Below are 117401 nucleotides of genomic sequence, written 5' to 3' on the forward strand. Positions count from 1 at the left end.
CGTGATTCTTCACTTATCACTCTTGGCAGACCTTGGGCCAGTCACGCTCCTTCAGCCCTAGGAAAGAGAGAGCATCAAACCATTTTTTAAAACCTTGCCATGAAAATTGCAGGGTTTCATCCAGGCAGTCATCAAGACTGACTCAAAGGCACACGCCTACAAACTATGCAAAACCAAAATGAATTTCACTGGGATTTAGTATATAACACAATTTGCTTGATTTGGATTTAGGCACTGAGCTTTTTAAACCATTAATTATGGTTTTGAAAATAGTTATTATTAGATAATAATACTGCATGAGTCAAAAAGAAGGCTGTGAAAATATTTACAGACCCCTCGCATTCTGGACATAAACTGTTTCAACTCCTACCCTCAAAACGATGCTATAGAGCACTGCACACCAAGACAACTAGATACAGGAACAGTTTTTTCCCCAAATGCCATCACTCTGCTAAACAAATAATTCCCTCAACACTGTCAAACTATTTACTAAGTCTGTACTACTATTAATCTTCTCATCAGTCCCACTACCCATCTCCTTCCACTTATGACTGTATAACTGTAATTTTGTTGCTTATATCCTTACAATTTATATTGATATTGTTTCCTGATTACTTATTTGTACCCTATGACTATCACTAAGTGTTGTACCTCATGATTATTGACGAATGTATCTTTTCTTTTTATGTACACTGAGAGCATATGCACCAAGACAAATTCCTTGTGTGTCCAATCACACTTGGCCAATAAAAAAATCTATTCTATTCTAATATTCAAAGAGCAAGTCTTTATCTTTTAAGTCATTCTGACTAATTTTGCATATGCGCCTATATCAGAGTGAGGAAAACTCTATGATCAGCAAGGAAAACTATCAGCCTTTCCATCAGAACACTTGTTCTCCAGCTCATCTTTGCATTTGCAACATTTGAAGACTTTCAAAGAAAAACAAGAAAGTCCAGATGCCTCTTAAAAAAGCACCTTTGGGACAATCATGACCTGGATGACTGAGAATTATGTTTTTTTAAAACTATTGGCATAGAAACATAATACGCAAACAGAGCAATAAGCCTCCTGTCGGTTTTCAACAGCCTGACAGACCCCATTACTCTCAGTCAAGCATGATAAGACTCGTATTCCAAGGAATGTAGATAGTCCTCAACTTATGACCAAAGTTGAGCCCAAAATTTATATCGCTAAGTGAGAAATGTATTAAGAGAGCTTTTTTAAGTGAGCCCCATTTTATTACTTTTCTTGTCTCATTTGTTAAATGAATCACTTCAATTCTTATATTAATAACACTGTCGTTAAGTGAATCTGATTTCCCCCGTTGATTTGGCTTGTCAGGGGGTCGCAAAAGGGGGTCATCACATGATGACACTGCAAACATTATAAAAGTGAGTCAGTTGTCAAGCATTGAAATGCAAATCACATGACCCATGGGGATGCTGCAATGGTCGTATGATAAGTCACTTTTTTCAGTGCCGTTATCTTTGAATTGTCCCTAGATGAACTGTTGTTAAGTCAAGGACTACTTGTACAGGTGAAATAAGGCCCTTCAGGTTAATATTTAGACTCCACCTTCCTTCCATTCTCTACTATGTCACAAATAAAAAGGTGGAGCATGCCCCAAGCATCATGGGAATCGTAGTTTCACAGATATCGTGTTGTGAGACCACGTTCCAAGGGTCCCATTTCTTGGCTTCTCAAGGATTCTTTCGCATAAGGCAAAAGGGTATTCCTTTTTCATACATAAGAATCTATTACAGCTAATGGAATTGCTCATTATTCAGGTTCTCCTGCAGGGGGCTGGACTAGAAGACCTCCAAGGTTCCTTCCTATTCTATTCTATTCTATTCTATTCTATTCTATTCTATTCTATTCTATTCTATTCTATTTAATTCTAATTCTAATTATTTATTTCTATTTAATTCTAATTCTAATTATTTATTTCTGTTTAATTCTAATTCTAATTATTTATGTCTATTTCTATTCTATTCCTATTCCTATATAATTCTAATTCTAATTACCGGTATTCTATTCTATTCTATTCTATTCTATTCTATTCTATTCTATTCTATTCTATTCTATTCTATTCTATTCTATTCTAATTCTAATTATTTATGTCTATTTCTATTCTATTCCTATTCCTATATAATTCTAATTCTAATTACCGGTATTCTATTCTATTCTATTCTATTCTATTCTATTCTATTCTATTCTATTCTATTCTATTCTATTCTATTCTATTCTATTCTATTCTATTCTTAAGGTGACCAGACGTCCCGCTTTTGGCGGGACAGTCCCACTTTTGAGCAATTTGTCCCGCGTCCCGCGGCGTTTTAAAAAAGTCCCGATTTTTCATTCTGCCTCCTGGTTCCCGGCTGCCTCCTGAATCCCCGCTGATGGCTAGAGAGAAAAAACCTGTTTAAACTCTTGCCGCGGGGCTTCAAAGGGCCGCCCTACGTTAATTAGCTCAGCTTCCCCCTCTCAGCTGATTTGCACAGGGCTCTGCTCTTGCTAAATTGCTCAGTTTTTTTTTCCTCTTTGTGCAAACCAAACTCAAAACGAAACTGAAAGTAAAACAGGCTGTTAGCTTTGCGGTTTGCTTGCAACGTTGGAAAATTAGGCAGCAGATTTATTTTCCTTTTCCTCACCAAAAAAGGTAAGTGCAAACAATGGAAAATTATTTAGGGCAAAAGAGGAGAGTTCAAGATTTTAAAACACAAAAGAAAAAAAAGCTCTTTTTAACTAGGGAATTGTAATAATTGAGATATTATTAATTGTATACTGTGTTGAAAGCAGAAATGGTTAAGTTGTGGTTTGGAGGAATATATGGGGGAAATTATTTGGTTTATTATTATTGGTAAGTATAATTAATTGATTTGTAAGAAATTGGATTGCATGGAAATAATTGGAATATTCATGTTCATATTGATTAATATACAAAAAAGATAGTTATATAACTAATTGATTTATATTAAAATGTTGAATTTGTATTAAACAACTGTATTACATAATTACATAATTAACCAATGTGAGGATGGATATAAAAATAGATGACAATGGGAAGGGGTATAAAATAGAATAGAAGGGAAAAATTGAATTTGATTAAGATTAGAGATGAGGATGAAGGGTAATATTGTTTTTTTAAAAAAATAGATGAGGAATAAATATGGCAAAAAGGAAATATAGAAATTGTAAATTTAATTGAAATGACTAAATACTGTTTAAATTTGTGAACCAGCCAAATATTCTGTTCAAAGAAAATACATTGTATGTATGTGTGTTTCTAATTATTGCTATTTATTCATATTTGTTCTCTTTTATTCTTTAAAGTTTAACAATTCATTCTTTATCTTAATATCTTTATATTTGTTTGGGGTTGGCTTTCTTCCCTTTCATCTTTTTTATTGTACAGCAATCTTTCTCCTCAAACCTACCACCTCTCTTTTCTTTCCTTCTTACTTTCTCTTCCCCCCCTCTTCTTCTCCTCCCTACTTCCTCTTCCTTTCTCCTTCTCCTCCTCTCTTCCTCCCTCTCTTAACCGTCACTCCTACTCTAATTTCCCTTCCCTTCCTTCATCCCTCTCAATTACTGTATCCTTTTATGCATATGGACTACTCAGAGGGCTGAAAAAGTTATTTTTGACTGGTCCTCGCACTTTTGACCAGTCCTCGAACTTACGACTGTCCTCACATTTTACATTTTTGCCCTATCTTGTCATCATGGTGAAGAGAAGCAGTTGTGAAATGAGTGACATGGTTGTTAAGAATGCTGCACGGGCATAAATGTGAGGATGGTCATAAGTGTGAGGACCAGTCAAAAGTGTGAGGACCTGTCAGAAATGACTTTTTTCAACCCTCTGGTTAGTCCTTTTGTGCATATGGACTACTCAGAGGGCTGAAAAAGTTATTTTTGACTGGTCCTCGCACTTTTGACCAGTCCTCGAACTTACAACTGTCCTCACATTTTACGTTTTTTGCCCTATCTTGTCATCATGGTGAAGAGAAGCAGTTGTGAAATGAGTGACGTGGTTGTTAAGAATGCTGCACGGGCATAAATGTGAGGATGGTCATAAGTGTGAGGACCAGTCAAAAGTGTGAGGACCTGTCAGAAATGACTTTTTTCAGCCCTCTGAGTAGTCCCTATACACATAGCCATGGCCACCCGGTCACATGATCAGCTAGCCACGCCCACCCAGTTACATGGCCTCCAAGCCACGCCCACACAATAAGCCACGCCCACAATGGTGTCCCTCTTACCAATGTTAAAATCTGTTCACCTTACCCTATACACATAGCCATGGCCACCCAGTCACATGACCAGCTAGCCACGCCCACCCAGTCACATGACCAGCTAGCCACGCCCACAAAATAAGCCACGCCCACAATGTCCCTCTTTACCAATGTTAAAATCTGGTCACCTTACTATTCTATTCTATTCTATTCTATTCCTATTTAATTCTAATTCTAATTATTTATTTCTATTTAATTCTAATTCTAATTATTTATGTCTATTTCTATTCTATTCCTATTCCTATATAATTCTAATTCTAATTACCGATATTCTATTCTATTCTATTCTATTCTATTCTATTCTATTCTATTCTATTCTATTCCTATTTAATTCTAATTCTAATTATTTATTTCTATTTCTATTCTATTCCTATTCCTATTTAATTCTAATTATTTATTTCTAATTCCATTCCATTCCATTCTATTCTATTCCTATTTAATTCTAATTCTAATTATTTATTCCTATTTCTATTCTATTCCTATTTCTATTTAATTCTAATTATTTATTTCTAATTCTATTCTATTCTATTCTATTCTATTCTATTCTATTCTATTCTATTCTATTCTATTTTCTATTATTCTATTCTATAGGAGGGCCCCATAGATCCGGCGCGCGCGTCTGTCCTCTCCCCCCCACCCCACCATCACGCGCGCTCACGCCTTCCAGCTCGCCTCAGCGCCGGAACTGACGTTAGGTGGAGGGGCGGGCCCGCCGGCGTCCACAACGCGGAAGCGGCGGGGGGGAGCGGAAGGCAAGTTTGAGCAGTTGCGTGGGGTCGCCTCAGAAGCGGGGCTGAGGCGGCCGCGAAGAGGACCTGGGGCCCGCCAACCCTCCGTCCGTTCTCCCTTGCTCGCTCCGCCCCCATCCCGGGGAACCTGCCATGAATGTGGACGTGGAGTTCCACATTCGCCACAACTACCCCTGGGCCCGTCTCCCCGCCAGCGTTAAGCAGGTACCGACTGACTGACTGACTGACCCCTCCCGGCACCCATACGAAAGCAACGCCCCTCCGACGTCCCGCGAAATTGACCCCTCGGGCTACCCGTAGCCCACTCAGGTTGAGCCAAAAGTCAAGTTCGTTTCCCCCGCTGGTCCATGCTGGAAGTTCCTCTTCTGCCCTTCCTTCCTTCCCGACGTAGCGCAGCGGGCTGCGGTTCCCCTTTTTCCCGAGCAATAGGCCTCCGTTGGCTGGGAACGGGGTGAGCTGCAGTCCGAGGAGAATTAAGGCAATGCTGGTCAATGACCCTGTTCCAGGGCAGGTAACGCACGTGGCCGCCTGCGTCCTCCTTACAGCCTGGGGAATTCTGGGAGTTGAAGTCCACATGACTTAAGGTTGCCAAGTTTACTGAGACACATTGACTTAACTTAGGGCCTCGTGAATCCGAATTGCCACTTCCCTTTTACTGGAAGAGCCTTGGTTGAACATAAGGCGCGATCTTCGACTGCAAAGGATCGGCTAATGAGCTTCCCTGAGCCATTAGTGAGGTGGACATGGAGGACATTCTCTCAAGTAACAGTAGCAAGAGTTGGAAGGGACCTTGGAGGTCATCTAGTCCAGTGGTCCCCAACCCCCGGTCCGCGGACCGGTGCCGGGCCGTGGAGTACCTGGCACCGGGCCGCGCAGCGGCCGGGGGACATGAACGCTGCAGCGCAAAGGCTCCTGGGCCGTGCCCCCACCCCTGCGCGCGCTCAGCGGGCCGCGGCGATAAAAAGGTTGGGGACCACTGATCTAGTCCAACCCCCTGCTCATGCAGGAGACCTGTACTAGGGATTCAAACCCCCGAACTGCCGACCTTTCTGATCGACAAGCTCAGTGCCTTAGCCAAAGGTTAACCCTAACCCAAAGGTGCTTTTTTTTTCCCTCAGGAGGCAACTGGACTTTATTATTTTTTCTTTGAAGACGTTTCACTTCTCATCCAAGAAGCTTCTTCAGCGGTAACAGGATAATGGGGAATGGAAGGATTTATATTCCTTGCAGACAGCTGGTCATTTGCATCCTTTTAGAGCAGTGGTTCTCAACCTGTGGGTCGCGCCCCCTTTAGGGTCGAACGACCCTTTCACAGGGGTCACCTAAGACCATTGGAAAACACATATTTTCAATGGTCTTAGGAATAGTTTTATGGTTGGGGGTCACCACAACATGAGGAACTGTATTAAAGGGTCGCGGCATTAGGAAGGTTGAGAACCACTGTTTTAGAGGATCGTTAGACTACAGGAACTAGGTGACCCTGAGGACACAGATAAACCTCCAAGTGCTTCAAAGACCCTCTAAAAGGATACAAATGGCCAGCTGTCTGCAAGGAATATAAATTCCTTCTTTCTTCAAAAGTAAAAAACAAGAAAGCCCAGTTGCCTCCTGAAAAATCACCTTTGGGACAACCATGACCTGAATGATTGAGAATCTCTACAGAGTCAAGGTTATTCCAGGTTACCTGTGGCTCTGTTCCAGGTTTCCTGTGGCTCTGCCACAGGAGCCTATTAAGAGTCATGTCTAAAATGAGTTCACAAAACACTCTAAAGTAAAATGTGATTAGCTCACTTGGATTAAGTAGTTTGCGCGGACAGCATTATTAGTTAAGATCACTTAAGAACTGGATTAGCTCAATAAAGTATGGTTAAGACAATTATGGGTTAGGGAGTTGTGCAGGCATAACTTGAATTTACAAAGTGTTAACAACTAATCAGAAGTTGTAGGTGCTCTATCACTGGAGGTTTTTAAGAAAAGATTGAGCAGACACCTGTCTGAAATGGTATAGGTCTCCTATTTGAGCAGGGGGCTTCCAGCTCTGTTTTGATTGATTGATTGATTGATTGATTGATTGATTAAAGTGCTATCGATTATATACAATAAGGTCATTTTTTACTCCTAGTGACTACATAGAGTCCCTCCATCATGATCTGTCCCTCACCTGGTCTTTCAGGTCTTGCACTCACCTGTCATTCAGGTTATCATCGCCACTGTAACTTACTGTACACTGTAAGTGTAAATAAAGGGTCCATTCCCTTTATTACTGGTCATCCTCTTCTCTATTCAACCACCTTTCCCAGAATCACAGATTAAAAGATATAAGCATTCCTGTACACAATCTTACTACACATGATGTGAAAGAGTTATAATCAATACTGCTATAATCTCTTTACGCCAAAATTGCATGTATTTGTTTTGCAAGCTGGTAACTTTATATCATTCGTATCAGTGCCATATTAACATCCTAACTAATGTCAGTGTTAAACTTAATTGTCTTAAATGTTTTCAGTAGTGAATAGAATACTTCTATTACGTTGCAATATAAACAAATGCAACACCAACAAAACATGATTATAAAAGAACATTAGAATAATTAAAATAATGTACCAAAACATGGAAACTCACAAAAAAGAAAAAAAAGTGTATAATATCCATGTTGTATTGAGATAAAATTAATTTTGATCTGATCTTAGTACTAAAAAGATCTGAATTTTCATTTTTAAGAACATAAAAGACTTTTAAAAACTAGAAAACCCAACTCATATCTTGAATACATTTCTTATTATCAAGAAATTTCTTTCTGTTTACTTAAGATTATACTCTTTGTCAGCACCAGACTTGGTAGAGCCAAAGTTCTTCACAAAGTGACAAAGTCCATTTCAGAATAAGATATAGTTCATCTTTACACCTTTAGCTATTGCATTTCTTTCCCAAAGTATATTAACAAATGCTATGATTTGAAACAAAACTAAAGTCGTATATCAAATTTCATACAATTCCAGCAGAAAATGTCCAGCACTTTCTAAACTTTCTTTGAGAGTTCCAAAAGTTATGAAATAATACTTTCTAATGAATTGATTTCATTTTTAAATCATGCATATTTTGTGTTTTAAAACCTGGATCCATTGATTTTCCAAGATTAGATATTCCAATTTTTCATTCCATAGTTCCAGGATAATGAATAATAAATTTCATTCTGCATTTTTGGCTTCTTATAAAATCTGATTATTGGTTTAAGTTTAAATGTTGCATTATAATCGGTATGTTGTCTTTTGCAATCTCAGATGCAGACTGTTCTCAAGAACACATGGGTAGACAGTGGCAACATTTCGTAGTGGCATTTAAAAATATCATGTGAAGACCTTTTTTTTTACACCGTTCTTAAAAATAGGTCTGCAATATTGCTGTATAAAATCATAGATATGTTTCAATGATTTTCAATGATATGTTTGATATATCATTGATGCGATATGTCATATAAAGGCATTGGTTGAGATGGCTGTTATAGAAATTGAATATCTAAATAAAAATCATGATATTTGAATGCTAGAAACCGCTACAGTTTTGAGATTCATACTGATTCCATTCTCAAAATTGTATTTGTGCTCACAACAAGTTCTGTGCCAGGTCCTTACAGTTTTTACCCTCATGAGACTAATGGGAAGTAATTGAATCACAGCCAGCCTCAATAAAATCAACTGTCTTTCCAGTAACTTTTCCTGCAGATGTTTTTTTCCCCAAATTACATGCAAATTTATTCTAAGAATTGGTTGTATTTGGAGAAAAGTATCCAACTACTTTTTATCATCACATTTTATAACAATTCTTTTAGGTAAAAATACATTCATTTTATTACAAGTCAATCATGCATCTTCTTGAAAAGATGAGTGGTGCTTTCAAGCTGAAAGAGTGGATGTTAATCTCTGAACATCCAAGTGTTCATCAAATTTTTATTAGTTTATCCTAATGAATGTGATTTGTTTGCTTCATAGGGTCTTGGAAACTCACAACGAGAATATGAAAAGCAGGTTGTACTCTACAGTATCCGCAATCAACTTCGGTACCGAAATAACTTAGGTGAGTAAAAAAATACAGATTTGGGAAAGGGAAAATGTTTTGCAACTATTCTATCAATATTGGCCATGCTGAAAAAAATGATCCCTAATAGATTTTTTTTGTTGCTGAAGTACATTGACCAATTTACAAAGGAAAATCAAGAAATTACACCAATTCTTATGAATTTCTGTAAAACATTATAAACAATGACAGCACCTAAAGACAAGGTGTTTTGTTAGAATTTTACAAATGTAGATAGAAATAAACCCATCACTTCTGTCTTGAAACTGAGCAAAACGGATGAGATGCATGCTTTAAATAAATACTCTGGAACTTCTGTCAATAATCTAGAAATTTTAAAACATTCTCTCCCTCTTTTGCACCTATGAGTGTGGACACATCTTAGATGGCTTTGTTCCCAGTGTCATTATATACATCAGGTCCCATATAAAAACTCAGTTCTGATGATATTGCTGGTTTATTCTGGCTTTCAAGGATTTTGGTTCTCATCATCCTTGGCCAGCACAAACATAGAATCCTACATTTGTAGTAAGTATTGTGTGGCATAATATTTTTATTTTCATTATTAAGTATTTAAATTATGGACTTTAATTCTGGTTTTGATCTCAATTCCATCCACATTATTGCATTGTCTTATACTCTGCATTTTTAGTGTTGCTGAAAATAATCTTGCACTAGACAGATGTAGGGTATTAGAGTCTCTCTTTGAGAGAGATGGGCAGTTCATATAGATGAAATATAAATAAACAATTCAATAATAAATTAAGAATATAATTTTTCTCCCAGTGGGCCGCAGATTTCAGTTTAACAACCATTCTGTCTTGTTTTGACTTTCTTACTTACATAGATGCATAGGTAATTGTTCAGCTTTATGTGAAAGTAAACTCGTTTGCATTGATGTCTTTATGCCCCATTGGTACCCTATTTAAAAAAGGGATTACATTATTAACTAATTTAAGAAGACTGTTGTTTCATTTCTTCCCCAGTTAAGCACATCAAGAAAGATGAACGCAAATACTACGAGGATCTGTTAAAATACAGCAGAGATCATCTTATGTTGTACCCCTACCATTTGTCTGACATTATGGTGAAGGGCTTAAGGATAACACCTTTTTCATATTACACAGGAATAATGGAGGTAAGCTTAGAGAAATACTTGGTTTCCTTTTTCTTTTTTCTTTTTCTTTTCTTTTTCTTTTTTTTTTAAATAATTTTTATTAAACAGTTTTGTCTTTAAAAACAACATACAGAACAACCACAAATGCATCAAAACAAAACAAAACACAGCAAACAATACATATCATCTAATGCTTACCTGCTGGAAACACATGTCTGGTGTTTGCTTTTTCTTTGGCTACTGTTACACGTAGGGGAACATTATACCCCTTGAGCTGCATTAGTACAGATAGTCCTCAACATAAGACCGTAATGGAACCTATCCATTATAGCAAGGGTCTCCAACCTTGGCAGCTTTAAAACTTGTGGACTTCAACTCCCAGCTGGCTATGGAACTCTGGGAGTTGAAGTCCAAAAGTCTTAAAAGTTGCCAAGGTTGGAGACCCCTGCATTATAGCCATATGTCGTGACAGTCTAAAATAGGCCAGTCACAACCCATTTTTTTGACCTTTTTTTTTTTTTTACATTGGTCGTTAAATGAGCCCATTGTTTACTATGGCCTGGTTTTGTCGAAAACCGGAACTAACTTCCACTTTTCACCAAAGTGTTGTACAATGCAGTCAGGTGACATGGGGATAGTGCAGACTCTCCTAAATGTGGCCATGTTGCTGAGTGCAGGAAATGCAGTCACATGACTGCAGCAAGATACCCAACTGTAGGAACTTCATAGCCGAGTTGCAACCCCCTTACCTTTTTTAGGTAAGTCATGAGTTTGGAATGGTCGCCAGTGGTCGTAAATTGAGAATTACTTATATTCCATTTGGAGCTCTCCATTCAATTTCTTCAATCAAAGAAGCTGCTTTGAAAGAATTAACATGTATAAGGAAGAAGAGATTGAATTGTCAGTTAATTCCCAGGCTTTTTTTCCAGTGACAGTAATCAATCTTTAATCAGAATAGAGCTGGAAGGGACCTTGGAGGTCTTCTAGTCCAACCCCTTGCTCAAGCAGGAAACCCTATACCATTTCAGACAAATGGCTGTCCAGTCTTTTCTAAAAAAACTTCCAGTGATAATCAGTAGTTTTTTTGAAATACAAGACTTGGGATTTGAAGCACATACTGATGTAGCATCAGTATACAGCTATTAAATTTAAAATGTACAATGATTGAATTGACTTTGCACTTTGTTTTTTTCTTTTTGCAAAGGACATAATGAACAGTGAAAAAAGTTATGATTCATTGCCTAATTTTACTGCTGCAGACTGTAAGTATAAACTTATATTCAGTTTACGTGTGTTAAATAAGTGCCTAGTTTTTAAAAAGAATTTCCTAGTTTCGAAAGTCCAGCTGCCTGATAGTTCCTATTTTTGAAGTTGCAATACTTTGTTTAAGAAAGCTTTTGAAGTTAAAAGTAAATCTCTCCCATCTGAAAACAGAACAAAAGAGACAGCAATAAGAGAATAACATGGAGAAAGTTAACAAAATAAATTTTCTGCACGATCACATGTCTGTTAAATAGTTGTTTATTGTCTTAGCTGTAAGCCATAATAATGATATTTAGATTATTTAGGCCGTTCAATTGCAGTCACTTTGCAGTTATTCATTAAAGCGATTGCTCTGAGTAATGGTTCTATCTTTGTTTAGTTTTCTGATTATCTAATGTTCTAGTTAGATTGCTATAACTTGTAATAAATGTCTTTTGCAGATATACTCGTTCTCTTTTCCATTGCACAAATACAGATCTTGGATTAAAAGCTCAGAATTCCACGACAAACTTTTAAAACAATGCTTGTCTTTGATAAAAAGCTGTTACAAGGATATATATATATCTTGTTTGAAATCTTCCAAGTTGTAGGAGAATTAAGGAGGCCTTCTTTGGTCCAACTTAAAAATGACTGCTTTCAAACGTAGATGTTTTTCAGATAAAGTTCTTACATAACTTTTGCATCAAGGATTAACTTAATCGATGTTTAGATTATTAGATTTAGAAAAATGCATGATAATTCCAGACATAATGCTTGTTTTCAGCCAACCAGAATATAATGACTATCTTCAACTGAATGTTATTTTAATGACAAATGACGTTCAGATAAATCTATTATTTTTGCCCATTTAAGGGTGCCTTTTTGGGTTATAGAGCAAAAAAAAAAGAGGGGGGAGCAATGTGGCATATTAGTAATACTTTCTCTCAAAATAGAATTCTGTTTTTAAGAGATTTATCTTTTTCTTTTTCAGGCTTAAGGCTTCTTGGCATAGGAAGAAACCAGTATATTGATCTGATGAACCAATGTAGGTCATCAAAAGTATGTATTCTGTTTTCTCCATTTGATCTACTATTGGCCTCTTGTTTAGAGGTTGATATAAAAACAAATATGTTCATAGTTTTGAGCACTTGTACTTTGCCTAGCCAGGTTTTTTGTTTTTTTGTTTTTTTGTAACCTAAAAGGAATGTTTTCAGATTTCCAGTTCTTTGGCTTGGTGAGTTTTGAGGCTGCCCACAAGGACAGTTTGTTTTGGCAGGTACAGTTGGCAGTTTATGAGATACTGGCTTGCCACTGTTTGCATCTGGTCATCTGTAGTCTTTGCCAAGTTACAAGGGTCGTTTTTTTTAGTCTATGACTTTCCCTCAATTTCTGGAGGGAAAGTAAATATGGCAATAAATATCCTGCCATCATCTTGCACAGCATCGATTCATTTTTTTTTAAAAAAAATATATCCTGCCCTTAAACAGAACGCGCTGAAAATAAAAAACACTGTAGCACTGATCAGACAATATTATAAATGTGTGTCTGGATCACACTTCCAGAAATAAAAGTGTTCTAATAGGAAGATGAATTCAATTTGGCTGAAAATTTTTAAAGTCTTGGGAAATCAAAAAGATCTCAGCCTTCAGAGACAGCTTGGAAAATGACATGTATGCCTCGCTCCAGAGAGATTTCTGAAGCCAGTTGCTTGCTCAGTTTCCCTGGAAAAGGACTTCTGATAAGTCTCAGCACATGGAAATCTTTCTTTCATTTATGGGTTTGAAGATAAACCTCTGCATTTTTCAATTACGGGAATTCCTTGACTTAAGACCACAATTGAGCCCAAAATTTCTGTTGAGATCATTGTTAAGTGAATTTTGCCCCATTTTACAATCTCTCTTTACACAGTTGTTAAATTAGTAACACTGTTGTTAAGTGAATCTGGCTTCCCCATTGACTTCGCTTGCCAGAATGTCAAAAAAGGTGACCCTGGAACACTGCAACCGTCATAAATATGAGTCAGTTGCCAAGCATCGGGATTTTGATTGCTTGACCATGGAGATGATACAACAGTTGTAAGTGTGAAAAAAGGTCTTAAGTCACTTTTTTCAGTAACATTGTAACTTCAAACGGTCACTCGAATGGTAGTTGAGGACTACCTTGGACATCCTAAAATGGGCAGCTAACAAAATTATTTCAACATTAGCTAAGAAGAGCTCCCTAATGATGGCCATGGCAGGCCCATGTATGATACAGTACAGTAAGGAAGACAAGGGTGTTTAATATGACCAAGAAAGGCAGGGTTCTCCAGAATGATCAGCTCCAAGGGTTGAAGGGATTATCCATAAGGGTTGATATTCTTATCTATATATATAAAAGCGAAAGCCACTCACGCCGTAATCACGAAATCTCCAGAACTGTAAAACCTACAAACATGAAATTTGCCATGTATGTTCCTCTTGGCTTCTAGGTGCTCACTAAGAAAGGATTTTTCGAAATGACCATCAGAGCATTAGTATTTCCTATATTATGATTAACACACTCTGATGCTAAAGAGTTCTACTCCCCCTCCCCACCTGAAAAGAAATCTGTTCCAAATGCAAAACACAAGCATAGGAGAGGAGTTTCACTTTCAGTTTTACTTTTACAGCAGCAACCAGGGGATAGGATAGGGGAGGCTTCTGTGGGCAAGCCTGAGGGAGGGAAAGGGATAGGATAGGGAAGGCTTCTGTGGAGCAAGGCTGAGGGAGAGAAGGGGATAGGATAGGGGAGGCTTATGTGGGGCAAGGCTGAGGGAGAGAAGGGGATAGGATAGGGGAGGTCTCTGGGGCAACCCTGAGGGAGAGAAGGGGATAGGATAGGGGAGGCTTCTGTGGGGCAAGGCTGAGAGAGAGAAGGGGATAGGATAGACGTTTCTGTGGGGCAAGGCTGAGGGAGAGAAGGGGAGAGGAGAGGCTGATGGTAACTACTCATTAATTTTCAAGCTGTAAGTGTTGATTTATCAAGCCCGATCACATAGTTTCAATGCGAAGCATGGGTATCTAGCTAGTCATTAATAATTAAAGCGGTGTTTAATACATTATTTTCATATAATGTCTGGGAGTCGATGACCCAACTAAAAGTTCACGAAGACGTCGGTGAGTTTGGGTACCCCTGATGCAAAGCTTACTTTGTAGGCTCTGGATATCTATGATTGATAAATGGTCTATCCCTATGTATTTATTATCATTGTCTTTGGCTTATAAAAAAGATAAACAAATGTATTTTTCTCAGTTGGATGCATGTGCTTCAGTTAAAAAGAACTTTTATGTGGGTGAAACTGAAATATGGACCAGAGAACCTATTACAGTTTCTCACTTTCAGTCTACATCAGAGGTCTCCAAACTTTGCAACTTTAAGACTTGTGGACTTCAGCTCCCAGAATTCCCCAGCCGGAAACAAGGCTGAATGATAAGGACAGTCTTATCAGGGGGAAGGGATAGTGTGCTTAAAAATTTGAATGTTCTGCATTTGAAAACCTACAGTAATTTCTTCTTAAAACATTTCAGAAATTTTTTAGAAGGAAAACTGCCCGTGACCTGCTACCCATGAAACCAGTAGAAATTGCTATTGAAGCTTGGTGGGTAGTACAAGCCGGTTACATCACAGAGGATGACATTAAGGTATAAATAAAATTATTTTTTTCCAGCTCAGTTAGTTGTAGATGGACTGCTAAAAAAATTACTTCCACTTCCAGGTCATGAACCTAAAAACCTGGGCTGTTTTGATCAGAAACTTTTCTTTTGGTGAATTATGTTTGATAAAGTTGCTTGAAAATTACAGCAGTAATAAGCTGTGGCTTATGTTTAGTTTCATAAACTAATTATGCAGTGTTTGAAAAAAAAATTTTTTATCTATCTATACCTTCCTACTAAGTACAATTTCATTAAGTCATCCTGAATTAATGTGATAGAAAACATGCATCTTTCTCTAGTGGAAAATTTAATTGAATCAAACAGTGGGTTCTTAGCATAGGGATAGATTGTGTTCTTCATTGCCCACTCTACATGAAATAATTTTTAAACCCTTATGCATTCCTTATTTAATACATCCTTTTCTCGTTAGATATGCACACCCTGTGAAAAAATTGCAGTTGATAAAATCATTGATTCAGGTCCTCAGCTTGCTGGAGTCCTAGACTACAATGTTGTTCACAGTGAGTTACATGTTTTTTTTCTTCCAAACAAAAGAGTAATTTTTGCGTATTATTTTTGTTACAGATTTAAGATAAAGATTGGAAAGCATCCAAATTAGAGAGAATCAATGAGTAGAGAATAATTTGGGCATTTACCTTTTGCTGTATGGTTTCCCCCCCTTTTTTTAATCAAGATTACATGAAGCATTAATACCACTTTATAATGACTTGGTAAGTCATTATAATCATCTTCGTTGCTCTTCTCTGTACTGTCTCAACATCTGCATCCAGGAATATTGCATCCAGTTTTGGTCGCCGTGATGTAAAAAAGATGTTGAGACTAGAAAGAGTGCAGAGAAGAGCAACAAAGATGATTATGAGACTGGAGGCTAAAACATGAAGAACGGTTGCAGGAATTGGGTATGTCTAGTTTAATGAAAACAAGGACTAGGGGTGACTTGATAGCATTGTTCCAATATCTCGGGGGTTGCCACAAAGAAGTGACGGTCATCATATTCTCCAAAGAACCTGAATGCCAGCAAGAAGCAGTGGATGGAAACGGAACAAAGAGAGAAGCAACCTAGAGCGAAGGAGAAATTTCCTGATAGAACAATTAATCAATGGAACAACTTGCCTCCAGAAGTTGTGAATGCTCCAACACTGGAGGTTTTAAAGAAGAGACTGGACGTTCATTTGTCTGAAATGGTATAGGGCAGTGATGGCTAACCTTTTCCAGACCGAGTACCCAAAGCGCGCACGAACCCCCAAAATGCAATGTGCGTGCGGCCCCCACACATGCACCCCACCCTACGCATGCGTGCGTGCCCCCCGCACATGCCTTACCCCCCGCATGTGTGTGCAGTCCCATGGGGCCACACACATGCCCTGCCCCCATGCATGTGTACTCAGGGGCCCCGCATGTGTCCCACCCCTGGGCATGCGCAACAGAGACTGGACGACCAGCTGGCTGGCAGGAGGTGCGCATGCATGCGCAGCGGAGCTGAATTGGGGTGACGGCTCATGTACGCACAGAGAGGGTGCTGCGTGCCACCTGTGGCATGCGTGTCATAGGTTCGCCATCATGGGTCTAGGGTTTCCTGCCTGAGCAGGGGGTTGGGCTAGAAGACCTCTGAGGTCCCTTTCAATTCTGTTATTCTGTATCTTTGTTAGAACAGCTGATCCCAATGCTGAATCAGGTATTGTTTTGGATTTCCCTTCAGTTTAGAAAATAGTTTTGCTATTTTCATATTTTTCATATTTGCAATTAGCCTTAATAATTAAACACTCTTCCAGCTCATGGAATAAGTATCTCAGTCATCCGAATCATGCTGGTGGAATTTACTTGCAAAATTTAATCTCTCTGAAATATTTGAGCACCGCACAGAACCAATAAATTATTTGTATAACACTTGAGATTTTAGAATAATTATGTGTGACTATTGATAAACATTGAAACTACAATTTAACAAAACAAATTTAGTGTTATTTTGAATGCAGTTAACCAGATTTCTGTCCAGGCATCCTCCTGAAGGAAATTAAATTTATATTAATTTCACATCATTTCTGGCGATTGGCATAATGATATAATTAACCCTAAATGAGATCATTATGCAAATGAACATAACATTGTAAATTGCTGCAAAAAACATAATTGACAATTTAACAGGCATTTGGAAATAATGGATATAACACTTATCTACTGGTCTGTTACTGCAAGGTTTCACTGCAGATACTTTTTCAGCTAAAATGTTGTCTTTTTCCAAGTTTTTTAGAGAACAGGGTTATGAAATGTACATTTAATGTACATTAAAAGTACATGTAATTCATTACATACATATACATTTAATTCTTGTTCAGAGATGGATTTGGATTTTGGCGAATCATATTTTAAGCAAATATGCATAAAGATAAAATTGTAATTATACTGTAACTTTCCAGCTGCTTTTGTTTTGGAACTTTCATCTGAATATGTTCAAAGGAAATCTGTCATTGAAAAAGCAGCATGCTTACATTGTGTGTGAGAGTGTGATTGTGTGTGTCTGTATGTGCACATGTTTCCTAGTCTATTAATTTCAATCTTGAAAGAATCAATCTTGAAAGAATACTAAGGAAGGATACTTTAGAGCCGTGTTTCTCAATATTGGCAACTTTAAGATGTTTGGATTCAACTCAAAGAATTCTTAAAGTTAACTTTAAGATGTCTTAGAACCCAGACATCCTAAAGTTGCCAAGGTTGAGAAGACTGCTTTAGAGAATGAGTTTTGTGTCTCACAGGTCTGTGCCACAGATGTATCCTTTCTTACTAGCACCTCTGCCCAATACTGTGCCATGTGTGTAGTAATTTGGATTAATTTTCAAAACAGCAACTGGATTTAATTTGAATTGGAGAAAAATGTGGACATAACTGTCAGTATTCCATATACCATTTTCTGAACTCTGTCTCACGTTCTTTGTTTCTTGGAACAACAAATTGATTGAAGACACTGCATGAATATCTGTTATGATAATGGGGTTCTTTTTTATATCCCTAGGTTTATATAATAAGGGGTTTATCTACCTTGATGTACCAATATCTGATGACAGTTGCATAGCGGGTAGGTGTATGTTTTTTTTAAAAAAAAAACTGTTCAGTACATTGATACAATTAAACATTGAATAGTTTAACTGACTTAATATCCCAAAGGAGCTTTTTCAAAAGGCAACTGGACTTTCTTTGTTTTTCCTTGAGGATGTTTCGCTTCTCATCCCAGAAGCTTTTTCAGTTCTGACTGGAGAACTGAATTGTCAGAACTGTAGAAGCTTCTTGGATGAGCAGCGAAACATCTTCAAGGAAAAACAAAGGAAGTCCAGTTGCCTCTTGGAAAAAGCACCTTTGAGACAACCATAACCTGGATGACTGAGAATCTCAATAAACCAGCGGTCTCCATTATTTCTGGCTTTGCAGACTGGCAGTGGCGGTGATGGGGGAAGAAGGGACGCTCCCGCGCAAGCAGCAGGGAGCGTGCTCTCACGCGCCTGCTGCTCACACAAATGGGACTGAGCATGTGAGAGCGCTCGCCTGTTGCTTATGCAAGCGGAGCTACGCAGCATGAAACAAACACATTTTTATGTGTTTATGTAGTTAGTTTTCAAGCACAGCTCAATTATATTAAAGAAAGCAAAATATCTTTACAATCCCCAAGGCATGTCACAATCTTTGAGCAACTGTAAAGCCTTGATAGTACAGGGGTTTAGTGCACCCTGTTATTAACACAGCTGCCTGCAATTTCTGCTGGTTCGAATCTCTCCAAGGCTCAAGGTTGACTCAGCCTTCCATCCTTTCTAAGGTAGGTGAAATGAGGACCCAGTTTGTGGGGGCAATAAGCTGACTTTGTATAAAATATACAAAAGAATGAAGGCTATTGCTTAACGCATTGTAAGCCGCCCTGAGTCTCCGGAGAAGGGCGGCATATAAATCAAATTAAAAAAAAAAATGTTTGGAAATTGAAAGTTGAAAAATTTGACACACCCTATGTTAGGCACCCAGGCACGTGCCCCCACACGCATGTGCGGCCGGATTCCGAATGGGCCGCAGCCCGGTGGGTGTCAGGGACCCCTGCTGTAGACAATTGACTTAGCAGTTTAATGACATAATGATGCTGAATTCCAGATTTCAGTTTCATTGTGTGCTGAAAAACTTAACTTTGATATTGCTGCATATTCCATGATTTAGCTTTGTTGACTGATCCTAAGTCAGTGATGGCTAACCTTTTTGCCATCGCGTGCCAGGAGAGGGGGGGCGGGGGAGGGTCACGCGCGCACGTGCCCACGCGCATGTGTGCGCAACCCCCTCCCCCCCCACCGCTCCTGGCACAGGATGGCCTGGTAGGCCCGTTTTTCTTTCTTACCTGGTTCCAGATCCTCTCTGTGTATCTGGGAACAGCGAAAACAGCCTTTTCCACTCCCTTGGAGGCCCTACGGAGGCTGAAAGGACCCATTTCCTAACTCCCGGTGGGACAGGAAGTGACATTTTTTGCTGTCCCCAGCCTCCAGAACCTCTCTAGGAATTTCTAGGAGCCTCTCTAGGAGTCTCTAGGAGCCTCTCTAGGAGTCTCTAGGAGCCTCTCTAGGAGTCTCTGGAGGCTGGGGACAGGAAAAAACGTCACTTCCTGTCCCACCGGGAGTGGGGAAATGGGCCCTTTCAGCCTCCGTAGGGCCTCCAAGGGAGTGGGAAAGGCTGTTTTCACCGTTCCCAGATACACAGAGAGGATCTGGAGCCAGGTAAGAAAGAAAAACGGGCCTTCCCCACCCCCCTCCAGGCCCTCCAGAGGCAGGAAACAGCCTGTTTCCCTACTTCGGGTGGGCCCAGAAGGCCTGAAAATCAGCTGGACGGCGCGCACATGCGCCCCAGAGCTGAGCTGGCGTGCCCACTAATATGGCTCCGCGTATAGGTTCGCCATCACGGTCCTAAGTCATAGAAGAGAAGTTATTTCATTACTTTTCACCATATATCCCCTTCCTGGCCTATTTGTAAGCTAAAGAAAAAAACTTGTGAGCAAATGCATTTGCTTCATTATCAGTTTTAACAGCAGTCATTAAAAAAACCCAATAAAATCCAAGGGCAAGAGTTGTATAGGAATCTTACATGAAAATTTTAATGTTGAAGAGCCTTACGGTATGTGTTTGATGAATGTGTCCCATTTACTCATTTGCTACAGGTAGTCCTCAACTTACAGTCATTTGCTTAATGACCAAAGTTACAACAGCACTGAAAAAAGTGAATGATGACCGTTTTTCACACTTAATGACCATTGTAGCATCCCCATGGTCACATGATCAAAATCCAGACACCTGGCAAGTAGCATATATTTATGACTATTGCAATCCTGGTATCCCAAGGTCACTTTTTGTGACTTTCTGACAAGCAAACTCAATGGGGAAGCCAGATTCACTTAACACCCATGTTAGTAACTTAACAAGTGCAATGATCGCACTTAACAATTGTGGAAACCAAGATGGTAAAATGGGGCAAAACTCAACTTTAATTAATTGTCTCACTTAGCAACAGAAATTTTGGGCTCCACTATGGTCGTAGGTCAAGGATTACCTGTATTTGGTAAAGTAAAAGTAGAAAAATAGGTCTGTGACTGTATCTCATTCACTTATGAAAGGCTAATTTCTCTTCTGAGACAGAGAAGCAGGAATTTTTATTGTATTTTCTTTCTTCGATAAATGGCATTTCTTTCTCTACCTAACAATATCCTTAAAAACATAGCTTTTCTTTTCAGTGCCGCCACTGGAAGGATTTGTGATGAACAGAGTTCAGGGAGATTATTTTGAAACTCTGCTGTACAAGATATTTGTTTCCATAGATGAACACACAAACGTCGCAGAGGTAAGTCATTTTTTAAAAATACTCCTCTGAGGCTATAAATCAACCGCTGCTTGGAAGCTTTTATTTATTTAGATTTTTATTCGATCTTTCTTTAATTTACATTGTAGTGAATTTTAATTCCTGTGGCTACCCAGAGCCCCATCGATGAAATGAGCAACCGTATTAATATAAATTGTAAAAATATAAACAAACAAACAATTGGTGGTTGTTCCCCAGGACTGCAGAGAGACGACCTCTTTTAGTCCTCGGCACAGGTAGTCCTTGAGTTACAACAGTTCGTTTAGTGACCGTTCAAAGTGACAACGGCATTGAAAAATGTGACTTACGAACGTTTTTCACAGTTATGACCTTTGCACCATCCCCATGATCATGTGACCATCCCCATGATCATGTGACACCCCTGCATTAAGGTCTTACAGCTGACAACTTCCTCTTTGTCTTCTCCCCATCCCCCTAGTTCAGGGGTCTGCAACCTTAAACACTCAAAGAGCCATTTGGGCCCATTTCCCACAGAAAAGAAAACACCAGGAGCCACAAAACCTGGGTGGGCGTGGCCAACTCGACGTCACTCACTTCCACCAGTCACATGAACCTCCCCCTCAGCCACGCCTACCCAGCCAGTCATTAGGGCAGAGAACCAGTTTTTTAAAAAAACCCAAACCCTTTTGACATCTCTCCCTCCCTCCCTCTCTCTCTGTATCTCTCTGTCTCTGCCCTGGCTGCTTCTTCATCCCCCGACATTGCCCTTACCTTCACAGGCCAGGTGAGGAGTGACAGGGAGGGGAGGGCGAGGGGCAGGGCCAGCCAATGGTGGGGTCACCCGGTAGGGAGCCACAGCAGAGGGCCCAAAGAGCCGCATGCAGCTCCAGAGCCACAGGTTGCTGACACCCGCCCTAGTTGTACAGTGCCAAACCCCAAAGCCAGGTGAGCATATCCCTGAGAAGGGAGCTTCACCTTCCAGGTTTACCCAGATCAGTTTTTTAAACGCCAGCTTGTCTGTCCCATCTATCATCAGATCATGGACGAGGACAGGACATACCAACCTAATAGCAGCCAAATCTTAGGACCACCAAGCGTGTGATTACCTAGCTTGGGGATGAATACTGAGGATTGGAAGAAAACACAAGTCGCCGCCATTCGATCCCTCCATTCCCATGTGGAGCCAATCCTCAGTTTCCTGACCTTCCCATCATCTCCCACTCAATCTCTATTACGGAGGTGATGATGTAAGCTTGCTGGGCTAAATTGGAAAAATAACCAGAAGAACGTGCTGCTTTTTTTTCTTTCTTTTCATTTTTGTACTAATGGAAAACATTTTCCAATTGAAAGTATGATTAACTCAAGATTCCTAGCCCCATGTCATAAATCCTTGAAATGACAGTGAAATGAACTGTAGCTCTGAAAAGTACTTCAACTTTCTCCTCTGAAATCTGCCTTCACATTAACAAACAAAGCTGATTTATGCTAGATCGGACTATCCATCAAACTTCGGGCCAAGGGACTTTAAATTCCAAAGTATATATATGGTGCTGCTGAACTGTGGCTGTGTTCCAATTCCATGAAAACCGCTGAGATTGTGAAATTGTGTAAGAATGCATTTTCCATAAGGTGATGCAGATTTATCATTGCGGAGTGTATTGATATCTTAAGACTCCACTAAACACTTGAAATGTATTTACCGTAGTATTAGAATGCTAGCCAGTTGACCGGCTGATGAGTTCATTGGTTGCTTTTATTTCACCATGATGAAATGTTGTTAAATATCCCAAGAAAACACTATATAATTCAGTCATTTGGCTCTCTTATGTGGTCAGTACTGAATAAGTGTGATATTTTTAATGGAGCTTTATTTATTTAGCGGATGGTGAATACATGGACTTATATCAGTATTGTATTAATCAAGGGTGCTATTCAGCAGGTTCTGACAGGTTCTGGAGAACCGGTAGCGGAAATTTTGAGTAGTTCGGAGAACAGGCAAATACCACCTCTGGCTGGCCCCAGAGTGGGGCGGGAATGGAGATTTTGCTGTATCCTTCCCCTGCAATGCCCATCAAGCTATGCCCACCAAGCCACGCCCACAGAACCGGTAGTAAAATAATTTGAATTCCACCACTGGTTCAGATTTTAATGTCCAGTCCACCCAGCCATTCAAGGACAGGGTGGTCTACGTTGAAAAAAATGAGACCTTGGGCCGGTGTAAGCTCTTGATAGACATTCAGACACAATGTGATGGATATTTTGTCGAGGAGCACCACAGTCACACAGGGGTAGAGACAAGACCTCACTTGAACAATGAGTCCTGGCAGACACCATGTTGGGTACAGATCCTGTTCAGAGTTGACCAATGCTGGCGAGGAAGGTCAAAACCTGGCACCTTTTGTTTAGGGTCATCTACATAACTGCCTGTATCTGGGCATTCAGCAGCCCATTTGGCTTTACACTGTGCGTTGATGTCAAAGTTGTTAGACAGCGGTTGAGCGAGTTGTAATTTTGTTGTAATGGAGCTGTTGTAAATGAACACAATTATCAATAACCCTTAACTTATTTTGTGTATTTTTCAGCTAGCAAATGTCCTTGAGATTGATTTGTCGCTTGTGAAGGTAGGCCTCAACTCCATTTAATTGTATAAGAGAAAAGATTAACCGTTCTATTGCTCAACGTTTTCTCTTTCAACATTATTAAAATGCAGCCTGCTGATAGAAGGGTGTTTTTTTTCCCTCCCCCAGAATGCTGTTTCCATGTATTGCCGGCTAGGGTTTGCCCATAAAAAGGGTCAAGTAATAAACCTGGATAATCTTCATTCATCATGGCGGAACGTTCCCTCCATAAACAGGCTAAAGTAAGTATAAAAATACAATTTTACACTGGAAGCAGAAAAGGACAATTTTCTCAGCTTCCTACCTCAGTTTTAATCTGTGTTGGTTTGAACATTTATCCAAACACTGTTCTGAAGAATCATAGTAGATAATAGTCAATAATATGCATAGAGCAAAGCTTCTCAACTTGGCAACTTTAAGATGGCTGGCTGGAGAATTCTGGGAGTTGAAGTCCAGGCATCTTAAAGTTGCTAAGGTTGAGAAACACTGGCTTGGAGGATTATGTATATGAGAGCTGTACAGTGTTTTAGATTCCGTTGCAAAAAGTTGCTTCAGGAAATCTGGAGGTAGAAAAGTAGCTCACATTTGCAACTTTTAAAATGAGCTATATCTTTTCCCCCTGAATTGCACAGTGGCCCTGTGTGGCTGTGATCCCAGAAAAAGACCTTAAATTGCAGTCAGGTGATAGCTTTATATCCTTCTAAAAGCTCTTGATCATTTTGGAGTCGAAGTATTTCTAAAAGGTGGACTGATATTTTGCTTTTCCACCAACAGATCAGTAGATGGTGTTCAAGGCAGGCCACAAACTAGCTGATAAAAGTTAAACATAATAATGCCATTGAAATATAATTACGATATGTGCTAAGAAACAAATACCAAATATGGTATCTATTTATCTATCTATCTATCCAGTGGTAGGTTCTAACCAGTTTTACCACCAGTTCGCATCGTGCACGCACTTTGCGTGCAATCGCCACGCATGTGCTCACTTTACTCACACGTGTGCCAAACTTGCGCTTTGCGCAAGTGCATTTAGTAAAAAAACAGCTGAGGCATGGCAATCCACTCTGCCACGCCTTACAGCTGAGCTAAAAACAAAAGAAATAAAGGTAGGTATAGTACAGGGGCTGTGGGGGAGGGCCCAACTGATGTTTGGAGTGAACCGGTTCGCTCTCCTATCAAGATTTCCACTACCGGCTCTCCTGAACCGGGGAGAACCTCTAACAACCCACATTTCTTCCCCCCCCCTCTCTCTCCCTCCCTCCCTCCCCCTCCCTCCCTCCCTCCCTCTTTATCAGCCGAAAACCCAGTGAGCCATCCAAGGCCCTCTTGCCTGAATTAAAATATTGATGCCTGCCTGCAAAAGAAGCCACTCTGCCTTTCCTGGCAAATATTTCTACCTGAGTTTTTTTTTCTCCCAAGTGCTCTCCATTCAAATTCAAGTCCTTGACTTGAAACCCTTCATTTAGTGTCCGTTCAAAGTTACAACGGCACTGAAAAAAGTAACCTATGACCGTTTTTCGGTGACTTACAACCGTTGCAATATCCCCATGGTCACATGATCAGAATTCAGATGCTTGTTCACAGTTATGACTGCTGCAGTATCCTGGGGTCAAGTGATCCCCTTTTGTGACATTCTGACAAGCAGTCAGTGGCAAGCCAGATTCAGTTAACAACCATGTGACTTAACAACTGCAGTGATTCACTTACCAGCTGTGGCGAGAAAGGTTGTAAAATGGGGCAACACTCACTTAACAACTGTCTCACTTAGCAACAGAAATGTTGGGCTGAGTTGTTGTCAAGTCGTATTCTCTTGCTGGTTGTCCTAACATCAATCTAATGAAATTTTGGGTAAGGTGAAAATTAAGTAACTGCCACTTTAAAGAAAAACTTGGCTAAATTACTGTAATCTTATTGTGAAACATGGCAAGAAAAATATCACAGACCCTTACAGATTGCATTCCAGCATCCTCAAATTTTGTCTCTTGGGCATATAAAAGTGGTTTTTTTTTCCTTTTTAAGGGGCTTGTGTCCTTTGCAAACTCCTAGTAAATGTCTCTCTGATTAACAAATCCTAATTTCAATTACAGATGCAGTTTGATTTTATAATGAAATCAGCACAGTACAGGGTCTAATCCTATACACGGCTACAAATAAAAGCCTTTGAATTCAATGGAGCCTCGTTAAACATTTCAAGCACACTAAAGCCCTAAAAGGGCTGCCACTCACTGTCACCAAAAAAAAAAAAAGCAACTTTTTAAATCTTTCCATTTCCAAATTTTTGTTCTATCACAGGCGTCAGAATCCCTTCACAAAACAAATAAATCTTTCCTTTTCACTGATTAAAACCAGTTCCCTAGAGAAGTCTAATTTAACCTGTGGGTTCAGTGATAGTAAGTTAGAAGCTTGGGCAGTGAACGTTGGGACTGTGAAGCCTCAAAATGTAACTCAAATCTTTGCCGAGAGCTTGTGGACTTCTAGAACAGTATGCTATTTTGAGATGACAGTTCTGCCCAGTTTCACAACCTCAGTTATTCAGATCAGTTGCTGGGGCACAGCGGTGGGAGGGATCTGCTGTCCTCAGATCCTGTTTGTAGACTCCGCGGGAGGCAGACGCTTGACTTACAAGCGTTCCAGATTAGGAAGTCTTGTGATCTGATCTAATAAGGCTCTTCCTATGACATGTTTTTCCCCTGGTCAGAACATCGTTGGACCCACAGAAGATGCTGTTATCCTGGGAGAGTGGAGAAAGCAGGAGTCCTGTCCAAGAGGCTGGCTCTTCTGCCACCGATACAGATACTAACAGTCAAGATGACCAAGGTGAGCAATTTAGGTGCTGACTGCAGTTGCAGTTCATATCATTCCGTGCAGGGATGGGCTTCAAAAATTTTAGCAAGGGGTTGTCTGCCCAGTTGCTGGGTGGGCATGGCCATGGTGGGTGTGGCGTAGTCGGTCTCCTGCACCATAGCAGGGGGAGTGGGTGGGCGTTTTTGCCCTCCCCGGGCTCTGGAGGCTTTCCTTGATCCTCCAGGAGAGCCTCCCCAGGCTCCGGAGGCCCTCTGGAGGCTGGAAATGGGCCCGTTTCCGGCCTTCCCAAACTTCCAGTAGGCCCATTTTTTGTCCTCCCCGAGCCTCCGTGCATACCCTGCACTTACCTGCATCCAAAACAGGCCGTGTGGGGACTCCTGAGAGGGGCGGGGAAGGATGGGAGGGGCCAGCCAGTTGTGGGATTTGGGGATTCGAACTGCACAGAATCTTAGCTAGAGGTTCTTGCGAACCCCCAGCAGCCCACCCCTGATTCTGTGCCTCTCATTAGTAGGCCTGGCATCTTCTGATCTCTGCTGGCAACGTATTGCAGGGATTCTTTTTCACTTACTTCAGGAATTGCAATGGTTTGTTTCAAACATGCTAGTCTCAGTGTGTTAGAGGCGTTAAACGTGAGAAAGAAAACCTAGCAGTGAAGGGGAAGCCACTGATCATTTGTGGATGAATCTCCTTGTATTCTTTTAAGGAGAAGATTCCATCCTTATCTCACGCTAAACCACTACATTTGTAGAACTCTGCAGGAAGGATATGTCTTGTCATATCTCCAAGGAAATGTGGCTTTTGTGGGAGTTCTTTAGGTTATTCAAGGCACCTTACCCAAACAAGAGAATAATTAGCGTAGTCTCTCTGCTGCCTAATGTAGTCCGAATTGCTCACAGATATTGTGATTGTGATACTCAGGATTTTCTATCAATTAAATTTCTTGCCTTGATATTTTTCACAGCCTATTCGTATTTCAGAGGACCTGAGCCAATAGCTATTAGATACGGTCTTACGGCCTTATTCACTATCATGTTTGGTGCTTAAATATTATACAGATAGAACCTCAATTTATGACCACAATTGGGACCAGAATGTCCATTGCTAAGCAAGATAGTTGCTAAATGAGTTGAATTTTAGGATCTTTTTTTTTTTCCGTGATTGTTAACTGAATCACTGAAGTTGTTAAGCGAAACGCATAGTGGTTACGCTGTTATTAAGACTTTGCTTGTCAGAAAGACAAGATTTCAGATTGAGATCACATGATCCCAAAATGCCACAAACATTGCCATGTGCCCATATTTTGAACACATGACCATAGGGTTGCTGTAACACAGGGCTGTCAAACTCCTGGCCTGTGGGCTGGGTGCGTCACATGCAGGGGTGGGTTCTACTTACCTTTACTACTGGTTTGCAACAGTGCCGTGCACGCTTCTGCGCATGTGCAGAAGCTTCCTAATGACGTTGGGGTCGGTGGGCAGAGCCTCCCACCAGTTTTACTACTGGTTCTATAGAACCAGTTCAAACTGGGGGCAACCCACCACTGGTCATGTGCTGGCCCACACCTGGTTTAGCGATGGGGGAAAAGTCCCGATACATCATGTGACAATGACGTGACGACATGAGTTTGACACTCCTGCTGTAACAGTCATAAGTATGACGATCAGTCATAAGTCCCTTTTTTACAGTGCCTTTGCAACTTCGGACAGTCACTAAACAAATGGTTGTAAATTGACTGTTGGAAGTAAGTTGTAAGATACCTGTAGTATTCCAGGCTTTAATTGCAAGAATGACACAAACCTACAATGACATCATAGCACATCAGCTGATTTGGAGCATATCCCAATGGCAGGTGGGTGAGGGCAGTAGAGGGCGGTTCGCACAATTTGGCAAGCTGTCCATCACACCATCCCAACTAGGTGGTGAGTTCAACAATAAGATAGGCAATTCTGATTAGTGGAATTCTGTTTTGATTGGTTTGATTTTTTTTTTGTTTTGCTTTCCAAGGTGACACAGCCAGTGTGAACAGCTTAAGTCTGTCTACCGCACACATGAAGAGGATAGCATTCCTCTTTGATTCAACTCTGACTGCCTTTTTAATGATGGGGAATCTTTCGCCGGTAAGTTAACTTGCTCAATCTGATTGAACGCAACACGTTAAAGTGCTCTTGGATTGCTTTTATTTTAAACAGAATCGTGGGTAAAGTCAGTTTTAAAGCACTGATTTTCACAAACGGCATTCAAGAGGCATTTTTAATTTTATGTTCTTCTTGAGAACCCAGATTGTTGGGGGCCATATGCTGACTCTGTAAACCACTTAGAGGGCTGTAAAAGCATTATAAAGTGGTATATAAGTCTAAGTGCTAGTGCTATTCCCGGTGCTTTTTACCTCGAAAATGAGTAACAACGCATTTTTGTCTTGCAGAATTTGAAAAGTCATGCAGTCACCATGTTCGAAGTGGGAAAACTGTCCGATGAGTCACTGGACAGTTTTCTGGTGGAACTTGAAAAGGTAAAAAAATCTGACCCTTATGATTGTGTTAAATTTATGTTTTACCGACAAAGAAATAAAGGGAGACTAGTATAGATCTATTTCAAGCTATTTAGCTCTCGTCAGATAGCCATACCCTTCTGGGATTCAAACCCGGGCTGCTTACATATTAGGTAGATGTTTTAACCTCTAAGCCACAGGCTCTCCTCGCTTTGTTGGCTATACCAGGGGAGAGATTAAGTGTTTTTTATCAGGGCATATGCTCTGTCCAGGGGTAAAATGCTCCCGGTTCGGACCGGTTCGCCCGATCTGGTAGCGATGGCGACGGGTGGTTCTGAGAACCGGTAATAAAAATCCCTGCCGCGCCCCCCCCCATGCCCAGCTGAGCCGCACGATCATCAGAGGCTTTTTTTTTTTTTTTTTTACTTTTAAAAGCATTTTTTCTATAACCTCTTCCGCTGAAAAAATGCTTTTAAAAGTTTTTTTTAAAAAGTCTCTGATGATCGCGCGGCTCAGCTGGGATTCTCAGAGGCTTTTCAAAACATTTTTTTCTGCAACCTCTTCAGCCAAAGAGGTTATTAAAAAAAATGCTTTTAAAGCTTCTGACGATCCCAGCTGACTTGCCTGATCGGCAGAGGCTTTCTTTCTTTTTTTTTTTTTAAGCCTCTGATGATCCCAGCTGAGCTGCGCGATCATCAGAGGCTTTCTTTTTTTACTTTTAAAAGCATTTTTTCGGCCAAAGAGGTTGTAGAAAAAATTCTTTTAAAAATTAAAAAAAAAGCCTCTGATGATTGCGCAGCTCAGCTGGGCAATGGGGGAAGGGCAGGGATTTTTGCTACCGGTTCTCCGAACCATCTGCCTCCATCGCTACCGGATCAGGTGATCCGGTGCGAACCGGGAGCATTTCACCCCTGGTCCCGGGGCTCACGGGTTCACTTTTTACGACCTCTTGACAGGTGAGGTTAATGGGGGGCTGGATGCACTTAACAACCATGTTAACCAACTTAACCACTCCAATGAATCACTTAACAACTGTGGCAAGAAAGGTCACAAAATTAGGCCAAACTCACTTAACAACTGCTTAGCAACACAAACTCTGGACTCAGTTGGGGTCGTAATTCAAGGACTACCTGTACCTTTCAGTTAATCAGATTTTTGTATCATCATTGCATTCTTCTCTTCTTGAGTGGTGCGGTGGCCTAGAATTGGAGCTCTCGCCTCACAATCAAGAAGGAGGCTGTGAGTTCGATCCTAGGTAGAGGCAGAAATTTCTCTCTCTGGGCACAATGAGAATATATCTGCTGAACAAAGCTCCGCATTGACGACAGGAAGGGCCAGTAGACACCCCACTCCATTCAGTTGCCCAAACTCCACCCTGCAAGGGATTATGGGGTCATTAAAAGAAGAGGATTGCATTCTTCTCTTCTTCACCGCCATCATCCTTACTTTCTTAAAAACTGATTTCAACTTTTATGTAGCAGGCATGAGCTTTTTATTCAAACCACCGAGGATCAGAGATAATCTGTGGCAAGCCACACAGCGCATGCAACCGAGGCGAACAGTGGCGGGGATCAGAAGCAGAGATGGCTGGAGACACCCCTTGTCTTCCTGACATGCTCCACTCTCTTTCCAAAGCAGCAGATTGCAGGGAAGGCATAGAGCAGGGATGGCGAACCTTTTCTGCACCGAGTGCCCAAATGTGCCGAAGCGCCGGAAACCCGAAGATCAGCTGGCCAGCGCGCATGCGCGTGCCAGCCAGCTGGTCTTCGGGTTTCCTGCACGCCAGTCAGCTGGTCTTCACGCGCACCAGAGCACCGGAAACCTGAAGACCAGATGGCTGGCGTGAGCATGCCTATTTTTGGGGTGTTTTTTGGGCCGTTTTCAGGCTGTTTTTCGGCGCTCCGGCACCCACAAAGACCAGCTGTCGACGGCGTGCATGGCCACAGAGAGGGCTCTGTGTGCCACCTCTGGCACGCATGCCACTGGTTTGCCATCACGGGCATAGAGATCTGTAACTGGGGGGGCTGAACAGATCTCTTGGAGAGGAGCTTTGAAATTAGGCTGGGAGACAGAAGGTTTGCACACCTCCTCTATCGGGATCCATTTATATAGATAAGCTTTCTGTCCATAGTCATATATAGCTATTTATATGCACTCAAAGGTGGCTCAGTGGCTAAGACGCTGAGCTTGTCGATCGAAAGGTCGTCAGTTCAGGGGTTCGAATCCCTAGTGCCGCGTAACAGGGTGAGCTCCTGTTCCTTGTCCCAGCTTCTGCCAACCTAGCAGTTTGAAAGCACGTAAAAAATGCAAGTAGAAAAACAGGGACCACCTTTGGTGGGAAGGTAACAGCGTTCCGTGCGCCTTTGGCATTTAGTCATGCCAGCCACATGACCACGGAGACGTCTTTGGACAGCACTGGCTCTTTGGCTTTGAAATGGAGATGAGCACCGCCCCATAGAGTCGACTAGCACATATGTGCAAGGGGAACCTTTACCTTTATATGCACCCAAAGCTAACCTATAAAAATGGATCCAGAAGCATTAAGTAAAGTATTGAAATTTGTCTTCCATTTTTCATACAGTACAGTTTGCCCAAGTATTAGGAATATAATAGCTGCAAATGTAATAGATTTTTTTTTCCTTCAGAGTGTCAAAAGCAGCTGTGACATATTCCTAATCCTTGCGTTGGGAAGGTTGTGTAATACCTTAATTCAATTTGTTGTGGCAACCGCATTTGCGTAGATGGTACATATTTGTCTTCTCTTACTCAGGTTCAGAGTACAGGAGAGGGTGAAGCTCAAAGATACTTTGATCACGCTCTTACCCTGAGAAACACTATCCTGTTCCTGAGACACAATAAGGACCTCGTGGCTCAGGTTTCGCAGGCTGAGCAACCCACTAATGGTACAGTGAAAACATCTGTTTTAGTAGAAAGCTGTTATTTTATGTGCTCGGCGCTTACTTTCTTGTCGGGCAACTCTGTTCCAAATACGTGGTAATATCATTTGGGAGCAGAGAGTTGCTGGTGTGGTTTTTCTCTTCTAAAGATTAATTTTTGTGTGGTATTAAAATTGCAAGAAGAGTGGAACATAATCTACAGTAGCTAAGGCCAACTTCGTCTGTTCTCGTTAGTCCCCAAATAACGTTAAAGTTTATATCGCTTCCAGGACTTACCTAGCTGCAGTTGTCTGTGGGCATGGCTTGGTTGGGGGGGGGGGAAATGTGACTGGGTGGGCGTGGCCTTTTTTTTTTTTTTTTACTTTTAAAACCATTTTTTCTACAACTTCTTTGGTGAAGAGGTTGTAAAAAAATGCTTTCAAAAGGCTCTGACGATCCCAGCTGAGTTGCCTGATCGGCAGAGGCTTTTAAATGCCTCTGCCGATCAGGCAACTCAGCTGGGATCCTCAGAGGCTTTTAAAAGTAACCTGAAGAGGTTGTAGAAAAAATGTTTTTAAAAGCCTCTGAGGATCCCAGCTGAGCCGCGCGATCATCAGAGACTTTTTTTTTTTTTACTTTTAAAAGCATTTTTTCGGCTGAAGAGGTTGTAGAAAAAATGCTTTTAAAAGTAAAAAAAAAAAAAAGCCTCTGATGATTGTGCAGCTCAGCTGGGCATGGGGGGTGGGCAGGGATTTTTGCTACCTGTTCTCTGAACCACCCACCTCCATCGCTACCGGATCGGGCGATCCGATCCAAACCGGGAGCATTTCACCCCTGGTTCAAGCACTTTTGGGTTAACTGATGCAAGCAAAAAGGGCCTAAGAATTTATATAGATAGTTCTCGACTTACAGCAGTTCATTTAGCAACTGTTCAAACTTACACCGGCATTGAAAAAAGTGATTTATGACTGTTTTTCCACACTTAACGGCCATTGCAGCATTCCCCATGGTCACGTAATCAAAATTCAGATGCTTGGCAACAGACTCACATTTATGACAGTTTCAGTATCACCTTTTGCGACCTCCTGACAAGCAAAGTCGCTGGAGGAGCCAGATTCACTTAGCAACTGTGTCCCTAATTTAACAACTACATTGATTCACTTGACAGCTGTGGCAGGAACGGTCGTAAAATGGGTCGAATTTCACTTAACAAACATCTCACTGAACAACAGAAATTTGGTTCTCAATTGTGGTTGTAAGTCAAGGACTACCTGTAGTTTGTTCACCAAGAAATCTCCTTACCCATTCTAAACCTACCTAATGGTGTTCTTTTAAAAAAAACAAAACAAAAAAACCCCAAGTACTTAGATCCTGAGGAAGAGAGACCATCTAAATTTGTATTTTTCCTTCCTCTTTCCCTCTGCCCCTTTCATGTTCGTTTGCTATCTGTATTTGACATTGTTAATGTAGGTTTCCCTCTGGATTTACTACGCTGCGAAAGCTTGCTTGGCTTGGATCCTGCCACCTGCAGCAGAGTTTTGAACAAAAACTACACACTGCTTGTCTCCATGGCACCCCTCACCAATGAAATTCGACCTACCAGCAGCTGCACCCCCCAGGTAAGCAAGATCCTTAGAATAAATACCCGTAGTTTTTGGACGCACCAGAGTATAAGACGCAGTTTAGTTTTGGGGGAAGAAAATGGGGGAGTGGGGGGAATCTGCCTACCAGGTATTCATCTGGCTAGCATCCTTAGTCTGGTGAGCTTCAGCACATTAGTTTGCTGATTTTGAATGCGTGCACATTCTTTTTATCCCCTGCTTGGGGATAAAAAACAGCTTCTAAACACAGCTGATCTTTGGAGAGGGAAGCAATGAGAAAAGCAGGCTAAGTGCGGAAGATCATTAGTGCCTCCTTAGAGCTGAAAAAAAGCTTCGAAAGAGCTACATTCAGAGTATAAGATGCACCCAAATTTTCAGCCTCTTTTAGGGGCTGGGGAAGTGCATCTTATACTCCGAAAAATACGGTACATTTTTTTTAATTGCAAGGTCAAGCTGCAAGTACAGCACAACAAAATACTGAGTACATTTAAAAAGTGTTTTGTTTCTCAACTTGTTTAGAGTTTCATGAAAGTCCAAAGGGGTTGAGAAACAAAAAAGTAAAATTTACTTAGCAAAGTGTTGTGCTGTATTTGTACTGTATTGCCTTTTTTTAAAAAAAAATCCCCCACAACTATTCATAGCCATTTATAAAAGTCTACAGTGTTTCTATTTTTAAAAAATATGCACACTGAAAAAATCTGATTAGAACTTCCAAGTAAAAAAAAAAAAAAAAGCCAAGAGATACCAAAAGATCTCTCATAATAAATACCCAAGAATTGACGCTTCCTGTGTATTTATTATGAGAGATCTTTTAGTATCTCTTGAGTGGTTTTTTTTTTCTGCTTGGAAGCCCTAATCAGATTTTTTAAAAGTGTTTTTTAAAAATGTTTCAAAATGAGCATATTTTCTGTTCTTTAATAGATAAAATTCCAAAAGTCATGCTGAAAAAAAAAACCCTGTTGGAATATAGGACTAATTCCCACAGTGGAAGAATAGATGTTAAAGATGATGCAGTTGTCAGAGATGGTGAAACTGACTGTTTTAATCCAAGAGAAGAATCTTATCTAGTTTTGTTTCTACTTGGAAACCACTTCTGGATTTTTTGCTTTAAATTGGAAAAAAAATGAAACTTTGATTTTAGGTGTTGATGATTAGAATGGATTTGTTGTTATAGAAATTGCTTGAAATGTCTAGAAATGTAAAGCAAAAAGGTTGAGGTGTAACTTTTTTGCATTCGACTGCAGTGAAAAAAAGTTGGAAGTTACTACTTTTTGTTCTTCATTCCTTCCTTTCTTCAACCCTTCCTTCCTTCCTTCCTTCCTTCCTTCCTTCCTTCCTTCCTTCCTCCCTCCCTCCCTTCACTTCCTTCCTTCCTCCCTTCGCTTCCTTCCCTCCCTTCCTTCCGTCTCTCCCTTCACTTCCTTCCTTCCTCTTTCCCCTTTTTATGTATTTTTATCTTATAATTAACATTTAAAAAAAAAAAACACGAAATTGTCGGGGGACCACTGCAAATGCTGATGGCAGTGGCTCTATTCTTTCCTGCTGAGCAGAATTAGCTGCCCTGTCTGCTTTCATTCTGACTTCAGATGCCTTTTTCATCTTTTCACAGCATATTGGGCCAGCTATTCCAGAAGTGAGCTCTGTGTGGTTCAAGCTCTATATTTATCACATAACTGGACAGGGGCCTCCATCCCTGTTATTATCTAAAGGCACAAGGCTTCGAAAACTGCCAGATATATTTCAGGTAGGTGTTCCACATTTTCAGGGACTGAGAATCTTCTGAAATTGGGCCTCAGCTTCAGAACAACTCAACAACAGTTGCATGTGGAGTAAAACTATAAAAATTTGAAACAACTCTGAGCTCGGTTGTTTCTTGCAAATGTTTCATTCTCCAAACTAGATGAAGTCATCAGTGCAGCCCCTGAGCTACAAATATTCTCCTTCATTGTAATGGCGAAATTGTTTCCAAATCAACCCCTTTTTGAGTTAAAATTGGGCTCTTTTTACTCCCTTACTTCTTACCAAAATGACCTGTTCAGAATTCAAAATATTTTGCATCCCTTTGAGAAGTTATTAATGTTTAAAATCTAGGGGATTTCTAATTCATAGTAGAAGACAGGTGATTCCAGGGATAAACCATATAATTAATCTAAGCCATTATCATTTGGCAAAAGAAGAAATCATTGTGTTTAGAGAACTTTTGAAAATGGGCTGAATCACTCTCTTTAGTGGTTTTGTTAGATAATATACACCTTTTTATATTTATTGTTACTGCTTTTTAATTAATTAAAAAAAAAAGGCAAAACACAAAGCTAATAGTGATAACGATACATTCATTGTCCAAGAGTAGAAAAAACACATTAAAATGTTATATAATTAAATGAAATAATATGTCAAGAACATAAATGTCATAAACTCCTTGGAGGTAAGTGCAATCAGGACTTCATTGAGTGAAGGGAAGGCATACATTTATTTTTCAGTGCTGCAATTTCAGTTTTTTGACCATGGAGAATCTATTTACATTACTCAGTTATCAAATTCCATGTATTGGGTATGCTGTTCAAGAAAATATTATCCTCTGAGAATTTTAGCTTCTGTCACACAATCAACTACTTTCTCCCAAAACTTGTTAAGTAGAGGATTATTGTAAAAATGTGGTTTTAAAGAAGCATGATCCTTATCACATCTCCAACAAAGTGCTGTTTTTTGACAGTCCTTTTGCATCCAAATGTAATGGAGTCCAATACATTCTAAATATGATTTTTGGTTACATTAGCCATGATTTGAGATCCACTGACACACTTGCAGCAAAAGTTAAGACACTCTCCCGTTGTCTAGAGAATATACCTCTGATTCTTTATATAATAAATTGATTTATTGATAACAAATTAGCTACAAAAAGAAATACACTTTCTGTATTATTACATTAAGCCTTTCCACCAAAGATAGTGCCCAGGGAAATTATAAATATGGCATTAACAAATATATTACTTGAAAAAGTATGTATTAAATAAATACAGATCAGGTTTTGCATATTTTCTTTTCTCCCAACAAAGAGAAAAAGATTTAAGCCAGGTGACGAGGCTGAAAGGAGAACCAAGTAAAATTTGAATGGCAAAACGTGCAGAAAAATACAGATACCGAATAACACTATTGTAGAAGGAAATATCTTGTTAATTGAGTCTTTGTTTGTTTCTTTGCATTTGATTCCCAGGGCTACGACCGTTTATTAATAACATCTTGGGGTCACGATCCAGGAGTAGTCCCCACTTCGAATGTGCTTACGATGTTGAATGATGCTTTAACCCATTCTGCTGTCCTGATTCAGGTACGAAGACTTCTACAAAAACAAACTGAATAACTGACTCTGATTTTTTTTGCCAGGGTAGAAGCAGAAAGATGAATAGGCAAAGAATGGCTGGTAGACTGTTCATTTAAGCGTAGCTTATTAAAATTTCTGGTCAGCAGTTTTTAATCATAGAATACAAAGGGTATCTTCCAGATGTGTTGGATTAGACACCAATTACATCAGATCAGCCAATACAACCTCTTCCACAAAGTTCAATTTCCAATGGATGGGGGGGGGATCATCACATTGTTTTATATGACATTAACCACCAGGAGGTGCTGCATTACCACTTTTGTCTTTATTGGGAGTTGTCAGATGCAGATAGCTGGATGTTACTGTGTGAAACTCCACTCGCAACCCTTCACACTTGAGAGGACTAGATATAAAACTAATTTTAGGAGTTTTGCAGGTCCGGGTGCTCAGCAGTTGAAGGACAGGATATTTAGAAATGCTGGGTCTTAAAATTGGCTTATAAACCAGTATACAGACAAACATTTTTTTCATTTGTACAGGTAGTCCTCAATTTACGACCATTCAACTTACTGACCATTGGAAATTACAATGACATTGAACAAAGTGATTTAGAGCCAGTCCTCATACACAATCATCAGCATTCCCATAGTCATATGATCAGAAATTGGGCACTTGGCAAGTAGCATATATTTATGATGGTTGCAGTGCCCCTGGGTCATGTGATCGCCATCTGTGACTTTCCTAGCCAGCTTCTAACAAGCAAAGTCAACGGGGGAGCTAGATTCACTTAACAACTGTGGGGATTCACTTAACGACAAGAGCAAAAGAGGTTGCAAAATTGGACTCAACTCATTTACCGTGTTTCTCCAAAAAGAAGTCCGGGTCTTATTTTCTTTTGATCCCCGAAAAACCGTCTAGGCCTTCTTTTTGGAGGGTTCCAGTTATTGACTCACATCGCGGCAGTGGCACTGACAGCCCCGCCCTGCTGGCCCACTTCTTCTGCGGCCGCTTGCCGCCACTCACACACATCACCCCGGCCTCCGTTTTGCCTTCAGATGCCTGTCGGAAGGCATATGCAGCCAATAACAGCTCTGGATCGATCCGGAGCTCTGTTATTGGCTGCAGATAAGAGATGCCAGCAGGCATCTGAAGGTGAAACGAAGGCCACGGCGACACATGTGAATGGTGACAAGCAGCCACAAAAGAAGGCGAGGCAGGTGTCACGGTGTGCAAAGTAAGTAGGGCAGCTCCACCCCGCCATCCCCACCCCAGCTTATTTTTTAACGGTGTGCCTCGCCCCACCCCCTGAACCCCGGGGTGGGCGGGGTCTTAATTAGGGCTAATTTTGCGGGTGGGGTTTAATTTGATCGCATGCGCTCAAAAACGTGATAGGGCTTCTTTTCAAGGTGGGTCGTCTTTTTGGAGAAACATGGTAGCATCCACCTTGCTTAGTGATGGACTTTCCAGTCCCAACTGGGGTCATAAATCGAGGATTACCTGTTTTTCTAAGATGCCCTAAACGTTCCTATCCTACCTGTATTTTATCCTAGCAACCCCTTTGTAAAATAGCGCTGAGAGAGAATGACAGGCCCAGGGTCCTTGGGAACTTCATGGGCATAGAGAGAGTTGTCCCTGGACCTCCCCAGCCTTAACCCAACAACTCTTACCAATATTCCAAAATCACAAAGCGTTGGAGAATGCAGAACCGAAAGTTGTCAGAAGGCTGCCAATTTTTTACCTTACTGTACCTCTTGGCATTTAGGGACATGGCATACACGGCATGGGGGAAACTCTCCATATTCCATTTCCACTTGATGAAGCAGAACAACAAGGAGGTAAGGTGGATTGATTGATTGATTGATTGATGATTGATTGTTCACACGTAATTAAATCAAGACAGAATTTTGTTTCTATCACTTCATGCTTCTACGAAGCAGCCTTAGACTTCAAGTCTAGAGACTTCTGCAAAGTCTTATATCCTGAGAGGAAAGCCTGCTCACCATCAATAATTGTTTGTTTTTTTTATTAAAAGTTTTGATCGCACATTTTCTTTCCCTAAGAAAGTACAGAAACAAAAACAGAAACCCCAAATATGAAAAGACACTGTGAGCACATCAAATCCCAAACTTGGACATTATAGCAGCATTCAGTAATTCTCCAAATCTTCTTTATATCCTCCTGTTATCGTCCATGGTTTAATGTAGTAAACGGATTTAATATACTCTTTTGGGGGGGGGGGTTATGTCTAGATTTCTCTCGTCTCAACATGGGTGTCCATAAAGCACTGAAGATGTTGAGGGAAAAGATGGATCTGCAGCACTTCTGCGGCTACATCACCATGTTGAACCCTTTCAGTCACCCCGTGAAGAGGAAGTTGAGTGATGCGTCTGAGGAAAAAGGTTGGTCCTGGGTTGTCAAATTGGGTAGGGTTGTTTGTTTGTTTTTTTAAATTGAATTTGTGGGCATTCTTGCAAGTGGTGAAAAGAGATCGGAATCGTAGCAGGATTCTTCTTCGTTCGTTAAGACGTATTCAACTAAGAAACATATTCCAGAACCTTACATCCAGAGCAGTGGTGGAATTCAAATTTTTTTACTACTGGTTCTGTGGGCGTGGCTTGGTGGGCGTGGTGTGGCTTGATGGGCATGGCTCGGTGGGTGTGACAGGGGAAGGATACTGCAAAATCTTCATTCCCACCCCCCTCCAGAGGAAGGATATTGCAAAATCTCCATTCCTACCCCACTCAGGGGCCAGCCAGAGGTGGTATTTGCCGGTTCTCCAAACTACTCAAAATTTCCACTACTGGTTCTCCAGAACCTGTCAGAACCTGCTGAATAGCACCCCGATCCAGACCCTTTAGTTACAGCAAATGCAGTTCATCTGCATGTTGTTATTTTAATCCAGGGGTGTCAAACTCAATTTCATTGAGGGTCACATCAGGGTTGTGTTTGACCTGGGGGGGGGGGGACTGGGAGGCGTGGCCAGGTTGGGCATTGACAACAGGGCTCTTGTTTTTGGCCACAATGGCCTCCTGCAGCTCTCTGCCAGCGAAAACGGAGCCCAGAGGGGCCGGCACAGCCATAAACGGAGCCCAGGAGGACTGTGCGCAGCTCTCCCAAGCTCTGTTTTCACTGGCAGAGGCACCGCAGGCTGGTCCTTCGCTGTTTCCAGGGCGGCCCCGCAGGCCAGATCTAAGTACCCTGCAGGCCAGATGCGGGCCATGGCCTTTGAGTTTGACACCCCTGTTTTAACCATTCAGTCGCGTCTAACTCTTGATGACTTTATAGGCAAGTGCTCTCCACGCTAACCGGTCAAGGACAGCATCTTTCAGTTGTTGGATGCCCATTTTTTTGTCAGTTTTTGATGTTCTCAAGCCAGCAGATTGTTTGCTTGCCCCTTCTTCTTGTTCCACTACTAACCATTCCTAGCATCATTGCCTTCTCCAATGAATTTGCTCGCATGACGTGGTCAAAGTAAATCAGACGTAGTCTTGTGATTTTGGCTTCTAGTGATGTTTCTGATTTTATACGATTCAGCACCTCTCTGTTCGTTGCTCTGGCTGTCCATAATATATGCCATAATTCACGTCAGCATCACAGTGCAAAGGCATCAATTCGTCTTCAATCGGTCGTTCTTGGTGCCCAGCTCTCACATCCATCCATCGTTATAGGGAAGACCACAGCTCTAACTAACCAGCTTTTTGTATTTACTGTATATCAGTCTTTCTGCTTTTTCCAGATCTTATTCCTGTTAACCACTGCAGTGCGACCTAAGGTTATCCAGTGATTGATTTCAGGAATAGAAGTGCCATTGTGAGCAATTTTTGATCTGAGGAAGATACGAGTGTATAATTTTAAGTGTTGATTTTCCTCTTCAGGTGAGCCAGAGCTTGCCCTGGGCTCAGATGTAAACGGAAGCACAGAATCCTTTGAAATGGTCATCGAAGAGCCTTACGTAGATCCTGCTGCTAAACAAAGCCCAGAAGGTAATCTTATCAAAATGGAGAAGACTCGGGTGAAATGCAATCGGTTCGGGCGAACCGGTAGTAACAAAATGCTTCAGGTTCACCCGAACCAGTATTTCCGACAATCAGCTGGGCGACGATCAGCTGTGACACATGATTTATATTAACTAGAATCGTCAGATTTCCTGCTTTCTAGCTAATCTAAATCACAGGTCCCCCCCTCCCCCTGCTGTTCTACTTACCTTTGCAAGACTCGGAAGGCTTCAAAATGTCCTCTTTTTAGCGCTACGCGAGCGTGCCTCACACCTAAGCGCACCCTCAGTAGCAGACTCACAGAACCCCTAGCAGACTTCAGAGGATTTCACCGCTGGGAAGACTTTATTATTAGGACATGGAGAACCTTAAATGGCATTACACTGTAGTCCATGATGTTCTCTGCAATCTGTGGGTAATTTATAACAGTCACACACACACACACACACACACACCCAACTTTTTGAGCACCAGGAACCAGTTCCGTGGAGAGAGGTTTTTCCATGGACCAAAGAGCGTGTGGTTTTGCATGTTGCCTGCATCCCATAGATGGGGCTTCGCTTGTTTGCGCAACTTGGTTGTTTCTATGCAGTGGAGTGTTGCCAGTCCACGGACCAGGGGTTGGGGACCCCTGAGCTATAACGAGAAGCAGAAGTTCCAGTCGTAGATTGGTTGGGCTTTGTGGTAGAAGAAATGGCAAAAGGAGGAAGGGCCGCATTGAACAGTTAGTCCTCGACTTACAACAGTGCTTTGAGTGACCATTCAAAGTTAACAACAGCACTGAAAAAAATGACTTAGGATTGTTTTTCACATTTGCGACTGTTGCAGCATCCCTATGACCTGGCAACTGACTTGTACTTATGACGGTTGGAGCGTCCCAGGGTCCTGTGATCCCCTTTTGCGGCCTTACAAGCAAAGTCAATGGGGAAGCCAGTTCCACTTAACAACCTTAACAACTGTCGTTATTCACTTTACAACTGTGGCAAGAAAGGTCATAAAATGAGCCAAAACCCGGTTAACAAGTGTCTCCCTTAGCAACAGAAATGTTGGGCTCGCTTGTGGTCGTAAGTCGTGGGCTACCTGTACAAGAGGAAGAGATCATTATTGCATCATCATCGTTATTGTGCGGTCATCACTCATTACTAACAATGTAATTTGAAGGTTCCTAAATTCACAAAAATAGGGATGCGGTGGCTAAGACGCTGAGCTTGTCGATTGAAAGTTCAGCAGTTCAGCTGTTCGAATCCCTAGTGCCACATAACGGGGTGAGCTCCCGTTACTCGTCCCAGCTTCTGCCAATCTAGCAGTTCGAAAGCACGTAAAAAATGCAAGTAGAAAAATAGGGACCACCTTTGGTGGGAAGGTAACAGCGTTTCGTGCGCCTTTGGTGTTTAGTCATGCCGGCCACATGACCACGGAGACGTCTTCAGGCAGCGCTGGCTCTACGGCTTTGAAACGGAGATGAGCACCGCCCCCTAGAGTCGGGAACGATTAGCACATATGTGCGAGGGGAACCTTTAGCTTTAGCTTTAAATTCACAAAGGTGTTTAAAAAGTCATGAATGTTGGCAGCTGAAGTCCCTTCCACTTTGCCCTTTCTTGGTACCTTTTCAGTCCCTACCACAGAACTGGAGTGGGTTCCCCTGGAACTGAGCTTCGGAATCCCACTGTTCAGCTCAGACCTCAACCGAAAAGTCTGTCGGAAGATCGCCAGCCATGGATTATGCAGCAGAGAGAGGTGAGGCTTGGTTGGATTATACCGAAGAAAAATAAAGCAAATTAGCGTTCAGTTATCAGATACGGCACATGACCCTGACGCTTTTTCTGTTGTCTTTTGGCAGCCTTCAAAAACTGTTACATTCCAGCAGAAAACTTTCCTTGCAGGTCCTTAGTTTTGTTCATTCATTCCAGGTAAATGCACTAAGAACCTATTCATTTATTTATATGCTGATCAACTCCCAGCCACTCCGGGCGGTTTACAAATTTCTGTCAGGATTTTGCATCTGGGCTGATGGATGATTAATCTTTGTCAGGAGCTGAAATGGGAGCATGTATCTAAGTCCTGTTGGAGAAGGGCGGTATACAAATTGAAACAAACAAACAAACATATAAATAAATAAATCTCATGATCTTTTGACTGGAGATTCCCAGTCATCCAGGTTGTCCCAAAGATCCTTTTTTCAAGAGGCAACTGGGCTTTTCTTGTTTTTTTTTTTTTTTTTGAAGACGTTTCGCTTCTCATCCAAGAAGCTTCTTCAGCTCTGACTGGAGGGTGGGGAAGGGAAGAATTTCTACTCCTTGCAGACAGCTGGTCCTTTGCATCCTTTTTAGAGGGTCGTTGAAGCACTTATCTATCCTTAGGGTCACCTGAGTAGTGCTCCTGGTTCCTGTAGTCTGCAATTTTTTCTCTGGAAATCAGTTCATACTCCCACACCATTTGAAGGGTATCCACCCCAAATTGGATATCTAAAAGTTTATAGAGATTTTCAGACATCCAGATCATGGTTGTCCCAAAGGTGCTTTTTTAGGAGGTAACTGGACTTCCTTGTTTTTGAAGATGTCTTTGAAGACATTTCGCTTCTCATTCAGTAAGCTTCTCCAGCTCTGACTGGATGGTGGGGAATGGAAGGATTTATACTCCTTGCAGACAGCTGGTCATTTGCATCCTTTTAGAGAGTTGTTGAGGCCCCCTGGAAGTATATCTGTGTCCTCATGGTCACCTGAGTGGTGCAAGTGGGTGTGGAGCCTTCTTGGAACTGCTGAAAGGACTGTGTTGTAGACAGATGATGTCTCCCCTTCTGTCAAAGAGGCCATCTATGTCAAAATTGAATAGCCCTCTCTCAACAGAGGGGGAAGCATATGGCATACAACCAGTGGTGGAATTCAAATTTTTTTACTACCCGTTCTGTGGGCGTGGTCTGGTGGGCATGGTGTGGCTTGGTGGGTGTGGCAGGGGAAGGATACTGCAAAATCTCCATTCCCACCCCACTCCAGGGGAAGGATACTGCAAAATCCTCATTTCCCACCCCACTCCTGGGGGAAGGATATTGCAAAATCTCCATTCCCACCCCATTCTGAAGCCAGCCAGAGGTGGTATTTGCCGGTTCTCCGAACTACTCAAAAGTTCCACTAGAGGTTCTCCAGAACCTGTCCGAACCTGCTGAATTTCACCTCTTCATACAACAGTCATTCAATGAATGGTTGTAAGATGAGGACCACCTGTAGCCAAACTGGAATCCTATTGAACCCTGTGCCCCCTTCTCCTCCTTTAGGAAAACATTTCAACCGTGGAGTTGCTTTCAGAGGCCAGTTTTTCTTCTTCTGCGTCAAGTTTACTTTCTCCTCTAACTTCTGCCGACGCTGGGGTTCCGCTGCCTGCCAAGAATCTCATGTTTAAGGATGGCGTGTTATCGGAATGGAGCGGACGTTCTCCTTCCTCGGTCCTAATTGCAGCCATGCCCCCAGAACACGTAAAGTAGCATGGCCATCACAACTTGCCTTTGGACTTCTGGTAACCAACTGCATTCAACTCAACAGTGCCAATCTTCTGAAACTTGTGATGCTGTCACAACACACATTCCCCTGCAGTGAAGGTGTTAATAAAGGGTGCGATGTTACATTTCAATGGGGGGAGGGGAGGAGGAAGAGGCATTTGGTCTCCCCGTTTCTTGCATGTTCTGCCAAAACGAAAAAGCTTTTGTTCATCGTTGGCCTGTCTCTTTATCTCAAGACTATCAATCTTTTCATTATTATTTTTTTTAACAGACCGTCCCCTTCCGAAGCTTTCTGATCATTGATTGAATTTCTATGCTGTCGCAAGGGATAATAGCAATTTTATATATATATTAGTAATGCTGACCTTAAATTTGCCTGGTTCTTTTGTATTACAATAATACGTAAACAGCTAAAACAGTTTTCGATGTTAGAAAGGCACAAATTATACTCAAATAATGCTCCGTGTCTGTGTCGGTGATTCTGGCAACGCTCTTGAGGACTAGCAGTACAAGGGACTATCGCCAACCTAGTCTATTAACTACCTGATTAAAAACAATGGTGGGAAGATTTTGGCACCGAAACATAGATGCTCTTTTGTACTGGGTTTTAATCTGAAATTTTGTAAACATCTGCCGATGCCTCATGGGAAAACATTAAGCGATTTGATTAATATTCTCCTTTCTAACTAAAAAAACCCGCTCGCACGCAGGCACGTCATCGTAGAGTTAGCTATGCAAAACGTTTTACACATGATGGATTTCAGCCTATAAGTCCTCCGTTGGTGCGAATTCATCATCCCATCTGGAATTTGTCTTTGGAAAGCGCCAAACAAGCATCCCAAAAGCTGAACCCGGAAAATTTGACTCTGTTCCCTTGGGTTTTCAAGCACACTTCATCGGGCAGCTTGGGGAAAAAAAAAAAAAGTTAGGTGAAAAGGTCTGACTTAACAAAGATAGGCGACAAGCTTTTTCGACAAAACCTTTGGAAAACATAACGACGATATTCCGTGTTGTCGAAGGCGGCATAGGAAAAGCTTTCAGTGAATTCTGTTCAGGGGTAACCGAGACTTTCAAGGAAAAGGCCAAACTCAAGAAAACATTTACCTACCATGTAGGAATAGGCAGATAGAGGGAGATACTAGAGCTATAAGCAAGGTATTAAAAAGGAAGGCAAGTCTGGTATAGAATTGGGAAGCTTTGAGGATAACCCTCCTGGGGGGTTTCCTAATGCACCCGAACAAACTGTCCATACAGATCGCCTTTCTCTACGGCTTTCACTCGTTTCAGAGGAATAGATGTTTTAGTGGATGGCCACAGCAGTTGAGGTGCTTTGTTCATTATTTAAACCGTTAATGGAAATGATTCGTGCGGGAGTCTTTCTAGAGAATATCAGTGTTCCCTTCCTAGAAGGGCAAGAGAAAACGCGCACAGTGTTGTTTGATAACTTAGTTTTGTAGGGTCGATAACACATTCTGTAATGCAGATCTGCTCACTTCAGGATCTTCTCGGCGGTTGCAGAGTCTAAAAAAACGCAGCTGTAAGAAGTTAGGGGTTGGAATTGTTTCCTAATATCATTGTGGCCTAAAGTTGAACGATCCAGGGCTTTGCAGGAAGGCTGGCTGGTTTCTTTAACTGGATTTCTTTCTTTCTTTCTTTCTTTCTTTCTTTCTTTCTTTCTTTCTTTCTTTCTTTCTTTCTTTCTTTCTTTCTTTCTTTTTAATGCAAATCAGCTGGCTCGAATGGTGGAGATGTTTGAGGGACCAAGAATTTAGAGAGCACTTATTTGACATTCCAGGAGGATATAGCAGGAAATGTTTTTTTTTCTTCTTAAAAGGATTTGCTGTCCATATTTTAAAAATTAGAACTTGGGTCGTTGGATATTGTTTGTTTCTTTTTTTTTCCTTCCCTCCCTCCCTCGCACAGTCACACAAAGACACAAACACAGAGACATAATCCCCTTCCATTTCCATTCCACCAATTCTGATTCTATTCTTTTGAAGAGCAAGAATAGACAAAATTTGTATAAAGAGCCCTATTTTTATCAAGCTTTCGTTTGTCAGCATTTTATACCCTCTTTCCCCCTCTTCATATTAGGATAGAGCTTTGATATTATAGTTAACACGCAGCTTCACCTAAAAATGTAATTTATCACCCACCATGTCAGTACTTCAAATACCACAGCTGTTACTTAAGAGCTTTCTAACCGAGAAGGGGGAAAAAATAGGAAGAGGGTAAATATGAAGATTGATTGTAGTTCAGAAGCCAGTTATTGTTGGGAAGCCAAATCTTTTAGGAAGGGGCACCATTTAGGAAGCAGGCCCATTTCTGGGCATAAGCATCAGCTTATTATGTTGAAATCTTCAGGCTGAAGACCCTCTCATGGAGATAATTAGATATCTTCTGGGTTCCTTCCAGATTCTATTACAAACATCCCTAGTGACTTGCCCACTCTGAATTGCCCTCCTTCAAGGCTCCTGTGAACCCTATTTGCTACCCTGCTTTTGGTTTCAATATACAGTTACAGTGTGTAGAAGTGAGGGGTCCTTGGGCCTCTCTGAGCCTGCTTGTTTTCATTACCCAAACTAGGTGACTGATGCCATTACCCAGTTGGGTAATGAAACGTCTGCAAGAAAACAAGCAAGCTCAGAGAGCACCAAGGACCCTTCATTTCAACCCTCAGGCTTCTTACTTGATTCCCAGATGTCGGATAATGCATTCCCTAATTATTTTTATTTTTTTAGTCTTATAATTAATTAAAGTTTCCATAAAACTACTGGTAGGCCAACTGCCTTTTTGGATGCAGTTATGCAAGGCGTGAGAATCCAGAAAGGTAACACTTAAACTAGATACGAAGGAGGTGCTGGATGGTGAATAATGGCTATATTATATAAGGGGTCCTGGATGGGTCATTCTAAGCCAAGCCTTTGCTTCACTGACCCTTCTATAACAGAAAACAGAAATATACAAAGCAGAGCCTTAATTTGTCATTTTGTGCGTGTGTTTTTATGTGTGCTTGTGCTATATTTTAGGGGGGTTTTTTGAATGATGATTTAAATATACTGTGAACAAAGGCAAAATTTTAACATCTGTGGAATCCATTATTTTTTTTTTAATCTGTTTTTTTCCCCCAGCAGCTTTTACTTGTCCAGAATCAAGTTAGTAATATTTTAGGCCATAACATTTCATGGTTTGTCTTTGTGCTTCATTATTAAGATGTAATCTGCTTTTTGAATTTAGAGTAAACGAGGCATCCAGAAACAATATTTTTATTGGACTTGCTCTGTGAGTTTCTCCAGAATGTGTTTTATTGCAATGGTTTTTTTTTTATATATACAACCTCTTCTTCTCTCAGCTACCTAATCATCTAAATTGTTCCTTTTGATAATCCTGTTACTTTTCTTTGCATTTCCTCACTGTTTTTAATGCTGCTTGTATTTTGGAAGGTTTTAAAACACGGGACAGTAACAACCAATGAAGCAATCCAGTTTCTTTCTTCCTAACCCGATTTTGACCATATACAGTGAAATGTACAAATGCTGGAATTCAGTTAACTTATTGGAACATGTAACATAAATGTTTACAAATAAAATTGTGTTGCTAGTCTGGAACTTTTGCGGATGCCTATTTCTGAGATTTGAGCATTTTGACAGTAGATGAATTTACATGTACCAAGTAGTCTTCAACTCACAACCATTCATTTAGTGATCATTTGAAGTTACAAAGGCACTGAAAAAAAGTGACACGACTGTTTTTCACACTTATGACCATTGCAGCATCCCCATGGCCATGTGATCGAAATTCAGATACTGGGCAACTGGCATGGATTTAGGACGGTTGCATTATGATCCCCTTTTGAGACCTTCTGAGAAGCAAAGTCAGTGGGGAAGCCAGATTCACTTAACAACTGCAGTGATTCACTTAACTGTGGAAAGAAAGGGTGTTAAGGAATTCGCAGAGTAACCCTTGAGCAGCAAGGGTGTACACATGAAAGCGATTGAGAGTAGTTACAAATAAACATAGCCAACACTCAGATACACAGTTGTGTTTACTTTCAGGAAATAGTAAGGCACAGTCCAGGTCATACACATATAAAGCAGAAGATAGCAAAATGACAGTCCAGGGATAATCCAATAACGAAGTCTTCTTACCAGTCATTGTAGTCATTCACATTAAACAATTCCTCTGGATTTGCAAACAGTAGCATACAGAGATATCAGCAAGAACAGCAAAGAGCAGCAAAGAGAAACAAACCATGTTTCTAGCTCCCTCTTAAGGAGATTGGCTACAGAGCTAACCAATCAGGACACAGTATTATGCAATACAGCAGTCTTAAAGCTATATTGAGGGTTTATATATTGCCAATCGAACAAGTCAGGTAATAATCATTTCCTAACAAAGGGATAAAACTCAGTTTCTGTCTTCCTTAGCAACAGAATGTGGGCTTAATTAGACTAGCTGTATGTCTAGGTCCTTTATATTACTAAACAGCTAATTGAATGCTTCCCAGAAATACGGGTTTTTTTTTTCTGTTATTTATGGGATTGAATCTCAAGCTTAAAAATAAGGAACTTCTTATCTATGTTATGTAGGAAGTTAGCACCCACCCCTCTCCTAGAAAAATGAAATATTCTAGGAAATATTAAAAAGGCAGAATATTATATTTTCCCCAAAGGAGAAACAGTTTCTAAAGACTAACTCAGAGCCGCACAGCAGATATTTTGGTGCCAACCTATCTACAAGACAAAGGCTGGGCCAGCTTATCTACAAAACAAAAGACCTTCACCCTTAGGACATGATAGGATTAGCCCTCATTCAAGATCCAAACCAGGACAGAGCCATTAAGCCATAATAGGAATTGCCCAAAGCCCCTTCATTACATCATCACCCAGCAAGATTCAACCAAGCCTGGGACGCAAGACAACCTACAAAGTTACCCCTGCATGGCCCCATGAGAGTTTGACAACCAATCACAATACCTGCTCTTACACAGGAACAGGAAGCTCCAAGGCGAGGCCCAAGTGAGAGTATAAATCTCTCTCCCTCTCTCACCCATGTGCTCTTTTTTGCCCAGGACCTCAAGCCATGTGGTCCTGTCCACCATTAAACCATCTTTCCAAGCAGTCTCCATGTTTCCAGTGACTGTCTTCCCACTTGGAACTGAACCCAAATGGACATTTCTTCCAACAGTTATTTCAAGCAGCTAAAATAATAAATTGCCTAACGTGGGAAAGCTTTAGATAACAATTGAGAGGTAGATGGACAAGGCCTCTTCCGCAGCCACCTTAAAAAAGATTCTCTAGTTAAAATAGAAAAATGCCAGAGGCAGGAACCACAAACCACCAAATGTGGGCAGACTTCAGATTTTAACACAATCGCAACCCTTTATATATACCCCAAATATGAATGTGTGTCTTGTTTCTGTCTCTACTTTTATTTAGCAGATTTAATTTTTTTCTCCATCGTGGATTGCTGTTGCTGAGGTACTTGACAACAGTTTATCAATCAGATTTTAATAAAAGAAATAAATTGGAGGTGCACATTCTTTGATTGTGAAGATATAAATTGACTTCACTGAAAAACAGTATTGGTAGTAGAACAGAGTAATGTACAAGTAAAGGAGTAGTCCTGTTGATTTTGGCTAAATGTCCAGTTCAGTGATTTTCCACCTTGCAGCTTTCAGATGTGTAGACTTCAATTCCCAGAATTCCCCAGCCAGCAGAGGGTTGGCTGAGGAATGGTGGGAGTTGAAGTCCACACATCTCAAAATTGCCAAGGTTGAGAAACACTGATCTACCGTAGTTACTATAGTGTGCATATTATTCATACGTACAATATCTCAACAGGCTCAAGGTTGACTCAGCCTTCCAGCCTTCCGAGGTAGGTAAATTGAGGACCTGGATTGTGGGGGCAATAAGCTGACTTGAAACACCGCTTATGAGGGACCAAAAGCCCTAATAAGCAGGTATATACAAAAAGAATGAAGGCTATAAGTGCATTGTAAGCCGCCCTGAGTCTTCGGAGAAGGGCGGCATATAAATTGAACTAATAAATAAATAAATAAATGATCACGCTATACAATAAGCATGTTATGCAATGCCCGCTTTTTTTTTTTTTTTTGACGTGATCCATCTGAATTTTTAATCGCACTATTTGACAGATTTCCAGGACATTTACATATAAATAAGAAAGGGATCTGCCTGGAAAAGCAAAATTGCAACACTTTTCCATAGAATCACCTCTGGGGACACGGAAGCCATCCAGAGTTGCATGATATATGATGGGTGGCTATATATTATTAAATAAACAATCCAAATTTATTTGATATGGACAGGAACATGCAGAATACAAAACCTTTAATCTCCTTATCCCAATGGTGGGTTGGTCCTGGTTTGGTCCGGTTCTTGCGAACCAGTAGTAATGGCAGGAGGCTCCGCCCACCCGCCCGGACATCATCATGGACGATCTGCGCATGCGTGCTCCCGTTGCGAACCGGTAATAAAGGTAAGTGGAACCCACCCCACCTTATCCCTCCAAATATTTTCCGCCCCTCTTTATGAAGGTTTGGAGATTTTTTTTTGTTTTTTAGGTTTTTTTTTTTTATGAAATACAGTTTCTGAATCTGCAAGACGTCTGTAATATTTGCCTATCAACATCTATCCTTCCATTCAGCCAGTTGTGTGTGTGTGTGAGAGAGAGAGAGAGAGACAAGTGGAAAGCTGCACTGAAATATTTGATTTAGCCATTCTTGCTATTGAAAAGGTAGGAACCAAGCTGACTGGGATGAGGTAGGTTTTGTTCCCCAGTGTATCTCCTGCTTTCTCTCATTTCATTCCCTCTTCATCTCAAGTTGCTTTTTTTCCCGTCTTGACATTCCTTTCTGGTGAATTCATAGAGATTTTTTCCTAAATATCTTGGAACTTCAGGATTTCTGGAATCTGCTGATGTTTCCTTACGTGAAGCTTGGCTGTTCAACTTGGGGATGTGAAAACTTGAGTTAAATATAAATTTCTTTTCCCCCCTGAACTCCCAGCTTGACGCTATTAGTCAAAGCCAGACTGCTGTCCCTGACCTAGTTTTTGAGGTGCATAATTTTCATTACCGGTACTTTTAGGGTTGTAAGACATACAAGGCCAAATTACATGTTACGTGATTTAAGTTCTGGGTCAGACCTTGTGAGTTAAACAGAGTGTGGAGTTGAACTAGAGAATAGAGTAGAATTAGAATAAGAATAGAACACAACACAACAGAAGAACAGAACAGAACAGAACAACAGAACAGAACAGAACAGAACAGAATCCAAAATTGTAGAAACCTTTTGGGAAAAGTGTATTTTCTAAAACTAGCTAATAACACCACTTTTTTTTAGTAGTACCATAAAATTATATATCAATGGAAAGATAATTTAATCAAGAATGTAATGCAATAACTTTTATTAGAAAAGCAGTTACAGTATAAAGAAGAAAAGTCAAACACGTAGAAAAAATGAGATATACAAAAATTATCACCATAGAAAAAATGATATACAAAAATTATCATGTCAGTTAATACTTAGTTGGGCAACCTTTAGCATGAAGTTAATAGTTGGGTAACCTTTAGCATGAATTACGGCCTAACAACATCTTCCCATGGAGTGAACCTAGTCTTTTAGTTCTGCAGCTGTTATCATGTGAAACCAAGATTGAATGATTCCTTCTGTTAACTGGGTTTTATTGCTGGGCCGCTTCTGACTAACAAGTTTCATTAGTCGACTCCATATATTTTCAATTGCGTTAAGGTCTGGGCTATTCCCAGGCCATTCCAGCAGTGGAATAGGATTATCTTGAAACTCCCCAAAAAAGTGGTGTTATTAGTCATCAAACATCAAAAATACACTTTTCCCAAAAGATTTCTACAATTTTGGCCACTACTGTAGAATAGAATAGAATAGAATAGAATAGAATAGAATAGAATAGAATAGAATAGAATAGAATAGAATAGAATAGAATAGAATAGAATAGAATAGAATAGAATAGAATAGAATTAAATTCTTTATTGGCCAAGTGTGATTGGACACACAAGGAATATGTCTTCAGTGCATAAGCTCTCAGTGTACCTAAAAGATATAAGTGATTAATCATTCTGGGAGTTGAAGTCCAGAAGTTACAAAGGGGCCATAGTTCCCCACCTCTGGTCTAAAATAATGTTGTAAGTTGAGTATTTCTATGCAGGAGAGGGAAATCCAATCAGTCTTACCTTGGTTTGCATAACCTTTGTATTTGCCCTAAGCAGCTGTGAGGACCCTGCTCAGGCGTATGAGGGGCTTATGAAAATTTGGACTCAATTGCTAGAATAGCAACAGTTAAATCAGCTAAATGCAGCTTTTTCTGGGCTCGATGTGACTCATCCAAGTGAAACGCAATACTCTGGGGTCGTGTGCATAGAAGGAACTGTCTGCTATTTATTTGGTGTGCTAAACATCCGCTAACTAAGATTTTAAAGCTTATTAAGCCAAGAAATACCTCCCAAACTCCACAAATAAAGGCCTACAACAACCTTCTCACAGTTCCTAACCTTTCTGTGCTGGCTGGCAGTTACAGGTAGTCCTTGACGTTCAACCATTTGTTTAGCAGTCATTTGAAGTGACAATGGCATTGGAAAAGTGATTTACAAACAGTCCTCACACTTATGACCACAATGACGTCTCTATGATGACGTGATCAAAATTCGTACGTTGCACAGCCCTGTGTTATATATTCACCATTTATGATCTTCCCAGTTGGCTTCTGATAAACGAAGCCAAACGGCAACCTGGGTTCATTTAACAAACATGTGATTCCCTTAACAACTGCTTAACAACGATGTTGAAAAAGGTCATAAAATTGAGCGTGGCTCACTTAACAACCACCTTTCTTAGTAATATTCCAGTCCCAATTGTCATCATAAGTCGAATATTACTGTGTTATTAACTCTTAACTTGCAAATATTTTAACCATCATTTCTATATGAACTTCTCTTCTCTTCTCTTCTCTTCTCTTCTCTTCTCTTCTCTTCTCTTCTCTTCTCTTCTCTTCTCTTCTCTTCTCTTCTCCTTTCCCTTCCCCTCCCCTCCCCTCCCCTCTCCTCCCCTCCCCTTTCCTTCTCTTTTCCCTTCCCTTCCTTCCCCTTCCCTTCTCTTCTACTCCCTTCCTGTTCCGTCCCCTCCTGTCCCTTCCCTTCCCTTCTCTTCAGACTGGATTCTACATCAAAAAGAATGGTGATTGGAAATGTCATTATTGAATGCAGTAAATCTGTTTGCTGGCTTTCATCTCCTCCATCTTTATACCATTATTTTAACTAGACTTTCAATTGTTCTTGAAAGAGTTATCTATGTAGCTTCAGCCAGAATTCTCCTGTTGCCAATTAATCCTTATTTATAGCATCTGATTTTTTTTTTTTTTACATTTACAGTAACTCTCTAATTTTTTTCCCCCATTTCTGTAAAACTCCTGGTAAATGGGAAAAGCAGGATACAAGAGAAGATTGCTTCTTAATTCTTTAATGCCTAGTAGATTTCGTCCTGCAGTCCCAGCAATGTCAGTATAAAAGTCCTTTATGCCCAAAGATATAAATCTAGTTAGATGCTCTCTTCACAGGTATCCCAAATGATGGGTGAAGATATAGGATCATGCCCTACCTCGATCGTATAGAGCCGTGATGGCGAACCTATGGCACGGGTGCCACAGGTGGCACGCGGAGCCATATTGGTGGGCACGCGAGTGTTGCCCTAGCTCAGCTCTAGCGCACATGCGCACACCGGGAAAATTATTTTCAGGCCTTCCGGTCTCACCAGAAGTCGGGAAACTGGCTGTTTCCGGCCTCCGGAAGGCCTCCGGGGGGGATGGGGAAGGCTGTTTTTGCCCTCCCCAGGCTCCTAGAAAGCCTCTAGAGCCTGGGGAGGGGAAAAAACAGGTCTACCGGGCCCACCGTGTCATCGCGTGCCAAAAGCAGGGGGAAGTGTGGGGGGTGATGTTTGCATGCGCGGGAAGGCGGGCCACATTGAATTATGGATGGGAGCACACACACCCGTGATCCCCCATGCTCCCCCCGCTTTTGGCACATGACGGCAAAAAGGTTAGCCATCATTGGTATAGAGAATCGTAGAATTGAACCTCAAAGATTAACTAATCCAATCCGCTGGATTGTACAGGACAAGCCACTAAACCAGGGTTTCTCAACTTTGGGAACTTTAAGAGGTGTGGATCCCAGAATCGATGCTGTAGCCTCAGGATAAAATACTGTAATCTAGTCCTAAGGCCCAAATAGCTTACTCATACTTCTTCCCCCATGGGAAAATGCAGGCATTGGAAAATAAGGCTGTCCTGTTGTCTCAGAATGCAAACTTTTCTTGCCCTGCCACATTTGCTGGTTTCTTAGGAAGCGGGGGGGGGGGGGGGGGGAATTGTCACCCTCATTTGGAAGAATCCCCTGTTCGAACTCTGGTTTGGTTTGCTCCAACTTCTGTCTACGTTGGTGGACAGGTTTTCAGTTTCCTAAAGGGCATCCAGAGACATGGAAAAATAGCTTATACTATTTTCTCACATTTATCCCTAAGAGAATTCTCTGGTATCCCCAGGTTGGAAATTTCCCAGGTCCATTTTTGTTCTTCCTGATTTAGATTGACCTTCAAGCAAAGCATGGAGCAAGTATAGAGAATAAATGCTGAAACAAGTGGATATTTGCTCCAAGTATGGACTCCAGTCTTGAGCAGTTTTTAAGAAACTACCGGTTGGATTTCTGCACTCTGAGTGGTTTGATTTTTCTTTAACGTACACATACATAGCACAGCAGTGGTGGGATTCAAAAATTTTTACTACTGGTTCCAGGGGTGAAATGCTCCCGGTTCGGACTGGATCGCCCAATCCGGTAGCGATGATGGCGGGTGGTTCGGAGAACTGGTAGCAAAAATTCCTGCCCACCCCCCCATGCCCAGCTGAGCCACACGATCTTCAGAGGCTTTTTTTTTTTTTACTTTTAAAAGCATTTTTTCTACAACCTCTTCCAACGGAAAAAATGCTTTTAAAAGTAAAAAAAAAAAAGCCTCTGATGATCACACAGCTCAGCTGGGATCATCAGAGGCTTTTCAAAGCATTTTTTTCTGCAACCTCTTGGCCGAAGAGGTGGTAAAAAAAATGCTTTGAAAAGTCTCTGACGATCCCAGCTGAGTTGCCTGATCGACAGAGGCTTTTCAAAGCATTAGAAAAAATGCTTTGAAAAGTTAAAAAAAAAAAAGTTGGCCACGCCCACCCAGTCACATTAACACCCCCATCAAGCCACGCCCACAGAACCGGTAGTAACAAATTTTACATTTCACCCCTGACCGGTTCTGTGGGCGTGGCTTGGTAGGCATGGCATGGCTTGGTGGGTGTGGCTTGGTGGGCGTGGCAAGGAAAGGGTACTGTAAAATCTCCATGCCCACCCCACTCCAGGGAAAGGTTACTGCAAAATCCCCATTTCCTCCCGATCAGCTGGGACTCGGGAGGCAGAGAATAGATAGGGGCAGGGCCAGCCAGAGGGTGGTATTTACCGGTTCTCCAAACTACTCAAAATTTCAGCTACCGGTTCTCCAGAACTGGTCACAACCTGCTGAAACCCACCTCTGATACACAGACATGGAACATAGAATAATAGGATTGGAAGGGACCTTGGAGGTCTTCTAGTCCAACCCCCTGCCTGTGGCAAACACAGGAGGAAAGACACAGAGGAAAGGAAAGACAAACACACACATTAAATAAGTCATTGCTCCTACTCCAGAGCCCAACCTCTACTCCATCCTGGTCTTCTGCGTCATTGTTACTACCAGTAAAAATGAGGTTTATATCTTTGAAGCCAGCTCATTGCTGAACAACACACTTATGTTCAGGTTCTGTAACATTTATGGGCTCTTGAACCTCACAAAGAAAGATGCTGTCTTGGATGGCAGCAAATCAAGGCAGATAAATTCTGCTGTAGATGGCCACAAAGTCATATCAAGCCCTTCAGGGTATACCAGATGAGGAAACCAAAATAATGAAGGCCAAGAATACTTTTATTATAAAATTAGAATTTTGCAAGCCTGAATGCACTTCCCCCCTTCCCTCTCCCCATATTCGTGAGAGCTAGGGAGGGTGTTGTCTTAAGACATTTTCTCAGGTTATAAATTCTGCCTCATGCTCAGGTTTCCTTCTTCCTATACATCAAGCCCATTCATTCATTCATTCATTCATTCATTCATTCATTCATTCAGTCAAACATGTACTAGATAACAGGAAGTGAGTACAAATAAATGGGGACAGTAGGACATATGACTATATGACTGTAACCTTGTTGCTGGTATCCTTAAGATTTATATTGACTGTTTCCCTATGACTATCATTAAGTGTTGTGCCTTATGATTCTTGACGAATGTATCTTTTCTTTTATGTACTCCGAGAGCGTATGCACCAAGACAAATTCCTTGTGTGCCCAATCACACTTGGCCAATAAAGAATTCTATTCTATTCTATTCATTGACAGGTAGGACGTTGTAATGGACAATTTTGTGTATTACGCTTAGGTCAGACTGTAGGCGGCATAGTTCTAGGTTGTCCAAGCCCAAAATTTCAAGCCTGGTGGCATAATGTATTCTATTGTGAGCAGAGGAGTGGAGTACCATTCCTCCTCTACATTATGGTTGGAAGGGAAGGGAGAAGTGGGGAAGGGAAGGAAGGGGAGGGAGGGGAGGAAAGGGAAGGGAGGGGGGAAAAGGGAAGGGAGAAGTGGGGAAGGGAAAGGGAAGGGAGGGGAGGAAAGGGAAGGGAAGGGAGAAGTGGGGAAGGGAAGGAAGGGGAGGGAGGGGAGGAAATGGAAGGGAGGGGAGGGGAGGAAAGGGAAGGGAGAAGTGGGGAAGGAAAAGGGAAGGGAGGGGAAGGGGGAAGGAAGAGGAAGAGGAGGAAAAGGAAGGGATTCTATTTTCTCCTTGCAGCCATATCAGTGAAGTAGGGATGGTATATTCTCTTGACCCATTGAGTCTTGCTTAAGCAATACACATTTCATAAGTTCTCCTTCAGGCTACATTCTACTGTCCTTCCAATTAGGAGTTTGCAAATTCAAGTCTTTGGATAGTTGGCCATTGGTTCATAGAGCCCTTCCAGTAGTTGCTGCCAGATTGTAATTAATAGCATGGCCAAAGGGAGGAAAGATAAAATACAAGAAGAGTAGCTTAAAATCAAGCAATGAAAGCGCAAAGAACAAAGCTGTGGGATCTTAATTGAGCCAAAGCGTGCTTTGAACCTTTGAATAACACATCAGGGGTTGCACCCAGCGAAATATGAAGGACATGATGTCAAGCAAAGATTCCACTATCAAAATAGAACTGGAAGGGACCTTGGAGGTCTTCTAGTCCAACCCCTCCTCCAGCAGGAGACCCTACCATTTCAGTTAGATGGCTGTCCTGTCTCTTCTTAAAAACCTCCAGTGATGAAGCACCTACAATTTCTGAAGGCAACTTCTGTTCCACTGGTCAATTGTTCTCACTGTTACGAAGTTTCTCCTTAATTCCAGGTTGCTTCTCTCCTTGATTAGTTTCTGTTAGGGTGTGTGTAAAAAGTATTTATTGCTTGTGCAACAAGCAGAGCAGAAACACACAGGGAAGGAGATAAACGTCCAGCTCGTGTGAGAAAAATACTTTATATACAAGATAAGAAGCAGTTTCGGTGTAAGTAAAACAGTCCAAGGTCATAAACAGTAATATCAGTCCAGTAAGTATCTTCCCTTACCAAAGCAAACAGACTTTAGTAACTCTTGGTATACAGTACCATATCACAATCAGCACTTCAGCACTACCATATCACAATCAGCAGAAAGACGCAGGAAGCAACAATCAGGAAAACTCAGGAATGCTTCTCTGCGCTGCTTATTTATGCACTGTAGCCTAATTGCAGGGTTCAGAAAACCCTGATTACATGGCTCAGTTGTTTCTTAAAGAAACAGATATACTCCTGACCAACAAGTTAGGAGTAAGCTACAAGCTGAACCTAACATTCTCCCCATTGGGCAGGATAATATACACAATAGATACAGAAACAAAAATACACATCCAAATCATACATTGTACAGTGGTATCAGTTACATTTCAGATTCTTAATCCAAATCTTTCACAACAATTGGTGTGTTTAATGGCACCTTGCGCTTTGGTAAAATTATCGGCAATATTGTCCTCTGATGCGCAATATTCCAATGTAATCATGTTATCCTTAATACATTGCCGAACATTCAGATAACGTATATCAGTGTATTTAGTCCTTGTCTTTACAGCAAGATTCGTTGCCATTGTAATGGCTGCCTGGTTATCTTCATAAACCGTAATAGGATAGTCCATTTTGAATCTAATATCTTCCATCAACTGTTTATAACAGTTTCCATCCATTGTTTCTTGTCCTGCCTTCTGATGTTTTGGAAAGTAAGTTGGGGGTCAACTTACTCTTCTTTGTGGCAGCCCTTCAAATACTGGAATACTTCTGTCATGTCACCCCGAGTCCTTCTTTTCTCCAGACTGGAGAAAGATACCCAATTCCTGCAACCGTTCTTCATATGTTTTAGTCTCCAGGACCTTAATCATCTTAGTTGCTGTTTTTTGCACTTTCTCTAAAGTCTCAACCTCTTTTTTGTAATGTGACCAAAACTGGATGCAGTATTCCAAGTGTTATCTTATTAAAGCTTTATAAAGCGGTACTAATACTTCACGTGATTTTGATCCTATGCCTCTGTTGATACAGTCAAGGATTATATTAGTTCTTTTGGCTGCTGCAGCTCACTGCTGGCTCATGTTTAAGTGATTGTCCACAAGGACTCCAAACTCCCTCTCATAGTTAATGTTTTTGAGCCAGATGTTGTCTATTCTCTACTTGTACCTTTTCCTGCCTAGGTGTAAAAACTTGCTTTTCTTCACATTAAATTTCAGGGACTTAGTTACTTGTGTCTTAGTTTGATTTTTGAGCCTGGCTGCCTGAGAACTCCCAGTTATTCCCCACAATCGAAAATGAAGATGACAACCATGTGTTATCATTAACATATTTTGGGACTTCAAAAGTTTTAAACGTCTGCTCGGTTATGTAGAGGTGCTTTAAATCATCTTGGAAAGCCCTAACTTGTAAAGATACATCTGGGAGATTAATGTATCCAGGTGTGTTTATTTTAGGCATTTACATAAATTTCTTTTCCTGACTGATTTCAAGAGCTTGAGCACGTTTTTTTTTTCCTATCAACCTTCGCTGGACACCCAAGACGTTTTGTGGCTATGGATTGCGCCCAAAATATGACGAAAATTCAAACTGATAATAATTGTATTTATGGGAGTACATTCACGCTGTAACAGGAAACAAAAATGACTAAAATCCCTGTGGGTGTGTATATAATAACTCAAAATTTTTAAAAACCTGAATGTTCCATGGGCAACATTCCTAACTCTCCTCCACTCAGTAATAAAAATTACATCAAAACCAGGACTCTTGATTGATCAGTCTTCTAAGAACCTGTAACCTAAAGTTAGGATTTGAGCAGAATTTTTCAGAGTAACAAGCCAGGAATTCAATTCTGATGTTTTGCTTTTCACTGTTTACTGTCCTTGTCCTGATGGCAGTAGAAGTCAAGGGAGTCTCCTTTGGAATAACATGCTAGACTTCTGTAGGAGTCTGGTTTATATACAAACAGAGTAATCCATGATTGCTTTGAAAATTGAAGTACTACCCCTGATTTCCTTCCTTGGCGTGGATGTTTTTTGCCTGACAAATCCAGAGATATTGTTTATAAATCATGCGCTTAGAGAATTCTTTGAAGTTTTATTCCCATTTTTAAATTTCCTTTATACCCTCATTTCTCAAGGAAAATAAGGGCACTAAGCAAACTACTGGTATATCTTGCTCAAAGGGCTCTGTAAGCCCAGAAGCCAAGAGCTTTGTTGCTACTAACTTCTCACAATAGAATATAGAATAACAGAGTTGAAAGGAACATTGGAGGTCTTCTAGTCCAACCCCCTGTTTAGGCAGGATACCCTATACCACTTCGGACAAATGGTTATCCAATCTCTTCTTTAAAACTTCCAGTGTTGGAGCATTTACAACTTCTGGAGGCAAGTTGTTCCACTGGTTAATTGTTCTAACTGGCAGGAAATTTCTCCTTAGTTCTAAGTTGCTTCTCTCCTTGATTAGTTTCCACCCATTGCTTCTTGTCCTGCCCTCAGGTGCTTTGGAGAATAGCTTGACTCCCTCTTCTTTGTGGCAGCCCCTGAGATGTTGGAACACTGCTATCATGTCACCCCTAGTCCTTCTTTTCATCAGACTAGACATATCCAGTTCCTGCAACCGTTCTTCATATGTTTTAGCCTCCAGTCCCCTAATCATCTTTGTTGCTCTTCTCTGCACTCTTTCTAGAGTCTCAACATCTTTTTTACATTGTGGTGACCAAAACTGTATGCAGTATTCCAAGTGTGGCCTAAGCAAGGCATCACAAAGTGGTATTAACACTTCACGTGATCTTGATTCTATCCCTCTGTTTATGCAGCTTAGAACTGCGTTGGCTTTTTTGGCAGCTGCTGCACACTGCTGGCTCATATTTAAATGGTTGTCCACTAGGACTCCAAGATCCCTCTCACAGTCACCACCATCGAGCAAGTACCATATATTGTACCAGTGGTGGGTTGCCCCCTGTTCAGACCGGTTCGCAAGAACCGGTAGTAAAACCGGTGAGAGGTCCCACCCACTGCCCTGGATATCATCATCGGCGATCTGCGCATGCACAGAAGTAAGGCACGTGCGCATGCGAAGCAAGTGAGCACGATCCCGTTGCAAACCAGTAGTAAAGGTAAGTAGAACCCACCCCTGTACTGTAGCTGTGCATTTTGCTTTTCTTGCCTAAATGTAGAGCCTTACAATAGAAGTGAAATAGTTCCAATACAATTGATGAAAGTTCCTGTCCTGCCTTAGGCATGAAAGCCATCTGGGTAACTCTGGGCAGGTCACTCTCTTTCAGCCCAACCCACCTCACAAAGTTGTTGTTGTGAGGAAAATAGGAGAAGGAAGGAATACAGTCTGTTCGCCACCTTGAGTTACCTATAAAGGTAATAAAAATCTAATAAATAAATACAGTACTTTAGTTTTGCACTCTCTATCCAATAGGCCAACCAAAGTCATTTATTTATTTATTTATTTATTTATTTATTTATTTATTTATTTATTTATTTATTTATTTATTTATTTATTTATTTATTTATTAGTTCGATTTATATGCCGCCCTTCTCCAAAAACTCGGGGCAGCTTACAATGCATTAAGCAATAGCCTTCATACTTTTGTATATACCTGCTTAGTAGGGCTTTTTGCCCCCCCCCCCCATGCGATGTTCTATTTTATACAAAGTCAGCTTATTGCCCCCACAAACCGGGTCCTCAATTTACCTACCTCGAAAGGATGGAAGGCTGAGTCAACCTTGAGCCTGGTGAGAATTGAACTCGCAGTAATTGCAGGCAGCTGGCAGCTAAGTGCTACTTTAACAGCAGCAGTTTATTCTGCTTTGCCACCAAGGCTCCTAATATATTCTCTAAGTCTCATATTGGGTAAAACAAAACACACGCAGAATGGAGGAAAAGTGCACAAAACAATATTAGTGAGAAAATTTTGTAGAAAATCACAAAGCACAGGTAGTTGTTGATTAATGACCACAATTGAACCTAAAATTTCTGTTGTCAAGTGGGACATTTATTAAGTGAGTTTTGTCCCATTTCACAATCTTTCTTGCCACAGTTGGTAAGGGAACCACTGCAGTTGTTAAGTTAGTAACACGGTTGTTGAATGAATTTGCCTTCTCCATTGACTTTGTCTGTCAGAAGTTCATAAAAGGGGATCACAAGAACTTGGGACACTGCAACAGTCATAAATATGAGTTGCCAAGCATCTGAATTTTGATCACATGATCATGGGGATCAGTGGTGGGATTCGACAATTTTTACTACCGGTTCTGTGGGTGTGGCTTGGTGGGCGTGGCATGGCATGGCTTGGTGGACGTGGCTTGGCTTGGTGGGCATGGCACGGGAAGGATCACTGGTGGGTTGCTACCGGTTCTGGCGAACCAGTAGCAGCAGAGCCGGGAGGCTCCACCCACCTGCCCGGACATCATCAAAAACTAACGTGAAAAAGCAAAAAAACCCACATTTTTCAGTGCTGTTACATCTTTGAATAGTCACTAAACAAGCTGTTGTAAGTCGTGGACAACCTACAGAACCTTGAATGGGATGAGCTGAACTGACTTTATGAATGGAAAATTCAAGTACTGAGAGTTACTGAAAAAAGACGGATTTATCTCCTTAGTTTGTATTTTACTTTTTTTTTTTTTTTTTTTTTTGGCATATTCAGACCGTTACCCATGAACCAATAATCCTTACTAGAAATTAGCCCCATCGAACACGAATAGCTGAAAACAAGCTGATGTCCCTCAAGCTTCTTCATTCCATTGGAGGCAGATCCATAATTAGAAAGACCTTCTGTGGGAGGTTGGCAGGAATTGCTATCAAGGGGACTCAAGCAGACTGTTTATCCACGTGGCTCAGAGGTCAGCTGGGGTTTGCCATACTTGAATCTGAATCAAGAAGCCCAACGTGATGTCCACGCTGAGCATATTTGATGTGAAAGTACATTAGATACGGTCTAATGTTGCGGCTCGTCTATGTAGCCTCAATATGAATGTCATCTCGCGAACGAATCCAGTGCAATAACTGCAGATTACATTCTCCATGTGATGTTTTTCCTACATTCATTGGCTTAATATAGCCTTGCAAAAACAAAAAACAAAAAAAAAAGCACACAAAAAAATATGTTATCCCACAATGTTTTTGGCCAGCTTGCTTACCCATGATAGATCATTTATAGCACATTACAGTCTGAATAACAAATAGCTTTTTCTCATCCAAGCACTCAAAAATATCCCTGTCAGTTTGTCTTGGGAAAAATACTCACTTTGCCACAGCAGTTCGAATCCCTAGTGCCGCGTAACGGGGTGAGCTCCCGTTCCTTGTCCCAGCTTCTGCCAACCTAGCAGTTCGAAAGCACGTAAAAAATGCAAGTAGAAAAATAGGGACCACCTTTGGTGGGAAGGTAACAGTGTTCCGTGTGCCTTTGGCTTTTAGTCATGCCGGCCACATGACCACAGAGACGTCTTCGGACAGCGCTGGCTCTTTGGCTTTGAAACGAAGATGAGACCGCCCCCTAGAGTCAGGAATGACTAGCACAGATGTGCGAGGGGAACCTTTACCTTTAGCTTAAGTATATAAAATCTACGTCATTCCCCTGATCAGCTAAGTTAGTTAACCTCCTCCCTAACAGACCAACGATTAGCGGAAAGACGGGTTAACTTGGGGCAAACAAACAGTGCCTTCTAGAAGCTTCGGATTGTTTATGCCCTTTAGCGTTATTATCCTCTGGGTCCTCTTCCTTCACTTAGCCAGGCCTTTGGCCAATGTCCCATCCCTAATCTCCCCTTCTATTTTCATTTGCAAACCCTTGGCAGAAGAGCACTCCTTGGCAAAGCAGAGTTGCGTCCCCTTGGTTGCTAGAGCAGGCAATTGGAAAGTCACACGTAGCAACATTGGGGAGAAAGGAATTGGGTTCGCTATTCTTAGCTCAGGAATGTACAGAGTGCCGTGTTGTGGTACCTCGCTAACCATCCCTGGAAAAAGCAAGGACAGCTCCGTGATGCTAAACAAACCTAGAAACCATCCCCAATGAATCCTTCAAACGGCGAAAGAATAATATAGGGAGGTTTCATAGCTTCCTCTCCCTCTGCTTTTCAAACATTAATCTTCCGAGGCAAGTTGTTATAGGCATGGAAAGTTTCAGCAGAGAATAAACAAGCCAGAGCCACTGAAGGTTGGGAAAGGATTAAGGTAAACAGAGCTGCCTGCCCCCATTTTTATTTTATTTTTTACCACAAACAAAAGCCATTAAAACTTGGAGAAATTTGCTTTGGGGTGTCGCAACCCGGTTGTTGGGTTTTTAAGCCTCTCCGTGCAATATATGCCGGTTATATTTTTGTACATTTCACTGAAGAATGGGGTGATGGGATGGAGGTGGGCCGAAGTGGGCTAGCAGCTGTCGTCCTCTTTTAAAAAAAGTAGAAGGCTTTTCTATGATCTGTTGTTGTTTTGCGGCGCAGTCGGAACCAAAACTGATGCATCGAGAAAGAAAAGCTAAGCATTGGGTGCATTTTATCGTGGGTGTACAGTATAGCTGAGTATAACTATAGAGTTGGGGGATAATGTTTGAGCAAACTTTGAAATCATGCAAAGAAAACAAATTCAAACAAAGCCTGGTGGCGCAGCAGATTAATAGCCTGTTATTAACATTCAGCTGCCTGCAATTATTGTAAGTTCGAATCTCACCAGGCTCAAGGTTGACTCAGCCTTCTATCCTTTCTAAGGTAGGTAAATTGAGGACCCAGTTTGTGGGGGCAATAAGCTGACTTTGTATAAATATACAAAGTATGAAAGCTATTGCTTAACGCATTGTAAGCCACCCTGAGTCTCCGGAGAAGGGCGGCATATAAATCAAATTAAAAAAAAAAAATCCTGTTTGGGACTGATCTGAAATCATCACTGGAAGCTTTCAAGAAGTGACTGGACTTCCATCGGTCAGAAATGGTGTAGGGTTTCCTGCTTTGGCGGGGTGGGGGGTTGGGGGGTTGGACTAGATGACCTACAAGGTCCCTTCCAACTGTGTTATTCTGAAAGCAAAGCAATTCGCAGAAAGAAAAAAAAACAGATTTTCCCTATAGATTCCTAGATGCAGTTTAGTTTAGTTTATTGTGTTGTTCTGCAAAGTTGCATTCTTTAGAAATGACTACGGTTCTTTTTTGGGGGGGCGGGGGGGATGCTAAAGAGAATTTTTAGAGAGTTTCTTCCCTATGAACATTTTTTTTTTTTTGGCTTTGGTCTTGAATCCCTGATTACTGAAAGCATTTTGAAACATTAAAAAAATAATAATCTATTTTTAACTCATTGGCCTATTAGAAGCCTAGAAGTGGAATTGAATATCCGGTTGATTTTGTAAGAGGAATGTGATATAGATAGTCCTCGACTTACGGCCACGATTAAGCCCAAAATGTTTTGTTGCTAAGCGAGACAGCTGTTAGGTAAATTTTGCTCCATTTTTATGACCTTTCTTGCCTCAGTTATTAAGTGGATCACTGCAATTATTAACGGAGTAACATGGTTGTTAAGGGAATCAGGCTCCCCCATTTATTTTGCTTGTCAGAAGGTCGCAAAAGGAGATCGATCACATGACACCTGGATACTGCAAACGTCATAAATACGAGTCAGTGGCCAAGTGTCTGAATTTTGATCACGTGATCATAGGGATGCTGCTGCAACGGTCATGAATGTGAAAAACGGTCATATAAGTCACTTTTTTCAAAATGTTGAAAATTTTGGTTAATTTTGAATGGTCACTAAACAAACTGTTGTAAGTCAAGGACTACCTGTAATTTTTTAAAAAAACTTTCTTTGTTGGTGTAAGCAGATGTTTTCTGCTTTAATAATTTTAAATTATTTTAATTGATGTTTGTCTTGTGCTTTTAATAGGCTGTACACCACCCTGAGTCCTTCGGGAGAAGGCCGGTATAGAAATAAAATTATTCTATTCTATTCTATTCTATTCTATTCTATTCTATTCTATTCTATTCTATTCTATTCTATTCTATTCTCCATTCTGTAATAGATGGACAATATTTCGAGGGGACTTTTGCATTGCACCCTGAAGAATTTTTGATACTTTCATCCTAAGACTTCTCCTTTGGATGCTGTTTAGGTCATGGAAGAAAACTCCCTCCAAGGCCTCTTGTTCAGAGACCAAGATTTTTCCTCCGATCTCCTCAAGCAGCTGAACGTCTTGAGACAAAACAGAATCCTAACCGATGTCCTTCTGTGCACAAACGACATTGAAATTCCTTGCCATAAGAATGTTCTTGTCTCAAGCAGTCCCTATTTCAAAGCCATGTTCTGTAATAACTTTAAGGAGAGCATCCAGGAAAAAGTCAACCTCCAAGAAATGGACTCCGGCATTCTGCATTCGATTATCCTTTACATCTACACGGGAGAGATACTCATGACTCCCGAGAACATTCTCAGTCTCATGGAGACGGCTTCCATGCTTCAGTACATGAAGCTCTTTGAAGCCTGTTCAGCTTACCTCCAGGATCAGCTTTCTCCAGAAAATTGCCTTAGCCTGAGAAGGCTTTCTGAAATCCTCCATTGTCAGGATCTTAATCAGAAAGCGAAAGCCATGGCTCTGAGGCGTTTCCCTGAAGTAGCCACTTCTGAAGACCTGAAAGAACTTTGCGTGTTAGAGTTGATAGACTATCTTGGGAATGACGAGCTTTGCGGAGAGGAGGAAGAGGTTTTTGAGGCTATCATGGTCTGGGTAAGGCATGACCTTCAAGCACGACAAGGCTATATTCAAGACTTGTTCCAAAAAGTGAGGCTTCAGTATGTCCATCCGACATTCTTCTTCCGCTTCATAGCCAATGACTCTCTCATTCAGTCATCCCCCGCCTGTCAAAATATCCTAGAACTTGCAAATAAGCAGATGTTTTCGCTGTATAGTGTCAGTGCCCCTGACGTCAAACCCTTCTGGCATGTTCCCCGGCGCTATTCGTGTCGGGAATTCCTCCTCTTAATCGGTGGTCGCAAAGACAATCAACAAACTACAAGAGACGTCTTACTGTATGATGAAAATACAACCCAATGGTTGAGCCTTGCCAAGTATCCAACCCGTCTCTACAAGGCCTCGGCAGTGAGTCTGCACAGTAATGTGTATCTTCTGGGGGGAATTCCTGTAGGTAACGGGAAGGACCAAGTTAGCAGTAACGTTTACATCTTCTCACTCAAACTGAATCAATGGAGGCTGATAGAGCCCATGTTAATGGCGCGCTATTCCCATAGAAGCGTGACCTACAAAAACTATATCTTTGCCATCGGAGGCATCGGCGCGAACCAGGAAATCTTAAATTCCATGGAGAGGTATGATAGCATCTACAATGTTTGGGAAGACATGGCGAATATTCCCACTGCGGTCCTGCATCCTGCGGTATCTGCCAAAGACCAAAGAATCTACCTGTTTGGGGGGGAAGACTTGATGCAAAACCCAGTCAGGCTAATACAGGTAATTCCCATTCTTGATCATCTCACCTGGGCTATCTCAATTGCATGCTTCCAGCCATGTCTGGCCTTTGGTTCAAAGTCTCTGGGCTACTCTCATGCTTTGCGAAGAAAATATCCTCAGCAGGAAATAGAAAAACCTAGCCATTATTTTGAGAATCCATTGGGAAGCTATGCAGCGGATAACCAAACTCATTGGCTAAGCTGAAATTTCCATCTGCTGAAAACCACATAAAAATCCCCTTTTTATTTATACAGGCAAACATTTTGCTGTTAAGAGCTTAAGCAACAGCCACAACATCATTTTGCTAAGAGGCCCCGCCATTACTTGCCACATACAATCCAGAGTGGCGTAAATATTGCAGGATGGACAAATATACAAATCCAGATACACGTCAAAGGCTAATTTTGGGAACAATTGCAAATGTGAGTGCGTCTCAGCATTCCAATGTCAGTTTAACAAAGAGGAGGACTAGTTAGAGTGGTTGCATCCAAGGGCATCTACGGAAGGGACAAAAAAACCCCACAGAAAATGGTGGCTGCAACTGTGAAATAGGAATCCCGCCCCATTGTTCTTATTGGCTACAAAAGCCATAGAGAGGCTGGTCCTTCAGGGATCAGTAAAATAGGGGTGCGGCTTCAGTCACATGGTTGTTTAGACCTAACCTACCTCACCATCCCTAACTCCATTATACTTAGAGCAGGGGTGAAATGCTCCCGGTAGCGATGGAGGCGAGTGGTTCAGAGAACCGGTAGCAAAAATCCTTGCCGCCCCCCCATGCCCAGCTGAGCCGCACAATCATCAGAGGCTTTTTTTTTTTTAACTTTTAAAAGCATTTTTTCTACAACCTCTTCGGCCGAAAAAAAAAAGCCTCTGATGATCGCGCGGCTCAGCTGGGATCGTCAAAAGGTGTTAAAAGAAAAAAACCCTTTTTTTCTTTTAAATGCCTCTGACGATCCCAGCTGAGTTGCCTGATCGGCAGAGGCTTTTTTAAAAAGCCTCTGCCGATCAGGCAACTCAGCTGGGATCGTCAGACCTTTTTGAAAGCATTTTTTTACAACCTCTTCGCCGAAGACGTTGTAGAAAAAATGGTTTTAAAAGTAAAAAAAAAAAATTGGCCACACCCACCCAGTCACATTACCAACCCCCCCACCAAGCCACGCCCACAGAACCAGTAGTAACAAATTTTAGATTTCACCACTGACTTAAGAGGATCATCTTACCTGGCTTTCGAAATCCACAATTCAACCATCACACCATGTCAGTTGTTAAAATACATTCTGTTTTATATTTACACACGTCTATAGCTGCAAACGGTTAGAAGTTAGCAAAGTAAGACCAAGTCAATATTTTCCTACCTGCTTCATGGGCTCATGAGTGCAACAGATCAATACCTTCACAGAGGCCAAGGGTCAAGCACAGGAAATCAACTCCATGATTTCAACCAGATTGGTAAAAAAGGGGGTCAGATTAGCTAAACTTGGTTTGATTCTTTCTTTCCAAGATTCTGGACTTCCAAGCATAATAAAGATGCCCCTGTGATTTTTCTCAGAAACAATTTGTTATCTGAGCACAGGATTTGTTCCTGCCGACTCAAATTTAAGGTTAGATTATATTTCACCAGTATTTTCCAATTTTAAACCTAGACTTCTCTTAAGCCATCTTTTCTCAGCTTTGTGCCTTTATGCGTTTTATTTTCACTCCTATAATCATTCAGTGGCTATCCTGGCTGAAGTTTATGGGAACCGAGGATATAAAGGTGGCTGCCCCTTTTATAATATACAGCAATATGTTCAAATATTTGGTTTCATAAAAAAGCAATTTGCAAACCGTTTCTATACCAGATGTTCTTTTAGTCATGGGTGGTCATTTAAAAAAAAAAACCCAGAAGGTTAGGCAATTCCAGATGTCCACTGCAAAGGTTTTATCAGCATTGGGTAGCTATCGTGATTCAGGTTTCAGTTAAATAGCTCGCAAGATACATTAACTGTTGACTTTCCCATTATGTTTATACAATAGCTAACGATGCACTAATAAGATGTTAAAACAAGCTCTGGCATTCCCTTCATTTCTCAACTGCTGAATGGTATTAAATTGTGTGTGTGCTTGAATCTTAGTTGACGCACACAACTAAGTAGTTGGGCACAGACACAAATGAGGATGGAGCTGAATATTCAAACACCATTCAGTTTCTTGTGCATTTAAATGACAGTAGATGTCTGTTGTAATAAGGGACGTGGTGGCTCAGTGGCTAAGACACTGAGCTTGTCGATCGAAAGGTCGGCAGCTCAGCAGTTCGAATCTCTAGTGCAGCGTAACGGGGTGAGCTTCCGTTACTTGTCCCAGCTTCCGCCAACCTAGCAGTTTGAAAGCACGTAAAAAATGCAAGTAGAGAAATAGGGACCACCTTTGGTGGGAAGGTAACAGCGTTCCATGTGCCTTTGGTGTTGAGTCATGCAGTCCTTCATTTTTTCCAAGGCAGCCCTGTGGGCCAGATCTAAGCACCCCGTGGGCTGGATGCGGCCCACGGGCCTTGAGTTTGAGACCCCTGGAGTAGGGAGTTCCATGTGCAAATCAACCCCAGGGGATGGAAATTGGTTGGTTGGTTTTGGGGCAATTACTCAAGTGAGATGTACAATTATATCTGCTAATTTGCTTAGATTTCTAGATCTGGATCCAAAATTTGGTGCCTATTTGCTAAATAGGTAAATGATTGTAGCCTATTCCCAAATAAATATTGTATATTTATTGTCTGACTATGATCATGATCTATCACTATAGAAACACTGAGAGTTTAGGCACCGGAGACAAATTCCTTGTGTGTCTAATCACACTTGGCCAATAAAGAATTCTAATTCTATATCTTCACTTTTTAAAAAATGGTTTTATTATTAGAGATGTCCTTTTATGTCAAATCCTTCCATTTCATCTTTTTCAGGTGTATCACGTGTCTAGGAACATGTGGTTCCGAATGGAGACCAGGATGGTGAAAAATGTCTGTGCACCAGCAGTTTTGATTGGAGACCGCATTTTTATTGTTGGAGGTAACATAAATTGAGAATGGCTGTCATGCAGATGTCCCAAAATACAGCAATTTATTTCTGCTTGGTGTTATAGTGTAGATTTTTTCCCCTTACATCTGGAGTGCCTGGCTATATCTTGTGGTGCTTATGCATGCCCCTTACAGACCTCTTAGGAATGGGGTGAGGTCAACAGTAGACAGTTTAAGGTTAAAGTTTTGGAGGTTTTGGTATGTGTCAGTGTCCATTTTTGGTGCCACAATTTTTCATTTAGTTCTCTACAAGAGAGAGCAAGAAGACCAAAATATGAACACAGAAGAGATGTACAAGAAGGCTTGTAAAAAAAAAAAATACCCAAACCTTGTCCTCTATTTACTCTGAAACTTTGTGCCAATGATTCAGTGGACAAGTTTAAGCCATAAGCGTTTTGGTTTACTTAAGGAAAAGCACAAACATTTCATCTAATTTCAAACATAATTCATTTTCCTTTAAAGCAAAGAGATTTACTACCGATAAATTTTCAGTTACTGAGTAAGTATGTCATAACAACATCAAGTTGTTCCTGGCTTATCGAGCAATTGGAACTGGGGGGGGGGGGGGGAAATTCTCAATAATAACAAACAGATTTTTGATATTTTTCAAAAAGCATCTAATATATGTCAAATTTCCCTTGAATAAATCAGATCAAAACAAGACAGCGTTTATTAACCGCAGCAATGTGGCACTTGTCCTGAATTAAATAGAGTTCTTATTATTTAGAGATAGTTTTGCAGGTCTGTTTACCAGCTTTAGATTAAATTCAATGGGATATTTTTTGGAAGTCACAATGGGGACACCTTATCATTCTTTGCTGATTCTTCTTTTCTTATATATATATAATTTTCTTTGAATTTATTTACTTACTTACTTACTTACTTACTTACTTACTTACTTATTCGTTCGATTTATATGCTGCCCTTTTCTAGAGACTCAGGGCGGCTTACAATGCGTTAAGCAATAGCCTTCATACTTTTGTATATACCTGTTTAGTAGGGCTTTCGGCCCCCCCATAAGTGGTGTTCTTTTTTATACAAAGTCAGCTTATTTTCCCCACAATCCGGGTCCTCATTTTACCTATCTCGAAAGGATAGAAGGCTGAGTCAACTTTGAGCCTGGTGAGATTTGAACTTGCAGTAATTGCAGGCAGCTGGTGTTATTTAACAGTGCTTTAGTCTGCTGCACTACTAAGGCTCTTAATTACTATCTGCTCACTGACATCTTTTAGCATACCAGTTTGAGGTTGCAACCATCTTCTAATCTAGAAGAGAACCAATCTAGAAATAAATAGACATTTCCTAACAGCTAGAACAATTAATCAGTGGAACAGCTTGCCTCATGGAGTTGTGGTGCTCCAACACTGGAGGTTTTAAGAAGAGATTTGACCACCATTTGTCTGAAATAGTATAAGGTCTCCTGCTTGAGCAGGCTGTTGGACTAGAAGACTTCCAAGGTCCCTTCCAACTCTGTTATTCTATTCTGAGTTTGGAGATTTTTGGAAGACTATCCTTGATTTTCTGTGTCTGTTTCATCTTTGATGTTTTTATAGATATCATTGTAATACTGTGTCTTGCCTCTTCTGAAATTCTTTGTTAAATTCCTTCCTAAGATTTTTGTTTTTCTTGGCTTCAGCTTCTCTTTTCTTCTCTTGGCAATTTCAGGGGCCTGTTCTGAAATCCAGTCTGCTTTATTCTATTTCTGTTAATTTTCACACGAATCCTTAACAATTTCTTTGAGTTCCTTCCACAGTTTTTCTGGTTTCCTATCGGTGTGGTTCGGGACTCACTCTGATTCCAAACTCTGATCATGTGACTCCAGGACATTGCAACCGTCATAAATATGAACCAGTTGCCAAGCATCTGAATTTTGACCACGTGAGCATGGGGATGTTGCAACGGTTGTAAGTGTGAAAAACGGTCATACGCCACTTTTTTTCAAAGCTGTTGTAACTTTGAACGGTTATTAAATGAACTGTTATAAGTTGAGGACTATCTGTAACTGTTGCTGGCCTTCCAAGCCAAGCCACAATATGATAAGACAGCATTGTGGGACTTGAAAATGGGGGCAGTAGATTCTGCTTAAGGTCTCTACTTTGCCCATACACTTCTGAACCCACCTCTCCAAATTGGCCTGGCCCTGCCTACAATTTTCATTGCAACCCACAACCTAGTGTACAAAGCCTATTGTGGCCCTTGAGCTGAAAGTTTGCCCATCTGTACAAAGCAATGATTTGTTGAACTATTATTTATTTCAGAGGTCTCCAACCTTGGCAACTTTAAGACTTGTGGACTTCAACTCCCAGAGTTCCTCAGCCAGCTTTGCTGGCTGAGGAACTCTTGAAGTTGAAGTCCACAAGTCTTAAAGTTGCCAAGGTTGGAGACTCCTAATTTATTTGACTCAATCGTAGCTGCCTCTCTTCACATTCCCAGGACTGTCATATGGTGTAACAGGTCTGACTCCAAGCCACACAAGGGAAGGCCATAATAATATGGTTGCTGCAATGGAAAGAATACATCAGAAGAACAGAGAATACAGTAATATTATTTGTAAGGGGTCATTTAGGCCACTGAGTCAGTGAGGTGCACCCGTAAGTTGGGGAGTGTTGAAGCAATATGGCAGGTGGTGCATCATGACCTAAGTCACACTAGGTGGAGTTTCCATTGCAAAACTCCTCCCGCCATCTTGCTGGTGATGACACACAAACTCTGCGGATGCCACTGCATTGAGTTTGATCCTCTGTTCAACACAAGATTCCAGCTAAAAAAGAATTCCAGTGGAGCAACTTGCTTTGTCAAAGTTTATGATGCTGCTAACTGGCCAGTTGAGCTCCCAATTCCTACTACTGGTAGTCCTCGACTTACAACCATTTGTTTAGTGACCATTCAAAGTTACAATGGCATTGAAAGAAGTGACTTATGGCCATTTTTCACTCTTACGACCATTATAGCATCCCCATGGTCATGTGATCAAAATTCAGACGCTCGTATTTATGACCTTTTGCGACCTTCTGGCAAGGACCTTCTGACCTTCCATGGGGAAGCCAGATTCATTTAACAACCCATGTTACCAACATAACAACTGCCATGATTCACTTAACAACTGTGGCAAGACAGGTTGTAAAATGGGGCAAAATTCACTTAACAACGGTCTCGTTGAGCAACAGAAATTCTGGGCTCAGTTGTAGTCATAAATTGAGGACTATCTGATTTCCATTGCATTTCATCCCTTCCATTCCTGCTGAGCCTGTGACTTATGAATTTCACAATTTTCCTTATTTTTGGTTTTCCCCTAGGATACACGCGAAGAGTAATTGCTTATGATACCAAGGACAATAAATTTGTGAAGTGTGCAGACATGAAGGAAAGGCGGATGCACCATGGGGTAGCCACCATCAATGAGAAGCTGTATTTGACCGGGGGCCGCTGTCTAACACCGGATAACGCCATCGTGGACTCTGATTCACTGGACTGCTATGACCCTCAGACAGATACCTGGTGTACAAAGGGGAAACTACCCCATAGACTGTTTGACCACGGATGCCTCACACTCCAGTGTGTGCCTTATGCCAACTTCTTGGGAGAAGGGAATGGAAAGAAAACGTTTTCCTAATTGCAGAGAAGTTGCTAGTCAACCTTTCCCAAGCCATCAAAATGGATTCAATAGAATAGGCTTGAGAAGGTTCACCATAACATGAGGTAAAACGTTTGCCTCATTGCCTCAAGCAGCAGATACAGGATTTGATTAAAGCAGCGTTTGGGGTGTGTTGGCATGGTACACTTATCCACAGAGATTAATCCTGGTTTTTCTCCATTAATCCAACGTCCTGGGTTCACACAGCTTCCTGAATCCTGGACTAAGCTCTTGCCAGATTGCAGTATAATGCAGTGGTGAAATCCAAATTATTTTACTACCGGTTCTGTGGGCGTGGCTTGGTGGGCGTGGTGTGGTGTGGCTTGGTGGCCGTGGCAGGGGAAGGATATTGCAAAACCTCCATTCCCTCCCCACTCCTGGGGGAAGGATATTGCAAAATCTCCATTCCCACCCCACTCTGGGGCCAGCCAGAGGTGGTATTTGCCAGTTCTCCGAACTACTCAAAATTTCTGCTACCAGTTCTCCAGAACCTGCTGGATTCCATCCCTGGTATAATGTCTGCCAAATATATCGTACATGTTGCTAAAGATTTTCATTTTTAATTTGTTCCCTTTGTTCCCTAATTTCAGGAACAACCTGAATGTTTTTACGCAGAAGGATTTGCCTCGTATGTTATGTACATATGAACTGAATGTTCTTTTTTTTAAATTTCTTTTGGATTAAACAGATCCAGTGCAATTCTGAAATAAATGGATGTCAGAGACGTATAGGTGTGTCTGTCCCTCTCCTTTCTCTCGCTTGCCTTCCCCCCCCCTTTTCACAGCAAGCTTGATGGAAAGGATATCATTTTCACACTAATAAGTCCTAGCCGAATAGCAGTTTTGAAGTGGGTTATCCTTCCATTCATTGTTCAGAAGATGTCAAGTGAAAGAATGCTTTCCATCAAAGTTCCCAGCAGGATATTCAGTATCTAACACTTTTTATATATATAAATTTTATTTATACATTTTTTTTCTTTAAATACACACAGGTGCTTGGTGAACAGTGCATTGTCTGAGTCATTTTAGATTTACAAAATGTGAATAATAATTCTAAGATTAATAATAGTCGTTAAAATAATAATAATACTGATGATCAATATGCTTTAAAGACAATACACTTTTTAATCTTCTTGTTTAGAAGTTTAAATAATGATTACAGGTTGTCCTCAGTTTTCGACCACAATTGGAGCCTAGAATTTATGTTGCTAAGTGGGACATTTGTTAAGTGAGTTTTGTCCCATTTTACGACTTTTCTTGCCACCGTTTTTAAGTGAATCACGGCAGTTGTTAAATCAATCACACGGTTGTAAAGTGAACCTGGCTTTCCCCATTGACTTTGTCTTGTCAGAGGTTTACAAAATGGGATCACATGACTCCGGGACACTACAACAGTCATTAATATGAATCAGTTGCCACATGTCTGAATTTTGATCACGTGACTAGAGAAATGCTGCAATGGTCATAAGCGTGAAAAACGGTCAAAAGTTACTTTTTTCAATGCTGTTGTAGCTTTGAACGGTCACTAAACAAATGGTTGTAAATTGAGGACTACCTATAGGAATTGGGGGCTGGATCACCGGTGAAGTTAATAGCATCATAAACCTTGGCAAAGCAAGTTGATCACGTCACTAGGGGGGATGCTGCAACGGTCATAAGTGTGAGAAACGGTCACAGGTCACTTTTTTCGGTCCTGTTGAACGGTCACTAAACAAATGGTTGTAAGTTGAGGACTACTAGTAGTAGGAATCGGGGGTTGGATCACCTGTGCAGTTAATTGCATCATAAACCTTGGCAAAAAATTTTGATCACGTGACCAGGGGGGAAGCTGCAACAGTCATCAATGTGAAAAATGTTCATAAGTCCCTTTTTTCGGTGCCATTGTGACTTCGAACAGTCACTAAACAAACTGTTGTAAGCCGAGGACTACCTGCATATAAGAGATGAACTGTGCCTCTGAATGAAAGATACATTCTGTCAACGGCAGTTAACGGAGAGAGATCCACATTCAAGGCATACTTTCTGTAAATCCACGGACCTGTTTATGTCGGTAGGAACACTAGCAATGGCGCTATGCATCCTTCATGTGACTGTACAAATTCCTACAACACAAAGTATGGTGGCTGGACAGCGGGGGCGGTCAGGAGGTGACCGATTGCTCAGGCTTAGTTACAGGAATGTAAGGAGAGAGCATGGAGAGAAGTGGAAAATACGATGAGGCAACAGCAGATTTATAGGAATAGGTGCCCAGGTTGTCTGTGTCCCCAAGCAAACTTAGAAGAGAGTATCTGAGTTTACATTAGTTGGCCGGTTCAGGGGAACTGTGGTCCAGCTAGGAATGTAAACAGCTTGGAAAAGAGATCTACTATTTGCAAACAACAGTGACAATAAATCAGATCATCGTCCTTTTTGCTGGAGGAAAGGGACATCAACGTCTCCCACTCCCAGCAGACAGAAGCCAGTAGGAGTAGAAATTGGTTTTCTGTCCTTTCCTCTCTTTTTTTTTTTGAATTTTTTTTATTTTTAAACAAAACATAAAACAGCCATCATCCATTACAATTACAGAAAGTGTATCGATTGGTTGCAGTTCTTTTGTGCTTAATCCCATATCCAAAATTTACAAGTTATTTAATTTCTCTTATTATATCTCTTTGTGTTATTATTCTTATTTAACATTTACTTAACAATGGCATTTGTCCCATTAAAAATAACCCTTTCATATATTATATTATTACATTTATTTCATATTTCATACTTCATTTCCATGCTTTATTATCTAGCCATTGATAAAATAAATCCCATATCATATAATATTGTTTATCTTCCTGTTCTCTAATTTCAAATGTCAATTTACTCATTTCAGCACATTCCATAACTTCATCTTCCGTAGGTATTTTCTCCTTTTTCCAGTTTTTAGTAAATACAATTCTAGCCACTGTTAAAACATTCACAATTAAATATCTCACTTCTCTATTATATGTTTCTGGTAAAATCCCTAATAAAAATATCTCTGGTTTAAAGTCAGTGTGTTTCTTTGTCATTTTTTCCAACCATGTGTGGATTTCTGTCCTTTTCTTAATGTACTAAAATAACCTTCTTCCCCTAAGAGGTTATTATTAGATAACCTCCTTTCATAACTTGGCATAGACGCTGGGGTTCCCTGAATCCTCAGGCAGGCAGGCGTAGCATGGCACAGTCCAGTGGTGGGCTTCTGCCGGTTTGCCCCGGTTCGAGTGAGCCTACCTGCCCAGATGTCATCATGGATGCTCTGCACATGCTCAGAAGGTTCTGCGCATGCGCAGAAGCGCTGCGGGTGAACGAAGGAAGGGCGCGCGCGCACACACTCACAGTTTCGAACCGGTAGTAAAGGTAAGTGAAATCCACTACTGGCACAGTCACCTAGGTGAGATGGTCACTGTCAAAATTTAATAAATAAATAGCTTTCTCGGTATTTATCCATCTCTTACTCGTGCTGCAGGAATTAGGACAGACAGACAGATTGGAACAGATGGATTAACAGAGTTGAAAGGGATCTTGTAGGCCATCTAGTCCAGGGGTCTCTAATCTTGGCAACTTTAAGACTTGTGGACTTCAACTCCTAGAATTCCTCAGCCAGCTTTGCTTGGCTGAGGAATTCTGGGAGTTGAAGTCCACAAGTCTTAAAGTTGCCAAGATTGGAGATCCCTGATCCAGGGGAGAAATGCTCCCCGTTCGGACCAGATCACCCTATCCGGTAGCAATGGTGGCGGTTGTTCGGAGAACCAGTAGCAAAAATCCCTGCCTACCCCCCCATGCCCAGCTTTGCCGTGCAATCATCAGAGGCTTTTTTTTTATTATTTTTAAAAGCATTTTTTCTACAACCTCTTCGGTCAAAGAGGTTGTAGAAAAAAATGCTTTTAAAAGCCTCTGACGATCCCAGCTGAGTTGCCTGATCATCAGAAGCTTTTAATGAAGCTCGGCTGAAGAGAAACCATTTGTAGAAAAAATGGTTGTAAAAGTAAAAAAAAAAAAAAAAAAAGTTGGCCATGCCCACCCAGTCACATTACCTCCACCCCCACCAAGCCACGCCCACAGAACTGGTAGTAACAAATTTTACATTTCACCACTGCTCTGATCTAGTCCAATCCCCCTTGCCCAAGCAGGAGGCCCTACACCATTTCTGACAGATGGCAGTCCACTCTCTTCTTGAAAGCCTCCAGTGATGAAGCTCCCAAAACCAGAGGGAAACTTCTGTTCCATTGGTTTATTTCTACCAGCTGATGCCTCAGTTGCAGTGAGGCCTGTAGATGGCAGCTTTTGAAGTCTTACTGCTTCATCGGCCATTGACTGTGCCGTCACATATATTTTATCCCTTTCACAGCAATAAAAATTAATGTAAATGATTGGCAGAACACATGATGGACTGGACACTGTTAACGAAGCAATTATTATGGTGTTCTAAATCAGTGAAGAATCTTGCCACATGAGTCAATGAAAGACACCTTTCCTTGGTATCAGTGGATCTGTATTTCCTTTGTGTAATATCCATTTGGCTATAAATTACATCTCATTTTTCTGTTCTGTGCCCATCTCAAGGTGGGTTTATATATATTTACACAGAATGTATTGATGTCCAGAGTACATAGAGGAGTGTATTGATGTCTAGATTAGATTGCAGATTTGTTTTCTTCTTTGACGTTTCTTTGATGTTGTTTTGAACTTGCATTGTCAACTCTGTTGATTGTTAAGGTTTTTATTGGTGCTATTATGATAAGCCACTTAGAAACAGAATATGGGGAAGTATTTGTTGTTAGTTGTGAAGTCATGTCCAACCCATTGCGACCCCATGGACAACGTTCCTCCAGGCCTTCCTGTCCTCTACCATCCTCTGGAGTCCATTTAAGCTCACACCGACTGCTTCAGTGACTCCATCCAGCAATCTCGTTCTCTGTCGTCTCATTCTTCTTTTGCCCTCAATCCTTCCCAGCATTAGGCTCTTCTCCAGTGAGTCCTTCCCTCTCATTAGGTGGCCCAAGTATTTGAGTTTCATCTTCAGGATCTGGCCTTCTAAAGAGCAGTCAGGGTTGATGTTATGTAAATAGGTTTGTTTGGGCGGGAAGTTCGAAATAACTGACCCTCAGCTGATTGGCTGACCACTACTGTTGTAAGGTATATAAAGGGAGCTGGCTCCCAGGTTTAGTTGCTGGAGTCTCACCATACAATAAAGAGCTGTTGTCACGAACTACTCTGGCTTGCTGCGTCCTCATTCACCCAACTTAACAGTTGATCTCCTCTAGGACTGACCAGTTGGATCGCCTTGCAGTCCAAGGGACTCGCAGGAGTCTTCTCCAGCACCAGAGTTCAAAGACCTCAATTCTTTGGCACTCAGCCTTTCTTATGGTTCAACTTTCACAGCCGTACATTGCAACTGGGAAAACCATAGCTTTGACTATACACATTTTTGTTGGCAGGGTGATGTCTCTGCTTTTTAGTATGCCATCGGGAAGTATAGAACTCTGCATAATACATAAACTAAATAACTACCCGTGTTCCCCGAAAATAAAACTGGGTCTTATTTTGGGGGGGCCCAAAACAAGCACTAGGGCTTATTTTGTCTTACTTTTTTCCTATGTATGGGAGGCCCACTTCTTCTGCTTGCTCGCAGTAGAACAGGAGGCCATGCAGCACGCCAGTACCATTGCTGCTACGAGGTGGGGGGATGGAGCTTCCCCATGCATCCTGCACCAGTTTACCTAAACGCCCCCACAGTCGGGCCACCCACACCCCGACACCTGTCTCGCCTTGCATCTGCAGCACCAGCACACTGCTCAGCCTCCTGCTCTGTTGCGGCCATGAGCAAGCAGAAGAAGTGGGCCGGTGGCCACATGGACTCCTGCTGTACATGGTTGCAGGTGCTGCTATGGCGAGGCAATTGTCAGGGTATGAATGGCCTGGCTTCAGGGGCCCTGAGGTAAGCCAGTGCAGGGCACGTTATGTAGCTCCTCCACCACCCTGCCTCGCTCCATGGCAGCAGCACTGCAAGCAACCAGATGGAATGGGTGGGCAGTGGCTGCGCAGGCTCTTAAGTAGGACTTATTTTGTGGGTAGGGCTTATACAGTATTAGGGGCACGCATAAAACATGCTAGGGCTTATTTTTTTGGATAGGTCTTATTTTCAGGGAAACTGGGTCTATAAGTATTCAGTCACTAAAGCAATGTTTCTCAACCTTGGCAATTTTAAGATGGGTGGACTTCTGTTTCCATGCTGGCTGGGGAATTCTGGGAGTTGAAGTCCATTTATCTTAAAGTTGTCAAGGTTGATAAACATTGCACTAACCATTGTACTCAACAGGAGCTGGGTTAGTGTCTTTGAGGAAGACATCAAGACCAGGGGTGAAATCCAGCAGGTTTTGACAGGTTCTGGAGAACTGGTAGTGGAAATTTTGAGCAGTTCGGAGAACCGGTAGCGGAAATTTTGAGTAGTTCGGAGAACCATCAAATACCACCTCTGGCTTGCCCTAGAGTGGGGTGGGAATGGAGATTTTGCAATATCCTTCCCCCAGGAATGGGATGGGAATGGAGATTTTGCAGTATCCTTCCCTTGCCACGCCCACCAAGCCACACCACACCCACCAAGCCACGCCCACAGAACCGATAGTAAAAAAAATTGGATTTCACCACTGATCAAGACTCTCGAATAAGCAATGTTGAAAGAACTTTTCTGAAGAGCAGCAAAACTCCCAGCAAACTGCGATGCAAAAAGAATAAATGTAGTTTAATGATGCATTTTTGTTGATTTATAGTACATATGCTGTGAAATAAGGCCTTGCTTGATTGTTTAAGGTACAGTACATTATGTATTTGGCTTGCTGGTTTGTTCTGATAATGCTGAAGATGTGCTGTTCCTGAACTGGGGGAAACTCTTCTCCTCCTATTAAATTTCTTAAGTAATCAAGACATAAATCCTTTTAAAACGCTGCATAGCATTACCAGAACTCGATGTGACAGAGGAGGCAGGAGACAGACCAAGAAAAAGTAAAACTTGCTTTTTATCTGAAGGGGGGGGAAAGCATCTGTATTTTTCACCTGCAACCTCTTCATGCCCTATGAGAACTATTCATGCAGTACAAGAGAAATAACACAGTAATTATTCCTTCTTGATTAAAACAGTTAAGGTCATGTGTGTGAGTCAAAACAGGAAGGAATTAAAACTGAGGAAGGGAAAACAGTTAACAGTTTATATTTGATAAGCTGGAAACTAATTGGCGCAAACTATGCAAATAAATTAAGCATTAGGTCTTGTCAGTGAATTACGCTCTCTTTTTAGTCAAGTTGGATTCCTGATGACCTTGTAGGTTTACAGGTAGTTCTCAACTTACAACCATTCATTTAGTCACTAGTCAATTCAAAATTACGTCGGCATTGTTTGGCCGACGGCACCCTGAGGAGCCCCTCTCTGTGGGAGCGTATTGGCCGGTGGGAGGGTATTGGTGGCAGAAGGCGGTCTCAATTGTAGCTTATCATGATAATATAAACCAAATTTATGCATTGGCCATCCCTGTCACTCACAATCTCCCTGTAACACACATAGTTCCATATTTATCGCTCAAAGAATTTTAGCCATCAAAGTAATCCAAATTTGTCTGGGAAAAAAATATATGTTTTCTATTTTGTGCCTAGCATATTATGCATGCTAGAATACTGGCTATTAGAATTAGCCACCAAAGGGTTAATACCATCCACAGAGAAAGGATAAGAAGGCCTTTCATATCAACAACTTATACCAAGATCCTTTTTTATGCCTTTGTATCTGAAAACAAAAGCCAGTGGAAGCAACTGATTGTACGCAAACATTGCTCCAGGACAGGACGTTACAGCATCATGTGTCTCTAGCAACATGAGCAAGCAAAGGACAGAATAGATTATGGAACCGGTCCAGCAACTGCCTGAAAAAAGCCACCACAGTTGGGAAATCATTGTAAACTCATCTCATTGTATATATGTTGTGCACTGATAATAAAGATTTGAACTGAAATGAAGAACACGCTAGAATAGCTGTGGAGAAAAAAGTTAATTGGGTGTGTGAATTAGACTAAAACATACCCTCTCCTTGGTCAAGGAAACAAGCAGAATAAATTGAATTACAGAGTTGGAAGGGACCTTGGAGGTCTTCTAATCCAATTCCCAAATTCAAGCATAGAGGCATTGACAAGCATTCTTTGGGTGCATCGATTCAATCAGCTGTGAATTTTGTTAACAAGAATTTCACCCACTTCAGCATTTTTCAAACTTGGCAACTTTAAGTTGATGTCCACACATCTTAAAGTTGTCAAGCTTGAAAAACACCGATCTAGTCCATGTTTTACACTTTTATCAAAGAAAGTTTCTTGACTTTGCTGAGATCTAAGTACCTAAGATCCACGTCATTCCCCCGATCAGCTAATAACAGAAAAACAGAGTTGGAAGGGACCTTGGAGTTCTTCTAGTCCAACCCCCTGCTCAAGCAGGAAACTCTAGTCTATAACATTTAAGACAAATAGTTGTTCAATCTCTTCTTTAAAATTTCCAGTGTTGGAGCATCCACAATCTTTGTAGGCTGATAATTATTCTGTCATTATTCTGTCAGGATATAGGAGGAGAGAAAGTTGAACACCTTTCATATGCGCTGTCTCCGACGAATTCTTGGCATCATCTGGCAGGACAAAATTCCAAATAGCGCAGCCTTGGAACGTGCTGGAATTTCTAGCATGTATACACTATTGAAACAGCGACGTCTACGCTGGCTGGTGCATGTCGTGAGAATGGCTGATGGTTGGATCCCGAAAGATCTCCTGTATGGAGAATTAGTGCAGGGAAAGCGCCTCAGAGGGAGACCACAGCTGCGATATAAGGATATCTGCAAGAGGGACCTAAAGGCCCTGGGAATGGACAACTGGGAAACCTTGACCTATGATCGTTCAGCTTGGAGGCTAAAGATGCAGCATGGCCTTCTCCAATTCGGAGAACTTGTTCTGCAGGCTGAGGCAAAGAGGCAGTCCCGGAACCAGCGACATCTGGGGGCTGGGCAGGGGACAGAATGTATTTGCCCTCAGTGTGGAAGGGATTGCCACTCTCGAATTGGCCTTTTTAGTCACACTAGATGCTGTTTTAGGATCTCTTTCCAGAGCACGATACCATAGTCTCTTGAGACTGAAGGATGCCAATGAATTCTGTCAGGAAATTATTCTGTCAGGAAATTATTCTGTCAGGAAATTGTCAGAAAATTCTAGGCTGGGTTTCTTCTTGATTAGTTTCCATCCATTGCTTCTTGTTCTGCTTTTCAAGTGCTTGGGACACTCCTTCTTTGTGGCAGCTCTTTAGATATTGGAAGACTGCTATCATGCTGCCACCCCCCCAGATCTTCTTGTAGACCTGAGCTTCAAATTAATCCAAGGCTGTCTGGAATGAGCTGTTTTCATCTAACGTTCTTGTTCCTTAGCGATAGATTGGATAGCTTTGGATTTTTAGTCTCTTTTTCAGCAACACCATGACACTAGATCTAGTGGTGAAAAGAACTTGGACAAAAAGCAAAGATCCTGTTGAAAGGAACAAGAAGTTCTTTATGGTCGTTCACAGCCAGTATTATCTGAAGAGGGTGGACCTATCAGATTACGGACCTGGAACTCAACCTGCAAAACTACTGCTCTTCTTTGGAGATCATGGGATTCTATTTATTTTATTTTTTATTTATTTATTTGTCAAACATGTACAAGATAGCAGATATAGGTATAAACATAAACATAAACAAAGGAAGTAAGTACAGATAAATGGGGACAGTAGGACAGGGACGGTAGGCACACTGGTGCGCTTATGTATGCCCCTTTACTGACCTCTTAGGAATGGGGTGAGGTCCATGGTAGACAGTTTAAGGTTGAAACTGTTGGGTTTTGAGGATGTAACAACAGAGTCGGGTAGAGCATTCCAGGCATTGACCACTCTGTTGCTGAAGTCGTATTTTCTGCAATCGAGTTTGGAGCGGTTTACCTTGAGTTTGTATCGATTGTTTGCCCATGTATTAATGTGGTTGAAGCTGAAGTAGTCATTGACAGGTAAGACGTTGTAGCAGATAATTTTGTGTACTATGCTTAGATTCTAGAAGCTCTGTCCAGTGGTGAAATGTAAAATTTGTTACTACCGGTTCTGTGGGCATGGCTTGGTGGGGGTGGGGGTAATGTGACTGGGTGGGCATGGCCAACTTTTTTTTTTTTTTACTTTTAAAAGCATTTTTTCTACAACCTCTTCAGCCAAAATGCTTTTAAAAGCCTCTGACGATCAGGCAACTCAGCTGGGATCATCAGAGGCTTTTAAAAGCATTCTTTCTACAAGCGAAGAGGTTGCAGGAAAAAATGCTTTTAAAAGCCTCTGACGATCCCAGCTGAGCCGCGTGATCATCAGAGACTTTTTTTTTTCCTTTTAAAAACATTTTTTCGGCCAAAGAGGTTGTATAAAAAATGCTTTTAAAAGTAAAAAAACAAGCCTCTGATGATCGCGCGGCTCAGCTGGGCATGGTGGGGGGGCACAGAGATTTTTGCTATCAGTTCTCCGAACCACCCACTGCCATCGCTACCGGATCAGGCGATCCAATCCTAACCGGGAGCATTTCACCCCTGCTCTGTCCCCAAAATCATGGAAAGAACAGGTTTGGATAAAGCTGACCCTTTCCAACTGTCCAACAACTATTTTCCAGGACCTAGTAAGAAGGTTGTTCGTATCACCTGTTGCCACCTAATCTGTTAAAACCTAGAAATATGAGATATTGAGTCTTACACTTCCTGCGTCCAATTCATGTGCTCTAGTTTTCAACTAGTCTTCTTGGATCGAGCTAGAGAGCTAACTTGCCCATTCCAGGAGTTTTCAACTTTGACCCAGAGCTTTACTTGACGTTTGCATGATGTTTTAAGGGTTCTAAAAACGATGAGTGGAGTCAGGATAAACCTTGATTTGATCTCATTTCACTTCCGGTAAAATTCATTTAAATATCATTCAGTTTTCAGTGATCTCCAGGAACTATATCCAAGGCTTTAAGTGACTGAAAAAGTCCTGGGGTCTTGATCAGTGGTGGGTTTCTACCAGTTCGGGAAAACCTGTAGCGGTGGCAGTGGGAGGCTCCGCCCACCTGCCCGGATCTCATCACGGATGCTCTGATCATGCAGAGAAGGTTCTGTGCATGCGCAGAAGCACCGCACACACATGCTCACAGTTCTGAACCGCTAAGGTAAGTGAAAACCACTACTGGTCTTGATTGTACACCTCTAGACTGTACTTGTTCTGTCCCCGTCTCACACACGCACCCCCACAGACAGGCAACAGCTAAAGAACTCAGCCGACAACAGTTTTATCTGGTATCAGAATTGGCAGCAACCCAGTGGCTGGCTGCCAGGTATTCTTTACTCATGAGGGGGGAGCTTCTCCCTTCGTCCGGGAACAAAGCCAATACATAATAATCAACAAAGTCCAGTAAATACAAAGAAGGTCGTCCGATATCCATTTTTTGCTTGTCACAGAACTGAACCGGCCACCACACCCTCTTTTATACCCTGTGGGGTGTGGTCCAGTGACTCAGCCTAATCCCTGGCATGCCTCTTCCTCTGCTGCGCACGCTTATCTCTGCGAAGCTGGCGAGGATGCAGCCAAGACTCATCTTCCTCATTACTGTCCACCTGTGGCTGCGTGGACGTGCTTGGCCCTGGCCCTATCTCTTGACCTTCGGAGGACACCGAAGGCATTGCCAGAGAGGAGGGTCCTGGAGAGGGAGGCCTTGCCAACTCCTCTCCTTCACTCTCAGAGTCCTCTCCTGCCGATAACACAGGCTCAGGTAACGGAGCCACAACAGTACTTTGGAGTCAAGTTGAGTCACTCTTGAAGCTGCTACTTGCCCCATAATTCAAATATCTGTAAATCAATTTAGTTTTTAGTCTTTGAGGCAGAGGTGGGTTTCAGCAGGTTCTGACCAATTCTGGAGAACCGGTAATGGAAATTTTGAGTAGTTCGGAGAACCCGTAGTAAAAATTCTGACTGGCCCTGCCCCCATCTATTCTCTGCCTCCCGAGTCCCAGCTGATCAGGAGGAAATGGGGATTTTGCAGTAACCTTCTCTTGGATTGGGGTGGTAATGGAGATTTTACAGTATCCTTCCCCTGGAGTGGGGTGGTAATGGAGATTTTACAGTATCCTTCCCCTGACACACCCACCAAGCCACATCCACCAAGCCATGCCCACAGAACCAATAGTAAAAAATTTTGAAACCCATCACTGACACTTTCGGATCTCAGTTAGCATGTTGGTTGATTAAAGTTTGCTACCCATAAACTGGCAACCTAGACTAAAACAAAAGTGACAAAAAATAACAAAACCCCCAACTAATTTGTTTTACAAAACCGGGGAAGCTTTAATGATAGCATATCTTTTCAAAAAAAATTAATTCTGCATTCAATATTAGAAGAGAGAGGTTGAGTTCATCTCACCTGTGGAATTTGCAAAACACCAAGCTAGAATTAGCTCAAAGTGCAAAAATAATTTCACACATTGCTATTTCCATAAAATCCCACCAGGAATGAAAACTGTCTAGAATCTTATCATGGAGGAGTCTGAGTTGAAAATCTAGATCCAGTTGCAGCAGCTGCTTCTGCTGGTGAAAGCAGAATCTCAAGGATTTGGGTTTCTTTCCAAAGTTTGCGGCTACTTTGCCATGCAATCTGAAACCTCCATGAATCTTCCTCTACTAATAAGATTGGGGAAAAAAATGCCAGTATATTCTCTTGGCGTGTGTCCATCAGGCTGATGAAAGTTGAGCGTTAGGAATCAGCGTTAGGAATCCCAAAGGTTCTTTTTTCAAGCGGCAACTGGACTTTCTGGCTTTTCCTTTGAAGATGTTTCGCTTCTCATCCAAGAAGCTTCTTCAGCTCTTCTCGGATGAGAAGCGAAACGTCTTTAAAGACAAACCAGAAAATCCAGTCGCCTCTTGAAAAATCCATTCAGGAACACAAAGCAGTACACATCATTCTCTCCTTATTCCTCAGCATTACAAGAGTTTCTGAAACAGATCGGCTGCAGTATAATGATACGTACAAAGTCATCTAAGGAATTTCATGGCTCAATAAAGATTTGAATCTGAATCCAGTTCTCCAATCACTATTGATCAGAGTTCGTTATTTCTTTTGAAGGTTTATAAAGCATAGACCTATGATGGCAAACCTATGGCACACGTGCCACCTTGGTGCCATATTGGTGGGCACGCGAGCTGAGCTCCGGTGTGCATGCGTGCACTGGCCAGCTGATTTTCAGGCCTTCTGGGCCCACCAGAAGTCGGGAAACATGCTGTTTCTGGCCTCTGGAGGGTCTTCAGGCAGGGGGTGGTGTGAGGAAGACCCGTTTTTTTCGCTCTCCCCCAGGCTCCAGAGGCTTTCTAGGAGCCTGGGGAGGGTGAAAATGGTTTTCCTCCACTCCCTGAGGCCCACCAGAGGCCAAAAATGGCCTGTTTCCTGACTTCTGGTGGGACCAGAAGGCCTGTTTTTTGCTCTCCCCAGGCTCCAGAGCCTTTCTAGGAGCCTGGGGAGGGCGAAAATTGCCTTCCCCACCCCTCCGGAGGCCGGAAACGGCTTGTTTCCTGACTTCTGGTTCCATCAGAAATCCGGTGGCCCACCATGCTACCGTGTGCCAAAAGCGGGGGGAGCACGGGGGGGTCTCACGCACATGCGCAGGTGGCGGGGCACATAGAATTATGGGTGTGGGCACACATGCGTGTGACCCTCCCCCGCTCCCCCGCGTTTGGCACTCAATGGCAAAAAGGTTAGCCATCACTGGCATAGACTAAAAGGGTTGGAAGGGACCTTGGAGGTCTTCTAGTCCAACCCCGTGTTCAAGCAGGAGACCTTATACAGGTTGTCCTCGACTTATGACTAGAATTTGAGCCTAAAAGTTCTGTTGCTAAGTGGGACATTTGTTAGGGTTATGGCTAGGACTGTAACACTCTGGTAGAGCATGTATACAGGTAATCCTCAATTTACAACCACAATTGAACCCAAAATTTCTGTTGTTAAATGAAACATTTGAGTTTTTCCCCATTTTATGACCTTTCTTGCAACATTTGTTAAGTGAATCACTGTGTCAACTCCCGAAGCTTCCCTAACCTGCTCCTGAGTTGCCATAGACAGGGGGATGGGTAACTGAGCCTTGCAGCTGCATCGAGGAATTTGCACCTCAGTCAAAATGACGCATATCCTAGCCGGCCAAAGTCAAGGCCATCTCCGCAGAAACCAGTAACAGCTGGAGGGAGTGACTTCTACGGCCCGTGAAATTGCTTCGTTGGAGAATGTGACTGATGACACATCTTGGGGGGAGGGAGAAACAGGATCAGAGGCAAGGCGCGAACTGAATGGGATCAGAGCTGGCTTCACTAGGTCCGTGCCGGCATGGCGCTCCTAATAAATAACTGGAATTTTCTTGAAAACTGGCTTGAGGCTCCTGCTTTTATTAGGGCATCGGTCGGAGCCCTGACACACTTCAGTTGTTAATTTAGTAACAAGGATGCTAAGCGAATCTGGCTCCCCCATTGGCTTTGCTTGTCAGAAGGTCTCAAAAAGTGATCACACAACCCCAGGACACCACAACCGTCATAAATATGAGTCACTTGCCAAAGCGTCTCAATTTTGATCACATGACTATGGAGAGGCTACAATAGTCTACTAAGTGTGACAAGTGGTCATAAGTCACTTTTTTCAGTGCCGTTGTAACTGTGAATGGTCACTAAACGAACTGTTGTAAGTCGAGGACTACCTGTACAATTCTGGACAAATGGCTGTCTGGTCTCTTCTTAAAAGCTTCCACTGATGGAGCATTCACAACTTCTGAAGGCAAGCCATTCCACTGATTAATTGTTGTCATCCTCAGAAAATTTCACCTTAGTTTTAATTCTGCAATCTCTCTGTTGTCCCTCCATAACAAAAGCATCATGCTTTTGGCTGGGACATGATGCTGAAATGGGGTCTTGAATGGATTTCTGCCTACAGTATTTGCTTTGCTTATGAATAGAGCTATCTAGATACTTGCCTTCCTCTTTCAATAAGCTCTTTATCTCTTAAATGTTGGCATTTGCTGTGGGCTATTAAGAAAGACTTGGGAGCTTCTTCCTGCTTCTAAAAACTAGTTTCTCCATTTCTCTTTAGGCAAATATAATATTCTGCCTTTTTAAAAAAAATATTTCCCAAAATATTTCATTCTTCTAGAAGGGCGGGCTTCCCACAATCCTCTAATTTGTTTAAGATTGCACATCAATCCAGGATCTCGGCGGATCAGAGCTGTGAGTCTACTATCTAGCATCCCGGTCTGAAAACGATTTAAATGGAAAATGAAAATGGGGGGTGGGAGGGGAGCGGGATATATTTTGTTTTGGGGGTTTTTTCACGCAGATAATTCCTTGGCACGGAGGAGTCCAGCAGAAGCAAGCAAACAAGTCTCCAATTTCTCATTCGGTTTTCTATTTTGAGCAATCACCCTTGGCATACATTACAAAGTTTTGCTGTGCTCCTTCCAGGCAGGGACTTTTCTTAGGGAGGAAAATAGAGTAGGAGAACTGAGCTCTGTGAAAGAAAGAAAGAAAGAAAGAAAGAAAGAAAGAAAGAAAGAAAGAAAGAAAGAAAGAAAGAAAGAAAGAAAGAAAGAAAGAAAGAAAGAAAGAAGGAAGGAAGGAAGGAAGGAAGGAAGGAAGGAAGGAAGGAAGGAAGGAAGGAAGGAAGGAAGAGGGAAGGAAGGAAGGAAGGAAGGAAGGAAGGAAAGAAAGAAAGAAAGAAAGAAAGAAAAGAAAGAAAGAAAGAAAGAAAGAAAGAAAGAAAGGAAGGAAGAAAGACGGAAGGAAGGAAGGAAGGAAGAAAGAAAGAAAGAGGGAATGAAGGAAGGAAGAAAGAAAGAAAGACGGAAGGAAGGAAGGAAGGAAGGAAGGAAGGAAGAAAGAAAGAAAGAAAGAAAGAAAGAAAGAAAGAAAGACGGAAGGAAGGAAGGAAGGAAGGAAGGAAGGAAGGAAGAAAGACGGAAGGAAGAAAGAAAGAAGGAAAGAAAGAAAGAAAGAAAGAAAGAAAGGAAGGAAGGAAGGAAGGAAGGAAGGAAGAAAGAAAGACGGAAGGAAGGAAGGAAGGAAGGAAGGAAGGAAGGAAGGAAGGAAGGAAGAAAGAAAGAAAGAAAGAAAGAAAGACGGAAGGAAGGAAGGAAGAAAGAAAGAAAGAAAGAAAGAAAGAAAGAAAGAAAGAAAGAAAGAAAGAAAGAAAGAAAGAAAGAAATCACTTTAGAAAAACCCCACGTTTTTCTTTTGTTTTGGTTAGGAAGCATGACTGACCACAGAAGGGAGGGCGTCCCTTCCCAGCATCTGGCAGTGGTTGAGATTCAGATCTTTTCAAATGCCTGGCATGACGCTAGGATTAGGCCCAGAGAAAACAGTCTGACTTTAGTTTCTCACCAGTGACTTAGAATAGCTCATATCCCTCGAACCGTGGCAGGAACGCATCCCAGGAACAATTTTTAATTGCATCTTCGTGACGTAGCCTTCATCACGTGAACAGTTTCACATTGTCTTAGCAGTTCCCCCTCCTTCCTTCTTTTCCAGGCATAATTGTTGCCTTAGGTATGATTCAATAACGATGTGGTTGATGACACCATCCGGTGATGGGCGTCTGCCCAGTTTTTAACCAGCCAATTTAACTGTTGGAGACATTGCTTTCCCTTCCAGTTGCTGAACAGGGCCTTCCATGGCATTTGACTCTTGGGTTACAGGAGAGACTGAATAGAGGTAGTCCTTGATTTATAACGGTTGGAAGGAAAAGGCATCTGATTCTGTTCCAAACTGGGAGAAAGACACTGGAAACATGGAGGCTGACTGGGGAAAAAAGGTTTATTGATGAAGCAGAACCACCAACCACATGATTCTGGGCAGCTGACAAAATGGAGTTTAGAGTGGGTGGGTTTTTATCAGAGGTGAAATGCTCCCGGTTCGGATCAGATTGCCCGATCCGGTAGCGATGGCGGTGGGTGGTTTGGAGAACCGGTAGCAAAAATCCCTGCCCCCCCCCCACCACCACCATGCCCAGCTGAGCCGCACGATCATCAGAGGCTTTTTTTTTTTTTTTTACTTTTAAAAGCATTTTTTCTACAACCTCTTCTGACAAAAAAAATGCTTTTAAAAGTAAAAAAAAAAGCCTCTGATGATCGCACGGCTCAGCTGGGATTGTCAGAGGCTTTTCAAAACATTTTTTTCTGCAACCTCTTGGCTGAAGAGGTGGTAAAAAAAATGCTTTGAAAAGTCTCTGACGATCCCAGCTGAGTTACCTGATGGCAGAGAGGTATTTTTTAAAAAGTCTCTCTGACGATCCCAGCTGAGTTGCCTGATTGGCAGAGGCTTTTCAAAGCATTAGAAAAAATGCTTTGAAAAGTTTTTTTTAAAAAAAAGTTGGCCACACCCACCCATCACATTAACACCACCACCACCAAGCCACGCCCATAGAACCGGTAGTAAGAAATTTTACATTTCACACCTGGTTTTTATACTTTCTCTAAGCTCCCTGTTCCTGTGCAAGAACAGATCCTTTAATTTTAAATGGGTGTATGTGTGTTTTAAATTGATGGCCAAATTTTATATATCTGATTTTAATTGGTTTTAAATTTTATAAATTCATGTGTTTTAATATGGCTGTACACCGCCCTGAGTCCCTCGGGAGAAGGGCGATATAGAAATTTAATAAAACTTAAACTTAAACTTAATAGTCTATTGGCTGTTGTCAGTTTCCTATGGGGTCATGTAGGGGTCACAGCTGGCTCTATAGGCAAAAGGGGAAATGCAAATCCTAGATGCTTTCTGAGCTAATCTTGTCAACCTTTTCTTTGTTGCTTATCTGGAGTTTCTGTCTGGCCCAGTCTTTCTGAATGGATTACCAAATCTGGATTTCTAAAAGCTGGCCTCCTCAGCTTCTGCATGGGGCAGGGAAACTGGGGCTGGTTTCTGCCTCCCCTTAAGATTTTTTCCCATTTCTCATTTAGGGGAAATATTCTATCCTGCCTTTTTAATATTTCCCAAAATATTTCATTCTTCTGGGGTGGGGGTGGGACTTCCCACATAACCATTCATTTACTGACAATTCAAAGTTTCAACAGCACTGAAAAAAGTGACCATTTTCCACACTTATAAACCATTGCAGCATCCCCGTAGCCACGTGATCAAAATTCAGATACTTGGCAACTGAAATGTATTCATGATGGTTGCAGTGTCCAATGATCACATGATCCCCTTTCGCGACCTTCTGACAAGCAAAATCAATGGGGAAACCAAATTCATAGCCACCGTGTTACTAACTTAACACCTGCAGTGATTCCCTTAACAACTGTGGCAAGAACCGACCGGTTCGCTCTCACAGAGAGGGCCTCCTCAGGGTGCCGTAGGCCAGGCAGTGCCGGCTGGTGACCCCCAGTGGGAGAGCCTTCTCTGTGGCAGCACCTGCCCTCTGGAATGACCTGCCCCCTGAGATACGCACGATATCAGACCTCCGGACTTTTCGTCGGGCCCTGAAGACACACTTGTTCCATCTAGCTGGGCTGGCTTGATCCCATCCTCTCAGTTTTTTAATCGAATTTCGGTTTTAATTGGGTTGTTTTAAATTCGGGCCAAAATTATTTAATTGTTTTTTAAAATGTTTTTAAATTTTATATGCTATGTTTTATCTTGGCTGTACACCGCCCTGAGTCCCGCAGGAGAAGGGCGGTATAGAAATAAAATAAAATAAAATAAAATAAAATAAAATAAAATAAAATAAATAAATAAATAAGAAAGGTCGTAAAATGGGGGCAGAACTCACTTAACAACCATCTGGCTTAGCCATGGAAATTTGGGGCTCATTTGTGGTCCTAAATTGAGGACTACCTATATCTGGCATCTTCAGAGGCACCTACATGCATACTGCCTTTGCAGTATTCCAAAAGATTTCTCAAGCTTTATACCAGCTTCTTACATAAGTGTGTTAGTTTAGAGCAGTAGATGGGTTTAGTTCTCCTTTGAAAAAAATACTACGTTGGTCTTTTAAAAGTAGAATTCTTCATTGGCCAAGTGGGATTGGACACACAAGGAATTTGTCTTTGGTGCATACGCTCTCAGTGTACATAAAAGAAAAGATACGTTTGTCAAGAATCATAAGCTACAACACTTAATGATAGTCATAGGGTACAAATAAGCAATTAAATCATATTAGGAAACAGTCAATATAAATCGTAAGGATTCCAGCAACAAGGTTACAGTCATGCAGTCATAAGTGGGAGGAGATGGGTGATGGGAACAATGAGAAGATTAATAGTAATGCAGATTTAGTGAATAGTTTGACAGTGTTGAGGGAATTATTTGTTTAGCAGAGTGATGGCGTTCGGGGGAAAACTGTTCTTGTGTCTAGTTGTTTTGGTGTGCAATGCTCTAAAGCTTGGCAGTGCCAGCTATGTGTTATGATCCTGTTACCAATGAACACATTACTGATTTTCCAATGCTTTTGCTAACAAGCAGTTTCATGTTACTTTATTTCTAGTTTTTATTAGTTTGGATAGGGACCAGAAGTTTCCTTCCTCCGTTTGCTACTTCTGTGCACTGTTGGTGATTGGCTGCCATTCTTGCAATATGAGTCAAGACCTTGTGATTTATTGCTCCCTTTCAGTCTGTCAGACAAGTTATTTTTGAACCCAGGCTTAACGCTCTTCCAGAACAGACACATGCTCAGAAATGTCTAAATGATGGGTGGCAGGTGCCTGTGACCTATGGAGGGACAAGGTCCCTGCCCCTGCTTACCTTTGCTTGTCTTCAGCCCATCGTGTATCAATTGGTGATTGTCTGAGAAGCGAAGCAAAGGAAGGAACATTGAAAGAATAGAATAGAATAGAATAGAATAGAATAGAATAGAATAGAATAGAATAGAATAGAATAGAATAGAATAGAATAGAATGGATGGGATGGGATGGGATGGGATGCAGTAGTATTGACGCCCGCCAGCGGCCTGCGCAGACCGTGGCTGATCCCGACGATGAGGAGGCTGGTGTGGGGTAGCGCCAGCAGTCTGGGCAGCCGGCGCTCGCGTCGGACAGTGAGGAGGCTGAAGAGGATGTGGTGCCAGAGGCAGAGACGCAGCCAGGACCTTCAGAACCTCCAGAGGCTCCTTCAAGTGGAGAGAGTGAAGTGGAGGAGCCTCTCCTCAATGCTTGAGCACGCAGGGCTGCCAAAAGGCAGGAGTGGCTACTCAGGAGGAGGAGGTCTCCTTGAGAGTAAGGTTTGAGGATAATTGGCCACTCCCTTAGCCTATTTAAGTCACACGCAGTTAGTAATTTCTTGCTGGAAACAATGTGTAATTATTACAGAGCATTTTTGAAGAGTGAGTGTCTTATCGTATCTTGTTTTCTGCGCTGGTTGCCAACCTTTGCCGGACTTCATTTATTCTTGGTACGTTATAACTTTGATAAGGACCATTGGTGTGTGTCACAATCCTTGGGAATCCGGAGCTGGAGCAGAACAAGTAGTGGGTTCCACTTATCTTCGCTACTGGTTTGGAATTGTGACTGTGCGCTTCTGCGCATGCTTTCTTCGCTCTCATGCGGCATTCTGCGCATGTACAGAACCTTCCGGGTGGGTGGCCAGAGCCTCCCACCACTGCCACTACCGGTTCGCCAAACTGGGGTGAACCGGTAAAAACCCACCACTGATGGGATGGGATGGAGCAGAAAAGAGAATAGAGTAGAGTAGAGTAGAGTAGAGTAGAGTAGAGTAGAGTAGAGTAGAGTGGAATAGAGTGGAATAGAGTGGAATAGAGTGGAATAGAGTGGAATAGAGTAGGGCAGGGCAGGGCAGGGCAGGGCAGGGCAGGGCAGAGCATAACGGAACAGAACAGAACAGAACAGAACAGAACAGAACAGATTTTTTTATTGGCCAAGTGTGATTGGACACACAAGGAATTTGTCTCCGGTACATATGCTCTCAGTGTACATACAAACAGCAAATGATATGTCATAGATCATAAATCATAGTTACAATCATTAATCATGAGATACAAACAACAAGTGATAAATCATAAGGTACCAATAGGAGAACGTAGCAGGAAACATAACAAGATGAGAAAAGATGAGAAATGAAAAGATGAGAAGGATAATAGCAATACAGCCCTACTACATGATTTCAACAATAAGAATGACCCCAATCTCTGGCTTTCCAGATAGGCAGTAGATAGGCAGCATATGCTGGCATTCAAGTAGTCCTCAATTTACAACCATTCCTTTAGTGGCCCAAGTTACAACAGCAATGAAAATGGTGACTTATGAATGGTTTTCACACTTACTGCAGCACCCTGTGATCATGTGATCAAAATTCAGACTGGGCAACTGATTCATATTTATGACGTTTGCAATCCCAGGGTCACGTAATCTACCTTTTGCGACCTTCTGACAAGCAAAGTCCATGGGGAATCCAGATTGACTTAACAATTGTGTTACTAATTTAACAACTGCAGTGATTCACTTAGCAACTCTGTCAAGAAAGGTCATAAAAGGGGGGCAAAACTCACTTAACAACTGTCTTGTTTAGCTATGGAAATGCGGGGCTCACTTTGTGGTTATAAGTCAAGGACCACCTAATACTGTAAAGATATATAGTTGTTGAACTATTGTTATGGCAAAAGCAATAGAAATGAAGATAAACTTTATATCGCCATCTGTGATAGGGGAAGCTATGAAGACTCAATAACCTTAGAAGGCAGTGTCTGCTATGACATGTTGAATTTCTTTCCGCAACATGCCGCACTTTTTTTTTCCTCAGAAAAATATTGACTTTATTTATATTTATTAAGAATTTTTCCATACAATAAAAGACAAATCGAAAGAAAGAAAAGGAGGAAAAGTGCAATGAAAAGAAAATAAAGGAATATAATGATTTCTGATCTTCTTTTCAACAGAAAGTTACAATTTTATAATCCATCCGCCTTCTTAGATATTACATAAATTCCTTCAGGCCCTCATTTAGTCCATATCTATCTTAATCTTCAAACCCATAAATATTTGTTTATTTGTTTGTTTGTTTACTCTGCTAAACAAATAATTCCAACACTGTCCAACTATTTACTAAGTCTGCACTACTATTAATCTTCTCATTGTTCCCATCACCCATCTCCTTCCACTTATGACTGTATGACTGTAACTTTGTTGCAGGTATTATTACGATTTATAATGATATTGTTTCCTGATTGCTTATTTGTACCCTATGACTATCATTAAGTGTTGTACCTTATGATTCTTGATGAACGTATCTTTTCTTTTATGTATATTGAGAGCGTATGCACCAAGACAAATTCCTTGTGTGTCCAATCACACTTGGCCAATAAAAAATTCTATTCTATTCTATTCTATTCTATTCTATTCTATTCTATTCTATTCTATTCTATTCTATTCTATTCTATTCTATTCTATTCTATTCTATTTATTGCCTTAAATTGCAATGGAGAGAAACCTAACGTACTGAATAAACCATGACTGGCTCCAATGTGCTCAGCTATTAACTATGTTCTGCAAACCACAAGGACTGAGTTCCTAGAACAGATAACACTAAAGCAAGACAAGCCACAGGATGACTTAACACAGTGTTGGTTCCAATCTTCTGACTCAGCGCCAGAACATGGCTAAGGAATCTCCCACCTCACCCTGCCAGTATCGTGGTTTCGGTCAAGGCCCGGGTTACAATAGGAAAGCCTAACTGAGCAGATGCAGCTTAACCTTGTAAAAAGTAGCTGTTAAGAGAATAAAAATGATTGCTGCGGCATGATATACATCACTTTAAGGTCCTTGGGGGGGGGAGGGATGTAAAACAAACATAATAAATAAGTGAAATTCCATTTTAACTCCATTTAATATTTATTTATTTATTTATTTATTTAATGGGACTTGTATGCCACCCTATCTCCACAGGATTCAGGGCGGCTCACAACGATTAAAACAGAACAAACAGACCATTAAAACAGAAGTCCAAATTAAAATTAAGAAATTCAATAAAACCCAGATTAAAACCCCCATCAGTCCAAGGCGGCCAGGTGAAATAACCAAGTTTTCAGCCCATGGCGGAAAGAGCAAAGGTTGGGGGCCACCCGGAGCTCCAGAGGGAGTTGATTCCAAAGGGCGGGTGCGCCCACAGAGAAAGCTCTCTCCCTGGGGGTCGCCAGCTGACACTGTCTGGCCGATTGCACCCTGAGTAGGCCCTCCCTGTGATGGGAAGCTGTTGCTGGCTGCAGATGGTCCGCCAAATGTCCCAGGCCTAGGCCATGTAGGGCTTTATAGGTAATCACCAGCACCTTGAATCTCACCCGGGGGGCAACCGGCAGCCAATGCAAGTCGCGCAGGAGAGGTGTAACATGGGAGTGTCGTAATATACGGTGAAGGGAAGTTTTAATCAAGTCCAACGCTGCTGAGGTAAATCCACAAAAATGCACCTTTCTCATTAAATGACATTTATTGTTTCATTACAATTTCCTGGGTGTTTTGTTGCTTTTCAGAAAAATTCTTCAAACACTGCTCCAGAACTTCTGGGAGGCCCATTTTTCTCCCTCCCGAGCCTCCGCATGAGACCTGCATTTACTTCACATCCAAAACAGGCCGCGTGGAGACTCCTGGGAGTGGAGAGGCGGGGTGGGAGGGACCAGCCAGGGTGGGATTTGAAGGTTCTCCGAACCGGCTGTAACATAAGCTATGGGTTCTCCCTAACCCGTGCAAACCCATAGAAGCCCACCCCTGTATTTTATATGTCAGTCCAAGGAATCGCCAGTCCACCATAAACATGAATGGAGTGCTTTAACTTGTAAGCACAAAAACATTTATGGTGTTTTGATTATTGCTTTCCTTTGTGCAAAAGCAATGAAGCAACTGTCTCTGAATTTGCACTGGGGCCAGACGTTCTCATTTCCCATATTTTTGTTTATTAACAGGGTATTAATCAAATATTTGCCGTCAGATGCTCTTCCAATTCTTTGGATCTGGAATAGGCTGGGCAGAAGAAAGACACAATATGTAGAGAATCAGCCCCTTCATCCAAATAGCCCTGACATTTGGGGGCAATTCAGCTCAGATGTTTGCTTTGATGCTTGATCTTCATATTAATTGTAATGGACTCTTCTTATCTTCCTCCAAGAAAAATGTGCCAGGTGCCTTCCTTGGGTCTGGAACACGCTGTTCTTGCACAATTCTGGAGAACCACAACAGGAGATGCACAAAGCAACAGCAGCTGTCTTTAGCATCCTGTCTCTCTTTGCCATTTTTCAAGCGGTTGTCTGTGTCCTCGGCGTTGCCCCCAAAGCCAAAGTACTCTTGGTGTGTGGGCTGTAGAAGCAACCTACCCAAGCAGAGACAGCAGAAGAAACTCGGTTCTAGAAGAAAAGCCTTTAAGAAAAGAAGACTGTAATCCTCTCCTAATCCTGTAGCTTCAACAATGACCGATCCACCATGAGTTGGCTAACACATGTTTACATTTGGCAGTGTGCTCATGGTAGCACCTTCGCCAAATAGCGTAAACATTTATGATTATTCACTCCCCAGGAAGAAACTCATATTTTGGTTTGGGAGCCAGCCAGAGGTATGTGATAGCTATTATTCATGCCATGAAAGAACAACAGCATTAAGCCATATTTATTGCTCAAATAAATATAGAATACTATAGAATAAATATATATAAAGGAAGGGACGCAGTGGCTCAGTGGCTAAGATGCTGAGCTTGTCGATCAAAAGGTCGGCAGTTCAGCAGTTCGAATCCCTAGTGCCGCGTAACAGGTTGAGCTCCCATTATTTGCCCCAGCTTCTGCCAACCTAGCAGTTTGAAAGCACATAAAAAATGCAAATAGGAAAAACAGCATTCCGTGCACCTTTGGCGTTGAGTCATGCCGGCCACATGACCATGGAGACGTCTTCGGACAGTGCTGGCTCTTCGGCTTTGAAACAGAGATGAGCACCACCCCCTAGAGTTGGGAACTACTAGCACATATGTGCGAGGGGAACCGTTACCTTTACCTATTGCTCGGTTAAACCAATGGCAGATGCTGCCACACCAATGAATCAGATGTCTGTTGTTTGTGCTCTTAGTGGATGTTGAAGAAGCAGGATAAGAAGAGTACTGATCCTCAGAGAAAACTCCTGAGAATATCATGGAAAGCCAAGGGAACAAAAAATGGATCACAGAAAAATCAATTCCAAGGTCTCACTTAAAGTAATATGGTAAAGTAAAGGTAAAGGTTTCCCTTGTGTCCAATTTTAAGGGGCTCATCTCCATTTCCTAGATGAAGGAGCCAGCATTGTCCGAAGATACTTCTGTAATCATGTAGCCAGCTTGATTATATGCGGAGGAGAATGCTGTTATCTTCCCACCGAAGTGGTACCTATTTATCTACTCACATTTGCATGCCTTCGAACTGCTAGGTTGGCAGGAGCTGGGGCAAGGATGGCAGCTCATCCTACTCAGGTCTTGAAGCTGGGCTGCTGACTTTCCAGCCAACAAGCCCAGCATCCTAACCACTGAGCCACCGTGCCGCCAAAGTAATATGACCAGACTTAAATTACATTTTGAACAGATTATAAGACCCGACTCTCTTGAGAAGCCCATAATGCTAGAAAAGGAAAGACAAAAAAAAAAAAAGACTGGCCAACAGCAAATGGCATGGATACAGTTGCAGTGGTGAAGAATGTTTTGTCGGACAGTACATCCTGAAGTTCTGTCTATCAACATGATCAATTAATCTCTGTATTAATGCTGGTTTGATGTCACATCATCAGTCAATTGTGCTCTTGAGCGGGAAATAATGAAACGATATTAAACTTTCCAAAGAGTAGTCACATTGAATTCATTTGGACTTATTTCTGAATCCCCATGCACAGAATTCTTGTATATGCCTAAATGCAGACAATAAATTGTCGGCACAGCATCCTATGATCCAAAGCCACATTGCAAGACATGCTTGTCTGACTTGGTGAGAAAATATTCCAAGCTTGTTTTCTGCCTTCTGCCAAGCCTGCCAGAAAAAAGAACGGTTAGCAGTAATACTAACCGTTTCTACTACTAACCGTTTCTATTAACAGTATTACTACTAACAATAATACTAACCGTTTCTATTACCAACAAGAAGTTTCATATAGGGTACTATTATTTAGTTTAGGAATAATTCCCATACGTTCCTATTTAATTCTCACTTCCTTGCTGTAGCAAGAGGATGATTACTACTAGGAATCACAAAGTACTTTCTAAAGTGTGTTTCAGACAGGAGCAAATAGTTCATAGACACAAATTTACAGTATTGAAAACAGAGGTGGGTTTCAGCAGGTTCTGACCAGTTCTGGAGAACCGGTAGTGGAAATTTTGAGTAGTTCGGAGAACTGGTAGTAAAAATGCTGACTGGCCCTGCCCCCATCTATTCTCTGCTTCCCAAGTCCCAGCTGATCAGGAGGAAATGGGGATTTTGCAGTAACCTTCGCTTGGATTGGGGTGGGAATGGAGATTTTACAGTATCCTTCCCTTGCCACGCCCACCAAGCCATGTCAGGCCCACCAAGCTACAGCCACAGAACCAGTAGTAAAAGAATTTGAAACCCACCACTGATTGAAAAGCCCTGGTGGCACAGGGGTTAGAACGCACTATTGCAGGTTAATTCTGACCACAGCCAGGAGTTCGATCCTGACCAGCTCAAGGTAGACTCACCCTGCTATCCTTCTGAGATCAGTAAAATGGAGACCCAGATTGTTGGGGGTAAAACGCTGACTCTGTAAACCGCTTAGAGAGGGCTGTAAAGCACTGTGAAGCGGTATGTAAGTCTAAGTGCCGTTGCTATAAAACTCAATTATTCATTCTGTTCAAAAGTTGAATCCCTATTATATTCTTGGTCTGCCATTTGAATCATCTAAGAAAGCAGCAGAAAGCAAGGATTTTGCACATCTTAAAATCAATTTTTCCCACTCATCCTTATTTTGGATTTTCAGAGGTCCTGAACTTTGAAATTTCACATAACCCTACAAGCTGCTGGAGATGGATTTCCGTAACAGTTTATGTCAGCCGTAGCTTCTCACAAAAATAAGATAGCTAACTTCTCTTTTGAAAATATCAGTCCCTGGGGAGGATCAGTCTAGCCCAAAGCCTTTTAGCTACTTCTGGGGAAAGCTTGATCAATACCTTGCATGATAAGACAGAACTGGGTGGAATTTTATGCACCAGGTGGAATTTAGTGACCTTCAATTGTTTGTTAGACAGTTTCAGCATGTCAGTAATAGAATTCTGGTTCCTTGAACAACATAGTCAAACTGTTTGAGGGAAGTGGTCAATGGGTTATGAGTCTACGCTAGTTGGATGGCCTCACCAGCACTTTGATAAGGTTAAGAGCAGGGGTGAAATGCTCCTGGTTCGGACCGGATTGCCCGATCCGGTAGCAATGGTGGCAGGTGGTTCGGAAAACCGGTAGCAAAAATCCCTGCCCCCCGCCCCATGCCCAGCTGAGCCGCGTTATCATCAGAGGCTTTTTTTTTTTTACTTTTAAAAGCATTTTTTCTACAACCTCTTCGGCCAAAAAGGTTGTAGAAAAAATGCTTTTAAAAGATAAAAAAAAAGCCTCTGACGATCCCAACTGAGCAGCGTGATCGTCAGAGGCTTTTTTTTTAACCTTTAAAAACAATGCTTTTAAAAGTAAAAAAAAAGATTGAGCGCCACAGCTGATCACACCTTCCCCCTCGCGCGCTGTTCTACTTACCGCATGCCTCCTTTTGGCATGCAATGTGCACGCACACCTCGCATTTGGTGCGTGGTTTTACACTGCACATGCGCAGCCAGCGAACTGGTAATAAACTGGTTCAGATTTCACCACTGGTTAAGAGGATCACTCACACATTCTCCCTCAGAAAAATATTATTCTCAAGGTAAGAATTTGGGAAGCTGCCTTATACACAGTCGGGATCAGAGGTGGTATTCATCCGATTCGTTTGGGTGAACCGATAGTGGCGACTGCAGTGGGCCCACCCACTCGCCTGGACATAATGCCATCCTATTTAGCCACGTTTTCGAGGCCAGGCGTATGTACGGAAGGCGCATGTGCGAACAAAGCACATGCATGGGATGCTGGGTGCATGCACAAATGGCTTGCACGCATGCGAAGAAAGCGTGCACGTGCGTGGCGAACAGGTGGTAAGAATATTGGAAACCCACCGTTGGTCGGGATGTGGGATCTAACTCACAACCGGGATACCACATCACAGCCACTGTCTAAGATTTCAGGCAGGAGGCCTTCTCACACCACTCCAAGCAAAAGACACAGGAAGTGAAACTGCATGATCTCTGGCATGCAAAAATGGGACTTATCAATCCACCTATCTTTTCAGATAGAGGAAGGCAACATTTTTGCAGGCAGGTGGGTGAGGGTAACTCTTATTTCAACCACCCTTATTTCTGGTTGCAGAAAGCCCAACCAGATGTGAGAACTTCCTTGGAGGGAATACGGATGAAATCTTTTTTTTTTAATAAAAGTTTTTTTTTTAAATTTTTAAAACAAACAAACACATAATAACATCAATCCTTCCGTGTGTCTTCTCGGTGTTTCTTCCGTGACTTCTTCTTCTTTTTATTACTCCTCCCATCTTCATTTCTCCTTGATAATTTCCATTTCTCTGTTGCGATATTTTCCCCAAATTAAAATACATTTAATATAAGATTATCCTTATTTAATTATCACAATCTTTATCTATATCTCTTTTTTAATCAATCATAAAATTCCCCCCATATCTTATAATAGTCCGTATCCTCTCTCTCTTTAATCACATAGTTAATCTGTTCATTTCTGCACAATCTAAGATTTTTTTAATTACTTCCCCTTCCAAAGGGATTTTCTCTGCTTTCCATCTTTGCGCAAATACTATCCTTGCTGCATTTTTTTTTTTAAATTTGATTTATATGCCGCCCTTCTCCAGAGACTCAGGGCGGCTTACAATGCATTAAGCAATAGCCTTCATCCTTTTGTATATTTATACAAAGTCAGCTTATTGCCCCCACAAACTGGGTCCTCAATTTACCTACCTTAGAAAGGATGGAAGGCTGAGTCAACCTTGAGCCTGGGGAGATTCGAACTTGCAGTAATTGCAGGCAGCTGAATATTAATTACAGGCTATTAGTCTGCTGCGCCACCAGGCTCTTCCTATTATACAGTTATTATATGTATAATCAAGTATATATTTTCTTTACTAATTTTCTCTGGTAGTATACCCAATAGGAACAGCTCAGGTTTTAAATCAATATGTCGTTGGATCATTTCTTCTAACCATGTCTTAATTCTGCTCCAATAGTCTCTAGCTTCTGGGCATGTCCACCACATATGATAATAAGATCCTGGTATTTGATGGCATTTCCAACATTTAGCTGATTTGTCTTTAAACATTTAAACGGATGGAATCTTAAATTTGGGTTTGTTTGTTTTTAATCAAAAAAGTACGGTATGCTCGAGTTCAATCCATTTGAAGCTGATCGTACCGCTATTGTTGCTTTTTAAACATTTTAATTTTTTAAAATTTTATTTCATGAACCATCGTGACTTTATTCAGATGACTGCCAACGAAGTTCAGTAACATAATCTTAGGGAGAGCTGAAGCTTGCAAAAAAGAAAGAAAGAAAGACTGAGGGAAAAGTATATGGGCTCTTGTTTTTCTCCACATGTTAAGATATTAAGGGCAATTCATTTCAAGAAATTTGCTCACCTTGTTTGCTGAAAGGTGGGCTATCTAATAAATCCATTCATTTGGGAGGCTCATTTACAGAGGTCCCCAGTTCTGGATGGCCGCTGAATAGCAATAGCATTTAAACATATATACCGCTTTACACAGTGGATTCAAATAATTTAACAACTGGTTGTCTGCTCTAATGACTGGCTAGGTGGGCATGGCCAGGGTGGGTGTGGCCAGGGAGTGGGAAGGCAGCACTCGGCCTATTCCCCCCCCAGGAGCAAAAACATGCCCCCCCGTGCCCTGTTTTGGGTCTAGGAGGCCTCCCTGAATCCTCCTGGGAGCGAAAATGGGCCGTGGGGGGACTCCTGGAAGGGGCAGGACAGGAAGGGGCAGGACCAGCCAGAAATTTAACTATCAGTTTGCCCGAACTGGCCAGATCCAGCTGCATCACATCACTGGCTTTACAATGCTTTCCATCCTTCTCTAAGCGGTTTACAGAGTCAGCATCTTGCCCCCAACAATCTGGGTCCTCATTTTACCCACCTCGGAAGGATGGAAGGCTGAGTCAACCTTGAGCCTGGTGAGATTCGAATTGCCAAATTGCAGGCAGCCGGCAGGCAGCAGAAGTAGCCTGCAGTACTGCACTCTAACCACTGCGCCACCATGTTATGTATCCTCCTGCAAGGTTTTGTTGTTGTTGAGGACAGCTTCCCATTCATAAAATAGTTGTTGGGAGACATGTACATGCAATTAATAGCAACAAGAAGTAGTAGTTACAAGGCTCCGATTTCTCAAAATGTTACCTGGAATTCCTTTATCACCAACACAGGACATTTCCTTCTAATTCTGCTTTTTTAAAAAAAAAAATTGGAAAGGATGTTTCCTATCTATTTCAACACTGGTCTTCAGGTTTCTTTTTTCTTTTTTGTTTTAATCATTTAAGAGAGTTGATAGATCCACAAGGGACTTGCCTAGAAATAAAAGCAATGCTGACACCTTGGAGCGGATTTCCCAAAAGTGCTTTGCAAAGTGCAAATACCCCCTGCTCCTTGTAACCCTTTAAAGCAGATATCTATGGAGACTCTCAATCATCCAGGTCATGGTTGTCCCAGTTATGTTTTTTCAAAAGGCAACTGGACTCCGTTTTTCCTTGGAGACCCTTTGACTTCTCATCCAAGAAGCTTCGTCAACTGGACTGTCTTTGTTTTTCCTTGAAGATGTTTCGCTTCTCATCCAAGAAGCTTCTTCAGTTCTCAAGACCGTGCAATAAAGCAGAGACTGCATAGGCATAAGGGGGGAAAGCAAGTTGTTAAAGATATGCAAGGGAGTCTAGAGGCCACGGTTAAAAAAACCAAATACCTAAATAGCAATAGCCTTATATACTGCTTCCTAGTGTTTTACACCCCTGTCTAAGCAGTTTCTAGAGTGAGCCTATTGCCCCCAACAATATGGGTCCTCATTTTACCGAACTTGGAAAGATGGAAGGCTGAGTCAACCAGTGGTGGGATTCAAATTTTTTTTACTATCGGTTCTGTGGGCGTGGCTTGGTGGGCGTGGCGTAGCTTGGTGGGTGTGGCTTGGTAGGCGTGGCAGGGGAAGGATACTGTAAAATCTCCATTCCCTCCCTACTCCAGGGGAAGGTTACTGCAAAATCCCCATTTCCTCCCGATCAGCTGGGACTCCGGAGGCGGAGAATAGATGGGGGCAGGGCCAGTCAGAGGTGGTATTTATCGGTTCTCCAAACTACTCAAAATTTCCACTGCCAGTTCTTCAGAATTGGTCAGAACCTGCTGAATACCACCTCTGGAGTCAACCTTGAGCAAGTCAGGATTGAACTCCTGGCTGTGGGCAGAGTCAGCCTGCAATACTGCATTCTAACTACTGTGCCATCACACACCAAAATGGCTACCACAATAGTGTGGTAGCGTGCCTTAAAAGTGTGTGGAACTCTGGTCATACTGTTATGGCTGTTCTCTTCACCTTGTTGATCACATTATGTGTACATTCTGTAGACAGACAGATGCTGCCTTTGTACCCTTGTACTATCCAAAACTCTTTTTGTGGACTGAACCCAATGCTTTGCATCTTTGGTATCCATTATACCAATAATTTAAATATTTTTAAAAATCCAGTGGGAACTAGGCATATAACAATGGAAATCTCCAGGAGCATCTTGATCAGTGGTAGGATTCAGCCGGTTCTGTCCGGTTTGGGCGAAACTGCGGTAGGCCCTGCCTACCCACCCGGACGTAATGCCGTCCTATTTAGCCACATTTTGGAGGCTGTGTGCATGCACGGAAGGCACGTGCGCCAGCAAAGAGTGTGCACAGAAGGCTGAAGATGCGTGGAAGGTGGTGCATGCCAGCGAAGTGAACGCGCACATATGTGAGATTACATTTGTGAACCAGTCTCCAGCAATCAAAACTCTGCCTGGTGTGTGTTTTGAACAGATAGCACAACAGATCTCTCTCTCTCTCTCTCTCTCACATGCACTTTGAGACAAAATAGAAGTAGCAACCAGAGGATGACAAGACCACAGTAAGACATATTGCTGTGTTGTGATACTAGTTTGAGGTTACCATGAGCTTAACAATTCAGCTGTTCACTCAGCTGCGATCTATTTGCAATTTCATCATTCTCATATGTTGCCTTGGTCAGAAGTTATTTTCTCCAGCCACATGTGCTGGGTCTTCATTTAGGCCTCCTGTGATTGATACCATCATCCCCCTGGATTGAGTTAGATTTCCTGGAAGAGAGATTCCTCCTGGTTCTTCATTTCCAGTTTCACAGAAGATGAACTCTCTTGATCTGGAGCTCATTACTTTCCTGAGCGATTCACAAGGTTTACAGATGCTCTTTTGCAAAACACATGTCCACATGTTCTTGCCACATCGTCAAGGGGAATGGGAAATTCTGTGGTAGGTTTGGGCAATAAGGATCTCAAATATCCAAGCTTCTACCGGTTGAGAAGTGACTTTTGCAACATTAATTAGTCAGTAGTCGGTTTCAATTTCGGTCGCTACCAGTTCGCTTGTGCAGAAGCTTCTGCGCATGCACAGACATGTCCGGGCATGTGGGCAGAGTCTTCTACTGCCGCTGCTACCGCTTTGTCCGATCTGGATCAAACCGTTAGCAACTCACCACTGTAATTAGTACATTGCTAAACAACCTTTGTTTTCCCTTTCCTTCCCAGGAAATCTATATTTAGAACCCCTAGGTTAACAGGTTCAGCAACTTATGTCCCCTGAATATTTTTGGAACTTCTCCTCCTGTGAACCCCAGGAGGCAGGCTTATAGTGAAAAGTGCTGCATACACATTGCGATCAAGACAACTGCTTCTTCTTCTCGTTCCCATAGAATGGTTCACATTACAGGTAATCCTCAACTGACAACCACAATTGAGCCCCAAATTTATGTTGCTGAGTGAGACATTTGTGAAGTGAGTTTTGCCCCATCTTACGAACTTTCTTGCCAAAACAACTTTCTTTGTTGTTAAGTGAATCACAGCAGTTGTTAGGTTAGGGACACAGTTGTTAAGTGAATCTGGCTTCCCCATGGACTTCACTTGTCAGGAGGTTGCAAAAGGAGATCACATGACCCTGGGACATTGCGACCGTCATAAATATGAGTCAGTTGCCAAGCTTCTGAATTTTGATCCTATGACAATGGGGATGCTGCAACAGTTGTGTGAAAAAGGGTCATACTGCAAATCACTTTTTCAGGGCTGTTGTAACTTCAAATGGTGACTACGTGAACTGCTGTAAGTCGAGGACTACCTGTAGCCATTTTGAAATGAGATGGACAACACATAAATGTAATAAATAAATAAATAAATAAAATAATTAATTCTGAAGAGAGGGCAGTACTATCATTGGGGGGCAGTGAAAAGAATATTCATTTTTTTTTCTTCATGTTATATCTGTTAGGTTAGAAGTTATAACTTTAATCTGGCAAGATTCTGTCTATTAGGTGTAAACCAGGGGTGAAATCCAGCAGGTTCTGACAGGTTCTGGAGAACTAGTAGTGGAAATTTTGAGCAGTTCGGAGAATCGATAGCGGAAATTTTGAGTAGTCTGGAGAAGCGGCAAATACCACCTCTGGCTGGCTCCAGAGTGTGGTGGGAATGGAGATTTTGCAATATCCTTCCCCCATGAGTGGGGAAGGAATGGGGATTTTGCAGTATCCTTCCCCTGGAGTGGGGTGGGAATGGAGATTTTGCAGTATCCTTCCCTGCCACACCTACCAAGCCACGCCCACAGAACTGGTAGTAAAGAAATTTGGATTTCACCACTAGTGTAAGCAATTAAAGATCTGGAATTGAGTGGATCTCACTGTGTCATTTCTGGGCTTGGACTGGCACTTACCCTCCCTTGTTCTAACGCCCATCCCAAGGTGGACACATATGAGATGGACTATATGTTTCAATCATTTCTGGAAGACTACATTTTCAAAATGAATCGAGTCCAAAATCCACTATTATTAGGACTAAGCAATATTACAACGAAGCACAAGCCTTCTTAGAATAAATATGCATCTTATGGATTGCATCAGGAACTGTAAGTGGAAAAGCAAATTAAAAACAATGCTGGTCTCAACAGAACTTGAACAGGCTCAGGAGAAACAATGCGCTTTTCTTAAACTTCAACCACTATTTTAATTCTGTTTCTGCCGTTATTCCCACCGCCACATAATGAATCCATCCTATCCCACCATATCCAATTTCAAAACCAGAATAGGGACCTGTGGGTGAGAATTATTTTTCTCAGTTAGAAAGAGAAGCTGGAGCTCTCTAATCCCAGAATGTTGTCATGGTTAGAAAACACAGCCAACTTATTTCTGGCTCATCTGCAGTGTTGCCAAAACCAGGCCAAATCTACTATTTCCTACTGCAGTGTTTTGAAAGGCTGCCACCACTCCACAGAGATTATGGCAACGTGAAGTTCCAGATCACTCCTTTTCTCTTGGGCTTCAGCTCTTCTAGCAGGTCCTTCACCCAGCAGGGTAGCATCATGATCCTGAAGCCCAACTGCTCAGATTCTTTTTATTTTGTGGGATGTTAGCTGAGGTTAGGTCCTTCTGAGCTTTACATCAGTGGTGAAATCCAAATTTTTTTACTACCGGTTCTGTGGCCGTGGCTTGGTGAGCGTGGCGTGGCTTGGTGGGCGTGGCTTGGTGGGCATGGCAGGGGAAGGATACTGCAAAATCTCCATTCCCACCCCACTCCAGGGGAAGGATATTGCAAAATCTCCATTCCCACTCCACTCTGGGGCCAGACAGAGGCAGTATTTGCCAGTTCTCCAAACTACTCAAAATTTCCGCTACCGGTTCTCCAGAACCTGTCAGAACCTGCTAGTTTTCACCCCTGCTTTACATCACATTGAACAAGTTTTATCAAACAATTTTGATCAGCTGCAATGGTTTCTTCTTTTTCCTATGTAATTTCAATGCTTTGCCAGTCTTCTTGAAAGGGTTTTTTTTTCCATTTTCCATGTTTACACAATACACCAGGCTTACACAAAAATAAAATACAGTAGAAATCTGATTCAGGGAAGGGATGCTAGCTGTTTATTTGATTGTCCTCTTCAGTGGAGTGGAAATAAACTTTTCTTCCTTTCTTCCTTCCTCCCTCCTTCTCTCTCTTCCTTTTTTCCTTTCTTTCATAGGAAAAAAGACAGGGGTTGATATTTTGGTTTCTTGTTCCCAGGGACAACTGTGGTTAAGCTTGAATCTTTTCCTGAATATTTAGGGAGTGAAAATAATGTCAACATGGAAGAAAACTAATATCAACAACCTCTGTCTGATATGTAGATGATACAACATTGCTTCCAGAAAAAAGGAAGATCTGCAGTGGCTAATCCACAGTGTCAAAGATGAAAGTGACAAATTTGGATTGCAGTTTAACATCAAGAAAGCAAAGATAACGAGGACTGCAGAGAATACATAAGTCAGAGTCAGATCAACAACGAGACCATCCAAATAATAAAAGAAATTCATCTTCCTGGATTCTAAAATTAACCAACATGCTAACTGAGATCCGAAAGTGTCAGTGGTGGGTTTCAAAATTTTTTACTACCGGTTCTGTGGATGTGGCTTGGTGGGCGTGGCTTGGTGGGGGTGGCAGGGGAAGGATACTATAAAATCTCCATTCCCACTCCACTCCAGAGGAAGGTTACTGCAAAATCCCCATTTCCTCCCGATCAGCTGGGATTTGGGAGGCAGAGAATAGATGGAGGCGGGGCCAGTCAGAATTTTTACTACCGGTTCTCCGAACTACTCAAAATTTCTGCTACTGGTTCTCCAAAAATGGTCAGAACCTGCTGAAACCCACCTCTGGAAAGTGTATAGTACTTGGAAGAACTGTAATGTCTGGAATGAATAACATCTGGAAGATTAAAAAAATCAGTCTCCCAAACAAATGCAAATTAGGATCCAATCTGGGTCAGTCATCAGGACCAGAGGTTTTATCTTCCAAGCTTTTGGACTCCTGCTGGACTGCATCCTCAGGGAACTTATCTATGTGCTTTGGGTTGTTCTCTGTGTGGTATTTATATGACGCCTGTTGCGTGTAGCTTTTTAGATGTATATCGAGGTGTTGACAGGCTGGCTATTAAGTCGCTAGCAGATTAGTCAACACAATAATTTGTCCAAATGCTACTTAGGGCTGTGAAACTTGGACTCTGAAAAAGGCAGATAGGAGAAGGGAGGGGACTCCTTCGAATAATGGTGCTGGAGACAACTATTATGCATCCCATGGACTGCAAAAATCACACAAAAAAAGAAGTCCTAGACCAAGGGTGTCAAACTTGATTTCATTGAGAGCCGCATCAGGGTTGTGTTTGACCTTGGAGGACCAGGCGTGGGCGTCGCCATGGTGGGCGTGACACGGGACTTGTGTTTGGGGGGGGCACCTGTGGTGGCCAAGTGCTAAGGCAGGACTTCCCTGAGACCCTCCCTCACTCTCATTATAATCTCCTTCCTTCCTTCCTTCCTTCCTTCCTTCCTTCCTTCCTTCCTTCCTTCCTTCCTTCCTTCCTTCCTTCCTTCCTTCCTTCCCCCCCAGCTCCGTTTTCGCTGGCAGAGGGACTGTGAGCTGGTCCTATGCTGTTTCCAGGCCGGCCCTGCGGGCCAGATCTAAGCACCCCATGGGCCTTGAGTTTGACATCCCTGTCCTAGACCGAACCTATTTATTTATTTATTTGTCAAGCATATATAAGATAACAGGTAAAAGTATAAACATAATTTGAATACATGAAAAGAGTAAAAGTAAAAAGGAATATTAGGACAGGGATGGTAGGCACGCTGCTGCACTTATGCACGCCCCTTACAGACCTCCTAGGAATGGGGTGAGGTCAACAGTAGACAGTTTAAGGTTAAAGTTTTGGGGGTTTGGAGAAGAAACTACAGAGTCAGGTAGTGCATTCCAGGCATTGACCACTCTGTTACTGAAGTCATATTTTCTGCAATCGAGTTTGGAGCGGTTTACCTTGAGTTTGTATCTATTATTTGCTTGTGTATTGTTGTGGCTTGGTGGGCCTGGCTTGATGGGCATGGCAGGGGAAGGATACTGCAAAATCTCCATTCCCAGCCCACTCCTGGGGGAAGGATACTGCAAAATCTCCATTCCCTCCCCACTCCTGGGGGAAGGATATTGCAAAATCTCCATTTCCAACCCACTCTGGGGCCAGCCAGAGGTGGTATTTGCCAGTTCTCCGAACTGCTCAAAATTTCTGCTACTGGTTCTCCAGAACCTGTCAGAACCTGCTGGATTTCACTCCTGGTTAATATCCTTACAGTATCTCGCAAGAGAACTTGAGTAAAGCAAAGTTAAAGCAGATAGCTGGACTTCCAACAGTAGATAAGGCATCATTAACATTGCAAAATGGAACAGTGTGTTTTTACTATTTATATGGATATGAGTATGATGGTGTAACATGCCATATTATTAAAATATGCAACAATAAATTCTGCAATAATATTCTTTGCAGATCCTCGCGTCTATGGCCAATCTTTATTTTTATAGGGCTGAAAGAATAAAAAATCAACATTTCAACAATAGTGATATTTGGAACAAAGAGTAAACGTGTTCAAGAATGCAAGGGCAGAGAAAAATCTTTAAACTAACATTCTTTTGCTTGATTGCAAACTCGGCAGGCTGTGGCTGGTTAAAGAAGAGCCTCATAAACTTACTTTGATGTCACATTCCTGGCAGCTTTTTGTGAGTAATGCAGCAAAGAATGTCTATTTTAGGAATGTAGTCTGGCTGGAAATATTTGCAGATGCCAAAGCATTTCTAGCACTTTTGAGAATCGGAACTTACCAACACCAATTAGTTGACAAGGGTGGAATGTTTTACATTCGCTCCAGGGACAAAACTCCTGCCATCCAATTATCAAAATGAGAAGATCCCTAACGCTTCCTAAATTTAAGCCACTTTCAAGAGAGCTGATATGCATTATACATAGTCCTCAATTTACAACCATAACTTGGCGATTATAGTTGTATATTGTGATAGTAGCACTTGGACTTATATACTACTTCATAGTGCTTTACAGCCCTCTCTAAGCAGTTTACAGAGTCAGCATATTATCCCCAACAATATGGGTCCTCATTTTACTGCTCTCAGAATGATGAAAGGCTGAGTCAGCCTTGAGCCGGTTAGGATTGAACTGCTGGCAGTTGGCAGAGTTAGCCTGCAATGCTACTTTTTAACCATTGCACCACCACGATGATGATCACAAAGTGGGTCATCACATGACCAGATATATCTTTACAGTCTTTTTGTAATAGTCATAAAGCAAATCCAGAAGCTGTTAAGCAAATACCTCAGTCATTAAACAAAACTATTGTTTGATATGAGCTGTAGAAGTAAATGTCGGTGTCTAGCAAAACCATCAAGAATAGGAATGGAATGGAATGGAATGGAATGGAATAGAATAGAATAGAATAGAATAGAATAGAATAGAATAGAATAGAATAGAATAGAATAGAATAGAATAGAATAGAATAACAGAGTTGGAAGGGACCTTGGAGGTCTTCTAGTCCAACCCCCTGCTCAGGCAAGAAATCCTATACCATTTCAGACAAATTGTCCAATCTCTTCTTAAAAACTTCCAATGTTGGAGCGTTCACAACTTCTGGAGGCAAGTTGTTCCACAGATTAATTGTTCTAACTGTAAGGAAATTTTTCCTTAGTTCTAGGTTGCTTCTCATATCAGTCACATGACCCCATTGCTCTACAAACTGCTGTAAATCCAGCGGTTACCGAACACCCAAAGTGCAGTCACATGACCTGGGGGGTTTGCAAATTCATAGCTGAGTCATATATCCCTTTTGGGAGAGGCTCTCACAACTTATGTCATAATTTACAGGTTGTAAATTGAGGATTACCTGTACTTTCCACTGCAGCATGATTCAAGTTTATGATGAGTTTGAAAAGTGATTAAAATAATCTCTTCCTCCTTCACAGAACTATCAAAAAAGGGTAGAGGGCCAATCGCGTGATCATGACCGCCATCTTAGCATTTTATCATCCCTTCACTGACATCAATTAAGGATTCCTAGATACAGGTAGTCCTCGATTTATAATAATTCATTTAGTGACGGTTCAAAGTTACAACGGCACTGAAAAAAGAATTAGAATTAGAATTTTTTATTGGCCAAGTGGGATTGGGCACACAAGGAATTTGCCTCGGTGCATATGCTCTCAGTGTACATAAAAGAAAAGATATGTTCATCAAGAATCATGAGGTAAAAGATACTGGACTAAAATCCACACATGGTTGTAAAAAATGACAAAAAACCACATAGATTTTAAACCAGAGATTTTTTTATTGGGGATTATATCTGAAATATATAATAAAGAATTGAGATATCTTATTGTGAATGTATTAACAGCGGCTAGATGTATGTTTGTTTAAAAATAAAAAAAAATCCAAAAAAAAAAAAGAATCATAAGGTAAAACACTTAATGATAGTCATAGGATGACTTATAACTATTTTTCACACTTATGTTCGCTGCAGCATCCCCATGGTCACATGATCAAAATTCAGACACTTGGCAATGCATGTATTTATGATGGTTGCAGTATCCCGGGGTCATGTGATCAACTTTTGCCAAGCAAAGCCAATGGGGAAGCCAGATTCACTTAATAACCGGGTTACTAATTTAACAACTGCACTGATTCACTTAGCAACTGTAGCACGTAAGGTCATATAATAGGGCAAAGCTCACTTTACAACTGTTCTCTTGCTTAGCAAGAGAAATTTAGGGCTCAATTGTGGTCATAAGTCAAGGACTTTCTATATTATTCCCAGGGGTTACAGTTGCCTCAGGGATATTTAACCAATTAGCTCCACTTAGTTTTCTTTAGCGACAAGTAGAGTGCCAAAACCATAAGGAAGGCTGAGTGCCAAAGAATTGAGGCCTTTGAACTCTGGTGCTGGAGAAGACTCCTGTGAGTCCCTTGGACTGCAAGGCGATCCAACTGGTCAATCCTAGAGGAGATCAACCCTGACTGCCCTTTAGAAGGCCAGATCCTGAAGATGAAACTCAAATACTTTGGCCACCTAATGAGAAGGAAGGACTCACTGGAGAAGAGCCTAATGCTGGGAAAGATTGAGGGCAAAAGAAGAAGGGGCCGACAGAGAACAAGGTGGCTGGATGGAGTCACTGAAGCAGTTGGCGTGATCTTAAATGGACTCCAGGGGATGGTAGAGGACAGGAAGGCCGAGAGGAACGTTGTTCATGGGGTTGTGATGGGTCGGACACGACTTCGCAACTAACAACAAGAGTGGCAAAAGAAAAAGAAAAAAAAATTACCGTATTTTTCAGAGTATAAGACACACCAGACTATAAGATGCACTTATTATTATTATTATTATCATTATTATTCATAATAATAATAATAATAATAATAATAACATTTCTATGCCGCCCACTCTCCGAGGACTCTGGGCGGCTTACACCAAAGACAGTATACTAAATAGCATATTGCCCCCAACAATCTGGGTCCTCATTTTACCCACCTCAGAAGGATGGAAGGCTGAGTCAACCTTGAGCCGGTGAGATTTGATCCGCTGATCTGCTGAACTAGCAGTCAGCTGAAGTAGCTGCAGTACTGCACCCTAACCACTGCACCACCTCACTTACCTTTTTTGGTGAGGAAAAGAAGAAAAAGAAATCTGCCTCTGCCTCTGCGCAATTTAGCCTCGTTGCAGCAAACAGCAAACAGCTTGCTTTACTTTCATTTTCGTTTTCAGCAAATCTTGATTAGCACAAGGGAAAAAAAAATCTGCTCCAGCAATTTACCTCTTTGCAGCAAGCAGTAGAGCCCTGCGCAAAATAGCTGAGAGCAAATCAACTGAGAGTCGGGAGGCCGATCCAATCAACTTGTGCTAATTAGGCTGAGCTGAAGCTGAAAGGAGCTGTTTTTTCTTGCTGTTTGCTTGCAAGGAGGTAACTGCTGCAAGGCAGAAGCCAAAGGGTGGAGGCCAGGGGGTGGGCGGGGCTATATTCGGTGTATAAGACGCCCCTAAATTTTCACCCCCTTTTAGGGGGGAAAAAGGTGTGTCTTATATTCCAAAAAATACGGTAAGTGATTTGCGATGCTGAAAGTTTTAGTTCTTCAAGGCTGTTAAAATTTGAGATAATTAACTGGCCAATTTTGATTCCTTTTTTAAAAATGCATCTAAGTGCTTAAAGGAAATGCCACAGGCTGCAGTATTTTAGCAGAGACCATTCTCCTCACTCGGGGAATGATTTAAAATGTGAGGATGTGAGGTTGATAAAACCTGATATAAGCAGCTGAGGCTCTGACAAGTTTCTTTGCTGTTCTGTGGTTCTGTTTTCTGTTCTTCTCACTCAACATTCACTGAGCATGCTGACGCATGTACGGCATCCGTAATCCTTATTGTGTAGGAGGTGCGTGTTACTGTGTTTAGTTTTCTGTACTTCTGCAAACCTTGGCATTCATCCAGCTATGTTGTCATAGTGTGTATCTAGCCTTGTACCCTTATAGTAGCCTACTAATACCTAAGGACAGCTCATAAACAGGAGCTCAAGAGTGTCTTTTTCTTTTTGTAATGGTATCCAGGGGAAAATATATAGCCAGGTAGAACTGCAATCAAAAGGAAGCAACAGCAGATTCCAACGATAATCAATAATCACTCCATACCCATTCTTATTCTTCCCTGCACCCCCAATTGCAGAAGACAGTACCATGCTGCCACCCTCCCCATCTTACATTTAAGGGGAGGATGGCAGCATAAAGGGACCAGAGGAGGGATTCACTTACCTTCCCTACCGGTTCACAAATGTGAGCGTATTACGTCCGGGTGAGTGGGCGGAGCCTCCCACAGTTGCCGCTACAGGTTTGCCTGAACTGGACAGAACTGGCAGAATCTCACCTCTGAAGGGGACAAAATCTCTTTTGCAATGTACTAAAAAACAGGATTATTCTCCAAACTGAGGTGCATTGATCTCCCATGAGGGTGTGCTTGTGTCCAAAGCAACATCTTCCTAGAAGGAATAGATTAGAACATAAGATGATAAAACAAGTGAGATGGCGATAACCAGCGAGGCACACATAGTCCTACACACATATACAGTGATGATACCCCAGGGCACATAACTCCTAAATCAGGACCTGGAGAGAAAGCCAGAGCTTCAAGGCATAATTAAAGTGCACCAGGACTTTGGTAACCTCTGGGGAGATAGTATGCCAGAAGACAGACGCTCCTTCATCTCCTCCTCCTCCTCCTCCTCCTCCTCCTCCTCCTCCTCCTCCTCCTCCTCCTTCTCTCTCTCTTCTTCCCCCTCCACCCCTCTCCTTTTCCCTCTTTCTTCCCCTCTTCCTCCTCCCCCTCTCCTCCTTCCCCTTCTCCTTTACCTACTCCTTCTCCTCCCCCCTCCACCCCCTCTCCTTTTCCCTCTTTCTTCCCCTCTTCCTCCTCCCCCTCTCCTCCTTCCCCTTCTCCTTTACCTACTCCTTCTCCTCCCCCCTCCTTCTCCCTCTCCTTTTCCCTCTTTCTTCCCCTCTTCCTCCTCCCCCTCTCCTCCTTCCCCTTCTCCTTTACCTACTCCTTCTCCTCCCCCTCCTTCTCCCTCTCCTTTTCCCTCTTTCTTTCCTCTCCTCCTCCTTCCCCTTCTCCTTCTCCTTCTCCTTTCTTCCTCCTCCTCCTCTTTTACCACCTCAGATGCAGACCTGAGGAGAGGGGAGGGTGCAGCTGGTACATTGTTCCGGGGCCCATGGAGCTCAAAGGGGGCCCATGAAGGGGAAAATTTACCAAATTTTAAAAAGAAAAACAATATTGGATATATACTTCATACTCTATACTTTGTGTGTATAGCAAAACCGCCTTGCAGCCTTGTTTGACATAACCTTTATTAATCTGAAACCCAGTGAACAGTTATTTATGTAATTTATTGAATTTTAATTTCATTGCTTATTTATTGAAGTTTGCAAGTTTAGTTTCATTTCGTTTATGAACATATTTTATATTTCGTTTCAGCTTATGAATGGTTATGAAATGTCATCTCAAAAATCTGGAGCTCAAAACGCAAGGAAAAACAGAAATGTGATGAGATTAATAAAAAGGGGCAACAA

General features: G+C 41.8%; 2 protein-coding genes across 3 annotated transcripts; both read left to right on the forward strand.

The window, feature by feature from the left end:
- Nucleotides 1-5039: 5039 nt before the first annotated feature.
- FAM91A1 (family with sequence similarity 91 member A1) lies at nucleotides 5040-47816 on the forward strand. Its single transcript, XM_070940340.1, has 24 exons — nucleotides 5040-5248; nucleotides 9037-9121; nucleotides 10108-10259; nucleotides 11443-11500; nucleotides 12472-12539; nucleotides 15029-15142; nucleotides 15585-15675; nucleotides 18186-18248; nucleotides 20922-21028; nucleotides 23590-23628; nucleotides 23755-23867; nucleotides 26327-26445; nucleotides 28438-28550; nucleotides 28856-28942; nucleotides 31692-31824; nucleotides 33268-33416; nucleotides 35008-35142; nucleotides 36613-36726; nucleotides 38483-38555; nucleotides 38970-39119; nucleotides 40596-40703; nucleotides 42329-42452; nucleotides 42556-42625; nucleotides 43987-47816. Exons 1-24 carry the CDS (start codon nucleotides 5177-5179, stop codon nucleotides 44191-44193), a joined length of 2544 nt encoding a protein of 847 aa, XP_070796441.1. The 5' UTR covers nucleotides 5040-5176; the 3' UTR covers nucleotides 44194-47816.
- A 16046-nt stretch (nucleotides 47817-63862) lies between these two features.
- On the forward strand, nucleotides 63863-75013 carry KLHL38 (kelch like family member 38). Of its 2 annotated transcripts, XM_070940343.1 has the most exons (5): nucleotides 63863-64112; nucleotides 65805-65840; nucleotides 66031-67383; nucleotides 70319-70424; nucleotides 73729-75013. In XM_070940343.1, the coding sequence occupies exons 3-5, from the start codon at nucleotides 66034-66036 to the stop codon at nucleotides 74043-74045; spliced, it is 1773 nt and encodes a 590-aa protein (XP_070796444.1). In that variant the 5' UTR covers nucleotides 63863-64112; nucleotides 65805-65840; nucleotides 66031-66033; the 3' UTR covers nucleotides 74046-75013. The 2 variants fall into 2 exon arrangements, with proteins under 2 accessions (XP_070796444.1, XP_070796442.1); XM_070940341.1 differs by lacking the exon at nucleotides 65805-65840 and having other exon boundaries at nucleotides 73729-75012.
- Nucleotides 75014-117401: the final 42388 nt, after the last annotated feature.

The sequence above is a fragment of the Pituophis catenifer genome, unplaced genomic scaffold (assembly GCF_029215685.1).
Source record: "Pituophis catenifer annectens isolate HBS135680 unplaced genomic scaffold, rPitCat1.0.hap2 SCAF_3, whole genome shotgun sequence".
NCBI classification, from domain to species: Eukaryota; Metazoa; Chordata; class Lepidosauria; order Squamata; family Colubridae; genus Pituophis; species Pituophis catenifer.

What these genes read in the sequence shown, in the direction of transcription:
- KLHL38 (XM_070940343.1), top strand. Translation starts at nt 66,034, where the DNA reads ATGGAAGAAAACTCCCTCCAAGGCCTCTTGTTCAGAGACCAAGATTTT. An exon ending in ACCCAGTCAGGCTAATACAG is followed by an intron (nt 67,384 to 70,318) that starts GTAATTCCCATT and finishes CATCTTTTTCAG; the next exon opens with GTGTATCACGTGTCTAGGAA. An exon ending in CCGCATTTTTATTGTTGGAG is followed by an intron (nt 70,425 to 73,728) that starts GTAACATAAATT and finishes GTTTTCCCCTAG; the next exon opens with GATACACGCGAAGAGTAATT.
- FAM91A1 (XM_070940340.1), top strand. Translation starts at nt 5,177, where the DNA reads ATGAATGTGGACGTGGAGTTCCACATTCGCCACAACTACCCCTGGGCC. An exon ending in TCGGTACCGAAATAACTTAG is followed by an intron (nt 9,122 to 10,107) that starts GTGAGTAAAAAA and finishes TTTCTTCCCCAG; the next exon opens with TTAAGCACATCAAGAAAGAT. An exon ending in ACCAATGTAGGTCATCAAAA is followed by an intron (nt 12,540 to 15,028) that starts GTATGTATTCTG and finishes AAAACATTTCAG; the next exon opens with AAATTTTTTAGAAGGAAAAC.